This window comes from Mustelus asterias, chromosome 24 (assembly GCF_964213995.1).
Source record: "Mustelus asterias chromosome 24, sMusAst1.hap1.1, whole genome shotgun sequence".
In the NCBI taxonomy this organism is placed as follows: Eukaryota; Metazoa; Chordata; class Chondrichthyes; order Carcharhiniformes; family Triakidae; genus Mustelus; species Mustelus asterias.
Window position 1 is genome coordinate 62,856,046 of NC_135824.1, and position 143,600 is coordinate 62,999,645.

At 48.9% G+C, this 143,600-nt stretch overlaps 2 protein-coding genes across 8 annotated transcripts in view; both read left to right on the forward strand.

Moving 5' to 3' along the window:
* The window catches only part of LOC144511479 (latent-transforming growth factor beta-binding protein 4-like), a 175,640-nt gene extending 146,631 nt beyond the window's left edge, over positions 1 to 29,009 (forward strand). For all 5 annotated transcript variants that reach the window (XM_078241868.1, XM_078241869.1, XM_078241870.1 and 2 more), the window contains 7 exons: positions 1,371 to 1,448; positions 8,677 to 8,805; positions 11,087 to 11,230; positions 15,866 to 16,018; positions 16,159 to 16,644; positions 25,346 to 25,495; positions 26,232 to 29,009. In XM_078241868.1, the coding sequence (XP_078097994.1) occupies positions 1,371 to 1,448; positions 8,677 to 8,805; positions 11,087 to 11,230; positions 15,866 to 16,018; positions 16,159 to 16,644; positions 25,346 to 25,495; positions 26,232 to 26,392 (1,301 nt within the window). In that variant the 3' untranslated portion in view covers positions 26,393 to 29,009. The remainder of the gene's footprint in view (positions 1 to 1,370; positions 1,449 to 8,676; positions 8,806 to 11,086; positions 11,231 to 15,865; positions 16,019 to 16,158; positions 16,645 to 25,345; positions 25,496 to 26,231) is intronic.
* A 25,128-nt stretch (positions 29,010 to 54,137) lies between these two features.
* On the forward strand, positions 54,138 to 121,667 carry LOC144511088 (estrogen-related receptor gamma-like). Of its 3 annotated transcripts, none has more exons than XM_078241066.1 (7): positions 54,138 to 54,270; positions 79,333 to 79,449; positions 89,462 to 89,572; positions 91,436 to 91,453; positions 97,986 to 98,147; positions 114,091 to 114,360; positions 121,017 to 121,667. In XM_078241066.1, the coding sequence occupies exons 1-7, from the start codon at positions 54,138 to 54,140 to the stop codon at positions 121,259 to 121,261; spliced, it is 1,056 nt and encodes a 351-aa protein (XP_078097192.1). In that variant the 3' UTR covers positions 121,262 to 121,667. The 3 variants fall into 3 exon arrangements, with proteins under 3 accessions (XP_078097192.1, XP_078097191.1, XP_078097190.1); XM_078241065.1 differs by lacking the exon at positions 91,436 to 91,453 and adding an exon at positions 92,085 to 92,102; XM_078241064.1 differs by lacking the exon at positions 91,436 to 91,453.
* The last annotated feature ends 21,933 nt before the right edge of the window (positions 121,668 to 143,600 follow it).

Genomic DNA, 143,600 nt, shown 5'->3' on the forward strand with positions numbered 1-143,600 from the left:
TCTGCAATAACTCTGTTTGCCTGTGGGTGGCGCCCTAACTGAAACAAAAGTAAAATCGTGCGGATGCTGGAAATCTGAAATAAAAACAGGAAATGCTGGAAAATCTCAGCAGGTCTGGCAGTGTCTGGAGAGAGAATAGAGACAATGTTTCAGGCCGTCAATCTGTCACTGGAACCAGCAAGTACAGAAGAGGGAAGGGGAAGGGGGAGGAGAGAAGCTGTGTGATAGGATGGAGCTCTGGAAAGATTCAATAACAAGAGGGCTGAAAGTAATGGGGTCAGTGGAGAAATGAAAGATGTTTCTGATTGGCGACAGAAAAATCATCACCAACGGTAACCGCCCCTGAAGGAACATTGGATTGGCCGTGCTAAATTCTCCCTCAGTGTACCCGAACAGGCGCCAGTGTGCGGCGACTGGGGGATTTTCACAGTAACTTCATTGCAGTGAATAATAAAATCCCTACAGTGCAGAAGGAGGCCATTCAGCCCATCGAGTCTGCACCAACCAGAATCCCATCTAGGCCCTATCCCCATAACCCCACATATATTTACCACACTAATTCCTCTAACCTATGCATCCCAGGACATTAAAGGGGCAATTTAGCACAGCCAATGCACCTAACCCGCACATCTTCGGACTGTGGGAGGAAACCGGAGCACCCGGAGGAAACCCACGCAGACACGAGGAGAATGTGCAAACTCCACACAGACAGTGACCCAAGCCGGGAATTGAACCCGGGTCCCTGGAGCTGTGAGGCAGCAGCGCTAATCACTGTGCTACCTTTAATGGAAAGGAAAGGAAAATTTATTTATTAATCACAAGTAAAGCTTGCATTAACACTGCAATGAAGTCACTGTGAAATTCCCCGAGTTGCCACATTCCGGCACCTGTTCAGGTCAATGCACCCTAACCAGCACGTCTTTCAGAATGTGGGAGGAAACCGGAGCACCCGGAGGAAACCCACACAGACACGGGGAGAACGTGCAAAACTCCACACAGACAGTGAGCCAAGGCCGGAATTGAACCCGGGTCCCTGGCGCTGTGAGGCAGCAGTGCTAACCCACTGTGCCACCGTGCCATCCTACTTGTCTACTTGTGACACTAATAAATAAACATCAAAATGGGGGCAAAGGCCAGGCTCTGAAACTTGTTAAACTCAGTACTGAGTCTGGGAGGTGATAACGCGTCAGATCAAGTGGTTGTACCTTGGGAATAAGGGGAGCTTCATCAGAACAGCCCAGGAGAATGAGGATAAGAGATCGGGATAGCGAGTGGGACAGAGAATCCAAATGACAGGTCAGCCAGCATCCTGAGTTATTGTTACACTGCTCAGTGTCCATTGGAGCTGAATGGTTCTGTCTCTGTTCCAGATGATTATCAGTCTCTGTGTCCCCAAGGACAAGGATTCCTTTCCATTCCACAGTCGTCATTTGGAAGGAATTACAAAGGTGAGTTTGCTATTTCAGAAATCCTGTGGTCAAAGAGCAGCTTCCTGTGTTTCAGTCTCCAGCAATAAGGCCTCAGCTTCCAGTGAAGCCCAGCCCCTGCGTCACTGCTTAATCTGCCCATCCTCAACGTCTCGTCAACAAATGTTTGAGAACGACCGGACCTTCCCTCTGCCTTCCCTTTTCATCCGGCCTTGCCTGAATGTTGTATCCATGAACTGTAGTTACATTGGTTCTCAATTCCCTTGGACAAAACCGCTTTCTTGTCATCTGTTGCTTTCTCTCCCTCTCTATCCAAAAGCAGGATATCCAAGGAGAAATCAGTTACAATAAAGTTTCACATTTGCAACACCTGGTTGTGACCACAGGATGGCAGCAATGCAGCAGAAATCTGATCATCCTGATTCTCTGCAACACTTAGACCAGAGATTCTTACCCTGAATAAACAGTGACTCTGTACAGTTACACAGTGAGTGATCCTTACCCTGCTGAATAAATAGTGACTCTGTACAGTTACACAGTGAGTGATCCTTACCCTGCTGAATAAACAGTGACTCTGTACAGTTACACAGTGAGTGATCCTTACCCTGCTGGATAAACAGTGACTCTGTACAGTGACACAGTGAGTGATCCTTACCCTGAATAAACAGTGACTCTGTACAGTTACACAGTGAGTGATTCTTACCCTGCTGAATAAATGGTGACTCTGTACAGTTACACAGTGAGTGATCCTTACCTGGCTGAATAAACAGTGAGTCTGTACAGTTACACAGTGAGTGATCCTTACCCTGCTGAATAAACAGTGACTCTGTACAGTTACACAGTGAGTGATCCTTACCCTGCTGAATAAATGGTGACTCTGTACAGTTACACAGTGAGTGATCCTTACCCTGCTGAATAAACAGTGACTCTGTACAGTTACACAGTGAGTGATCCTTACCCTGAATAAACAGTGACTCTGTACAGTTACACAGTGAGTGATTCTTACCCTGCTGAATAAATGGTGACTCTGTACAGTTACACAGTGAGTGATCCTTACCTGGCTGAATAAACAGTGAGTCTGTACAGTTACACAGTGAGTGATCCTTACCCTGCTGAATAAACGGTGACTCTGTACAGTTACACAGTGAGTGACCCTCACCCTGGATAAACAGTGACTCTGTACAGTTACACAGTGAGTGATCCTTACCCTGCTGAATAAACGGTGACTCTGTACAGTTACACAGTGAGTGACCCTCACCCTGGTTAAACAGTGACTCTGTACAGTTACACAGTGAGTGACCCTTACCCTGGATAAACAGTGACTCTGTACAGTTACACAGTGAGTGATCCTTACCCTGCTGAATAAACGGTGACTCTGTACAGTTACACAGTGAGTGACCCTCACCCTGGATAAACAGTGACTCTGTACAGCTACACAGTGAGTGACCCTTACCCTGGATAAACAGTGACTCTGTACAGTTACACAGTGAGTGACCCTTACCCTGACTAAACAGTGACTCTATACAGTTACACAGTGAGAGATCCTTACATAGAACATAGAACATTACAGCACAGAACAGGCCCTTCGGCCCACGATGTTGTGCCGACCTTCATCTGAAACCAAGATCAAGCTATCCCACTCCCTACCATCCTGGTGTGCTCCATGTGCCTATCCAATAACCGCTTAAATGTTCCTAAAGTGTCTGACTCCACTATCACTGCAGGCAGTCCATTCCAATCCCCAACCACTCTCTGCGTGAAGAACCTACCTCTGATATCCTTCCTATATCTCCCACCATGAACCCTATAGTTATGCCCCCTTGTAATAGCCCCATCCACCCGAGGAAATAGTCTTTGAACGTTCACTCGATCTATCCCCTTCATCATTTTATAAACCTCTATTAAGTCTCCCCTCAATCTCCTCCGCTCCAGAGAGAACAGCCCCAGCTCCCTCAACCTTTCCTCATAAGACCGACACTCCAAACCAGGCAGCATCCTGGTAAATCTCCTCTGCACTCTTTCCAGCGCTTCCACATCCTTCTTATAGTGAGGTGACCAGAACTGCACGCAATATTCCAAATGCGGTCTCACCAAGGTCCTGTACAGTTGCAGCATAACCCCACGGCTCTTAAACTCCAACCCCCTGTTAATAAAAGCTAACACACTATATGCCTTCTTCACAGCTCTATCCACTTGAGTGGCAACCTTTAGAGATCTGTGGATATGGACCCCAAGATCTCTCTGTTCCTCCACAGTCTTCAGAACCCTACCTTTGACCCTGTAATCCACATTTAAATTAGTCCTACCAAAATGAATCACCTCACATTTATCAGGGTTAAACTCCATTTGCCATTTTTCAGCCCAGCTTTGCATCATATCTATGTCTCTTTGCAGCCTACAACAGCCCTCCACCTCATCCACTACTCCACCAATCTTGGTGTCATCAGCAAATTTACTGATCCACCCTTCAGCCCCCTCCTCTAAGTCATTAATAAAAATCACAAAGAGCAGAGGACCAAGCACCGATCCCTGCGGCACTCCGCTAGCAACCTGCCTCCAGTCCGAAAATTTTCCATCCACCACCACCCTCTGTCTTCGATCAGATAGCCAGTTACCTATCCAATCGGCCAACTTTCCCTCTATCCCACACCTCCTTACTTTCATCATAAGCCGACCATGGGGGACCTTATCAAACGCCTTACTAAAATCCATGTATATGACATCAACCGCCCTACCTTCATCAACATACCTAGTTACCTCCTCAAAAAATTCTATCAAATTTGTGAGGCACGATTTGCCCTTCACAAATCCGTGCTGACTATCCCGGATTAATCCGTATCTTTCTAAATGGTCGTAAATCCCATCCCTAAGGACCTTTTCCATCAATTTACCAACCACCGAAGTCAGACTAACCGGTCTATAATTACCAGGGTCATTTCTATTCCCTTTCTTAAACAGAGCAACAACATTTGCCACTCTCCAGTCCTCTGGCACCATCCCCGTAGACAGCGAGGACCCAAAGATCAAAGCCAAAGGCTCTGCAATCTCATCCCTCGCCTCCCAAAGAATCCTAGGATACATTTCATCAGGCCCAGGGGACTTATCGACCTTCAGTTTATTCAAAACTGCCAATACATCCTCCCTCCGAGCATCTATTTCCTCCAGCCTATTAGCCTGTAACACCTTCTCTTCCTGAAAAACATGGCCCCTCTCCTTGGTGAACACTGAAGAAAAGTATTCATTCATCACCTCGCCTATCTCTACTGATTCCATACACAAGTTCCCACCATTGTCCTTGACCGGCCCTAACCTCACCCTGGTCATTCTTTTATTCCTCACATAAGAGTAAAAAGCCTTGGGGTTTTCCTTGATCCGACCCGCCAAGGACTTCTCATGTCCCCTCCTAGCTCTCCTCAGCCCCTTTTTCAGCTCATTCCTTGCTAACTTGTAACCCTCAATCGAGCCATCTGAACCTTGTTTCCTCATCCCTACATAAGCTTCCCTCTTCCTTTTCACAAGACATTCCACCTCTTTTGTGAACCACGGTTCCCTCACTCGGCCATTTCCTCCCTGCCTGACAGGGACATACCTATCAAGGACACCCAGTATTTGTTCCTTGAAAAAGTTCCACTTTTCATCAGTGCCTTTCCCTGACAGTTTCTGTTCCCATCTTATGCCCCCTAATTCTTGCCTAATCGCATCATAATTACCTCTCCCCCAATTGTAAGCCTTGCCCTGCCGTCCGGCCCTATCCCTCTCCATTGCAATAACAAAAGACACCGAATTGTGGTCACTATCTCCAAAGTTCTCTCCCACAACCAAATCTAACACTTGGCCCGGTTCATTTCCCAGTACCAAATCCAATGTGGCCTCATCCCTTGTCGGCCTATCCACATATTGTGTCAGGAAACCCTCCTGCACACACTGCACAAAAAGTGCCCCATCCAAACTATTCGACCTACAAAGGTTCCAATCAATATTTGGAAAGTTAAAGTCCCCCATGACAACTACCCTGTGACCCCCACACGTATCCATAATCTGCTTTGCAATTTCTTCCTCCACATCTCTATTACTATTTGGGGGCCTATAGTAAACTCCTAGCAACGTGACCGCTCCTTTCCTGTTTCTAACTGCAGCCCATATTACCTCAGTGTGCATATCCCCCTCAAAGTGCTTTTCCGCAGCCGTTAAACTATCCTTGATTAACAATGCTACTCCTCCACCTCTTTTACCCTGCTGAATAAACAGTAACTCTGTACAGTTACACAGTGAGTGATCCTTACCCTGCTGAATAAACAGTGACTCTGTACAGTTACACAGTGAGTGATCCTTACCCTGAATAAACAGTGACTCTGTACAGTTACACAGTGAGTGACCCTTACCCTGGATAAACAGTGACTCTGTACAGTTACACAGTGAGTGATCCTTACCCTGAATAAACAGTGACTCTGTACAGTTACACCGTGAGTGATCCTTACCCTGCTGAGTACACAGTGACTCTGTACAGTTACACAGTGAGTGATCCTTACCCTTGTGAATAAACAGTGACTCTGTACAGTTACACAGTGAGTGATCCTTACCCTGCTGAATAAACAGTGACTCTGTACAGTTACACAGTGAGTGATCCTTACCCTGAATAAACAGCGACTCTGTACAGTTACACAGTGAGTGATCCTTACCCTGCTGAATAAACAGTGACTCTGTACAGTTACACAGTGAGTGATCCTTACCCTGCTGAATAAACAGTGACTCTGTACAGTTACACAGTGAGTGATCCTTACCCTGAATAAACAGCGACTCTGTACAGTTACACAGTGAGTGATCCTTACCCTGAATAAACAGTGACTCTGTACAGTTGCACAGCGAGTGATCCTTACCCTGAATAAACAGTTACACAGTGAGTGATCCTTACCCTGCTGAATAAACAGTGACTCTGTACAGTTGCACAGTGAGTGATCCTTACCCTGCTGAATAAACAGTGACTCTGTACAGTTACACAGTGAGTGATCCTTACCCTGCTGAATAAACAGTGACTCTGTACAGTTACACAGCGAGTGATCCTTACCCTGCTGAATAAACAGTAACTCTGTACAGTTACACAGTGAGTGATCCTTACCCTGCTGAATAAACAGTGACTCTGTACAGTTACACAGTGAGTGATCCTTACCCTGAATAAACAGCGACTCTGTACAGTTACACAGTGAGTGATCCTTACCCTGAATAAACAGTGACTCTGTACAGTTGCACAGCGAGTGATCCTTACCCTGAATAAACAGTTACACAGTGAGTGATCCTTACCCTGCTAAATAAACAGTGACTCTGTACAGTTGCACAGTGAGTGATCCTTACCCTGCTGAATAAACAGTGACTCTGTACAGTTACACAGTGAGTGATCCTTACCCTGCTGAATAAACAGTGACTCTGTACAGTTACACAGCGAGTGATCCTTACCCTGCTGAATAAACAGTAACTCTGTACAGTTACACAGTGAGTGATCCTTACCCTGCTGAATAAACAGTAACTCTGTACAGTTACACAGCGAGTGATCCTTACCCTGCTGAATAAACAGTGACTCTGTACAGTTACACAGCGAGTGATCCTTACCCTGCTGAATAAACAGTGACTCTGTACAGTTACACAGTGAGTGATCCTTACCCTGCTGAATAAACAGTAACTCTGTACAGTTACACAGTGAGTGATCCTTACCCTGAATAAACAGTGACTCTGTACAGTTACACAGTGAGTGATCCTTACCCTGAATAAACAGTGACTCTGTACAGTTACACAGCGAGTGATCCTTACCCTGCTGAATAAACAGTAACTCTGTACAGTTACACAGTGAGTGATCCTTACCCTGCTGAATAAACAGTAACTCTGTACAGTTACACAGCGAGTGATCCTTACCCTGCTGAATAAACAGTAACTCTGTACAGTTACACAGCGAGTGATCCTTACCCTGCTGAATAAACAGTAACTCTGTACAGTTACACAGCGAGTGATCCTTACCCTGCTGAATAAACAGTAACTCTGTACAGTCACACAGCGAGTGATCCTTACCCTGCTGAATAAACAGTAACTCTGTACAGTTACACAGCGAGTGATCCTTACCCTGCTGAATAAACAGTAACTCTGTACAGTTACACAGCGAGTGATCCTTACCCTGCTGAATAAACAGTAACTCTGTACAGTTACACAGTGAGTGATCCTTACCCTGCTGAATAAACAGTAACTCTGTACAGTTACACAGCGAGTGATCCTTACCCTGCTGAATAAACAGTGACTCTGTACAGTTACACAGCGAGTGATCCTTACCCTGCTGAATAAACAGTAACTCTGTACAGTTACACAGCGAGTGATCCTTACCCTGCTGAATAAACAGTGACTCTGTACAGTTACACAGCGAGTGATCCTTACCCTGCTGAATAAACAGTAACTCTGTACAGTTACACAGCGAGTGATCCTTACCCTGCTGAATAAACAGTGACTCTGTACAGTTACACAGCGAGTGATCCTTACCCTGCTGAATAAACAGTAACTCTGTACAGTTACACAGCGAGTGATCCTTACCCTGCTGAATAAACAGTAACTCTGTACAGTTACACAGCGAGTGATCCTTACCCTGCTGAATAAACAGTAACTCTGTACAGTTACACAGCGAGTGATCCTTACCCTGCTGAATAAACAGTGACTCTGTACAGTTACACAGCGAGTGATCCTTACCCTGCTGAATAAACAGTAACTCTGTACAGTTACACAGCGAGTGATCCTTACCCTGCTGAATAAACAGTGACTCTGTACAGTTACACAGTGAGTGATCCTTACCCTGCTGAATAAACAGTAACTCTGTACAGTTACACAGCGAGTGATCCTTACCCTGCTGAATAAACAGTAACTCTGTACAGTTACACAGCGAGTGATCCTTACCCTGCTGAATAAACAGTGACTCTGTACAGTTACACAGCGAGTGATCCTTACCCTGCTGAATAAACAGTAACTCTGTACAGTTACACAGCGAGTGATCCTTACCCTGCTGAATAAACAGTAACTCTGTACAGTTACACAGCGAGTGATCCTTACCCTGAATAAACAGTGACTCTGTACAGTTACACAGCGAGTGATCCTTACCCTGCTGAATAAACAGTGACTCTGTACAGTTACACAGCGAGTGATCCTTACCCTGCTGAATAAAAACGTGCAGTTTTGCTGTGATCAGTGACACGCGTCTTTATGTGATTATTTTTCCTTACAGACGCTGATGAATGTTTGCTGTTTGGTTCTGAAGTCTGTAAAAACGGTGTCTGTGTGAACACTGTCCCTGGCTATTCCTGTTATTGTCCAGCCGGCTATTATTACCACTCCATCCGCCTGGAGTGTATCGGTGAGTGGGCCATAGCAGGATGAGTGCGAGTGGGTTCCGGATGTGTGTTGGGGGAGAGACAGAGAGAGCCAGGCTGTGGGAGGGGGATATTCAGAGTGGCCAGCATCGCTGAGTGAGTTTAGACCCTGATAAGTTGGAGTGAGTCTCAGTCCTATTCTGCCCTTATCAGGATGGTTATTATTTATCCTGAATGCAAAACTATAATTCAAATCACATTTTTACCAACCTTGTTCTTGTTCTCTCCCCCCGCTTCCCTCATTTCCCCTCTCCAGTCTAATCCTGGACACAGTGTGTCCCTCAGACATCCAGTCTGGGAGTGAATATGAGGATTGTAAGGAACAGGAGTAGGGGGAGGCCATTCAGCGTTTCCAGCCTACTCCATCATTCAATCAGATCACAGGTGGCACGGTGGTTAGTGCTGCTGCCTCACAGCGCCGGGGACCTGGGTTCGATTCCGGTCTCGGGTCACTTTCTGTGTGGAGTCTGCACGTTCTCCCCGTGTCTGCGTGGGTTTCCTCCGAGTGCTCCGATTTCCTCCCACAGTCCAAAGACGTGCTGGTTAGGTGGATTGGCCATGCTAAATTGTTCCTTAGTGTCCTGGGATGTGTAGTTTAGAGAGATTAGTGGGGTAAATATGTGGGGTTATGGGGATAGGGTCTGGTTGGGATTGTGGTCGGTGCAGACTCTCAGAATCCCTACAATGCAGAAGGAGGCCATTCGACCCATCGAGCCTGCACCAACAACAATCCAACCCAATAACTCCACGTATTTACCTTGCTAATTCCCCCTGACACAAAGGGGCAATTTACCATGGCCAACACACCTAACCCGCACATCTTTGGACTGTGGGAGGAAACCGGAGCACCCGGAGGAAACCCACGCAGACACGGGGAGAACATGCAGACTCCACACAGACAGTGACCCGAGACCGGAATCGAACCTGGGTACCTGGCGCTGTGAGGCAGCAGTGCTAACCACTGTGCCACCGTACACTATTTGGTGGTCCAAATGGCCTCCTTCTGCACTGTAGGGTTTCTATGATTCTATGATCATGGCTGATTGCTGTACCTGGAGTGCGGGAATTCGAGGGAGAATTCTGGAGTGAAGGAGTTACCTGAGTGAGCAGGAGTTGTCATTGTCAGCTGCAGCATCTTGCATTGGCCTGGAGCCCCTCAAGGCCCCCTTGGTGTCCAGTTGATGCCTGTTTTTGGTCAGATGGGCTTCCAGGGGGTGCGGGCTGCTGTGAACTGCTCTTTGCAATCTGCATTCTCCCCCTTGGCATTGCCGAGCCGGGCAAAGCTTCCAGAGATGATTCCAGAATCATTCTTCCCGGATTGTTGGATAGTGAGACGCAGTCGGACAATGAGAATTACTATGGGCCAGTGAGCTGGCAGTAACTGGACTGGATGCTGCTGTCCCACGTGTTGTCCCTTATCACACTTGTCCACATTACTGAGCTGGTGAAGGGGTTGGAGTTTTGGTCTCCTTCTCTGAGGAAGGATGTTCTTGCTCTCGAAGGAGTCTAGCGAAGGTTTACCAGGCTGATTCCGGGGATGGCGGGACTGATGTATGAGGAGAGATTGACTAGGTTAGGATTGCTTTCGCTGGAGTTCAGACAAATGAGGGGGGATTTCATAGAGACTTATAAAATTCTAACAGGACTAGACAGGGTAGATGCAGGGGGGATGTTCCCGATGGTGGGGGAGTCCAGAACCAGGGGTCACAGTCTGAGGATTCGGGGTAGACCATTTAGGACGGAGGTGAGGAGACATTTCTTCACCCAAAGAGTGGTGAGCCTGTGGAATTCATTACCACAGGAAGTCGCTGATGCCAAAACATTGAATGTATCCAAGAGGCGGCTGGATACAGCACTTGGGGCGAACGGGGTCAAAGGTTATGGGGAGAAAGCAGGATTAGGTGCTTGAGTTGGATGATCAGCCATGTAGTGAATTGTAGTGAATGGCGGAGCAGGCTCGAAGGGCCGAATGGCCTCCTCCTGCTCCTATCTTCTATGTTTCGATGTTCCAGGGTTCCAGGCTCAGGTTGTCCAACATTTGCTTTCCGTCCTCACTGGGCGCCCACAGGGCCTGGGGTTCATTATCCAGCCCCTTCTTCACATTTTAATCTTTTACATTTCCTTTCCACTTGTTCCGAGCGGCTCCAGCTTTCTGTGGAGGCCCTTCCTGCTTTGTCCCTGAATCTGTTTATTTTAGTTCCGTTGTTTTACCAAAAGGAATGTTGTCCAATATTCATGGTTTATCTCTCTCTCTCTCGCTGACAGATAATGATGAGTGTGAGGATGAAACTGCCTGTGATAATGGTGTTTGTGTCAACACAGTGGGTTCGTATTACTGCTCCTGTCCCTCTCCCCTGATCCTCGATGTCACCTTACGGCGATGTGTCTCCAACAGCAGTGACCAATATGGTGAGTGTGGCAGCAACGGGCAGTCAGAGGGGGGACAACGGCAGTTATTCTGCGCAGAGGAAGCACCATCGGACACTGACCCCCTCGATCCAGACACTGACCCCTTCGATCCAGACACTGACCCCGTCGATCCGGGCACTGACACCCCCTCGATCCGGACACTGACCCCCTCGATCCGGACACTAACCCCCTCGATCCGGACACTGACCCCTCGATCCGGACACTGACCCCCTGGATCCGGACACTAACCCCCTTGATCTGGACACTGACCCCCTCGATCTGGACACTGACCCCCTCAATCCAGACACTGACCCCCTCAATCCAGACAATGACCCCCTCGATCCGGACACTGACCTCCTCGATCCGGACACTGACCCACTCGATCCGGGCACTGAACCCCTCGATCCGGACAATGACCCCCTCGATCCAGACAATGGCCACCTCGATCCGGAAACTGACCCCCTCAATCTGGACATTGACCCCACCCCTCAATCCGGATACTGACCCCCTCAATCCGGACACTGACACCCACTCAATCCGGACACTGAACCCCTCAATCCGGACACTAACCCCCTCGATCCAGACACTGACCCGTCGATCCGGACACTGACCCCCACTCAATCCGGACACTGACCCCCTCGATCCGGACACTGACCCCCTCGATCCGGACACTCACCCCCTCGATCCGGACACTGACCCCCTTGATCCAGACGCTGACCCCCTCAATCCGGACACTGACCCCCCTCGATCCGGACACTGACCCCCTCGATCCAGACAATGACCCCCTCGATCCGGACACTAACCCCCTCAATCCGGACACTGACCACCTCGATTCGGGCACTGACCCCCTCGATCCGGACACTGACCCCCTCGATCCAGACAATGACCCCCTCGATCCGGAAACTGACCCCCTCGATCTGGACATTGACCCCACCCCTCAATCCGGACACTGACGCCCTCTATCCGGACACTGACCCCCACTCAATCCGGACACTGACCCCCTCAATCCGGACACTAACCCCCTCGATCCAGACACTGACCCCTCGATCCGGACACTGACCCCCACTCAATCCGGACACTGACCCCCTCGATACGGACACTGACCCCCTCGATCCAGACACTGACCCTGTCGATACGGACACTGACCCCCTCGATCCGGACACTGACCCGCTCGATCCGGACATTGACCCCACCCCTCAATTTGGACACTTACACCCTCGATCCGGACACTGACCCTCTCGATCCGAACACTAACCCCCTCGATCCGGACACTGACCCTTCGATCCGGACACTGACCCCCTCAATCAGAACACTGACCCCCTCGATCCAGACACTGACCCCCTCAATCCGGACACTGACCCTTCAATCCGGACACTGACCCCCTTGAACCAGACTCTGACCCCTTCGATCCGGCCACTGACCCCCTCGAACCTCGACGCTGACCCCCTCGATCTGGACACTAACCCCTTCGATCCGGACAGTGACACCCTCGATCCGGACACTAACCCCCTCGATCCGGACACTGACCCTTCGATCCGGACACCGAACCCCACTCAATCCGGACACTGAGCCTTTGACCCAGACACTGACCCCCTCGATCCGGACACTGACCCCCTCGATCCGGGAACTGACCCCCTCGATCCGGACACTAACCCCCTCGATCCGGACACTGACCCCCTCGATCCGGACACTGACCCCCTCAATCCGGACACTGACCCCCTTGATCCAGACACTGACCCCCTCGATCAGGACACTGAGCCCCTTGATCCAGACACTGACCCCCTCAATCAGGACACTGAGCCCCTTGATCCGGGCAGCGAACCCCCCCTCGATCCGGGCGCAGACCCCCCTCGATCCGGACACTGACCCCCTCAATCATGATGCTGACCCTTCAATCCGGACACTGACCCTTTGATCCGGACACTGACCCCCTCGATCCAGACACTGACCCTCTCGATCCGGACATTGACCCTTCGATCCGGACACTGACCCCCTCGATCCAGACATTGACCTCCTCGATCCGGACACTAACCCCCCTCGATCCGGACACTGACCCCCTCGATCCAGACACTGACCCCCTCAATCCGGACACTGACCCCCTCGATCCGGACACTGACCCTTCGATCCGGACACTGACCCCCTCGATCCAGACACTGACCCCCTCAATCCGGACACTGACCCCCTCGATCCTGGCACTGACCCCCTCGATCCTGGCACTGACCCCCTCGATCCAGACACTGACCCCCTCGATCCAGACACTGACTCCCTCGATCCAGACAATGACCCCCTCGATCCGGAAATTGACCCCCTCGATCTGGACATTGACCCCACCCCTCAATCCGGACACTGACGCCCTCGATCCGGACACTGACCCCCACTCAATCCGGACACTGACCCCCTCAATCCGGACACTAACCCCCTCGATCCAGACACTGACCCCTCGATCCGGAAACTGACCCCCACTCAATCCGGACACTGACCCCTCCATCTGGACACTGACCCCTCGATACGGACACTGACCCCCTCGATCCGGACACTGACCCCCTCGATCCGGACATTGACCCCACCCCTCAATTTGGACACGTACACCCACGATCCGGACACTGACCCCCTCGATCCGGACACTGACCCCCTCGATCCAGACACTGACTCCCTCGATCCAGACACTGACCCCCACGATACGGACACTGACCCCCTCGATCCGGACATTGACCCCACCCCTCAATTTGGACACGTATACCCTCGATCCGGACACTGACCCCCTCGATCCGGACACTGACCCCCTCGATCCGGACACTGACCCCCTCGATCCGGACAATGACCCCCTCGATCCGGACACTGACCCCCTTGATCCAGACACTGACCCCCTCAATCAGGACACTGTGCCCCTCGATCCGGACACTGACCCCCTCGATCCGGACACTGACCCCCTCCATCTTGACATTGACCCCATCCCTCAATCCGGTCACTGACCCCCACTCAATCCGGACACTGACACCCTCGATCCGGACACTGACCCCCCCCCCGCCTCGATCTGGCCACTGACCCCTCTCGATCCGGACACTGATCCCATCAGTCAGGACACTGACCCTTCGATCCGGACACTGACCCCCTCGATCCGGACACTGACTCCCTCAATCCGGACACTGACCCCTCAATCTGGACACTGACCCCCCCTTGATCTGGACACTGACCCCTCGATCCGGACACTGATTCCTCTCGATCCGGACACTGACCCCTCGATCCGGGCACTGATCCCTCAATCTGGACACTGACCCCTCTCGATCCAGGCACTGACCCCACTCCTCGATCCGGACTCTGGCCCCTCAATCCGGATACTGACCCCTCGATCCGGACACTGACCCCCTGAATATCATGGAGACAGTTTACAGGGGGCGGGTTAGTTGAGTTGATTCCAGGGGGAGGGGTTTGGGGGTTTGTTCGGGGCGCCGGGTTACCTGGTTGGATTGAGGCTGGAGTCACGTGGAGCAGTGTGAGGATTGGCTGCGGTCCAGTGGTTTCTCTCTGGTTCCAATTCCCAGAATCCTCGAATTCAGTTTGGCAAACGGTGGATTTGAGCAGCATCACATGGCCTCAGGGTCTCACGGCCCCAGGGTCATGACCTCAGGGTCACGGCCTCAGGGTCACGGCCTCGGGCTCCACGGCCTTGGGGTCCCACGGCCTCAGGGTCACGGCCTCAGGGTCACGGCCTCGGGCTCCACGGCCTTGGGGTCCCACGGCCTCAGGATCACGCAGGCTCAGGGTCACATGACTTCAGGGTCCCGACCTCAGGATCATGACCTCAGGGTCACACGGCCTCAGGATTACGACCTCAAGGTCACGACCTCAGGGTCACGACCTCAGGATTACGACCTCAGGGTCACGACCTCAGGGTCAGTGGTTTGCGGTCATGGGACGGGATTCACAAGTGAACAAATTGGATTCCTGCTTTATAATTTTACATTTTCTGCTCTTTCCCCACCCCGACCCTCTCCAAAACTACCTCTCCCCTCACTCTGCTCCTGCTCTCCCCTCGCCTCCCCATTTCCCATCTTAATTTCTCTGATTCCCTTCTCTCCCACCCACTTTCCCCTCCCCACCCCCTTCCCCCACCCCCTTCCCCCACCCCCTTCCCCACCCCCTTCCCCCACCCCCTTCCCCCACCCCCTTCCCCCACCCCCTTCCCCCACCCCCTTCCCCCACCCCCTTCCCCCAACCCCTTCCCCCAACCCCTTCCCCCAACCCCTTCCCCCACCCCCTTCCTCCTCCCTCCCCCCTCCCTCGTCCCCCTCTCTCTCCTCCCCATTCCCCGTCCCTTCTCCACTCTCCCTCCTTTCCCCCTCTCTCCCTCCTCCCACCCACCCTCTCTCCTCCTCGTCCCGCTCCTTTCCCCATCCTCTCCCATTCCTCCCCCACCTCCTCCTCCTCCCTCCTCCTCCCTCCCCCTCTTCTCTCCCTTCTTCTCCCCCTTCTTCTCCCCCCTCTCCTCCCCCTCTCCTTCCCCCTTCCCACTCCTCTCCCCCTCCCCTCCCCCTCCCTCCTCCTCCCCCCGATCTCCCCCTCCCCCTCTCTCCCCCCTCTCCTTCCACCCCCCCCCCCCCCCCCCCCCCCCACACCCCTCCCCCTCTCTCACAGATGTCCACATGGCTCTTTGTTGGCAGGAGGTTGGTCACAACCTCTTGTGCAAAAACCCGTTCCTGGAGAGACGGACCACCTACACAGAGTGTTGCTGCCAGTATGGGGAGGCCTGGGGAATGAACTGTGCCCTCTGTCCCACCAGAAATACAGGTAACTCTGCCCTCTAACCCCCAACGCCTGATGCTGGGACCAAGAGCCCCTTCGCAGTGAGAGGGAGCTGATTGTGACGGGGTGGGAATAAAGGAAGCTTGCTGAGTATTGGACACTAACCTCTATCTGTGTTTCCCCAGAATATCACAATGAGCTGTGTAATTACCTGACCGTGTCGCTGACGGAAGACCAGGGTTACTCCCGAGGGCTGCAATATGAAAACTATGGGCTGCAAATCGGAGCGGAATTCCCGCCGGATTCTCTCGGTCCGAGAGAGTACAGCCTAATCCAACCTCAGATTGGCGACGGCCGCGATTACAGACCCCCAGACAGCGAGGCGTTCCGGCCGCGGGACCCCCCACCCAGGCGGCCAATCTACGACTCCCGGCAGCTTCGCTCTGGGACAGTGTACGGGGGGCAGAGCACTCCCTCTCGCAGTCGCTATCAGCCCCGGACCAGACACGTCGGACAGGGCTACAGAACAAGGAGCGTCCAGACACATGTCCCAGAGGCAGAGACAGCAGAGCCCTGGTCCCGCTATCCACCCAGGGATCCCGCACCGGATATTCCAGAATTCCATTCTCCCAACATCCCTCTGCTGGTCAGCAGCAGGCAGGAATTTCAGAGTAAGCAACGGATATTGCCAGTTCCACTGACAAATCAATGCTCCCGACTTCTCTCTCTGGCCCAGTGTCTCTGTCGCCTCACCTTTCATCAGGTATTCTGATGAATTAGGCCTATAGTGTGTTAGCTTTTATTAACAGGGGGTTGGAATTTAAGAGCTGTGGGGTTATGCTGCAACTGTACAGGACCTTGGTGAGACCACATTTGGAATATTGTGTGCAGTTCTGGTCACCTCACTATAAGAAGGATGTGGAAGCGCTGGAAAGAGTGCAGAGGAGATTTACCAGGATGCTGCCTGGTTTGGAGGGTAGGTCTTATGAGGAAAGGTTGAGGGAGCTAGGGCTGTTCTCTCTGGAGCGGAGGAGGCTGAGGGGAGACTTAATAGAGGTTTATAAAATGATGAAGGGGATAGATAGAGTGAACGTTCAAAGACTATTTCCTCGGGTGGATGGAGCTATTACAAGGGGGCATAACTATAGGGTTCATGGTGGGAGATATAGGAAGGATATCAGAGGTAGGTTCTTTACGCAGAGAGTGGTTGGGGTGTGGAATGGACTGCCTGCAGTGATAGTGGAGTCAGACACTTTAGGAACATTTAAGCGGTTATTGGATAGGCACATGGAGCACACCAGGATGATAGGGAGTGGGATAGCTTGATCTTGGTTTCAGATAAAGCTCGGCACAACATCGTGGGCCGAAGGGCCTGTTCTGTGCTGTACTGTTCTATGTTCTATGTTCTATTCTGTTCTCCAATTCCCCAGAGGATGAAAGACTTACACTCCCTTTCGCACGCCCTACTGCACCCCCCCTCGCGCCCCCCCTCGCGCCCCTCTCACGCCCCCCCTCACCCCCCCGCGTGCACCCCCCACGCGCCCCCCCCGCGCGGCCCCCCTCGCGCCCCCCCTCGTGCCCCCACGCCCCCCCCTCGCGCCCCCCCTCGCGCCCCACCCTTTGCGCCCCCCACTCGCGCCCCAACCTCACGCCCCCCGTCACGCCCCCCCTCGCGCCCCCCCTCGCGCCCCCCCTCGCGCCCCCCTCGCGCCCCCCTCGCGCAGCCCCTCGCGTACCCCCCTCGCACCCCCCCCCTCGCGCACCTCCCTCGCGCCCCCCCCTCGCGCCCCCACGCCCCCCCTCGCGCCTCCCATTCGCGCCCCCACGCCCCCCCCTCGCTCCCCCCCTCGCACCTCCCCCTCGCGCACCCCCCTCACGCCCCCTCCTCACGCCCCCCTCGCTCCCCCCCTCGCCCCACCCTTCGCGCCCCCCTCGCGCGAACCCCCTCGCGCCCCCCCTCGCGCCCCCCCTCGCGCCCCCCCTCACGCCCCCCTCTCACGCCCCCACCTCAAGCCCCCCCTCGCTCCCCCCCTCGCGCCCCCCCTCGCGCCACCCCCTCGTGCGCCCCCCTCGCGCCCCCCATCGCGCCCGCCCCTCGCGCCCGCCCCTCGCACCCCCCCTCGTGCGCCCCCCTCGTGCCCCCCCGTGCCCCCCCTCGCGCCCCCCCTCGCGCCCCCCTCGCGCCCCCCTCGCGCCCCCCCTCGCGCCCCCCCTCGCGCAGCCCCTCACGTCCCCCCCTCGGGCCCCCCCTCGCGCACCTCCCTCGCGCCCCCCCCTCGCGCCCCCACGCCCCCCCTCGTGCCCCCCATTCGCGCCCCCACGCCCCCCCCTCGCGCCCCCCCCTCGCGCCTCCCCCTCGCGTCCCCCCCTCGCGCACCCCCCTCGCGTCCTCCCCTCGCGCACCCCCTCACGCCCCCCTCCTCCCGCCCCCCTCGCTCCCCCCCTCGCCCCACCGTTCGCGCCCCCCTCGCGCGAACCCCCTCGCGCCCCCCTCGCGCACCCCCTCACGTCCCCCTCCTCACGCCCCCCTCGCTCCCCCCCTCGCCCCACCGTTCGCGCCCCCCTCGCGCGAACCCCCTCCTGCACCCCCTCGCGCCCCCCCTCGCCCCCCCCCTCGCGCCCCCCCTCGCGCCCCCCTCTCACACCCCCCCTCGCGCCCCCACTCGCGCCCCTCCTCGCGCCCCCCCTCGCACCCCCCCCTTGCGCCCCCACCTCGCGCCCCCCCTCGTGCCCCCCCTCGCGCCCCCCCTCGCGCCCCCCCCTCGCGCCCCACCTCGCGCCCCCCTCGCGCCACCCCCTCGTGCGCCCCCCTCGCGCCCCCCTCACGCCCGCCCCTCGCGCCCCCCCTCGTGCGCCCCCCTCGTAGACCCCCCCCGCGCCCCCCCACGCGCCCCCCTCACGCCCCCCCTCGCGCCCCCCTCGCGCCCCCCCTCGCGCAGCCCCTCACGTCCCCCCCTCGGGCCCCCCCTCGCGCACCTCCCTCGCGCCCCCCCCTCCGCCCCCACGCCCCCCCTCGTGCCCCCCATTCGCGCCCCCATGCCCCCCCCTCGCGCCCCCCCTCGCGCCTCCCCCTCGCATCCCCACCTCGCGCCCCGCTCGCGCCCCCCTCATGCCCCCCCTCGCGCCCCCCTCGCGCCCCACCTCGCGCCCCCCCTCGCGCCACCTACTCGTGCGCCCCCCTCGCGCCCCCCCTCGCGCCCCCCCTCGCGCCCGCCCCTCGCACCCCCCCTCGTGCGCCCCCCTCGCGCCCATCCCGCGCCCCCCCTCGCGCCCCCCCTCGCGCCCCCCCTCGCGCCCCCCCCCCCCCGGGCCCCCCCCTCGCGCCCTCCCCTCGCGCCCCCCTCTCGCGCCCCCCCCTCGCGCCCCCCTCTCGCGCCCCCACCTCGCGCCCCCCCTCGCGCCCACCCTCGCCCCCCCCTCACGCCCCCCCTCACGCCCCCACGCACCACCCTCGCGCCCCCCATTCGCCCCCCCTCGCGCCCCCCCCTCGCGCCCCCCCTCGCGCCCCCCCTCGCGCTCCCCCTCGCGCAGCCCCTCGCGTCCCCCCCTCGCGCCCCCCCCTCGCGCACCTCCCTCGCGCCCCCCTCGCGCCCCCACGCCCCCCCCATTCGCGCCCCCACGCCCCCCCCTCGCACCCCCCCTCGCACCTCCCCCTCGCGTCCCCCCCTCGCGCACCCCCCTCACGCCCCCCTCCTCACGCCCCCCTCGCTCCCCCCCTCGCCCCACCGTTCGCGCCCCCCTCGCGCGAACCCCCTCGCGCCCCCCCTCGCGCCCCCCCTCACGCCCCCCTCTCGCGCCCCCCTCGCGCCCCCACTCGCGCCCCTCCTCGCGCCCCCCCTCGCACCCCCCCCTTGCGCCCCCACCTCGCGCCCCCCCTCGCGCCCCCCCTCGCGCCCCCCCTCGCGCACCCCCTCGCGCCCCCCCCTCGCGCCCCCCCTCGCGCCGCCCCCTCGTGCGCCCCCTTGCGCCCCCCCTCGCGCCCGCCCCTCGCGCCCGCCCCTCGCGCCCCCCCTCGTGCGCCCCCCTCGCGCCCCCCCCGCGCCCCCCCTCGCACCCCCCCCTCGCGCCCCCCCCCCGGGCCCCCCCCTCGCGCCCTCCCCTCGCGCCCCCCCCTCGCGCCCCCCCCTCGCGCCCCCCCCTCGCGCCCCCCCCTCGCGCCCCCCTCTCGCGCCCCCACCTCGCGCCCCCCCTCGTGCCCCCCCTCGCCCCCCCTCACGCCCCCCCTCATGCCCCCACGCCCCACCCTCGCGCCCCCCATTCGCCCCCCTCGCGCCCCCCCTCGCGCCCCCCCTCGCGCACCCCCCTTGCGCCCCCCCCTCGTGCCCCCTCGCTCCCCCCCTCGTGCCCCCCTCGCGCCCCCCCCATCGCGCCCCCCCCTCGCGCCCCCCCTCGCGCCATTCCCTCGCGCTCCCCCCTCACGCCCCCCCCTCGCGCCCCCCCTCGTGCCCCCCCTCGGGACCCCCCTCGTGCCCCCCCCTCGCGACCCCCCCTTGTACCCCCTCTCGCGCCCCCCCCTCGCGCCCCCCTCGCGCCCCCCCCTCGCGCCCCCCACTCGCGTCGTCCTCGCTCCCCCACTCGCTCCCCCCCTCGTGCCCCCCCCTTGCGCCCCACCCTTCGCCCCCTCCTCGCCCCCCCCTCGCGCCCCCCCCTCGCCCCGCCCCTCGCCCCCCCCTCGCGCCCCCCCGCGCGACCCCCTCACGCCCCCCCTCGCGCCCCCGCCTCGCGCCCCCCCTCGCGCCCCCCCTCGCGCCCCCCCCACACCCCCCCTCGCGCCCACCATCGCGCCCCCCACTCACGTCCCCATTCGCGCCCCCCATCGTGCCTCCCCTCGCGCCCTCCCCTCACTCCCCGCCTCGCGTCCCCCCCTCACGCCCCCCCTCGTGCCCCCCCTCACCCCCCCTCGCCCCCCTCTCGCGCACCCCCCCGCGCACCCCCCCGCGCCCCCCCTCGCGCCCCCCCTCGCGCCCCACCTCGCGCCCCCCCTCGCGCCCCCCCTCGCACCCCCCCTCGCGCCCCCCCCTCGCGCCCCCCCTCGCGCCCCCCCTCGCGCCCCCCCCTCGCGCCCGCCCCTCGCGCCCCCCCTCGCGCCCCCCCTCGCGCCCCCCCTCGCGCCCCCCCCTCTCGCCCCCCCCTCTCGCCCCCCCTCACCCCCCCATCGCCCCCCCCTCGCGTCCCCCCCTCGCGCCCCCCCCTCGCGCCCCCCCCTCGCGGCCCCCCCCTCGCGGCCCCCCCCTCGCGGCTCCCCCCTCGCGGACCCCCCCTCGCGGCCCCCCCCTCGCGGCCCCCCCTCGCGGCCCCCCCTCGCGGCCCCCCCTCGCGGCCCCCCCTCGCGGCCCCCCCTCGCGGCCCCCCCCTCGCGCCCCCCCTCGCGCCTCCCCCTCGCGCCCTCCCCCCTCGCCCTCCCCCCTCGCCCTCCCCCCTCGCCCTCCCCCCTCGTCCGTCCCCCCCCCCCGCACTTCTCCCCCCCCGGCTCTGCCCCCCTCGCAGTCTGTATCATATATTATGTTATAGGTTGTTAAAACAAGTGATGTCGAGGTGCTGGGCGCGTGTTTGAGCGGAACCACACGCACGTTTATTGAGGAGATCGTCACGGGCCAGGATCGAGATCGAGACAGCGTGCAAATCCTGCTGAATACCCGGTGTCACAGTGCGACCATGTGACCGTTCTCTTAAAGGGACCATGCTACCGCACTGTAACTACCCAAATATAGAACGTCCCTCCCCCTTTATTTCTACGGTCACAACAACAATTTGGTGTTTGTACATAGCATCAGAAGTATTCGCTGCATATTAAGCTTTGCAATGTGACTGTATACAACACAATCAACACAAACACTCTGGAGGGTGTCCATTTCTCATTGGTTGTCTATTTCATTCAGGAATTAGGCTGTTTCCAATCCTAGAAATATTCTGATGAATTTCTGTCAATATTTCTTCCCTTGGAAGGGATTCGATATCACTCCCAATGGGGGAACTAGCAGTACAATACAATCATTAGTAATAACAGGTCCCAAACCAGGAGCTGGAGATGGAGGTTCATTTCGAGGCGATTGACAAAGCACGGCGTGAAGCTGGCAACTTATCAGCACGACGTCTCCAAACCTGTTCATCCTCCGTTTGAACCGTGTCTGAAACGGGACCAGTTCCAACCAAGACAATTGCAGAGACCCACTTTTCACTCGGAGTACAGTTACTCATTCCCCTTGCTGGAACTCGTGTCCTTTAGCACTCGCTTGTCTCCTGGCAATTCATGACTTGGTTTCATTCTACTATCGCCGATGTTTCTTGGGGTATTAAAAGATCAAACCTTGTCCTCCACTTTCTCTTCAAGAGCAACAATGCAGGTGAACTCTGTAATCGCGTGTTTAGTATTTCTGTAGGATGCCAAGAAGCTATTAAGACATTGGGTTAACGATCCTTGGTCTCAAAATACTTTCATTGAGTTTTTCAAGAACTGTACAAATCTTTAAGCTAAACCAATAGCAGATGGATTACAGAGTGCTGATTTGATATGTTGAATACGACTCACTCTTGAGACAATCTTCAAATACTTGTGAAGCAAATTGTAAACTATTGTCACTGACAATTTGTTCCGTTACCAAACCTTTGTGAACGTCTCATCAAGTTTTTCGATAGTTTGCTCAGTGGTGGTGGATTTCATCACCGCAACTTCTGGCCATTTGAGTGCCTGTCAATTACAACCAAGAGCATGTAACCCTCAAACGGATCAGCAAAGTTAATATGTAAGTGTTTCCAGGGCACTTTAGGCCATTGCCAAGGTCGTATAGCTGACAACGATGGCAACCTCCTCACAAGAGCACATGACTGGCACTGTCTACTTTTCCCTCTACCTGGGCATCAACACCTGGACACCAAAAGTACCTTTGAGCAAGTTCCTTCATTTAGACAATGCCAGGACGCCCTTCATGCAGTTGCTCCAACAATTCTTGTTGTAAGTTAGGATCACTGAGTCCCCACAACAAGCACCACGTTGAACTGTCAACTCGAGCTTCCTTGACTACGTAGTTTTAGCTCAGGATGTGTTAGAGCTATCCTCCCCTTCCACTCCATATCCATCCCCTTTCCCATCACCGATCATTCCTGGTCTGTCTTTGGAATTGTGATGATGTCACATATACATTATCTATCTGGGAGAAATATAAAATGTCAGGAACACAGCTGGGTGGCGTGTGTCCAGCAGACAAAGGCAAATGCGATAAGATATCCACATTAGCGTGGCTCTCTGACTGCTGACACTTTGTTGTATGAATGTGCTGACAAGATGGCAGACTATGGGCAGGATTTTATGGCCTCACTCAAATGAGACCGGAAATTCCCGCCGGGGGTCCACGGACATTTTCGTTGTCCGCCCCTCGACCGCTCTGATTCACTGGTGGACGGGGCGCTAGAATTCCAGCGCACGTTGCAATCTACCTGTAGCGAGTGAAGGTTTACCTTTATACGGCTCACAAATTGTTATTAACAGTCAATGATCTGTCAATAAGGTAAAATAATGAGCAGACAGGTTCTGATGGAACTCTCAAATTCCAATAATAATACTGTGCTTCTTTATCCAAGTGAGCGGAGTTAGATTCTGCACTACTCCCGCTTGGAAATAAGTGGACGTATTAGTGAGAGGCAACATGTGTCTCACGAACTTGACCAAGTTTTTCAAGGAAGTGACAAAGATGATTGTGGGTAGGGCAGTTGATGTTGTCTACATGGACTTCAGTAAGGCCTTTGAATAATGAATAGAGAATAATGTTCTTCCAGGGCTCTCACCAATTGCCCAAGGATTTTGGTATTAGACTTTTCACCCGGAGGAAACCCACGCAGACACGAGGAGAATGTGCAAACTCCACACAGACAGTGACCCGAGGCCAGGAATCGAACCCGGGTCCCTGGCACTATGCTAACCACTGTGCCACCGTGCTGCCCATGTTTCTACCTGTTGCTGATCCTACCCTACCACTGAATATCAAAATTTGAGCTGCCCACCTCCTCTTCCACCCGCCCCTCACCCCCCGCCCCCCCATCCTCCACCCCTCACCCCCTTCCCTTCCTCTCCCCCCTCCCCCCCCCCGCCCCGCCACCCTCCACCGTCCCCACATTTGCAACTTGAACATTTATTTTTTATCTTTGTGTTTTTCTGAACCCGACTCACTGCTGGTTTATTGGGTGTTGAAGCTGAGGGTGTGATAACAAGTAATGGCGAGGGGTTAAACAGAACCAACACACAGGTTTAGTGAGGAGTTGTTCACGGCACAGGGCTAAGATCCACACTGCCCACAAAGCCCACAATGTAATTATTCTCTTAAAGGAACTACATAATTGTTCTCTTAAAGGGACCATGCTACTACACTGTAACTATCCAAATATGTATCATCCCTTCCCCCTTCCCTCTTCTCCTCCTCTTCCCCTTGCACCCACTCTACTTCCCCCCCACCTCCCCGCCCTGCTCTCTACCTCCCAGCTCAAGGATCTAATCTTGACAGACAACTCTGTGCCCTGGGGCATTACTTCATATCCATCCGTTGTCTAGTGCTAGGACTGTGTTCCTCCTCTCACTGTCAAACTTTTTCATTCCAATCATTTGTTCTTGGGTGTTTATGGGGAAGTATTCAGCTGTTCCCTTTGCTTGGTCCTGCCAACCTGCTGCAGACCCCACGTAGCATGGGACACCTTGAATAGGGTTCAGAGACGGGCAGTCTGCGGCACATGGGCAAACTCGCCACCGCTTTTAATATGGTTCAGTTTAGCTCAGAATAAACGGGGAACTATAGCAACCAGAAGACTAAGGAAATTTGGCATGTCAGCTACAACTCTCACCAACTTTTACAGATGCACCAAAGAAAGCATTCTTTCTGGTTGTGTCACAGCTTGGTATGGGCTCCTGCTCTGCCCAAGACCATAAAAAACTACGTAAGGTCGTGAATGTAGCCCAATCCTTCACGCAAACCAGCCTCCCATCCATTGACTCTGTCTACACTTCCCGCTGCCTCGGCAAAGCAGCCAGCATAATTAAGGACTTCACGCACCCCGGACATTCTCCCTTCCACTTTCTTCCTTCGGGAAAAAGATACAAAAGTCTGAGGACACGTACCAACCGACTCAAGAACAGCTTCTTCCCTGCCGCCATCAGACTTTTGAATGGACTTACCTTGCATTAAGTTGATATTTCTCTACACCCTAGCTGTGACTGTAACACTACATCCTGCACTCCCTCCTTTCCTTCTCTATGAACAGTATGCTTTGTCTGTACAGCGCGTAAGAAACAATACTTTTCACAGTAAATACATGTGACAATAAATCAAATCAAATCAATCAAAAGTTAACAATACACACATTTACATTCTCTGCCTTTAATCGCAGACCAGTTCCAACGTTACGAGGGTCTCCAAGCTGAAGAATGTGGGATCCTGAATGGCTGTGTGAACGGCAAATGTATCCGTGTTCCTGAAGGCTTCACCTGTGATTGCGATGATGGTTATCAACTTGACATGACCAAGATGGCATGTGTCGGTATGGAGTTGGGCAGTGGGCAGGGATGCACTGAGGGTTGTGAACACGTTGGTACAGGGGCAGTAGTACAATGGGCTGTGGGGAGGATTTGCCGGGGGGGGTGGTACTTGGTGGGAGGGTTTGGTCTGGCGTGGGGGGTTTGGTCTGGGGTGGGGGGGTTTGGTCTGGGGTGGGGGAGTTTGGTCTGGGGTGGGGGGGTAGATGGGGCTGGATGGGGCATGTGTAGAGGAGAAGGCGAGGTGGAATTTGATAGGATAGTCTCTGGACCAATCAAACACTTTCGATAGGTGACATGATCAAAGTGACTCTGTTCTCCTCTCCCTTTAACCCCATCATCGGGGGAGTGTGTGAGGGGGTGTGTGAGGGAGTGCTGAGGGCTTGCATGAGGGCTTGCATGTAGGGGCGCATGAGGGAGTGCTGAGGGAGTGATGAGGGAGTGATGAGGCAGTGTGTGAGGGGGTGTGTGTGGGGATGTCCCCTGGAGAGCATTGGCTTCTGGCGTGGCTGTAATTGGCATAAATTACACCAATGAAGCCAACATCCTATCAATTAACAAGACACGGCGTCCATTAATGAGCAATCTGTTATTCATACATTGCAGCAGTGTGTGAGGGGGAGCGCTGAGGGGAAGCGCTGAGGGATTATTGAGGGAGTGCTGAGGGATTATTGAGGGAGTGCTGAGGGCTATGTGTCCAATATCTTACCCGGATGCTGAACTCTTCTCCTTCGGTTTCAGATATAAATGAATGTGACGAGGTGGATGACCCCAAGACCCTCTGCAGAAATGCCAAGTGTGCCAACACGGACGGTTCCTACCGTTGTATCTGCTTACGGGGCTTTGTGTTGTCACGGCAGCCCAACTACTGTGTAGCAGTGCAACAGAGAGTGGGCCAGTGAAACCAAAGATTCAGATTTAGCATCAATTCCACGTCTATCGGTCAGGGGGATGTTGTAGAATAAGCAGGGTGGGAGCTATTTATTTTCCTGTTGTTTAATTGATATTGGACAACACCAAGAAAGGGATATAATCGATCACAGCCCCATGGAATGAGGCAGAGAGCCCAGACACTCAATCCTACAAACTCCCTTCCCTAATTTTTAGGTTCCATTGGGCTTCATTCCAACTGCTGGAGGATTAATCCCCAAATCCCCTTGTGTTTGTTACATATCGAGGGGACTTTCCTTTTATTCAGAGAGGAAGATCTATCTTCACTGGGTCACTTCTCAATGATGTGGAGATGCCGGCGTTGGACTGGGGTAAACACAGTAAGAAGTTTAACAACACCAGGTTAAAGTCCAACAGGTTTATTTGGTAGCAAAAGCCACACAAGCTTTCGGAGCTCTAAGCCCCTTCTTCAGGTGAGTGGGAATTCTGTTCTCTGTTTGTGAACAGAATTCCCACTCACCTGAAGAAGGGGCTTAGAGCTCCGAAAGCTTGTGTGGCTTTTGCTACCAAATAAACCTGTTGGACTTTAACCTGGTGTTGTTAAACTTCTTACTCACTTCTCAATAACAGAAATCTGTTTCTAAAGATCGAGTGTTGTCAGAAATACCTGGTCTGATTTTTACCAAATGTTATTGATTGTTGGGATTGAAGGAGAATTTTCCTGGCCACTGTTTGGTCTAACTCTGGGATATTCCTATTCAGCAGGGTAAGAATTTCTCACTGTGTAACTGTACAGTGTCACTGTGTATTCAACAGGCTTTTATACCCAAAGAACGCCTGCCAATTTTCTCCCCCCTCCCCCTGTGTTCAACACCAGGAAGGTCCTTCAATTCCTCATATTGAATCTGTGTCAGTGACAGGCTATTCAACAATGAAGCTACCAATTCAAGCGTCATAACCCAATGGCCACCAACTTGCACTGGATGGTGATGGGAGATTTGACCCCCTGATTGCCCAAGGGGTGTTAAGTGTCCCAACGGATGACTCAACGTAGACACGCAATCAAACCTGACCCTGTAAAACTCAGCAAGCTGCAGGCAACAACCTGTTCTGGCATCAGTCAGTCCGTCAATCTCTCTCCGAGAGGTCGGCGATGATGTGTCACAGATACGGTGACACAGATACCATCTGATTGTTAATCCGGGTAAAACCTCCGAGGACCCACTGACCCGTGTCCTAATCACGGAGAGTGTGGATTCAAAAGTGTAAATATCTCTCTGCCAGTCAGAACCCTCTTTAAATCCCAATCCTTCTTTGGCTTAATGTTTGTGTACCTGGTATTGGCCTGGGGCAGCTCCTACAATTGAAAGATTCTGAAATTGTGCTCAAACTGAGATGCATCACAATGTCAATGATTGAAAATGTAGGGACTGCCTTCCCTGAGTAAAGCTTCCTCCTGCAACCTGTGACCTTTAAAAGTCAAAAATTACAACCTCCTATCCCTCTGCTGTGTTCATATTTATCACCTTCTTTCCTTCTCTTTTTAACCAGGATACGCTCTGTGCCCAGACCTTGGCTTCTCACTGTTGATTTCTCAAAGAAACTCAATTCGTTGAAGGTAAATAGCGATTCGGAGACCAGAATGGCCAAAAAGGGGGGGGAGCGGGAAGCTAACAGTTTAACATCTTACCTCAGAGGCTGTGAGAGCAGGGAGTGGATAAATGACCAACATTGGGCATTCTCCCTCCACCCAAACCCCCGAGATGACCATGTAATAGTAACATACCATCCAAATTGACCAATCCAAGGCTCCAATTGGACTCCAATTTTACCCAATCAGAGTGAAACAGGGAAAAGCAGCTGGATTGGTTGATCCAGAGATGAGAATCTGGTTGTCAATCCCTGTGTGGGGGAACTGCTTCAAACAAATTAGTGACACTGGCCGGAATTTTCCCGGCACGCCCGCCCCAGAATCAGGGCAGGCGAGGCTCGCAGAACAGCATTCCCCATTGGGCGGGTGAAACGGTAAAATTCCAGCAACTGAGTCTAACCCCTCTGTCTCTTTCTCATCCGCTATCCCCAACTCTCTAATCCTCCCTCTGTCTCTCTCTGGATGCCATTCCTGTTATCAGTGTCATTCCTGCAGGAGGGAACACTTACATTTCTCTTGTAACTGGACTGAGATCAGAACAATGGGATATTTTCGAAAGGAAATTTGAGGAGTGATATTCCCACCAAATTCCAGAAGCGGTAAAACTGAGATGATAATTTTCACGGTGATGGGGGTTATTTCTCCAGGTTTACACTCTGTACAATCTGTGCTGACCCGGCTCGGAACCAGATCCATGAATTTGGTCTCACACTGTACCTGATCTGCATTTTGCCACAATATTCCAGCTGTAGAATAGCGCTGGAACTGAAGTACGTTGGGGGTTCGTCAGATATCACACAAGCTTTGACACATGTTGGTGGCTATGGATATATTCGTTCACTATAAAGCTACATATTTTGTATATGTTTGTTTATGAATAATGAGGACATCTTTTTTTTTACACTTTTGGTTTAATGTATTGTTTCTCTACGTTTTTAATCAACTCACATTTAAAACTGAAATAAAGTATGTCCGAAATATTGTTTTGGTTTCAATGAGGCTGATTTTGAGCGACAAAGATACGGGAGTTTTTAACAGGAATGGAACATTATTTTCCCATTTGTACTGGCAATATGGATGAGATGGGTTGATTTCCCGTTTCTAGTTTCCCTGAGGAGTTAATGCTGACATTTCTGCCAAAGCTGGTGTAACTGACATCAATCCGTCTCGGCAAGTTTATTTCTTAACCACTTTGATGAGGGAGTGAAGGGGAGTGATATGAAGAATGGGTTGAGACAGCAAGTTCCAAACCCGAGAGAGAGTCACCAGTGAACCAAGAACAACAAAGAACAAAGAAAAGTACAGCACAGGAACAGGCCCTTTGACCTTCCAAGCCCGTGACGATCATGACGCCCAAACTAAACTGAAAGAAACCTTCCGCCCTTACTCGGTCCGTATCCCTCTATTCCCTCCCTGTTCATGTACCCATCCAGATGCCTCTTAAATGTTGCCATGATGTGGAGATGACGGCGTTGGACTGGGGTGGGCACAGTAAAAAATCTCACAACTCCAGGTTAAAGTCCAACAGGTTTATTTGGAATCACGAGCTTTTGGAGCGCTGCCCCTTCATCAGGTGAGTGCAGGAGCAGCACTCTGAAAGCTCATGATTCCAAATAAACTTGTTGGACTTTAACCTGGTGTTGTGAGACTTTTAACTGTGTCCACCCCAGTCCAATACCGGCATCCACACATCATACAAATTTGATCCTCCAAAATGCATCACCTCGCATTTGTCCAGACTAAACTCCATCTGCCATTTCTGTGTCCAAGTCTCCAATCCATCTACATCCTGTTGTATCATCTGACAATCCCCGGCACTATCAGCAACTCCACCAATCTTCGTGTCATCCACAAACTTACTCATCAGATCACCCACATTTTCCTCCAGATCATTTCTATATACTACAAACAGCAGAGGTCCCAGCACTGATCCCTGTGGAACACCACTCTTGTCTTTATCCAAGACTACCTGAAATCTTATGGAATTATGGTTGCTAAGCCCAGAATGTGGAGTTTTAAACAATCGACTGCTTTTGATTTCCGCCGGCAACAAATGAATCCGGTTTAATAAAATGATTCCAGGGTTCACCCTTATTTCTTGGTTGCTGTTTGCTGCATTGTGAGTGAGCAAGTTTAGAGTCATAGTCATAGAGCCATAGAGGTTTACAGCATGGAAACAGGCCCTTCGGCCCAACTTGTCCATGCCACCCTTTTTTTTAAAACCCCTAAGCTAATCCCAATTGCCCGCATTTGGCCCATATCCCTCTATACCCATCTTACCCATGTAACTGTCTAAATGCTTTTTAAAAGACAAAATTGTACCCGCCTCTACTACTACTTCTGGCAGCTCGTTCCAGACACTCACCACCCTCTGTGTGAAACAATTGCCCCTCTGGACACTTTTGTATCTCTCCCCTCTCACCTTAAACCTATGCCCTCTAGTTTTAGACTCCCCTACCTTTGGGAAAAGATAACTTTGGATTTCCAAACCTGGCTGAAACATCTCAAGCTTTCAAACTGGGAGAGATCCACTGGATTCCCACTCCTGATCCAGCACCCAATCCCCATCACTCCCTGGAAAACTTTCATCTGCTTCACAATTTCCTCAGGTTTAAATAACATGTCTGTTCAGCCCAAGAATAGAATCACTGAGGAACATTGAAAGTTGGCCGTGCCTTTGCTTTGTGATCATTTTCTGCCCGTCCTGGGTCGAGTATTTATCGTGAGGTCACTGGGCTTGTGTCCAACTTCACCCTAAAGGCAACAGCATCCCATTGGACTTTCAACTCCCAACCTCTGAGTGACCAGTCCAGTTATAGAGCCACTACACTGCTGTCGAAAGCTCAGTCTGAGAGACAAGGGAGCAAATCCCAGCTAAGATTTCAATTAAATCTGTTCAAATAAAATTGGTGGAATTGACAGGAATTGTGGCCGATACTGGTTATTGTCAATCCAGGCCATCACGGCGAGTGCGGCTGCTGTTACACTTAGTTATCCCACCATTACTCATCGCAAGCAAGCATGTTATTATTACAGAGTTTCGGCTGCTCCAGATCTCCCGGGATTCCCGATCCCGGGCAGGAGATAGTTCGGAACCTGCAGTCAGATTCGGTTAAATCCTCCCCCATTGGTTAGAATTAGCACACATATCAATCACAGACTCTCAAACAGGCCCTTTGATAAAATAGGACATCTGAGTCAATGATTGGAAAATTACTTCCCTTTTGAACACTTTTTTAAAAGTTCAGTCCAAAAGCACTCATTGTCCTGTTTCCAAATTGTTAATCAAACAAATCACTTAGCTCTCCCATCTCTCCCGTCTCCCCCTAGATCGCCATGGGTGGCACTGTGATTAGCACTGCTGCCTCACAGCACCAGGGAGCCGGGTTCAATTCCCGGCTTGGGAGTCTGCATGTTCTCCCCGCGTCTGCGTGGGTTTCCTCCGGGTGCTCCAGTTTCCTCCCACAGTCTGAAAGACGTGCTGGTTAGATGCATTGACCATGCTAAATTCTCCCTCAGTGTACCCGAACAGGAACCAGAGTGTGGCGACTAGGGGATTTTCACAGTAACTTCATTGCAGTGTTAATGTAAGCCTACTTGTGACAATAATAAATAAACTTTTTTTAAAAATTCCCCCTACCCGGAATCTCCACTGTCTCCTCCAGTCTTCCCCCACTAATCTCCCCACTGTCTCCCTCCACCTCCCAGTGCCCATCCTTAATCTGCCCCCAATACTTACCCCGATCCCAGTCTCCCATCAGTCTTCCCTCTTGTACCATTTCTCCCACAAAGCCCGTTATTTTTCAGCTGTCCTGTTCTCAACCTTGGGCTGGAACTGTCGGAACAACTTCCATCATCTTGGGCTTCAGAACCTCAGCCTGAACCAATGGCCACCACTGGAATCGAGCATTGATTTCAGGGAGAGTTAGTTTAGAATTGGGTTTCCTAAACCCACAGTTAAATCAGTTAAATCAGTCCATCAGCACATCTTCTAGCTTTATTGATGAAATGGGTGATTCATTCAGGGGACTGAGGGTGTGTGTTAGTGACCCAGGGGACTGAGGGTGAATGTTACTGACCCAGGGGACTGAGGATGAGAGTTAGTAGCCCAGGGGACTGAGGGTGAGTGTTACTGACCCAGGGGACTGAGGATGAGAGTTAGTAGCCCAGGGGACTGAGGGTGAGTGTTACAAACCCAGGGGACTGGGGGTGAGTGTTACTGACCAGGGGACTGAGGGTGAGTGTTACTGACCCAGGGGACTTGGGGCGAGTGTCTGCTGGGGACTAGCTCGAGATCAATGTCCTGAGACGGTTTATTGCACAAAGCAGACTGCTGTGAATCCTGATCGTTCCGTTATTTTATCTGACAATGTATTCTGCAGTTTCTTCCTCTGACGGAAGATTCATGTTTTAAAAAGAGAGAGACGGCCTTTTACCAGATTGGGAAATAACAGCAAATTGGAGTAGGCCAACAAAGCCTGCCATTTTCCTGAGGAGCATGCAGGTGCACAGCAGCTGACAACCTGTTGAGAAAGTGTGTCATCGCAGCCTCCTTCCAGCCCGCTTCCAGCCAGTTTTCATCTTTCTCTTTGTTCTTTTTGAGTTTGTTCTCCTTCTGTCGATTGTTGTTGTTTCTTGTATCGCTGGCTTGAAATACCTTCAAACTCCAACCTGATAGATCATATTGCGAACAGGATGGGGCGCTTAAGAGATGCTGTGTGACACTGTCACAGGCAAACACTTAGCCCTTTGTGTAGCACGCAACAATAAAAGTTAACTCTTGTGTACTCAATCCACACACTAAACCTCCCACTTAAAGCGACATCATCCCACACTCTCACAATGAACTTGCAAAAGCACATCCTATAGTGAAACATATCAGCAGCAGAAACCATGGCAATGGGTCAGAGACTTACAAGAGGAGAAAGACTCTGGGACATTGCAAATCACTTCACAGCCAATGAAGTACTTGTGAAGTGCAATCACTATTTTAATGTGGGAAGCAAGGGGAACAATTTGTGCACAGTAAGATCCCACAAACAACAATGTGATAATTACCAGATAATCCGTTTTTCTAATGGTGGTTGTGGCATTGATCATGTTATAACTTCGTCCTTTGAAGATACAAATATGCTTTTGATTTGATTTGATTTCACTCAGAGAGTAGTAAGGGCGTGGAATGCCCTGCCTGCAGCAGTAGTGGACTCGCCAACGTTAAGGGCATTTAAATGGTCATTGGATAAACATATGGATGATATTGGAATAGTGTAGGTTAGATGGGCTTTAGATTGGTTTCACTGGTCGGCGCAACATCGAGGGCCGAAGGGCCTGTACTGCGCTGTAATGTTCTATGTTCTATGATTTGATTTATTATTGTCACATGTATTAGTATACAGTGAAAAGTATTGTTTCTTGCGCGCTATACAGACAAAACATACCGTTCATAGAGAAGGAAAGGAGAGGGTGCAGAATGTAGTGTTACAGTCATAGCTAGGGTGTAGAGAAAGATCAACTTAATGCAAGTTAAGTCCATTCAAAAGTCTGACGGCACCAGGGAAGAAGCTGCTCTTGAGTCGGTTGGTACGTGACCTCAGACTTTTCTACCTGAGGACGTGTCTGAGGTCACGTACCAACCGACTCAAGAACAGCTTCTTCCCTGCTGCCGTCAGACTTTTGAATGGACTACCTTGCATTAAGTTGATCTTTCTCTACACCCTAGCTATGACTGTAACACTACATTCTGCACTCTCTCCTTTCCTTCTCTATGAACGGTATGCTCTGTCTGTATAGCGCGCAAGGAACAATACTTTTCACTGTATGTTAATATATGTGACAATAATAACTCATATCCTTCCATCACTGCTTCTTGTTGCACTTGGACAGTTGCATCCTGTTGGGTCAGTTGCTTGATTTGAGCTCATGTGTTGGATTCAGTGGCTGAAATTTTACCGCCTGCCCACCACGGGGATTGGATCCTGTGAGGGACAAACCATGGAAAGGTCCGTTGCCCTTCAGCAGTATTTTATGGTTTCAGACGAGCGAGGCTGGAATATCCTTCCCCAAGTCTCGTCTCTGCTGGGTCGATGGCATCCAGATCATGTCAAGTTGCTGCCTCACTGCAGACAGCAGAAACATTCATCCTAATCTTCCAAAATTCATCGTTTCTGGAAAGGTCCCAACAGATCGGAAAATAGCAAATGTAACTGCTTCATTCAGGAAACAATAGGCCAGTTAGTCTAACGTACATCACTGGGAAATTGCTGGAATCCATTATTAAGGAGGTAATAGCAGGATATTAGCAAATCGCAATGGGATCAGGCAGTCAACAAGAGAAATAGTATTTAACTAATATATTAGCTGCCACACTGGCATCGATCCAGCAATGAGGGAAATGGCCCAGGTAAGTCCCATATACAAAAAGCAGGAGAAATTAAACCTGGGCCACAATCAACCCTATCAGTCTACTCTCGATCATCAGTAAAGTGATGGAAGGGGTCATCAACAGTGCTATCAAGCAGCACCTGCTCAGCAATAACCTGCTCAGTGACGCCCAGTTTGGGTTTCGCCAGGGTCACTCAGCTCCTGACCTCATTACAGCCTTGGCTCAAACATGGACAAAAGAGCTGAATTCCAGAGGTGAGGTGAGAGTGACTGCCCTTGACATCAAGGCCGCATTCGACCAAGTGTGACATCAAGGCAGCATTTGATGAAGTGTGGCATTAAGGAGCCCCAGCAAAGCTGGAGTCAATGGGTATCAGGGAACAAACTCTCCACTGGTTGGAGTCGTACCTGGTACATAGGAAGATGGTTTCGGTGGATGGAGATCAATCATCTCAGCTCCAGGACATCTCTGCAGAAGTTCCTCAGGGTAGTGTCCTCGGCCCAATAATCTTCAGCTGCTTCATCAATGACCTTCCCTCCATCATAAGGTCAGAAGTGGGGATGTTCGCTGATGATTGCACAATGTTCAGCACCATCCGCGACTCCTCAGATACTGAAGAAGTCCATGTTCAAATGCAACAAGACCTGGACAATATCCAGGCTTGGGCTGACAAGTGGCAGGTGACATTCACACCACACAAATGTCAGGCAATGACCATCTCCAAGGAAAGAGAATCCATCATCTCCCCTCGACATTCTGTGAGATTACCATCACTGACTCCCCCACTATCAACATCATGGGGGTTAATCAGAAACTGAACTGGGCTTGCCATGTAAATACTGCAGCTACAAGAACAGGTCAGAGGCTAGAAATCCTACGTTGAGTAACTCATCTCCCAACTCCCAAAGCCTGTCCATTATCTGCAAGGTGTAGTTCAGGAGTGTGATGGAATACTCCCCACTTGCCAGGGTGAGTCCAGCTCCAACAACACTCAAGAAGCTCAACACTATCCAGGAAAAAGAAGCCAGCTTGATTGGCACCCCATCCACAAACATTCTCTCCCTCCAGCTCCAATGCACAGTGGCAGCCATGTGTACCATCTACAAGATTCATTGCTGGAAATCAACAAGGCTCCTTAGGCAACACCTTCCAACCCCACGACCACTCGCATCTAGAAGGACAATATGTGTGGGAACCCCACCATCTGGAGAGTCCCCTCCAAATCACTCACAATCCCAACTTGGAAATATGTTGCCATTTCTTCACTATCAAAATCCTGGATCTCCCTCCCTAACAGCACTGTGGGTGCACCTACACCACATGGACTGCAGTGATTCAGAAAGACAGCCCACTACCTTTCTCTCAAGGGGCAATTAGGGATGAGCAATAAATATTGACCTTGCCAGCGATGCCCTTGTCCCAGGAATAAACATTAGTAAAGACCTTTTTGAGAAAGTAACAAGCCAGGTGGATAAAGGAGAACCTGTAGATGTGGCCACTTGGATTTCCAAAAGGCATTTCGTAAGGGTAATAGATCTGGCTTGTTGCTTCTGCCCACACCTGAGAATACGTTAAAAAGAATCTGCTCACCTGGTGTGGGACAAATTGACCATGAAAAGCAGGATTGAGTTTGGAACATGTGACAGGCGAGGACAGTGTGTGCTGCTATCCTTGGAGGCTCAGTCTTGTAATACTCATGATCTGGTGATTAGTAAGTTTGCGGACGACACAAAATTGGCAGGACTTGCAGATAGTGAGGAGCATTGTCAGAAGCTACAGAAGGATATAGATAGGCTGGAAATTTGGGCAAAGAAATGGCAGATGGAGTTCAATCCTGATAAATGCAAAGTGATGCATTTTGGTAGAAATAATGTAGGGAGGAGCTATACGATAAATGGCAGAACCATAAAGGGTGTAGATACGCAGAGGGACCTGGGTGTGCAAGTCCACAGATCCTTGAAGGTGACGCCACAGGTGGAGAAGGTGGTGAAGAAGGCATATGGCATGCTTGCCTTTATAGGACGGGGCATAGAGTATAAAAGTTGGGGTCTGATGTTGCAGGTGTATAGAACGTTGGTTCGGCCGCATTTGGAATACTGCGTCCAGTTCTGGTCGCCACACTACCAGAAGGACGTGGAAGCTTTGGAGAGAGTACAGAGGAGGTTTACCAGGATGTTGCCTGGTATGGAGGGGCTTAGTTATGAGGAGAGATTGGGTAAACTGGGGTTGTTCTCCCTGGAAAGACAGAGGATGAGGGGAGACTTAATAGAGGTGTATAAAATTATGAAAGGCATAGATAGGGTGAACAGTGGGAAGCTTTTCCCCAGGTCGGTGGTGACGTTCACAAGGGGTCATAGGTTCAAGGTGAAGGGGGGGAGATTTAACACAGATATCAGAAGGACATATTTTACACAGAGGGTGGTGGGGGCCTGGAATGCGCTGCCAGGCAAGGTGGTGGAGGCGGACACACTGGGAACGTTTAAGACTTATCTAGATAGCCATATGAACGGAGTGGGAATGGAGGGATACAAAAGAATGGTCTAGTTGGACCTGGGAGCGGCACGGGCTTGGAGGGCCGAAGGGCCTGTTCCTGTGCTGTATTGTTCTTTGTTCTTTTATCTGTGCAGATACATGAAGGATGATCACCTGGTCAGGTGCCAAAGATAACCCTATGTCTGTATCATCAGGAGAGGAGGTGGGAAACTGGCAGAGGAAGAGTTAAATCTTCCCTTATTCTGGTATAAACGATTCATTGTGAGTGAGAGGCACTGAGAAATTTTCCAAGCTCTAATTTGGTTTTGAGATTGCGCACACAGGCCTCAGATCCAGGGGCTGGGTGTCCGTCTCACTGAGGGACAGGTAATATAAATATTATATGCAGATTATTCCAGACAGGTATGTGTGATTTGACAGGACCGAGCAGAGTAATCCGACATTCCACTAGCAAGCAGGAATGCCAAGATATATTACAGGAGTGGGAATGTTAATTGGAGGCTGGGTAACTGAGGACAGTGATTGGATTGCAGAACAGATTAGCCGAGGATTTCATTAAGACGATTGAGTGGGAGTTCTGCTGCTTTGTAGCTGTTGGTGACTTCATCCAGGATGCAGCAAGTGTGGGACATTCCCAGTAAATAGTATCAAAAAAAACTCGCCGACACTGTCCCAGGGCACTCCGACACTGTCCCACGACATTTGTCACTGTCCCAGGACAGCCCAACACTGTCCCAGGGCACTCCGACACTGTCCCAGGACAATCTGACACTGTCCCAGGACAGACCGACACTGTCCCAGGACAGACCGATAGTGTCCCAAGACAGCCCAACACTGTCCCAGGACAGACCGACACTGTCCCAGGACAGCCCAACACTGTCCCAGGACAGCCCGACACTGTCCCAGGACAGACCGATACTGTCCCAGGACAGCCCAACACTGTCCCAGGACAGACCGATACTGTCCCAGGACAGACCGACACTGTCCCAGGACAGACCGACACTGTCCCAGGACAGACCGACACTGTCCCAGGACAGACCGACACTGTCCCAGGACAGACCGATACTGTCCCAGGGCAGACCGATACTGTCCCAGGACAGACCGACACTGTCCCAGGACAGACCGACACTGTCCCAGGACAGACCGACACTGTCCCAGGACAGACCGATACTGTCCCAGGACAGACCGACACTGTCCCAGGACAGACCGACACTGTCCCAGGACAGACCGACACTGTCCCAGGACAGACCGATAGTGTCCCAGAACAGACCGACACTGTCCCAGGACAATCCGACACTGTCCCAGGACAGACCGATACTGTCTCAGGACAGACCGACACTGTCCCAGGACAGACCGATAGTGTCCCAGGACAGACCGACACTGTCCCAGGACAATCCGACACTGTCCCAGGACAATCCGACACTGTCCTAGGACAATCTGACACTGTCCCAGGACAGACCGATACTGTCCCAGGACAGACCGACACTGTCCCAGGACAGACCGATACTGTCCCAGGACTGACCGACACTGTCCCAGGACAGACCGACACTGTCCCAGGACAGACAGGCACTGTCCCAGGACAATCTGATTCTGTCCCAGGAAAGCCCGATACTGTCCCAGGACAGACTGACATTGTCCCAGGCAGGACAACCCGTTTAAATTAAGGTGAGAGGGCAGAGATACAAAAGGGTCCAGAGGGGGGATTTTTTCACTCAGAGGATGGTGAGTGTCTGGAACAAGCTGCCAGAGGTAGTAGTAGAGGTGGATACAATTTTGTCTTTTAAAAAGCCTTTAGACAGTTACATGGGTAAGATGGGTAAAGAGGGATATGGGCCAAATGTGGGCAATTGGGTCTAGCCTCGTGGTAAAAACTGGGCGGCATGGACAAGTTGTGCCGAAGGGCCTGTTTCCATGCTGTAAGCTTCTATGACTCTATCCCAGGGATAGTGCGGCATTATCCGAGGACGGATTTGACCTGTAGATTATATTGGATATTGTTTGGGAAGGGGCGTGTCTTGAGTTCAGGGATTGGAGATATATTTTGGAACAAGGGATAATTTCTACATAAATTGTGTGTGTGTTTAATGATTCACATAGTGAATGGTCTCACTGTATTGTAGCTCTGTTTGTGTTTCTATTTTCCTTAATTTAATAAATAGTCTTTAATAATTGTAACGCGATGATTAGACTGGCTATTCTCACTGGAATTTCACATGACTCCTCGCACTATTCCAAAAGCAAAACTGAACCACCACGAACCAATGTTTCAAGTCAGGACACTTTCTCAGATAACATCAGCGTGGTTTGTGACAAAACCGCAGCAGAAACCTGCCCAGGCTGAACAAAGGAAACCATGTTTGGATCAGAGACTAAGGCAGAGAAGATGTCATTACCCAGAGGGGTGATGATCACAACAGTCTTACTCAATAAGTACCCAGAAGGCACTGTAAGAAAAATCTTATTCTCATTCCTCAAAGGGAACTTTCCAATATATATTTTGTCATCCTGGATATCTGTAAATAGTTATATTCTGACAATAAACACTTACTGTTCAGGCATGTCTACACCCCGCAACCATTTCTTAACCAATCACAACCAATATATGACAACCCGTGTCTGCATGGGTTTCCTCCAGTGCTCCGGTTTCCTCCCACAGTCCGAAAGATGTGCTGGTTTGGTGCATTGGCTGTGCTAAATTGATCCTTAGTGACAGGGGGATTAGCAGGATGAATATGTGGGGTTATGGGAAAAGGCAGCTAAGAAGGCAAAGGCAATGTTAGCATTCATGTCGAGTGGGCTGGAATACAAGAGCAGGGATGTACTTCTGACGCTGTATAAGGCTCTGTTCAGACCCCATTTGGAGAATTGTGAGCAGTTTTGGGCTCCGTAGCTAAGGAAGGCTGGCTTTGGAAAGTGTCCAGAGGAGGTTCACAAGAGTGATCCTTGGAATGAAGAGCTTGTCATATGAGGAACGGTTGAGGACTCTGGGTCTGTACTTGTTGGAGTTTAGAAGGATGAGGGGGGATCTTATTGAAACTTACAGGATACTGCGAGGCCTGGATAGAGTGGACGTGGAGAGGTTGTTTCCACTAGTAGGAAAAACTAGAACCAGAGGGCACAACCTCAGGCTCAAGGGACGATCCTTTAAAACAGAGACGAGGAGGAATTTCTTCAGCCAGAGAGTGGTGAATCTGTGGAACTCTTTGCCGCAGAAGGCTGTGGAGGCCAAGTCATTCAGTGTCTTTAAGACAGAGATAGATAGGTTCTTGATTAATAAGGGGATCAGGGGTTATGGGGAAAAGGCAGGAGAATGGGGATGAGAAAAATATCAGCCATGATTGAATGGCGGAGCGGACTCGATGGGCCGAGTGGCCTAATTCTGCTCCTATGTCTTATGGTCTTATGGACCTGGGTGGGATTGTGATCGGTGCAGACTAGATGGGCTGAATGGCCTCCTTCTGGACTGTAGGGATTCTATGAATATGCAACACCAGTGATTCCCACATGCCGAGAAAGAATGAAGAAAAAAGCTTTAAACCGTCTCAACTCTGAAAATAAGACTCTCAAACGCACTCTGTGTCCAGACACGACAGCACGCAGTGAACTAGGAACCTCTTCCTCTTTTACTGAACTCTAATTTGGCAAAACTATCTCGTCTGGAATCTGTATTTGTAGTTTGTAGTTTTGCGGAAGTCAGGATGTATTCTTAATATTTTTATCTGTGTCAGTTTTAGCGAAATAAAACTAACCACTTTATTAAACTCCAGAAAACCTGTCTGAATAGTTCTTTGTGATAACAGAATGGAAACGGTAACGTGTACACTAATTCCTTTAAACAGTAACCTGATGTGCTCAGTGAGGAGGGGGGAAGGAGGGGAGAGGTTTGCTCCCTCCTCACCTGTTGGTAAAACTGTTTAAAATCCCTCAGGTTGTCAGCGTCAGAGGATATTCCACACAAAACATCATCAGGAGTGAGGGACCTCAGGAACAGCATTGAACGGAACTGTGTAATGTTAGACTTTAACACGGGCTGTATCTTTATGGATTCACAAGTAAAGTATGTTTTTGGAAAAAAGAAGTTAAGGCCTGGTTTAAATAGAGAAAGACATAGATATGCAGACATTTTCACTTCAGATTAACCAGTGGAATATATTGGAACGACACGGTTAGTGTAAAAACTTTACTGCAAATTCCACTCAAAAAACTTCAGAGTTTGAGCTTCAGACAATGGAAATGAATGGAAATGATATGAAAGAACAGATGGACAGAGAGAAATATAGAAGTTGAAACATATCTAAAAATATATAGAGAGAGAGATAGAGAAATGGAGGGAGAGTGAATGAGAAAGAGAGAAAAGAAAAGCAGAAGCAGAGAGACATTGAGAGGGAAAGTGAAACTGAATGAAGGAGGGAGGAGGAATGGAGAGTGAAAGCTGGATCAGGTGCCAGTTACAAGATGTTAGTATATATTTACCTGCATTAGTGTCAGAGATTAGCTGAAGGTTATTTGCTGATGTGTAACGTGCTGGTCAGCAGCAGAGGAATATCTAATCCATCCCAGCTGGGACTGATCCGAAACTCTTGCAGCGAGGATCCTCACTCACTCCAAATCCCATTTCCCATTCACCCACTCAGCTCCCCGATCCTCATTGTCCCCCTGTCCCAACGGCCTCAACCGGGATCTTGGGTTCATGTCACACTATCTGTAACCCCCACGACTTGCCTGGGCTTGCAAAATCTCACTAACTGTCCTGGCTGGAGACAATACACATCTCTTTAACCTGTGCTTAATGCTCTCTCCATTCATATTGTCTGTACCTTAAAGACTTGATTACCTGTAGAGACTTGCATTCCCACCATTATCCTGTAATTGAGTTTGTGTCTATATATCCCTGTTTGTGAAACAAATCTTGCACTTACCATATGAAGGAGCAGCGCTCCGAAAGCTCATGCTACCAAATAAAGCTGTTGGACTTTAACCCGGTGTTGTGAGACAACATATTGTACCTATCCCAAATGCCCCCTACGAAATTCAATCCTCAGGCTGCTGTGCATCAGAGACAGTGTACAGGGAGCATTACTCTGTATCTAACCCCGTGCTGTACCTGTCCTGGGGGTGTTTGATGGGGACAGTCTAGAACATAGAACATAGAACATTACAGCGCAGAACAGGCCCTTCGGCCCACGATGTTGCACCGACCAGTTAAAAAAAAACTGTGACCCTCCAACCTAAACCAATTTCTTTTCGTCCATGAACCTATCTACGGATCTCTTAAACGCCCCCAAACTAGGCGCATTTACTACTGATGCTGGCAGGGCATTCCAATCCCTCACCACCCTCTGGGTAAAGAACCTACCCCTGACATCGGTTCTATAACTACCCCCCCTCAATTTAAAGCCATGCCCCCTCGTGCTGGATTTCTCCATCAGAGGAAAAAGGCTATCACTATCCACCCTATCTAAACCTCTAATCATCTTATATGTTTCAATAAGATCCCTAGAGGGAGCATTACACTGTATCTAACCCCGTGCTGTACCTGTCCTGGGGGTGTTTGATGGGGACAGTCTAGAGGGAGCATTACTCTGTATCTAACCCCGTGCTGTACCTGTCCTGGGGGTGTTTGATGGGGACAGTGTAGAGGGAGCTTTACTCTGTATCTAACCCCGTGCTGTACCTGTCCTGGGAGTGTTTGATGGGGGCAGTGTAGAGGGAGCTTTACCCTGTGTCTAACCCCGTGCTGTACCTGTCCTATGTGTGTTTGATGGGGGACGGTGTAGAGGGAGCTTTACTCTGTATCTAACTGTGCTGTACCTGTCCTGGGAATGTTTGATGGGGGCAGTGTAGAGGGAGCTTTACTCTGTATCTAACCCCGTGCTGTACCTGTCCTGGGAATGTTTGATGGGGGCAGTGTCGAGGGAGCTTTACTCTGTATCTAACTGTGCTGTACCTGTCCTGGGAATGTTTGATGGGGGCAGTGTCGAGGGAGCTTTACTCTGTATCTAACTGTGCTGTACCTGTCCTGGGAATGTTTGATGGGGGCAGTGTAGAGGGAGCTTTACTCTGTATCTAACCCCGTGCTGTACCTGCCCTGGGAATGTTTGATGGGGGCAGTGTCGAGGGAGCTTTACTCTGTACCGAACCCCAAGTGGTATTTTTCAAAGAATCACAGAGCTGGTGCTGAAGGAGGCCATTCGGTCCATCATGTCTGCCCCGGCTCTCCAATACAAAGTATTCACTTCATACTCAGCCAGGCCCCCTGCTACTACGTGTAGATTCCCTTCTCGGTCCCTAATTGAGTCGATTCCTCTGTTTACTATTCTTTTGCTACTGATGTTTTTTTTTCATTCGTGGGACATGGGCATCGCTGGCTGGGCCAATATTTATTGCCCATCCCTAGTTGCCCCTTGAGAAGGTGGGGGTGAGCCGCCTTCTTGAATCGCTGCAGTCCACGTGCTGTGGGTTGTCCCACAATGCCGTTAGGGAGGGAATTCCAGGATTTTGACCCAGCGACTGTGAAGGAACGGCTGATATATTTCCAAGTCAAGATGGTGAGTGGCTTGGAGGGGAACTTGCAGGAAGTGGTGTTCCCATGTATCTGCTGCCCTTGTGCCGATAGGAGACTTTGGGATTCCTCTTTATATTGGCTGCCAGTCTTTTCTCATGATCCCTCTTTGCTTCTCTGATGCGCTTTCTCACTTCCCCTCTGAACATTCTGTAATCCTCTTGGTTCTCAATTGTATTTTCTCCCTGTCACCTGTCAGAAACACACTTTTTCTTCTTTATCTTAACTTCTCTCTCTTTTTTTTTAATCCAGGGAGTTCTGGATTTGTTTGCCTTACCTTTCCCTTTTCAGGGAATATATCTTGATCAATAGCCTTTGCTTCAAGGGCCCTCTCACTGACACTAAGACTCATGACAGAAAGATCATGAATGAACAGCTTGTCTTAGACTTTGCCTGTCAGGAATTTCATGATTTCATATCTGTCCTCGCTGTCAGTGATTCGAGAACCCAAAACATTTACACTAACAACTTGTGAAAGTGAACTGTTTTCTTTAACTGTGTCTTTCTCATGTGTCTGGGAGTGATTGGTGCAGCCTTTATTTAACTGTACGGAACCTCCTGCTGTTATTTCTAAATTGACCACACACAGTTTCAGCTTATCTCTCCTTCCCTCTCTGTAACAGCCGAGCTGTAACACTCAGATATATTCCACACCCAGGGGAGGTGGTGTGAAGTCCGGTTTTACCAGAGCCCAGTGCTCTGTAACATTGGATAATCACAAGTAACACAATGATGCTCCAATCACCATTCTGTCACTCGAAAGCTAAAGCAGCAGGTAACTGGGGATCTGACCCAGAAAATCTGCTTTATGAATGACTGCCAGGGTGCAACTGAATGGATTCCAAACATCGGATCAGCCTTATTGACTCTGCAGTGACTGAGCAAATTGCTAATTAATCTTGACTCTTCCCTCAATCATTAAAGACTTGCCCTACTGACCCAACCAATTCTCCTCATTACTGATTAGCTTTGCACTTTTTGAAATTTTCAATTCACCAGGGCCTTGGTGAGACCACACCTGGAGTATTGTGTGAAGTTTTGGTCTCCTTACCTAAGAAAGGATATACTTGTCATGGAGGGAGTACAGCAATAGTTCATAGAACCATAGAAAAGTTACAGCACAGAAGGAGGTCATTCAGTCCATCTTGTCCATGCCAGCCCGAGGATACCCAAGTACCCTTTCTAATCCCACATTCCCACACCCGGCCCATAGCCCTGTAGCTTACAGCACTGAAGGTGCAGCTCCAGGTACTTTTGAAAAGAGTTTAGGGTCTCTGCCTCCACCACCAACTCGGGCAGCGAATTCCAGACACCCACCACCCTCTGTGTGAAAGAAGTTCTTCCTCATGTTCTCTCTATACCTTCTGCCACTTACCTTAAATCTTTGTCCCCTGGTTCTAGAATTCTCCACCAAGGGAAACAGTTTTATCCTATCCACTCTATCTCTTCCTCTCATAATTTTGTACACTTCAATCAGGTCACCCCTCAGCCTTCTTTGTTCCAAGGAAAATAACCCCAACCTCTTCAATCCCTCCTGGTGGCTGCAATTCTCCAGCCCTGGCAATATTCTTGTAAACCTCCTCTGAACTCTCTCCAGAGCAATTACATCCTTCCTGTAATGTGGTGACCAGAACTACACACAATACTCCAGTTGTGGCCTCACCAGTGTTTTATACAATTCCAAAGTTATATCCTTACTTCTATATTCTATACCTCTGCCAATGAAGAAGAGCATTCCATTTGCCTTCTTTTGGGCGGCACGGTAGCACAGTGGTTAGCACTGCTGCTTCACAGCTCCAGGGTTCGATTCCTGGCTTGGGTCACTGTCTGTGTGGAGTTTGCACATTCTCCTCGTGTCTGCGTAGCTTTCGTCCGGGTGCTCCGGTTTCCTCCCACAGTCCAAAGATGTGCGGGTTAGGTTGATTGGCCATGCTAAAATTGCCCCTTAGTGTCCTGAGATGCGTAGATTAGAGGGATTAGCGGCTAAATGTGTAGGGATTTGGGGGTAGGGCCTGGGTGGGATTGTGGTCGGTGCAGACTCGATGGGCCAGATGGCCTCTTTCTGCACTGTAGGGTTTCTATCTATCTATTTATAACCTTGTCTATTTGAACTGCTGCCTTTAGGGACCTGTGTACTTGTACACCAAGATTTCTCACTTCATCCACCCCTCTTGGTATACTCCCATTTATTGTGTACCCTCTATAACTGTCTGATCTCCCTAAATGCATCACCTCACACTTCCCTGTGTTCAAAGCCATCTCACCTGATGAAGGAGTAGCGCTCCAAAAGCTCGTGATTCCAAACAAATCCATCTGCCGCTTTACTGCCCTCTCCACCAACCCATCAATATTGTTTTGGAGATTATAGCTATCCTCTACATTATCCATTACTCGGCCAATCTTGGTATCTTCTGCAAATTTCCCAATTGTGTCCCCATGTTCATGTCCAAATTGTTAATATATAACATAAACAGCAAGGCTCCCAACACCGAGCCCTGCGGAATACCACTGGAAACACCTTTCCATTCGCAAGGCCATCCATTGACCATCACCCTTTGTGTCCTGTTACTAAACCACTTTAGACCCAGTTTGCCACATTGCCCTGTATCCCAAGAGTTTTTACTTTTTTGACCAATCTGCCATGTGGGACCTTTTCAAATGCCTTGCTAACATGCATGTACATACCATCCACTGCACTACCTACATCAACCCTTCTTGTCACTTCCTCAAAGAATGCAATCAAGTTTGTGAGGCAAGACCTTCCTTTAACAAATCCACACTGACCATCCCTGACAAGTCCAGGCTGTTCTAGGTGACAGTTAATCCTATCTCTCGGGATTGATTCTACTAATTTTCCCACCATCGATGTAAGACTAACCGGCCTAAAATTATTTGGAATTTCCTTCGATCCCTTTTTAAACAATGGAACTACATTTGCATTTCTCCAGTCCTCCAGTACCCCCCCCCCCGCCCCCCCCCCCGCCATGTATCTAGTGAGGATTGGAAAACCATCCTTAGAGCCTCTGCTGTCTCTTCCCTGACCTCCTTTCGCAGCCTCGGAAACAATCCATCTGGCCCTGGCGACTTATCAACTTTCAAGGATTCCAACCCTTTGAGTCCATCCTCTCTCTTTATGATGATCCTGTCCAGTATCTCACAGTGTTCCTGCTGGAATACTAAATCAACATCATCCCTTTCCTTTGTAAACACGGAGACAAAATATTCATTTTAAACCCTTCCCACTGCCTCTGCATCTACACACAAGTTCCCTTCTTCATCTCTGATAGGTCCGACATTTCCCTTCATTAACCTTCATTAACCTGTTAATTAATATATTGATAAAACATCTTTGGGTTTGCTGTAACTTTACTGACTAACCATCTCTCATGCTGTCTCTTTGATTTCCTTGTTTCCTATTTTACTTCATCCCAGCATTTCCGATATTCATCTCGTCAATCTGCAGACCTCAGTTCTTTGTGTCTATTAGTCATAGAATCATAGAAACCCTACAGTACAGAAAGAGGCCATTCGGCCCATCGAGTCTGCACCGACCACAATCCCACCCAGGCCCTACCCCCATATCCCTACATATTTTACCCGCTAATCCCTCTAATCTACACATCCCAGGACACTAAGGGGCAATTTTGTTAGTATGGCCAATCAACCTAACCCGCACATCTTTGGATTGTGGGAGGAAACCGGAGCACCCGGAGGAAACCCACGCAGACACGAGGAGAATGTGCAAACTCCACACAGACAGTGACCCAAGCCGGAATCGAACCCAGGTCCCTGGAGCTGTGAAGCAGCCGTGCTAACCACTGTGCTACCGTGCCACCCATTTTATTTTTCTCTTTTCTCTTTGATCTTCTCCTTTATTCTTCTAGACAACCAGCAGTGGTCTAGATTTGGCAGCACCACTCTTACTTTTGGAAGGGAAATGTCTACCTTGTACATTTAGGATCTCGCTTTTTAGTGCTTCCGATTGGTTTTCCGCTGATTTATCCTCAGCCTCTCCTCATAATCCAAACCCCTCATCTCCGGTATCAACCTGGTGAACCTTCTCTGCACTCCCTCCAATGCCAATATATCCTTCCTCATATAAGGGGACCAATACTGCACACAGTATTCCAGCTGCGGCCTCACCAATGCCCTGTACAGGTGCATCAAGACATCCCTGCTTTTATATTCTATCCCCCTCGCGATATAGGCCAACATCCCATTTGCCTTCTTGATCACCTGTTGTACCTGCAGACTGGGCTTTTGCGTCTCATGCACAAGGACCCCCAGGTCCCTTTGCACGGTAGCATGTTTTAATTTGTTTCCATTGAGATAGTAATCCCATTTGTTATTATTTCCTCCAAAGTGTATAACCTCGCATTTATCAACGTTATACTCCATTTGCCATATCCTCGCCCACTCACTCAGCCTGTCCAAATCTCTCTGCAGATCTTCTCCGTCCTCCACACGATTCACTTTTCCACTTTTCCACTTATCTTTCCTTCCCTATGTACTCTATGAACAATATGCTTTGCGCAAGAAACAATATTTTTCACTGTATCCCAATACATGTGACAATAATAAATCAAATCAAATCAAATACCCCTGCCATACTAGGGTGATTCCCGGGATGGTCAGATTGTCGTATGAGGAGAGATTGGGTCAACAAACCTTACTGAGTTCTTTGAGAAGGTGACCAAAGAGGTGGATGAGGGTAAAGCAGTCAATGTGGTGTATATGGATTTCAGTAAAGCGTTTGATAAGGTTCCCCACGGTAAGCTATTGCAGAAGATACAGACGCATGGGGTTGAGCGTGATTTAGCGGTTTGGATCAGGAACTGGCTAGCTGTAAGAAGACAGAGGGTGGTGGTTGATGGGAAATGTTCATCCTGGAGTTCAGTTACTAGTGGTGTACCGCAAGGATCTGTTTGGGGCCACTGCTGTTTGTCATTTTTATAAATGACCTGGATGAGGGCGTAGAAGGATGGGTTAGTAAATTTGCGGATGACACTAAAGTCGGTGGAGTTGTGGACAGTGCGGAAGGATGTTGCAGGTTACAGAGGGGCATAGGTGAGCTGCAGAGCTGGGCTGAGAGGTGGCAAATGGTGTTCAATGCGGAAAAGTGTGAGGTGATTCACTTTGGAAGGAGTAACAGGATTACAGAGTACTGGGCTAATGGTAAGATACTTGGTAGTGCAGATGAACAGAGAGATCTCAGTGTCCATGTGCATAGATCCCTGAAAGTTGGCACCCAGGTTGATAGGATTGTTAAGAAGGTGTACGGAGTGTTAGCTTTTATTGGTAGAGGGATTGAGTTTTGGAGCCAGGAGGTCATGTTGCAGCTGTACAAAACTCTGGTGGAGCCGCACTTGGAGTATTGCGTACAATTCTGGTCGCCGCATTATAGGAAGGATGTGGAAGCATTGGAAAGGGTGCAGAGGAGATTTACTAGGATGTTGCCTGGTATGGTGGGAAGGTCTTATGAGGAAAGGCTGAGGGACTTGAGGTTGTTTTCGTTAGAGAGAAGAAGGTTAAGAGGTGACTTAATAGAGGCATACAAGATGATCAGAGGATTAGATAGGGTGGATAGTGAGAGCCTTTTTCCTCGGATGGTGATAGCTAGCACAAGGGGACATAGCTTTAAATTGAGGGGTGAGATATGTAGGACAGATGTTAGAGGTAGGTTCTTCACTCAGAGAGTAGTAAGGGCTTGGAATGCCCTGCCTGCAGCAGTAGTGGACTCATCAACATTAAGGGCATTTAAATGGTTATTGGATAAACATATGGATGATATTGGAATAGTGTAGGTTAGATGGGCTTTAGATTGGTTTCACTGGTCGGCACAACACCGAGAGCCGAAGGGCCTGTACTGCACTGTAATGTTCTATGTTCTATGTTCTAACAAGACCTATATTGACTGGAGGTTCTAAAAAGGAGCGGGGATCTCATTGAAACATAAAATTCTGACAGGGCTGGACAGACTAGAAGCGGGGGTGATCTTTCCACTGGACGGGGGAATCTAGAACATGGGATCACAGTCTCAGGATACGGGGTCAGCCATTTAGGACTGAGATGAGGAGAGATTTGTTCACTCAGAGGGTGGTGAACCTGTGGAATTCTCTGCCACAGAAAGCTGTGGAGGCCAAAACACTGAATGTATTTAAGATGGAAATAGAGAGATTTCTAGGCATTAAAGATATGAAGGGTTATGGAGAGAGCGTGGGAATATGGAGCTGAGATAGTGAATCGGGGTGATCACATTGAATGATGATGCAGGCTCGATGGGCCAAATGGCCTACTCCTGATCCTATTTTCTATGTTTCTATTCTACCTAGAGTCACAGTGCTATGGAGTTTATTATGCCCAGTGTTACAGTGTTATTGGAGTTATTATACCCAGTGTCAAGTTTAATGGGGTTATCTACTTACTATCGCTGTGTTATGGGATGTCTATGTGATAGTATATGCAGGAAAGATGACACTGCTTTTTAGGCTCCTGGCAGTGTGTCTGTCGGACAGAGCATATATCAGAAATAACTGGGACATGTAAGAAAGGCATTGCGATTTGGTTGCAAGTTATAAGATTCTGAGGGAGGCTTGAGAGGGGAGATGCTGAGGGGATGTTTCCATTGTGGAGCATCTATAAGTGTCGGGGGTCTCCCATTTAAAACCAAGACAGGGATGAGTTTCTTCTCTCAGAGGGTCCTTTATCTTTGGGCTTCTCTTCCCCAGAGCGCAGTGAGGGCTGAGCTATTGAATATATTCAAAGCTGTGTTAGACAGATTTCTCATTAACGAGGGAATCGAGGGTTATGAGGAGCTGTCGGGAAAGTGGATTTAAGACCAGAATCAGACAGCCATTGAAAGTGAGGTAGGTTAGCTGGGCCGAATGGCCCTGATAACTGTCCTGGGTTCTAATTATGTTATAAAGTTGGGTCTGTACTCGTTGGAGTTTAGAAGGATGAGGGGGGGATCTTATTGAAACTTACAGGATACTGCGAGGCCTGGATAGAGTGGACATGGAGAGCATGTTTCCACGAGTAGGAAAAACTAGAACCAGAGGGCACAACCTCAGGCTAAAGGGACAATCCTTTAAAACAGAGATGAGGAGGAATTTCTTCAGCCAGAGAGTGGTGAATGTGTGGAACTCTTTGCCGCAAAAGGCTGTGGAGGCCGGGTCTTTGAGTGTCTTTAAGACAGAGATAGATAGGTTCTTGATTAATAAGGGGATCAGGGGTTATGGGGAGAAGGCAGGATAATGGGGATGAGAAAAATATCAGCCATGATTGAATGGCGGAGCAGACTCGATGGGCTGAGTGGCCTAATTCTGCTCCTATGTCTTATGGTCTTAGGTATCACTGTGTTCTGGGGTTCTTTTTCTTTCTTCGTGTTTGCATTGCCTTCTGTTTGGTCAGATATTTGTGTAATAAACTAACTGACTTTATGATTCTGATATTAAAGTATAATCTTTATTGGTTATTCTTCATGTGGCCGAGCAGCGGGAGAACCCTGTCCCAGGCCAGCTCCTATGTGGCAATGAATGGGTTAACTCTCTGGGCTAAGTCCCTCCCTCGCTTTGGTCTTCAGAGTGGGCCGGGTTGTGAGTGCTGGAGTTTAATCCCAGTTGGCCGCAGCTCACATCTCTGCTCGGGGTGTCTGAGTGAGAGTGGACAGAGGGGAAAGGAACCGGATAGAAAACAGCACACATCCCACATCCAACAACATGTGAGTGATTCTTAAATTCAGACATGCACCTTGCATCTGTCATTGGAACTTTCTTCTTCCATTTAGATTTCATTCTGAAAATTAACAGATTTAAATTATTCCTTTCAGAGTATTGGTGTTATCGGAGTAAATATAATAGTAAATACATTCTGGGCTGATAAAGAGTACTCTGATCAGTGTCAAGTTTCTCAGCGAATTGGGTTGGTATCTGGGACCCTGGATTTGTTTAGCCGGGTAAGAAGTCTAAAGCACCAGGTCTCGCCCGGGCAGTGTCCGACTGGATCCTGACACTCAAGGCTGGAATTCTTTATCCTGGAATCCCGGGAGCTGCAGAAACAGAATTCCAGACTGAGGATCTATCCTTGACTCTGATCCCCCTCATTTTATGTTGAGAAATGAAGCAATATAATTGATTTGATAATGTTACACAATAATCCAGGAGTTCTTGCTGAGTTGTGTTGTCAGACTGTTAGTTACAGCTGGAATAAAGATTGATTGGATGCGAAATAAATGGTCTTTGCTGACGGTCTGTTCTGGTGTCGAAATGTAAATCTCATTTCTCCCCAAACCATTGCTCCAGTTTAAATTGTTTTAGATTTGATGCATTATAAATAACCGTATCATCGATATAATTGTTTCTGATTGACAATTGACAGATTCATCCCTTTCCCATCTCAGAGACCTGATCAAATATCTCTCAGGGAAATTCCCCAGTGCTTTCCCCAGTACAGACTGGAGAAGGTGGCACTGAGGTTGGGAAGGAATGTGTATTTGCAGCGGGTCCACCTCATTCTCTGTCAGACAGGTGAAGGGACCATCACCCCGCCAGCAAATCAGAGGGGAATTTAGACTCTAAAGTGGAGAATGTCCAGTTCTCTCTCACTGTGTGAGGAAGGCTGTGCAAATCCATGTTAACTATAAACTGGGATGGGAAGTGTTTAATTGTGTTCCACTGTTCACTTCTGACAGCTAAAATGAAAGCAGCAGAACGTTTCCGACGGAACGCTGCGCCTCTGTCACTGAGGTTCAATAAGAAGTTTAACAACACCAGGTTAAAGTCCAACAGGTTCATTTGGTAGCAAAAGCCACACAAGCTTTCGGAGCTGCAAGCCCCTTCTGCAGCTCCGAAAGCTTGTGTGGCTTTTGCTACCAAATAAACCTGTTGGACTTTAACCTGGTGTTGTTAAACTTCTTACTGTGTTTACCCAAGTCCAAACGCCGGCATCTCCACATCATGACTGAGGTTCAACACAGCAGCGTTCTGCTGGGCCGCTCGATTCACCATCTCTGGCTGTTCCAGTCAACTGAACCATGTGTAAATGATTGCAGCCGACAGGACAGAACAGAAAACCGCTCCCTTCATTCCCAAACTCCTCTTTCTAATTAATAACCCTACTTAACAATGATACATCAGTGGCTCATTGGTCTAGGGGTATGATTCTTGCTGGCGGCACGGTAGCACAGTGGTTAGCACTGCTGCTTCACAGCTCCAGGGTCCCGGGTTCGATGCTCGGGTCACTGTCTGTGTGGAGTTTGCACATTCTCCTCGTGTCTGCGTGGGTTTCCTCCGGGTGCTCCGGTTTCCTCCCACAGTCCAAAGATGTGCGGGTTAGGTTGATTGGCCAGGTTAAAAAAAAATTGCCCCTTAGAGTCCTGAGATGCATAGGTTAGAGGGATTAGCAAGTAAATATGTGGGGGTAGGGCCTGGGTGGGATTGTGGTCGGTGCAGACTCGATGGGCCGAATGGCCTCCTTCTGCACTGTAGGGTTTCTATGATTCTATGATCTGAAATTTAGGGCAGCGATTCTGGAACCATTGCCTCTTCATTGCACTGCTGTCTCCAGAGTTTACTCCGTCTTTCCCTCTCTCTCGCCAGCATTCTCTCTCTCACTCCTGCCCTCAGCATTTTCTCTCATTCCGCCATTCTCTCTCCCTGCAACGTGGGTTAGGTACAGAGTAAAGCTCCCTCTACACTGTCCCCATCAAACACTCCGAGAACAGGTACAGCACGGGGTTAGATACAGAATAAAGCTCCCTCGACACTGTCCCCCATCAAACACTCCCAGGAAAGGTGCAGCACGGGGTTAGATACAGAGTAAAGCTCCCTCTACACTGTCCCCATCAAACACTCCCAGGACAGGTGCAGCACAGGCTTAGATACAGAGTAAAGCTCCCTCTACACTGGCCCCCATCAAACACTCCTGGGATAGGTACAGCACGGGGTTAGATATAGAGTAAAGCTCCCTCTGCACTGTCCCCATCAAACACTCCCAGGATAGCTACAGCATGGGGTTAGATACAGAGTAAAGCTCCCTCCACACTGTCCCCCATCAAACACTCCCAGGAAAGGTGCAGCACAGGCTTAGATACAGAGTAAAGCTCCCTCTACACTGTCCCCATCAAACACTCCCAGGACAGGTACAGCACGGGGTTAGATACAGAGTAAAGCTCCCTCTACACTGTCCGCATCAAACAGTCCCAGGACAGGTACAGCACGGGGTTAGATACAGAGTAAAGCTCCCTCTACACTGTCCGCATCAAACACTCCCAGGACAGGTACAGCACGGGGTTAGATACAGAGTAAAGCTCCCTCTACACTGTCCCCATCAAACAGTCCCAGGACAGGTACAGCACGGGGTTAGATACAGAGTAAAGCTCTACCTTTTCATTCAGACGGTTTAAAATATATTTGACTTGTTTTCAGGTTTGTTTGTCGGAAATCCGTTGAGGATCACCATTCGGAATCCTATGTAAAAATGGAACCCTGGAGCCCAGTGGCAGAAGCGAGTCACTGTAGTGTGGGAGGCTCATCGGATGGAAGCACCATGTACAGTTTCACACTCAGCGGAGTTCCCCAGGGACTTACCTCCCCTGAACTCACTAATAATTTCAGTTGCTGCCACAAGAGGTATGAGGACTGTCCGAGTGGGCTGATTGGAGACGATTCGATGAAGTGTGATTACGGTCTCAGTTCCATTCCGAAGCGCCTGTGCCTCGTGTGTGGTGACATTGCCTCTGGATACCATTATGGAGTAGCTTCCTGTGAGGCCTGTAAAGCTTTCTTCAAACGCACTATTCAAGGTCCAGAAATCTTTCCCTGCCTTCAATCCTTCGTTGGTTTTGTTTGCATGATGGGCATTGGAATCAATTCCACTTTGGGCTAAAAGTAACAAACACTCCGAGGTAGCAATGGTCAGATACAGAATTCTCAGTCTAAACCACACCCAGGATTGAGAATGTTTTTTCCAGTAACAATGTACAGTGAATAATGATTTTACACTGTATCTAACCCCGTGCTGTACCTGTCCTGGGGGTGTTTGATGGGGGACAGTGTAGAGAGAGCTCTACTCTGTATCTAACCCCGTGCTGTACCTGTCCTGGGAGTGTTTGATGGGGGACAGTGTAGAGAGAGCTCTACTCTGTATCTAAACCCGTGCTGTACCTGTCCTGGGAGTGTTTGATGGGGACAGTGTAGAGGGAGCTTTACTCTGATTCTAACCACATACTATACTGATCCTGGAAGTGTGTGATGCGAACAATGTAGAGAGAGATTTACTCTGTATCTAACCCTGTGCTGCACCTGTCCTAGGAGTGTTTGATGGGGACAGTGTAGAGGGATCTTAACTCTGTATCTAAACCCGTGCTGTACCTGTCCTGGGAGTGTTTGATGGGGACAGTGTAGAGGGAGCTTTACTTTGTATCTAACCCTGTGCTATACCTGTCCTGGGAGTGTTTGATGGGGACAGTGTAGAGAGAGATTTACTCAGTATGTAAGCCTGTGTTGAGCCTGTCCTGGGAATGTTTGATGGGGACAGTTTAGAGGGAACTTTACTCTGTATCTGACCCTGTGCTGCATCTGTCTTGGGAGTGTTTGATGGGGACAGTGTAGAGGAAGCTTTACTCTGTATCTAAGCCCGTGCTGTACCTGTCCTGGGAGTGTTTGATGGGGGAGAGTATGGAGGGAGCTTTACTCTGCATCTAACCTCGTGCTGTACCTGTCCTGGGAATGTTTGATGGGGACAGTTTAGAGGGAACTTTACTCTGTATCGAACCCCATGCTGTACTGGTCCTGGGAGTGTGTGATGTGGGCAGTATAGAGAGAGATTTACTCAGTATTTAAGCCTGTGTTGAACCTGTCCTGGGACTGTTTGATGGGGACAGTTTAGAGGGAACTTTACTCTGTATCGAACCCCCTGCTTTACTTGTCCTGGGAATGTGTGATGGGGACAGTGCAGAGAGAAATTTACTCTGTCGGTAACCCTGTGCTGTATCTTCCTGGGAGTGTTTGATGGACTGACTCTCAGGGTGGTATTGTATGCCCTCAGAAAGCATTTGAACATTGTGGGCATTTCTTGAGCCAGTCCTGCGGCACGGTAGCACAGTGGTTAGCACTGCTGCTTCACAGCTCCAGGGTCCCGGGTTCGATTCCTGGCTCGGGTCACTGTCTGTGTGGAGTTTGCACATTCTCCTCGTGTCTGCGTGGGTTTCCTCCGGGTGCTCCGGTTTCCTCCCACAGTCCAAAGATGTGCGGGTTAGGTTGATTGGCCAGGTTAAAAAATTGCCCCTTAGAGTCTTGGGATGTGTAGGTTAGCGGGTAAAATATGTGGGGGTAGGGCCTGGGTGGGATTGTGGTCGGTGCAGACTCGATGGGCCGAATGGCCTCCTTCTGCACTGTAGGGTTTCTATGATTTCTATGATTAGCAGCATGCCTTCGGGGAATGGCCAATTCTGTGTTCACCATCTCATTAAGAATGGCAGAATGGGAAGACGAGGTTGGGGGTTTGGCGGGGGTTGGCGGGTGGGGAGGGTGGTGGGGGATTGGGGGATTGGGTATGTCTGCCTCACTGCTGCACCAAGAAAATGTTTCTGAAGAAATGAAGCATTTGAAAATGGAAGTACTGGCAAAAAACTCCAAACTCAGTTTCTAAACACAGGAAGCTGAGTTGTAAGTGGCCTCAGGTCAGAAGGTGGATCCTTCCACGCGAATATCCATGGCAACGATTGGACATCTTTGAGCCTTGTCCAGTCCTGATATTGCTGCCACACTCAGCCTTCAATGGCTGCCCGACATCCTCCCAGGAAGTCACCATGGTGACACAGTGGACAATTTACACTGTTGAAGAATGGCCCTTGAATGAGTCAATTCCCCTGGCAGCAGACTCCAGGATAGGAACATAGAACATAGAACATAGAACATAGAACATAGAACAGTACAGCACAGAACAGGCCCTTCGGCCCACGATGTTGTGCCGAGCTTTATCTGAAACCAAGATCAAGCTATCCCACTCCCTATCATCCTGGTGTGCTCCATGTGCCTATCCAATAACCGCTTAAATGTTTCTAAAGTGTCTGACTCCACTATCACTGCAGGCAGTCCATTCCACACCCCAACCACGCTCTGCGTAAAGAACCTACCTCTGATATCCGTCCTGTATCTCCCACCACGAACCCTATAGTTATGCCCCCTTGTAATAGCTCCATCCACCCGAGGAAATAGTCTTTGAACGTTCACTCTATCTATCCCCTTCATCATTTTATAAACCTCTATTAAGTCTCCCCTCAGCCTCCTCCGCTCCAGAGAGAACAGCCCTAGCTCCCTCAACCTTTCCTCATATGACCTACCCTCCAAACCAGGCAGCATCCTGGTAAATCTCCTCTGCACTCCTTCCAGCGCTTCCACATCCTTCCTATAGTGAGGTGACCAGAACTGCACACAATATTCCAAATGTGGTCTCACCAAGGTCCTGTACAGTTGCAGCATAACCCCACGGCTCTTAAACTCCAACCCCCTGTTAATAAAAGCTAACACACTATAGGCCTTCTTCACAGCTCTATCCACTTGACTGGCAACCTTTAGAGATCTGTGGATATGGACCCCAAGATCTCTCTGTTCCTCCACAGTCTTCAGAACCCTACCTTTGACCCTGTAATCCACATTTAAATTTGTCCTACCAAAATGAATCACCTCACATTGGACAGTTGTCTGGGGCAGAGTGGGGAGTGGCGGCAGGGGGTGGGGAGGGTGGGGGGGAGTGGTGGCAATTGGGGGCGGGGGGGGAGTGGCGGCAGGTGATGGGAAAGGTGGGGAGTGGTGGCAGGGTGTTGGGGGGGGGTGGAGAGTGTTGGCAGGGGGTTGGGGGGGTGGGGAGTGGCAGCAGGTGATGGGGAGGGTGGGGAGTGGTGGCAGGGGGTTGGGGGGGTTGGGGAGTGGCGGCAGGTGATGGGGAGGGTGGGGAGTGGTGGCAGGGGGTTGGGGGGGAGTGGCGGCAGGTGATGGGGAGGGTGGGGAGTGGTGGCAGGGGGTTTGGGGGGGTTGGAGAGTGGTGCAAGGGGGTTGGGGGGGTGGGGAGTGGCAGCAGGTGATGGGGAGGGTGGGGAGTGGTGGCAGGGGGTTGGGGGGGGAGTGGCGGCAGGTGATGGGGAGGGTGGGGAGTGGTGGCAGGGGTTTCGGGGGGGTTGGAGAGTGGTGGCAGGGGGTTAGGGGGGATGGGGAGTGGCAGCAGGTGATGGGGTGGGTGGGGAGTGGTGGCAGGGGGTTGGGGGGGGAGTGACGGCAGGTGATGGGGAGGGTGGGGAGTGGTGGCAGGGGGTTTGGGGGGGTTGGAGAGTGGTGGCAGGTGGTTGGCGGGGGGGAGTGCGGGGGGTTGCTTTACAACTCTCTTGGCCTCCTGGTTACTCTCTGGCCTTTAAACCCATGATGTGGAGTTGTCGGCGTTGGACTGGGGTGGGCACAGTAAGAAGTCTCACAACAACAGGTTTGGACCTGTTGGACTTTAACCTGGTGTTGTGAGACTTCTTACTTTAAACCCATCACATTGCTGTCAGGAACATCTACCTCTGTGGGATGTCTATTTTTCTCAGGAATTATCCCTTTAACTGCTGAGAATAAATTCATTTAAAATAATATTGTTCCAAAACCATCTCTAAATGACTTGCAAACCCTTTAACATAAGAATATAAGAAATGGGGGCAATGTCAGTCTATACCAACCCTTAAGTCTGCTCTACCATTCAGTACAATCGCAGCTGATCTTCTATCTGCACTAACGCCATGTCCTTAATATTCAAAAACCCATCAATCCCAGTCTTGAATATAATCCACCACAAAACATCAAGTGAATTCTAAAGCTGCACAACCTCCTGCTGAAGGAATTCCTCCACATCTCAGTCCTAAGTTTCAATCTCCTGATTCTGGACCTCTGACCCTGACTCTCCAGTCAAGGGGCAGACCCTCCCACCATCGCCCCCATCCGCCTGTCAAAGAATTTCACCAGTTTCACTGAGCCTCCCTCCCATTCTTCTAAACTCCACAGAATTTAAACTCGTAATATTCAATCTCATTGGATAATCCTCTCATCTCAGAAACCAATCGAGTGAACCTTCTCTGCATCTTATCCAAGGCAAACACATTCTTCATTGGCTAAGGAGACCAAAACTGCAGTGACTTCCAGGTGTGGTTTTACCAGATCTCTATATAATCATAGCAAGACTTTGTTAGTTTATTTTCCAATCGCATTGCATCAAAGGCTAACAGACCATTTGCCCTCCTAATTGCTTGCTGTGTCGACATGTTAACTTCCTGTGATTCATGTCCAAGGACACCCACATTCCTCTGCAGAGCAACATTCCTAATCTCCCATGTTTTAAAAAATATTCTGCTTTCCCATCTCAAAGGGTGGTGGAGGCTGGATCATTAGAAATTTACAAAATGAAGGTGGATAAATATTTGATAGATTGAGGGATAGAGGGCTGTGGGGAAATGGCACAGAAAAGAAATTGAGGCCGGCATAGATCAGCCAGGATCTCATTGAATGGCGGGGCAGGCTTGAAGGGCCGAATGGCCTCCTCCTCCTCCTATTTCTTGTGTTCTTGTGTTCTATCAAAGTGAATAATTTCCCTACATTATACAGCACCTGCCATCTTCTTGCCCATTCATTTAACTGGTCCATATCCCTTTGCAGACTTGCTGAATCGAGTCCCTTTCTTTCCCCTCATGTGGATGTAAAGGATTGTGTGGAACTATCTGAATGATGGCAGAGAGTTCTCCTGGACAAATATTTATCCTCCAGTCCACAACACAAATGCATATGTTTGGGTGGGTTATCACATTGCTGTCTCTGGGAGCTTGCTGTGCACAAATAGGCTGCTGTATTTCCCACATGTGACTGGAATTTCATTGGCTGCAAAGCACTTTGACCAGGACTGGGGCCTCACCTGGTCATCTACAAAAAAGCTACTATATAAACCCAAGTACTTTTTTATTTTCTTTGCGTTCTGCTCACAGCTTACTTTCTCACCTAGCTTTGTATCATCACAGGATTTGGATCCATCGCATTCTGTCCCTTCACCAAATCATAGAATCATAGAATCCCTACAGAAGGGGGCCATTCGGCCCATTGAGTCTGCATCAACAACAATCCCACCCAGGCCCTTTCCCTCTAACCCCACCTATTTACCCTGCAAATCACTCTAACCTATGCATCCTGGGACACTAAGGGTCAATTTAGCATGGCCAATCAACCTAACCTGCACATCCTTGGAGTGTGGGAGGAAACCGGAGCACCCGGAGGAAACCCATGCAGACATGGGGAGAACGTGCAGACTCTGCACAGACAGTGACCCAAGCCGGGAATCGAACCCGGGTCCCAGACGCTGTGAGGCAGGATGCTGACCACTGTGCCACCGTGCCACCCACATTGATAAAAGTTGCCAAGTTGAGGCCCCAGTACTAATCCATGCTCAAAATGACCCATTTATTCAGATTCTCTCTTTTCTGTCTGTTAACCAATTCTCAATCTATTAACCTTCAAATATTTCACCAACAGTCCACATGGGTCAATAGCAGGCGGGCTAACAATCTGAACAACAGGTCAGTGTATTGAATGGGGAGGCAGGAGCAGTACATCAATCTCCCCAGCATCAGACCTACAAAGGAAGTATCTCACCTCTCTCGAATGGTATTCAGTGCTGCCCAGCATGGAAGAGTTGTGTCTCAACTCACCTCAATCTCCGCCTGACACAAAGTGTGAGGTTTAAACCTTGTTATTGATCAATACATCACTGTTCAAAGGGGATAAAAGCCAGCTGATAGAATTTGTCTGAAAAGCTGTAGAGATAATCAATAATCTATTCAGAAGCATTGTGTAAATGTGCTGTTTGATATTGATTGGTATGGGAAGGGCACGCCTGTGAGGAGAGCTTCAAATCTCTGCTTCTTGAGTTCCCATTGATCGCCAGTCTAAGAGTCACCATTAAAGATTCCCTGTCATCTGGAATGAGTGACAGCACAGTCCCTCCCAGCTAATGTAAATACCAAATAGCAGCAACACACTTGAATATTCAACATGGACAGGCTAAGTCTTTATTTAATTCAGTCATGGGATGTGGGCATCGCTGGCTAGGCCAGCATTTTTTTAGTCTTCCTAATTGACCTTGCGAAGGTGGTGGTGAGCTGCCTTCTTGAATCGCTGCAGTCCCTGGGGTGTAGGTACACCCACAGTGCTGTTAGGGCGGGAATTCAGGATTTTTACCCAGCTGCAGTGAAGGAACGGCCGATGTATTCCCAAGTCAGGAAGGCAAGTGGCTGAGAGGGAAACTTGTAGGTGATGGTGTTCCCAGCTACGTGCTGCCTCTGTCCTTCGAGATGGTCTCTGGTTTGGAAGATGTTGTTGAAGAAACCTGAGATGTTGAGATGGCGAATGTAATGCTTCACATCGATATCAATCATCAGAGAAGGACAGATGGTAAGTTGACGATTTGTGGAGTCGGGCTACAGGGATTGGGAGGAAGGAATGTGCAACGTTCCCACAGGAAAGCCCCAGGAACTGGCACTGGAGCTCAGCGCCTCTCAGTGGCTGGACTTTCAGAGAACGGGGTAAACTGACGGCAGGATCTTGTGAAGCAGTGACACAAAGCACATCACAAACTGACTGAAAACAATATGGAGTTTAACACCCCCCCTCCCCCCTCCCCCCCACCCATGATGGGGACAGTGTAGAGGGAGCTTTACTCTGTATCTAACCCCATGCTGTACCTGTCCTGGGAGTGTTTGATGGGGACAGTGCAGAGGGAGCTTTACTCTGTATCTAACCCCGTGCTGTACCTGTCCTGGGAGTGTTTGATGGGGACAGTGCAGAGGGAGCTTTACTCTGTATCTAACCCCGTGCTGTACCTGTCCTGGGAGTGTTTGATGGGGACAGTGTAGAGAGAGCTTTACTCTGTATCTAACCCCGTGCTGTACCTGTCCTTGGAGTGTTTGATGGGGACAGTGCAGAGAGAGCTTTACTCTGTATCTAACCCGGTGCTGTACCTGTCCTTGGAGTGTTTGATGGGGACAGTGCAGAGGGAGCTTTACTCTGTATCTAACCCCGTGCTGTACCTGTCCTGGGAGTGTTTGATGGGGACAGTGCAGAGGGAGCTTTACTCTGTATCTAACAGCGTGCCGTACCTGTTCTGGGAGTGTTTAATGGAGACAGTGCAGAGGAAGCTTTACTCTGTATCTAACCCCATGCAGTACCTGTCCTCAGAGTGTTTGATGGGGACAGTGTAGAGGGAGCTTTACTCTGTATCTAACCCCGTGCTGTACCTGTCCTGGGAGTGTTTGATGGGGAATAGTGTAGAGAGAGCTTTACTCTGTATCTAACCCCATGCTGTACCTGTCCTGGGAGTGTTTGATGGGGACAGTGCAGAGGGAGCTTTACTCTGTATCTAACACCATGCCGTACCTGTCCTGGGAGTGTTTGATGGGGACAGTGTAGAAGGAACTTTACTCTGTATCTAACCCCGTGCTGTACCTGTCCTGGGAGTGTTTGATGGGGACAGTGTAGAGGGAGCTTTACTCTGTATCTAACCCTGTGCTGTACCTGTCCTGGGAGTGTTTGATGGGGGGACAGTGTAGCGTGAGCTTTATTCTGTATCGAACCCCATGCTGTACCAGTCCTTGGAGTGTTTGATGGGGACAGTGTAGAGGGAGATTTACCCTGTATCTAGCCCTGTGCTGTACTTGTCCTGGGAGTGTTTGATGAGGACAGTGCAGAAGGAACTTTACTCTGTATCTAACCGCGTGCTGTACCTGTCTTGGGAGTTTTTGATGGGGACAGTGTAAAGTGAGTTTTACTCTGTATCTAACTGTGCTGTTACCTGTCCTGGATGTGTTTGATGGGGACAGTGTAGAGGGAGCTGTACTCTATATCCAACCCCGTGCTGTACCTGTCCTGGGAGTGTTTGATGGGGACAGTGAAGAGGGAGCTTTACTCTGTATCTAACCCCGTGCTGTATCTGTCTTGGGAGTGTTTGATGGGGGATAGTGTAGAGGGAGCTTTACTCTGTATCTAACCCCGTGCTGTATCTGTCCTGGGAGTGTTTGATGGGGGACAGTGTAGAAGGAGCTTTACTCTATATCTATCTCTCTACTGTATCTGTCCTGGGAGTGTTTGATGAGGACAGTGTAGAGGGAGCTTTACTCTATATCTAACCCTGTGCTGTACCTGTCCTGGGAGTGTTTGATGGGGGACAGTGTAGAGTCATAGAGGTTTGCAGCATGGAAACAGGCCCTTTGGCCCAACTTGTCCATGCTGCCCTTTTTTTTTAAGACCCCTAAGCTAATCCCAATTGCCCGCATTTGGCCCATACCCCTCTATACCCATCGTACCCATGTAAATATCTAAATGCTTTTTAAAAGATAAAATTGTACCCGCGTCTACTACTACCTCTGGCAGCTTGTTCCAGACACTCACCATCCTCTGTGTGAAAAAATTGCCCCTCTGGACACTTTTGTATCTCTCCCCTCTCACCTTAAACCTATGCTCTCTAGTTTTAGACTCCCCTACCTTTGGGAAAAGATATTGACTATCCACCTTGTCTATGCCCCTCATTATTTTATAGACCTCTATAAGATCACCCCTCAGCCTCCTGCGCCCCAGAGAAAAAAGTCCCAGTCTATTCAGCCTCTCCTTATAACTCAATCCATCAATCCCGGTGGCATTCTAGTAAATCTTTTCTGCACTCTTTCTAGTTTAATAATGTCCTTTCTATAATAGGGTGACCAGAATTGCACACAGTATTCCAAGTGTGGCCTTACCAATGTCTTGTACAACTTTAACAAGACCTCCCAACTCCTGTATTCAATGTCCTGACCGATGAAACCAAGCATGCCGAATGCCTTCTTCACCACTCTGTCCACCTGTGACTCCACTTTCAAGGAGCAATGAACATGTACCCCTAGATCTCTTTGTTCTGTAACTCTCCCCAACGCCCTACCATTAAATGAGTAAGTCCTGCCCTGGTTCAATCTGCCAAAATGCATCATCCCGCATTTGTCTAAATTAAACCCCATCTGCCATTCGTCAGCCCGCTGGCCCAATTGATCAAGATCCCGTTGCAATTGGAGATAACTTTCTTCACTGTCCACTATGCCACCAATCTTAGTGTCATCTGCAAACTTACTTACCATGCCCCCTATATTCTCATCCAAATCAGTAATATAAATGACAAATAACAGTGGGCCCAGCACTGATCCCTGAGGCACACCGCTGGTCACAGGCCTCCAGTTTGAAAAACAACTCTCTACAACCACCCTCTGGCTTCTGTCAAGAAGCCAATTTTGGATCCATTTAGTTACCTCACTCTGGATCCCGTGAGATTTAACCTTATGCGGTACCTTGTCAAAGGCCTTGCTAAAGTCCATGTAGACAACGTCAACTGCACTGCCGTCATCTACCTTCTTGATTACCCCTTCAAAAAACTCTATTAAATTTGTGAGCCATGATTTTCCACTCACAAAGCCATGCTGATTGTCCCTAATCAGTCCTTGCATCTCTAAATGCCTGTAGATCCTGTCGCTCAAAATACCTTCCAACAATTTACCCACCATAGGTGTGAGGTTCACTGGCCTGTAGTTCCCAGGCTTTTCCCTGCAGCGCTTTTTAAACAAAGGCACATTTGCCGCTCTCCAATCTTCAGGCACCTCAGCCGTGACTATCGATGACTCGGGTATCTTGGCCAGGGGACCTGCAATTTCCTCCCTAGCCTCCCACAATGTCCTGGGATATACCTCATCAGGTCCCGCAGATTTATGTACCTTGATGCACTTTGAGACTTCGAGCACCTCCTTCTCTGTAATGTATACACTCCTCAAGACATCAATATTTATTTCCCCAAGTTCCCTAACATCCATGCTTTTCTCAACAGTAAATGCTGATGAGAATACTCATTTAGGATCTCACCCATCTCTTGTGGATCCGCACATAGATGACCTTGTTGATCCTGAAGAGGCCCTACTCTCTCCCTTGTTACTCTTTTGTTCTTTATGTATTTGTAGAATCTCTTTAGATTCTCCTTTGCCTTATCTGCCAAAACAATTTCATGTCCCCTTTTTGCCCTCCTGATTTCTCTCTTAACTCTACTCCTACACCCACTATACTCTTCAAGGGATTCACTTGATCCCGGCTGCCTATGCACATCATGTGCCTCTTTCTTCTTCTTGACCAGAGCCTCAATATCCCGAGTCATCCAGGGTTCCCGACTTCTACCAGCCTTGCCCTTCACTCTAAGAGGAATGTGTTTACCCTGAACCCTGGTTAACACACTTTTGAAAGCATGCCACTTACCAGACGTCCCTTTGCCTTCCCACAGACTGCCCCAATTAACTTTTGAAAGTTCTTGCCTGATACCATCAAAATTGGCCTTGTCCCAATTTAGAATTTTAACTTTTGGGACAGACCTATCATTCTCCATAGCTATCTTAAAACTAATAGAATTATGATCACTGGTCCCAAAGTGATCCCTCACTAACACTTCTGTCACCTGCCCTTCCTTATTTCCCAAGAGGAGGTCAAGTTTTGTCCCCTCTCTAGTCGGGCCATCCACATACTGAATGAGAAATTCCTCCTGAATACACTCAACAAATTTCTCTCCATCCAACCCTCTAATACTATGGCTGTCCCAGTCAATGTTGGGAAAATTAAAATCTCCGACTATTACCACCCTATTTTTCTTGGAGCTATCTATAATCTCCTTACATACTTGCTCCTCAATTTCCCGCTGACTATTTGGGGGCCGAAAGCACAACCCTATCAAAGTGATTTCCCCCTTCTTATTTCTCAGTTCTACCCATATAGACTCAGTGGCCGAACCCTCGGATATATCCCCTCTCAGTACGGCCGTACTGGAAGAAATAATGTAGGGAGGAGTTATACAATAAATGGCAGAGTCATCAGGAGTATAGAAACACAGAGGGACCTAGGTATGCAAGTCCACAAATCCTTGAAGTTGGCAACACAGGTGGAGAAGGTGGTGAAGAAGGCATATGGTATGCTTTCCTTTATAGGACGGGGTATAGAGTATAAAAGCTGGAGTCTGATGATGCAGCTGTTTAGAACGCTGGTTAGGCCACATTTGGAGTACTGCGTCCAGTTCTGGTCGCCGCACTACCAGAAGGACGTGGAGGCGTTAGAGAGAGTGCAGAGAAGATTTACCAGGATGCTGCCTGGTATGGAGGGTCTTAGCTATGAGGAGAGATTGGGTAAACTGGCGTTGTTCTTCCGGGAAAGACGGAGAATGAGGGGAGATCTAATAGAGGTGTACAAGATTATGAAGGGTATAGATAGGGTGAACAGTGGGAAGCTTTTTCCCAGGTCGGAGGTGACGATCACGAGGGGTCACGGGCTCAAGGTGAGAGGGGCGAAGTATAACTCAGATATCAGAGGGACGTTTTTTACACAGAGGGTGGTGGGGGCCTGGAATGCGCTGCCAAGTAGGGTGGTGGAGGCAAGCACACTGACATCGTTTAAGACTTATCTGGATAGTCACATGAGCAGCCTGGGAATGGAGGGATACAAACGATTGGTCTAGTTGGACCAAGGACCAAGGCACAGGCTTGGAGGGCCGAAGGGCCTGTTTCCTGTGCTGTACTGTTCTTTGTTCTTTGATGCTTTCCCTAATCAAACATGCAGCTCCCCTTCCTTTCTTACCTGCTGTTCTATCTTTCTTATAGCATCTGTACTCTGGAACATTAAGCTGCCAGTCCTGCCCCTCCCTTAGCCATGTTTCAGTAATTGCTATAATATCCCAGTCCCATGTACCCATCAATGCCCTGAGTTCATCTGCCTTGCCCGTCAGGCCTCTTGCATTGAAATAAAAGCAGTTTAATCTGGACTTTCCTTTCTCTCTGTCTTGCTTCTGTCTGATCTGTCTGGTACTAGAATTACTGACACTGCCTTTACTAATTAATGTGCTCTCTTTAACTTCTGTGCTGTCCTCAAACTTCTCTTCTGTCCCCCTACTGCTTTGGAGAGGGAGCTTTACTCTGTATCTAACCCCGTGCTGTACCTGTCCTGGGAGTGTTTGATGGGGGACACGGTGTCCTTGATAAGTATGTACCTGTCAGGCAGGGAGAAAGTGGTCGAGCGAGGGAACCGTGGTTTACTAAAGAAGTTGAATCTCTTGCGAAGAGGAAGAAGGAGACTTATGTAAAGATGAGACGTGAAAGCTCAGTTAGGGCGCTTGAGAGTTACAAGTTAGCCAGGAAGAGCCAGGAGGGGACATGAGAAGGTTTTGGCAGGTAGGATCAAGGAAAACCCTAAAGCTTTCTATATGTATGTCAGGAATAAAAGAATGACTAGGGTAAGATTAGGGCCAGTCAAGGACAGTAGTGGGAAGTTGTGCGTGGAGTCTGAAGAGATAGGAGAGGCGCTAAATGAAGATTTTTCGTCAGTATTCACGCAGAAAAAAGACAATGTTGTCAAGGAGAATACTGAGATACAGGCTATTGGACTCGACGGGATTGAGGTTAATAAGGAGGAGGTGTTAGCTATTCTGGAAAGTGTGAAAATAGATAAGTCCCCTGGACCGGATGGGATTTACCCTAGAATTCTCTGGGAGGCTAGGGAGGAGATTGCAGAGCCTTTGACTTTGATCTTTATGTCGTCATTGTCTACAGGAATAGTGTCAGAAGACTGGAGGATAGCAAATGTTGTCCCCTTGTTCAAGAAGGGGAGTAGAGACAACCCTGGTAATTATAGACCAGTGAGCCTTACTTCTGTTGTGGGCAAAGTATTGGAAAGGATTATAAGAGATAGGATTTATAATCATCTGGAAAGGAATAATTTGATTAGAGATAGTCAACACGGTTTTGTGAAGGGTAGGTCGTGCCTCACAAACCTTATTGAGTTCTTTGAGAAGGTGACCAAAGAGGTGGATGAGGGTAAAGCAGTTGATGTGGTGTATATGGATTTCAGCAATGCGTTTGATAAGGTTCCCCACGGTAAGTTATTGCAGAAAATACGGACGTATGGGATTGAGGGTGATTTAGCGGTTTGGATCAGGAATTGGCTAGCTGTGAGAAGACAGAGGGTGGTGGTTGATGGGAAATGTTCATCGTGGAGTTCAGTTACTAGTTCTGTACTGCAAGGATCTGTTTTGGGGCCACTGCTGTTTGTCATTTTTATTAATGACCTGGATGAGGGTGTAGAAGGATGGGTTAGTAAATTTGTGGATGAAACTAAAGTCGGTGGAGTTGTGGACAGTGAGGAAGGTTGATGCAGGTTACAGAGGGATATAGATAAGCTGCAGAGCTGGGCTGAGAGGTGGCAAATGGATTTCAATGCAGAAAAGTGTGAGGTGATTCACTTTGGAAGGGGTAACAGGATTACAGAGTACTGGGCTAATGGTAAGATACTTGGTAGTGTGGATGAACAGAGAGATCTCGGTGTCCATGTGCATAGATCCCTGGAAGTTGGCACCCAGGTTGATAGGATTGTTAAGAAGGTGTACGGAGTGTTAGCTTTTATTGGTAGAGGGATTGAGTTTCGGAGCAAGGAGGTCATGTTGCAGCTGTACAAAACTCTGGTGCAGCCGCACTTGGAGTATTGCGTACAATTCTGGTCACCGCATTATAGGAAGGATGTGGAAGCATTGGAAAGGGTGCAGAGGTGATTTACTAGGATGTTGCCTGGTATGGTGGGAAGGTCTTATGAGGAAAGGCTGAGGGACTTGAGGTTGTTTTTGTTAGAGAGAAGAAGGTTAAGAGGTGACTTAATAGAGGCATACACGTTGATCAGAGGATTAGATAGGGTGGATAGTGAGAGCCCTTTTTCCTCGGATGGTGATGGCTAGCACGAGGGGACATAGCTTTAAATTGAGGGGTGAGAGATATAGGACAGATGTCAGAGTTAGATTCTTCATTCAGAGAGTAGTAAGAGCGTGGAGCAGTAGTGGATTCGCCAACATTAAGGGCATTTAAATGGTCATTGGATAAACATATGGCTGATATTGGAATAGCGTAGGTTAGATGGGCTTTAGATTGGTTTCACTGGTCGGCGCAACATCGAGGGCCGAAGGGCCTGTACTGTGCTGTAATGTTCTATGTTCTATGTCGGATGGGGGACAGTGTAGAGGGAGCTTTATTCTGTATCTAACCCCGTGCTGTACCTGTCCTGGGAGTGTTTGATGGGGACAGTGTAGAGGGAGCTTTACTCTATATCTAACCCTGTGCTGTACCTGTCCTGGAAGTGTTTGATGGGGGACAGTGTAGAGGGAGCATTACTCTGTATCTAACCCTGTGTGGTACGTGTCCTGGGAGTGTTTGATGGGGGACAGTGTAGAGGGAGCTTTCCTCTGTATCTAACCGTGTGCTGTACCTGTCCTGGGAGTGTTTGATGGGGACAGTGCAGAGGGAGCTTTCCTCTGTATCTAACCCTGTGCTGTACCTGTCCTGGGAGTGTTTGATGGGGGACAGTGCAGAGGGTGCTTTACTCTGTATCTAACCCCGTGCTGTACCTGTCCTGGGAGTGTCTGATGGGGGACAGTGCAGAGGGTGCTTTACTCTGTATCTAACCCTGTGCTGTACCTGTCCTGGGAGTGTTTGATGGGGACACTGTGAAGGGAGCTTTACTCTGTATCTAACCCCGTGTTGTACCTGTCCTGGGAGTGTTTGATGAGGACTCTGGTAATATGAAATAGGGAAGTGTTTAATTCTGAGCACTAACTGCTCTCACCTTGCTGAACACAAAGCCACCCGTTTCTTCATTCAGAACTCCTTCCATTCTCAATCCCAGGAAAGGAGAAATCTCAATGTTTTCTCCGAAACAGTCTGCATCACATTGTATATCATATCGATCATATTAATACATATCATTCATATGACATTAATGTGACAATAAGGTTTTAATTAATAGTTGAACTCTGGATTTTTGTTCAGTAATATTTAAATCACACAATTTATATGCTCTGTATTACTCAGGTTGTTCATGGTGGAATTTGCAAATTTGACAAGAAGATGCATATGAAAAGGATAGCGCGGATTTTAATTAATTACTTTTTATTTAATGACTTTGCTAATCTCTGTGCTTGACTCTGTAAGAAAGAGATATCAGGCGGAAGATACAGTCAATATTCATTAGTGTTTACAGAATTTGACTGCCGCGACATTTCATTAACGGGCAGTCCCTGGGGAGTGAGAGGGGACTAATTGCTAAATGCAATCACATATCTTCCCGAGCTGCTTTAATCCAAGCTCTGCAGCTTCTATCAGGAGCACTGTCTGTGTTGCCCACGGTGGGACAGAGCATTGAATCATTTCATAACCACCGTATAGAGACCAGCAGTGAACCCAGAAAAAGCAGGGAGCTATTCAACAACATGGAAACCAGGAGCAGGAGGAGGCCATTCGGCCCTTCCAGCCTGCTCCGCCATTCATTTTGATCATGGCTGATCATCAAATTCAATATCCTGATCCCCCCTTCCTCCCTTATCCCTCGATCCCTTTAGCCCCAAGAACGAAATCTAATTTCTCCTTGAAATCAGACAATGTTTTGGCCTCAACTACATTCTGTGGGAGTGAATTCCACACATTCACCACCCTCTGGGGGAAGAAATTTCTCCTCACCTCAGTTCTAAAAGGTTTACCCCTTATCCTCAAACTATGACCCCGAGTTCTGGACTCCCCCACCGTTGGGAACATTCTTTCTGAATCTACCCTGTCTAACCCTGTTAGAATTTTACAAGTTGCTATGAGGTCCCCTCTCACTCTTCTAAACTGAAATTAATACAATCCTACTCGATTTAGGCTCTCCTCGTATGACAGACCTGCCATCCCAGGAATCAGCCTGGTAAACCTTCGATGTAGTCCCTCAATAACGGCATCCTTCCTCAGATAAGGACACCAAAACTGCACACAATACTCCAGGTGTGGCCTCACCAACGCCCTGTACAATTGCAGCAAAACATCCCTATACTCAAATCCTCTCGCTATGAAGACCAACAGGAGCTGGCACCATTCCATTAAGAAGTTTAACAACACCAGGTTAAAGTCCAACAGCTTTATTTGGTAGCAAAAGCCACACAAGCTTTCGGAGCTCCAAGCCCCTTCTTCAGGTGAGTGGGAATTCTGTTCACAAACAGGGCATATAATGACACAAACTCAATTTACATGAATAATGATTGGAATGCGAATACTTTCAGCTAATCAAGTCTTTAAGATACAAACAATGTGAGTGGAGTGAGCATCAAGACCATAGAACCATAGAACCATAGAAAATTACAGCTCAGAAACAGGCCTTTTGGCCCTCTTGTCTGTGCCGAACCATTTTATGCCTAGTCCCACTGACCTGCACTTGGACCATATCCCTCCACACCCCTCTCCTCCATGAACCCGTCCAAGTTTTTCTTAAATGTTAAAAGTGACCCCGCATTTACCACTTTATCCGGCAGCTCATTCCACACTCCCACCACTCTCTGCGTGAAGAAGCCCCCCCTAATATTCCCTTTAAACTTTTCTCCTTTCACCCTTAACCCATGCCCTCTGGTTTTTTTCTCCCCTAGCCTCAGCGGAAAAAGCCTGCTTGCATTCACTCTATCTATACCCATCAAAATCTTATACACCTCTATCAAATCTCCCCTCAATCTTCTACGCTCCAGGGAATAAAGTCCCAACCTATTCAATCTCTCTCTGTGACTCAGCTTCTCAAGTCCCGGCAACATCCTTGTGAACCTTCTCTGCACTCTTTCAATCTTATTTACATCCTTCCTGTAACTAGGTGACCAAAACTGTACACAATACTGCAAATTCGGCCTCACCAATGCCTTACATAACCTTACCATAACACTCCATCTTTAATAGTCGATACTCCGATTTATAAAGGCCAATGTACCAAAGGCACTCTTTACGACCCTATCCACCTGTGACGTCACTTTTAGGGAATTCTGTACCTGTATTCCCAGATCCCTCTGTTCAACTGCACTCTTCAGAGTCCTACCATTTACCCTGTACGTTCTACTTTGATTTGTCCTTCCAAAGTGCAATATCTCACACTTGTCTGCGTTAAATTCCATTTGCCATTTTTCAGCCCATTTTTCTAGTTGGTCCAAATCCCTCTGCAAGCTTTGAAAACCTTCCTCACTGTCCACTACACCTCCAATCTTTGTATCATCAGCAAATTTGCTGATCCAATTGACCACATTATCATCCAGATCATTGATATAGATGACAAACAACAATGGACCCAACACCGATCCCTGCGGCACACCACTAGTCACAGGCCTCCACTCAGAGAAGCAATCCTCCACAACCACTCTCTGGCTTCTGAGCCAGTGTCTTATCCAATTTACTACCTCCCCATGTATACCTAGCGACTGAACCTTCCTAACTAACCTCCCATGAGGGACCTTGTCAAAGGCCTTGCTGAAATCCAGGTAGACAACATCCACCGCCTTCCCTTCATCCACTTTCCTGGTAACCTCCTCGAAAAACTCTCATAGATTGGTCAAACATGACCTACCACGCACAAAGCCATGTTGACTCTCCCTAATAAGTCCCTGTCTATCCAAATATTTGTAGATCCTATCCCGTATCACACCTTCCAATAACTTGCCCACCACCGACGTCAAACTTACTGGCCTATAATTTCCCGGATTTCTTTTGGAACCTTTTTTAAACAACGGAACAACATGAGCCACTCTCCAATCATCCGGCACCTCCCCCGTGAATACTGACATTTAAAATATGTCTGCCAGGGCCCCTGCAAGTTCAACACTAGCTTCCCTCAAGGTCCGTGGGAATACCCTGTCCGGTCCTGGCTAAAAAGACAGGCTAAAAAGATGTGTATTGTCTCCAGACAGGACAGCCTGCCTTGATGCTCTCTCCACTCACGTTGTTTGTATCTTAAAGACTTGATTAGCTGTAAGTATTCGCATTCCAACCATTATTCATGTGAATTGAGTCTGTGTCATTATATGCCCTGTTTGTGAACAGAATTCCCACTCACTTGAAGAAGGGGCTTGGAGCTCCGAAAGCTTGTGTGGCTTTTGCTACCAAATAAAGCTGTTGGACTTTAACCTGGTGTTGTTAAACTTCTTACTGTGTTTACCCCAGTCCAACGCCGGCATCTCCACATCATGACGACCATTCCATTAGCCAGAAAGTTCCAGCTTTCTGAAATGTCAGCTAAATTCCTTCTCACTCTTGCTCCCCAAGTGTTATCTCTCTTTCTTTCAAAGCCCTCAGTTGATTGGGACTCTACGATCCTCACAGATACTTCCTGAAATCACAGCAGACTGAAGCAGATCTGTGCTAAATGCAGATCATTATCTTTGGTCTCAATAGTCACTGTGATGGTTTGGGTGAGGGAGGGGATATCAGGATCAAGGTTCTTATAGCTGATTTCCAGCCAGTTATTTGCAGACTTGTGTGCTGGTTGAATAGGGTCCATAAGAACATAAGAACATGAGAAATAGGAGCAGGAGTAGGCCATCTAGCCCCTCGAGCCTGCCCCGCCATTCAATAAGATCATGGCTGATCTGAAGTGGATCAGTTCCACTTACCCACCTGATCCCCATAACCCCTAATTCCCTTACCAATCAGGAATCCATCTTTCCGTGATTTAAACATATTCAACGAGGTAGCCTCCACCACTTCAGTGGGCAGAGAATTCCAGAGATTCACCACACTCTGACAGAAGAAGTTCCTCCTCAACTCTGTCCTAAACTGACCCTCCTTTATTTTGAGGCTGTGCCCTCTAGTTCTAGCTTCCTTTCTAAGTGGAAAGAATCTCTCCACCTCTACCCTAAACCAGCCCCTTCATTATCTTATAGGTCTCTATAAGATCCCCCCTCAGCCTTCTAAATTCCAACGAGTACAAACCCAATCTGCTCAGTCTCTCCTCATAATCAACACCCCTCATCTCTGGTATCAACCTGGTGAACCTTCTCTGCACTCTCTCCAAGGCCAATATATCCTTCCGCAAATAAGGGGACCAATACTGCACACAGTATTCCAGCTGCGGCCTCACCAATGCCCTGTACAGATGCAGCAAGACATCTCTGCTTTTATATTCTATCCCGTTGCGATATAGGCCAACATCCCATTTGCTTTCTTGATCACAGTTTGGCTATGGCTAAATAGCCCAAAGGCATGTGCTCAACTCACACACTGGAGGGGTTTTGGAGTGAATTCGATGGCCCAGTGCCAGAGAATGCCAGAGAAGACCATCAGATTCGGGGGTAACCAAACAGCTTAAAGCTGATTAGACAGGTACTTTCCTTCTAAATAATAGTCAAACACACAGCTGGGACTGAGCCTCTATATATGCTGAGGCTTGGGCTTGGGCCTGGGCCTGAGGCTGGGCCTTGGGCCTGAGCCTGGGTCTTAGTCTGGGCGTTGGGCCTGGGCCTGGGGTTTGGGCCTGGGCCTTGGGCCTGACCCTGACCCTGACCTTGGGCCCGGGCCTTGTGCCTGATCCTGACCCTGTGCCTGAGTCAGGGCCTTGGGCCTGACCCTGACCCTGACCCTGACCCTGGGCCTGGGCCTGGGCCTGGGTCTGGGTCTGGGTCTGGGTCTGGGTCTGGGTCTGGGTCTGGGTCTGGGTCTGGGTCTGGGTCTGGGTCTGGGTCTGAGCCTGGGCCTGAGCCTGGACCAGGGTCTTGGCCTGGTAAAGATTGTGATGAGCCCTAGGACTTGGGGCTGGGCTTGGCCCAGAGCCTGAGTTTTAGGGCTTTGACTAGGGATGGTGCTATTGTTGGGCTTCAGATTTGATGCCTGGATCAATAAGTTGGGGTTCGTGAACTGTGTCACAGGAAGATTGTTCGATTATAGGATCAGGCCAACAAATTAATTGAACAACAAAGATGAGGTGAGAGTGACTGCCGCTGACATCAGGGCAGCATTTGGCCAAGTCAGTCATCAAGGAATCCCAGTGAAACTGGAATAGGTGGGAATTGGGGTCTGGGAGGTGTGTGGGGCTGTGTGTGTGGGGCTGTGTGTGTGGGGGGGGGGGGGGGGGGGGGCCTGTGTGTGTGTGTGTGTGGGGCTGTGTGAGTGTGTGAGTAGTGTGTGAGTGTGGGGCTGTGTGTGTGTGTGTGTGTGTGTGTGTGTGGCTGTGTGTGTGTGTGTGTGGCTGTGTGTGTGTGTGTGGGGCTGTGTGAGTAGTGTGTGTGTGTGTGTGTATGTGTGTGTGTGTGGGGCTGTATATGTGTGAGTGTGTGTGTCGGGGGGGGGCTGTGTGTGTGAGTGTGTGGGGCTGTGTGTGTGTGTGAGTGTGTGGGGCTGTGTGAGTGTGTGGGGCTGTGTGTGTGTGAGTGTGTGGGGCTGTGTGTGTGTGGGGCTGTGTGTGGGGCTGTGTGTGTGTGTTGTGTGTGTGTGTGGGGCTGTGTGTGTGTGTGTGTGTGAAGCTGTGTGTGTATGTGTGTGGAGCTGTGTGTGTGGAGCTGTGTGTGTATGTGTGTGGGGCTGTGTGTGTGGGGCTGTGTGTGTATGTGTGCGGGGCAGTGTGTGTGTGTGTGTGTGGAGCTGTGTGTGTGTGTGTGTGTGTGTGGCTGTGTGTGTGTGTGTATGGAGCTCTGTGTGTGTGTGTGTGGAGCTGTGTGTGTGTGTGGAGCTGTGTGTGTGTGTGTGGGGCTGTGTGAGTAGTGTGTGTGTGTGTGTGTATGTGTGTGTGTGTGGGGCTGTATATGTGTGAGTGTGTGTGTCGGGGGTGGCTGTGTGTGTGAGTGTGTGGGGCTGTGTGTGTGTGTGAGTGTGTGGGGCTGTGTGAGTGTGTGGGGCTGTGTGTGTGTGAGTGTGTGGGGCTGTGTGTGTGTGGGGCTGTGTGTGGGGCTGTGTGTGTGTGTTGTGTGTGTGTGTGGGGCTGTGTGTGTGTGTGTGTGTGTGTGTGAAGCTGTGTGTGTATGTGTGTGGAGCTGTGTGTGTGGAGCTGTGTGTGTATGTGTGTGGGGCTGTGTGTGTGGGGCTGTGTGTGTATGTGTGCGGGGCTGTGTGTGTATGTGTGCGGGGCAGTGTGTGTGTGTGGAGCTGTGTGTGTGTGTGTGGCTGTGTGTGTGTGTGTATGGAGCTCTGTGTGTGTGTGTGTGGAGCTGTGTGTGTGTGTGTGTGGAGCTGTGTGTGTGTGTGTGTGTGGAGCTGTGTGTGTGTGTGTGTGGCTGTGTGTGTGGCTGTGTGTGTATGGAGCTCTGTGTGGAGCTGTGTGTGTGTGGAGCTGTATGTGTGTGTGTGTGTGTGTGGCTGTGTGTGTGTGTGTGTATGGAGCTCTGTGTGTGGAGCTGTGTGTGTGTGTGGAGCTGTATGTGTGTGTGTGGAGCTGTGTGTGTGTGTGTGTGGAGCTGTGTGTGTGTGTGTGGAGCTGTGTGTGTGTGTGTGTGGAGCTGTGTGTGTGTGTGTGTGTGTGGAGCTGTGTGTGTGTGTGTGTGTGTGTGTGGAGCTGTGTGTGTGTGTGTGTGGAGCTGTGTGTGTGTGTGGAGCTGTGTGTGTGTGTGTGGAGCTGTGTGTGTGTGTGGAGCTGTATGTGTGTGTGGAGCTGTATGTGTGTGTGTGGAGCTGTGTGTGTGTGTGTGTGTAGCTGTGTGTGTGTGTGTGGAGCTGTGTGTGTGTGTGTGTGTGTGGAGCTGTGTGTGTGTGGAGCTGTGTGTGTGTGTGTGTGGAGCTGTGTGTGTGTGTGTGTGGAGCTGTGTGTGTGTGTGTGTGTGTGGAGCTGTGTGTGTGTGAGGCTGTGTGTGTGTGTGAGGCTGTGTGTGTGTGTGTGAGGCTGTGTGTGTGTGGAGCTGTGTGTGTGTGTGAGGCTGTGTGTGTGTGTGAGGCTGTGTGTGTGTGTGTGGGGCTGTGTGTGTGTGGAGCTGTGTGTGTGTGTGTGGGGCTGTGTGTGTGTGTGTGGAGCTGTGTGTGTGTGTGGGGCTGTGTGTGTGTGAGGCTGTGTGTGTGTGTGTGGGGCTGTGTGTGTGTGTGGAGCTGTGTGTGTGTGTGTGTGTGGGGGGCTGTGTGTGTGTGTGGGGCTGTGTGTGTGTGTGGAGCTGTGTGTGTGTGTGGTGCTGTGTGTGTGTGTGTGTGAGGCTGTGTGTGTGTGTGTGGGGCTGTGTGTGTGTGTGGAGCTGTGTGTGGGGCTGTGTGTGTGTGTGTGTGTGTGTGTGGAGCTGTGTGTGTGTGTGAGGCTGTGTGTGTGTGTGTGGGGCTGTGTGTGTGTGTGTGTGTGTGTGTGGAGCTGTGTGTGTGTGTGAGGCTGTGTGTGTGTGTGTGAGGCTGTGTGTGTGTGTGTGGGGCTGTGTGTGTGTGTGTGTTGGCGGGGGGGCTCCAGTGGTTGGAGTTACAGCACAAAGGAAGGCGGTTGGGATTGCTGGAGGTCATTAACTCAGTCGCAGAATATCGTTACAGGAGTTCCTCAGGGTTGAGTCCTCACCCCAACCATCTCCAGCTGCTGCCCCAATGAGCTCTCCATAAGATGGGGGTGTTTGCTGATGATTGCACAATGTTCAGCACCATTCACAACTGGAGCAGTCCATGTCCATATGCAGCTAGACCTGAATCACATTCAGGCTTGGGTTGCTTAGCAGCAAGTTACATTCATACCATCCAGTGCTTTCCTTAACATTCAACAACATTACCATAACCAAATCCCCCACCATTAACATCCTGCAGGTCACTATTGACCAAAAACTGAACTTGATCTGCCATATTAGGGCAGGTCAGAGGCTGGGAATCCTGCGGCAAGTAGCTCACCACCTAACGCCCCAAAAGCCTATCCACCATTTACAAGGCACAAGTCAGGAGTGTGATGGAATACTCCCCACTTGCCTGGATGGGTGCAGCTCCAACAACACTCAAGAAGCTCAACACCATCCAGGACAAAGCAGCCCCGCTTGATTGCTATCCCTTCCACAAAGATTCAATCCCTCCACCACGATAAACAGTGACAGCCATGTGTACTATCTACAAGATGCACTGCCAAGGTTCCTTCGATAGCACCTTCCAATCCCTCTACCACCTTCTCAAGAGCAATTGAGGGATGATCAATAATTCCTGGCCTGGGCAGCGATGCTCAGATCCTGTACAATAATAAAATTATTCTCCCCCTTGTTTCTCCAGTCTGTGATTTTGGTGGAAGCTGCAAGTTGCTGTGAGTTTGAGCACTTGTGAGTGGGAACTGCTGATAGAAAGGAATCTGTAACAAGTAACACTGTCTTTGACAAAACCTTGTAACCTGATTCTTGCAAACTGATTCAGAATCTTTTAATAACTACAAACATCGGAAAGTTAAACACAGCAATTCATAGATTTTTCCAGTGCCAGGAAGAAATACTTTGTCAATTGTGTTTTGTGTACAGGATGCCCCATGCGCTGATAGTCACAGATGAGAGGGAGTGATTTCCTTTAGCCTAGAGTAAGAGACAGAGAGATTGAATGAAACAACTGAGACAGACAGAAGCACAGCTACAGCCTCTTGAAGATAATCAAATGTCACAGTCTTTCACGAAAGGAGCACGGAAAACTGACACGAAACCAAAGGAAGGAAGATTAGTGAGAAGCTTGGCCAGAGGGGATTGGCGTTAAAAAATCTCTAAAAGGGGGAGAGAGTGGTGAAAGGAATTCAAGATTAGGACTGAGAAAACTTGGGACCAACCAAAACTCATCCACCTTCAACATCTACTCCCTCCATCAGCGACGCACAGTAGCAGCTGTGTGTGCCATCTACAAGATGCACAGTAAGAACTCACCAAGGCTCCTTAGGCAGCACCTTCCAAACCATGACCACCACCATCTAGAAGGACAAGGGCAGCAGATACATGGGAACACCACCACCTGAAGTTCCCCTCCAAGTCACTCACCTTCCTGACTTGGAAATATATCGGCCGTTCCTTCACAGTCACTGGGTCAAAATCTTGGAACTCTCTCTTTAACAGCACTGTGGGTCTACCGACACAAACAGAGGCTGCAGCGGGTTCAAGAAGGCAGCTCACCACCACCTTCTCAAGGGGCAATTAGAAATGGGCAACACACACTGACCCAGCCAGCAACACCCACATCCAGCAAAACAATTAAAAGAAAACCAAAAAACCAAATGAAAGGTGCAATTCACAGGAGTCCGAGTCCAAGGGAGCTCGAGGTTACAGAGACAGGTGGAACTTAATGTGAAAAACAAAATGACAGTCAAAGACAATGTTCAGTATTCGTGAGGGTTTATATGTGGGTTTGTGTGTGAGAGGGGGTGAGGGGTTGGGGTGAAGTTAAGGGTGAAGGTTTGTGTGAGGTTCTATGTAAGGGTTTGTGTGAGGGTCTGTGTCTGTGTCAGGGTCCATGTGAGGGTCTGCGTGAGGGCCTGCATGAGAGTCTGTGTCAAGGTCCGTGTGAGGGTCCATGTGAGGGTCCGTGTGAGGGCATGTGTGAGGGTCTGTGTGACGGTGTGTGTCAGGGTGTGTGTGAGAGTCTGTGTGACGGTCTGTTTGAGGGTCCGTGTGAGAGCCTGTATGAGGGTGTGTGTCAGGGTGTGTGTCAGGGTCTGTGTCAGGGTGTGTGTGAGGGCCAGTGTGAGGGTCCGTGTGAGGGGCCATGTGAGGGGCCGTTTGAGGGCCCGTGTACGAGCCCATGTGAGGGTGTGTGTCAGGGCGTGTGTCAGGGCGTGTGTCAGGGTGTGTGTGAGGGTGTGTGTGAGGGTGTGTGTGAGGGGGTGTGTGTGAGGGGGTGTGTGTGAGGGTGCGTGTCAGGGCGTGTGTGAGGGTGTGTGTGTGAGGGTGTGTGTGTCAGGGTGTGTGTGTCAGGGTGTGTGTGTGAGGGGTGTGTCAGGGCGTGTGTCAGGGCGTGTGTCAGGGCGTGTGTCAGGGCGTGTGTCAGGGTGTGTGTGAGGGTGTGCGTGAGGGTACTGTACATTCTAACCATGTATTTTCCTTGCAGGTAACATTGACTATAGCTGCCCTGCCAGAAACGAGTGTGAAATAACAAAGCGCAGACGGAAATCCTGCCAATCCTGTCGATTCATCAAATGTCTGAAAGTTGGGATGATGAAAGAAGGTAAATTTGTAACTCACACACTGTACACAAGTCCCTGTACACACACCGGGACAGACAGTAACTCACACACTGTACACAAGTCCCTGTACACACACCAGGACAGACAGTAACTTACACACTGTACACAAGTCCCTGTACACACACCGGGACAGACAGTAACTCACACACTGTACACAAGTCCCTGTACACACACCGGGACAGACAGTAACTCACACACTGTACAGGAACCCCTATACAACCCAACTCACACACTCCCAGAAACACATGGGGACAACACACACACATACACACTCACACACATACAGACTCACACACACTCTCACACACACACACTCACACACTCTCACACACACACTCACACACATACAGACTCACACACACTCTCACACACACACTCTCACACACACACACACTCACACACTCTCTCACACACACTCTCACACACACTCACACACTCACACACTCTCTCACACACACACACACTCACACACACACACACACTCACACACACTCACACATTCTCACACACACACACTCACACATTCTCACACACACACACACCTGTCCACTCACACACACACACACTCACACACACACTCACACACACACACACACTCACACACTCACACACACTCACACACACACTCACACACACACACTCACACACACACACACACACTCACTGCTAAATGATGGTTTAAGAACAGTGAGCAAATCCGTGCTGGGCATTTTTAGCAAATGGGATGAAATGAAGATGTGTTTGTCTGGAAGCGGATTGCTGGTGGGGAGAGGGCCCTGCGAGACGGCTCGCTAATTGAATTAGCATCCATGCACAGTGAGCTGGTCACCTCGCTTCCTGAAGGCACTGATCTCATTTGGGTAGAAACGCATAATTGAATTTGCATTTTCTCAGTGTAGCTTCCCAGGTCCCAGTGTGCTCTCTCGCACTGGGTTTAAGTCACCTCAGCCTGTCAACCAAATCCCAATGCCAGGCACGTTAACACGAACCACTACCTGCTCTGCGGGAAAGATCTCAACAGAAAACTCACAATCTCACCATCCAGGTTGGTGTACTAACAGAGCACAGTACACACAGAGCCTGGTATTCCAGGATTAGTACACTAGAAGCTTGACACCATCCAAGACAAAGCAGCCCCACTCCCTCCACCACCGACGCTCAGTAGCAGCAGTGTGTACCATCTACAAGATGCACTGCAGTAACTCACCAAAGATCCTTAGGCAGCATCTTCCAAACCCATGACCACTTCCATCTAGAAGGACAAGGACAGCAGATACAAGGGAACACCACCACCTGCAAGTTCCCCTCCAAGACACTCACCTTCCTGACTTGGGAATATTTCGACCGTTCCTTTGCAGTCGCTGGGTCGAAATCCTGGAATTCCCTCCCTAATGGCATTGTGGGTCAACCCACAGCACGTGGACTGCAGCGATTCAAGAAGGCAGCTCACCACCACCTTCTCAAGGGGCAACTAGGGATGGGCAATAAATCTGGGCCAGCCAGCGACACCCATGTCCCACGAATGAATAGGAAAAAAAGGGCTAGGTATTCCAGGAAAGATTGACACCTTCAGGAAAAAGGCAGAGCATGCAAATTGCGAGTTTGAGTGAATCTTTATTGCATTGCTTGCATTTTGTGATGATCATATTTCTCTGACCCGGGTTCGATTCCCGGCTTGGGCCACTGTTTGTGCGGAGTTTGCACGTTCTCCCCGTGTCTGCATGGGTTCTTCCGGGTGCTCCGGTTTCCTCCCACAGTCCACAAATGTGCGGTTAAGTTGATTGGCCATGCTAAAGTGCCTGTGACTGTCATGAGGATTATTAGGTTAAATATTTGGGGTTAGAACCATAGAAAATTACAGCTCAGAAATAGGCCTGTTGGCCCTTCTTGTCTGTGCCGAACCATTTTTTGCCTAGTCCCACTGACCTGCACTTGGACCATATCCCTCCACACTGCTCTCATCCATGAACCCGTCCAAGTTTTTCTTAAATGTTAAAAGTGACCCCGCATTTACCACTTTATCCGGCAGCTCATTCCACACTCCCACCACTCTCTGCGTGAAGAAGCCCCCCCTAATATTCCCTTTAAACTTTTCTCCTTTCACCCTTAACCCATGCCCTCTGGTTTTTTTCTCCCCTAGCCTCAGTGGAAAAAACCTGCTTGCATTCACTCTATCTATACCCATCAAAATCTTATACACCATTATCAAATCTCCCCTCAATCTTCTACGCTCCAGGGAATAAAGTCCCAACCTATTCAATCTCTCTCTGTAACTCAGCTTCTCAAGTCCCGGCAACATCCTTGTGAACCTTCTCTGCACTCTTTCAACCTTATTTACATCCTTCCTGTAACTAGGTGACCAAAACTGTACACAATACTCTAAATTCGACCTCACCAATGCCTTATATAACCTTACCATAACACTCCAACTTTTATACTCGATACACCGATTTATAAAGGCCAATGTACCACAGGCACTCTTTACGACCCTATCCACCTGTGACGTCACTTTTAGGGAATTCTGTACCTGTATTCCCAGATCCCTCTGTTCAACTGCACTCTTCAGAGTCCTACCATTTATCCTGTACGTTCTACTTTGGTTTGTCCTTCCAAAGTGCAATATCTCACACTTGTCTGCGTTAAATTCCATTTGCCATTTTTCAGCCCATTTTTCTAGTTGGTCCAAATCCCTCTGCAAGCTTTGAAAACCTTCCTCACTGTCCACTACACCTCCAATCTTTGTATCATCAGCAAATTTGCTGATCCAATTTACCACATTATCATCCAGATCATTGATATAGATGACAAACAACAATGGGCCCAACACCGATCCCTGCGGCACACCACTAGTCACAGGCCTCCACTCAGAGAAGCAATCCTCCACAACAACTCTCTGGCTTCTTCCATTGAGCCAGTGTCTAATCCAATTTACTACCTCCCCATGTATACCTAGCGACTGAACCTTCCTAACTAACCTCCCATGCGGGACCTTGTCAAAGGCCTTGCTGAAATCCAGGTAGACAACATCCACCGCCTTCCCTTCAACCACTTTCCTGGTAGCCTCCTCGAAAAACTCTAATAGATTGGTCAAACATGACCTACCATGCACAAAGTCATGTTGACTCTCCATAATAAGTCCCTGTCCATCCAAATATTTGTAGATCCTATCCCTTATCACACCTTCCAATAACTTGCCCACCACCGACGTCAAACTTACTGGCCTATAATTTCCCGGATTTCTTTTGGAACCTTTTTTAAACAACGGAACAACATGAGCCACCCTCTAATCATCCGGCACCTCCCCCGTGAATACTGACATTTTAAATATGTCTGCCAGGGCCCCTGCAAGTTCAACACAACTTCCCTCAAGGTCCGTGGGAATACCCTGTCCGGTCCTGGGGATTTATCCGCTCTGATTTGCCTCAAGACTGCGAGCACCTCCTCCCCTTTAATCTGTAAAGGTTCCATGACTTCCCTACCTGTTTGCCCTATTTCCGTAGACTCCATGCCTGTTTCCTCCGTAAATACAGATGCAAAATTACCATTTAGTATCTTCCCCATCTCTTTTGGTTCCATACACAGTCTACCACTCTGGTCTTCAAGAGGACCAATTTTATCCCTCATTATCCTTTTGCTCCTAACATACCTATAGAAGCTCCTTGGATTTTCCTTCACTCTGTCTGCCAAAGCAACCTCATGTCTTCTTTTAGCCCTCCTGATTTCCCTCTTAAGTAGCTTCTTGCACTTTTTATACTCCTCGAGCATCTGATCTGTTCCTTGCTGCCTGTACATTTCATACAACTCTCTCTTCCTCTTAATCAGTGTTACAATCTCCCTCGAGAACCAAGGTTCCTTATTCCTATTTACTTTGCCTTTAATCCTGACAGGAACATACAAACTCTGCACTCTCAAAATTTCTCCTTTGAAGGCCTCCCACTTTCCATTTACATCCTTACCAAAGAACAGCCTGTGCCAATCCACACTTCCCAGATCCCTTCTCATTTCATCAAATTTGGCCTTTTTCCAGTTCAGAACTTCAACCCGGGTTATGGGGATAGGGATTGTGGTTGGTGCAGGCTCGATGGGCCGAATGGCCTCCTTCTGCACTATAGGTATTCTATTCTATTTTAGTACGATTACAACACTGGCATCTACCCAGTAATGTGGAAAACTGTCCAGGTATGTCCTAACACAAAGCAGGACAAATCCAACTTGGCCAATTATTATGGCCTGGTGTTATTATCATTAGACCATTAATCCAGAAACTCAGCCAATGTTCTGGGCACCCGGGTTCGAATCCCACCATGGCAGATGGTGGAATTTGAATTCGATAAAAAAAATCTGGAATTAAGAATCTACTGATGACCAGGAAACCATTGTTGATTGTCGGAAAAACCCATCTGGTTCACTAATGTCCTTTAGGGAAGGAAATCTGCCGCCCTTACCCGGTCTGGCCTACATATGACTCCAGAGCCACAGCAATGTGGTTGACTCTCAACAGCTCTCGGGCAACTAGGGATGGGCAATAAATGCTGCCCAACCAGCGACGCTCATGTCCCACGAATGAGGAAAAAAAAATTACCACCCGATCAGCTTAGTCTTATTTATTATCAAAGTGATGGAAAGGCTTATCGACAGCGCTATCAAGTGGCACTTACTCAGTAACAACCTGCTCAGTGATGCTCAGTTTGGGTTCCTCCAGGGCCACTCAGCTCCTGACCTCATTACAGCCTTAGTTCAAATACAGACAAAAGAGCTGGACTCAGAAGGTGAGGTGAGAGCGACTGCCTTGACAACAATGCTATGCTTGACTGAGTGTGGCTTCAATGGGAATCAGGGGGAAAACACTCTACAGGCTGGAGTCATACCTCGTGCTATGGAAGATGGTTGTGGTTCTTCTTTGTCAATCATTTTCAATCTCTGCAGGAGTCCCTCAGGGTAGTGAGCTTGATCCAACCATCTTCAGCTGTTTCATCAATGACCTTCCCTCCATCAAAAGGCCAGTGACAATATTCCCGATGATTACACAGTGCTGAACATTATTAATGACTCCTCAGATACTGAGACAGTCTGTGCCGATGTGCCCACATGCAGCAACACCTGGACAACATTCCAGGCTTGGGTTAATGAGTGGCAAATAACTTTTCTGCCACACTGTGCCAAGCAGTGACCCAGCTTCCAGAGAAAATCCAACCGTCCCCCATTGACATTCACTGGCAGTGCCTCTGCAGAACTCCCCACTATCATCATCCTGGGGGTGACCACTGACCAGAAACTGGACTAACCATATAAATACTGTGGCTATAAGAGCAGCTCAGGCTGGGAATTCTGCAGCGCGTAACTCACCTCCTGACATCCAAAGCCTGTCCACCATCTACAAGCCACAAGTGTGATGGAATACACCCTACCCACCTAGATGAGAGGTAAGGGGTAAAACACAGATATAGTGAGCATTGTGGGGTATATCAGAGTGTTACAGTGAGGGGTGTGGGATACATCAGGGTGTTACAGTGAGGGGTGTGGGATACATCAGGGTGTTACAGTGAGGGGTGTGGGGTATATCAGAGTGTTACAGTGAGGGGTGTGGGATATATCAGAGTGTTTACAGTGAGGGGTGCGGGTAGATCAGAGTGTTACAGTGAGGGGTGTGGGATACATCAGAGTGTTACAGTGAGGGGTGTGGGGTATATCAGAGTGTCACAGTGAGGGATGTGGGATACATCAGAGTGTTACAGTGAGGGGTGTGGGGTATATCAGAGTGTTACAGTGAGGGGTGTGGGATACATCAGAGTGTCACAGTGAGGGATGTGGGATACATCAGAGTGTTACAGTGAGGGGTGTGGGGTATATCAGAGTGTTACAGTGAGGGGTGTGGGATACATCAGAGTGTCACAGTGAGGGATGTGGGATACATCAGAGTGTTACAGTGAGGGGTGTGGGGTATATCAGAGTGTTACAGTGAGGGGTGTGGGATACATCAGAGTGTCACAGTGAGGGGTGTGGGGTATATCAGAGTGTTACAGTGAGGGGTGTGGGATATATCAGAGTGTTACAGTGAGGGGTGTGGGGTATATCAGAATGTTACAGTGAGGGGTATGGGATACAGCAGAGTGTTACAGTGAGGGGTGTGGGATACATCAGAGAGTCACAGTGAGGGGTGTGGGGTATATCAGAGTGTTACAGTGAGGGGTGTGGGATACATCAGGGTGTTACAGTGAGGGTGTGGGATATATCAGAGTGTTACAGTGAGGGGTATATCAGAGTGTTACAGTGAGGGGTATATCAGAGTGTTACAGTGAGGGGTATATCAGAGTGTTACAGTGAGGGGTGTGGGGTATATCAGAGTGTTACAGTTAGGGGTGTGGGGTATATCAGAGTGTTACAGTGAGGGGTGTGGGGTATATCAGAGTGTTACAGTTAGAGGTGTGGGGTATATCAGAGTGTTACAGTGACGGGTGTGGGGTATATCAGAGTGTTACAGTGAGGGGTGTGGGGTATATCAGAGTTTTACAGTGAGGGGTGTGGGATATATCAGAGTGTTACAGTGGGGGGTGTGGGGTATATCAGAGTGTCACGGTGAGGGGAGTGGGGTATATCAGAGTGTTACAGTGAGGGGTGCGGGTATATCAGAGTGTTACAGTGAGGGGTGTGGGGTATATCAGAGTTTTACAGTGGGGAGTGTGGGATATATCCGAGTGCTACAGTGAGGGGTGTGGGGTATACCAGAGTGTTACAGTGAGGGGTGCGGTGTATATCAGAGTGTTACAGTGGGGGGTGTGGGGTATATCAGAGTGTCACGGTGAGGGGAGTGGGGTATATCAGAGTGTTACAGTGTGGGGTGCGGGTATATCAGAGTGTTACAGTGAGGGGTGTGGGGTATATCAGAGTTTTACAGTGGGGAGTGTGGGATATATCCGAGTGCTACAGTGAGGGGTGTGGGGTATACCAGAGTGTTACAGTGAGGGGTGCGGTGTATATCAGAGTGTTACAGTGAGGGGTGTGGGGTATGTCAGAGTGTTACAATGAGGGGAGTGGGGTATATCAGAGTGTTACAGTGAGGGGTGTGGGGTATATCAGAGTGTTACAGTGAGGGGTGTGGGGTATATCAGAGTGTTACAGTGAGGGGTGTGGGGTATATCAGAGTGTTACAGTGAGGGGTGTGCGGTATACCAGAGTGTTAAAGTGAGGGGAGTGGGGTATATCAGAGTGTTACAGTGAGGGGTGTGGGTGTATCAGTGTGTTACAGTGGGGGGTGTGGGGTATATCAGAGTGTTACAGTGAGGAGTGTGGGGTATATCAGCGTGTCACAGTGAGGGGTGTGGGGTATATCAGAGTGTTACAGTGAGGGGTGCGGGTATATCAGAGTGTTACAGTGAGGTGTGTGGGGTATATCAGAGTGTTACAGTGAGGGGAGTGGGGTATATCAGAGTGTCACAGTGAGGGGTGAGGGGTATATCAGAGTGTTACAGTGAGGGGTGAGGGGTATATCAGAGTGTTACAGTGGGGGGTGTGGGGTATATCAGAGTGTCACAGTGAGGGGTGAGGGGTATATCAGAGTGTTACAGTGAGGGGAGTGGGGTATATCAGAGTGTTGCAGTGAGGAGTGTGGGGTATATCAGAGTGTTACAGTGAGGGGAGTGGGGTATATCAGAGTGTCACAGTGAGGGGAGTGGGATATATCAGAGTGTCACAGTGAGGGGTGAGGGGTATATCAGAGTGTTACAGTGAGGGGAGTGGGGTATATCAGAGTGTTGCAGTGAGGGGTGTGGGGTATATCAGAGTGTTACAGTGAGGGGTGTGGGGTATATCAGAGTGTTACAGTGAGGGGTGTGGGGTATATCAGAGTGTTACAGTGACGGGTGTGGGGTATATCAGAGTGTTACAGTGAGGGGTGTGGGGTATATCAGAGTTTTACAGTGAGGGGTGTGGGATATATCAGAGTGTTACAGTGGGGGGTGTGGGGTATATCAGAGTGTCACGGTGAGGGGAGTGGGGTATATCAGAGTGTTACAGTGAGGGGTGCGGGTATATCAGAGTGTTACAGTGAGGGGTGTGGGGTATATCAGAGTTTTACAGTGGGGAGTGTGGGATATATCCGAGTGCTACAGTGAGGGGTGTGGGGTATACCAGAGTGTTACAGTGAGGGGTGCGGTGTATATCAGAGTGTTACAGTGGGGGGTGTGGGGTATATCAGAGTGTCACGGTGAGGGGAGTGGGGTATATCAGAGTGTTACAGTGTGGGGTGCGGGTATATCAGAGTGTTACAGTGAGGGGTGTGGGGTATATCAGAGTTTTACAGTGGGGAGTGTGGGATATATCCGAGTGCTACAGTGAGGGGTGTGGGGTATACCAGAGTGTTACAGTGAGGGGTGCGGTGTATATCAGAGTGTTACAGTGAGGGGTGTGGGGTATGTCAGAGTGTTACAATGAGGGGAGTGGGGTATATCAGAGTGTTACAGTGAGGGGTGTGGGGTATATCAGAGTGTTACAGTGAGGGGTGTGGGGTATATCAGAGTGTTACAGTGAGGGGTGTGGGGTATATCAGAGTGTTACAGTGAGGGGTGTGCGGTATACCAGAGTGTTAAAGTGAGGGGAGTGGGGTATATCAGAGTGTTACAGTGAGGGGTGTGGGTGTATCAGTGTGTTACAGTGGGGGGTGTGGGGTATATCAGAGTGTTACAGTGAGGAGTGTGGGGTATATCAGCGTGTCACAGTGAGGGGTGTGGGGTATATCAGAGTGTTACAGTGAGGGGTGCGGGTATATCAGAGTGTTACAGTGAGGTGTGTGGGGTATATCAGAGTGTTACAGTGAGGGGAGTGGGGTATATCAGAGTGTCACAGTGAGGGGTGAGGGGTATATCAGAGTGTTACAGTGAGGGGTGAGGGGTATATCAGAGTGTTACAGTGGGGGGTGTGGGGTATATCAGAGTGTCACAGTGAGGGGTGAGGGGTATATCACAGTGTTACAGTGAGGGGAGTGGGGTATATCAGAGTGTTGCAGTGAGGAGTGTGGGGTATATCAGAGTGTTACAGTGAGGGGAGTGGGGTATATCAGAGTGTCACAGTGAGGGGAGTGGGATATATCAGAGTGTCACAGTGAGGGGTGAGGGGTATATCAGAGTGTTACAGTGAGGGGAGTGGGGTATATCAGAGTGTTGCAGTGAGGAGTGTGGGGTATATCAGAGTGTTACAGTGAGGGGAGTGGGGTATATCAGAGTGTCACAGTGAGGGGAGTGGGGTATATCAGAGTGTTACAGTGAGGGGTGCGGGTATATCAGAGTGTTACAGTGAGGGGGTGTGGGGTATATCAGAGTGTTGCAGTGAGGGGTGTGGGGTATATCACAGTGTTACAGTGAGGGGTGTGGGGTATATCAGTGTTACAGTGAGGGGTGCGGGTATATCAGAGTGTTACAGTGAGGGGGTGTGGGGTATATCAGAGTGTTGCAGTGAGGAGTGTGGGGTATATCACAGTGTTACAGTGAGGGGTGTGGGGTATATCAGTGTTACAGTGAGGGGTGAGGGGTATATCAGAGTGTTACAGTGAGGGGTGTGGGGTATATCAGAGTGTTACAGTGAGGGGAGTGGGGTATATCAGAGTGTTACAGTGAGGGGTGTGGGGTATATCAGAGTGTTACAGTGAGGGGTGTGGGGTATATCACAGTGTTACAGTGAGGGGTGTGGGGTATATCACAGTGTTACAGTGAGGGGTGTGGGGTATATCACAGTGTTACAGTGAAGGGTGTGGGGTATATCAGAGTGTTACAGTGAGGAGTGTGGGGTATATCAGAGTGTTACAGTGAGGATTGAAGTGTTAAATTTTCACTCAGTCCCATGGTAGACTCGTGCTGAAAATTGATTTGTTAGTTTCTGGGTCATTGTTTGTCTTGTTAGTAACACCCAGCAACAATAAATGAAGTGTTGATTTTTCGGGACTTTATTGGGATCATGCTGTGCTTCCATTAGCTTCAGTCGCTGTTGTTTTTGTGTCCCCAGGTGTACGCTTAGACCGTGTGAGGGGTGGTCGACAGAAATACAAGCGACGATTTGATGAAGTCGGTGTTACATACAGGAACTCACAATGCTGCCAACCCAGCAAAAAATCAGGTAGAGCTCCACACTTTGAAACCCTTACGCCATTGCGGTCACCCCCTTTTGGACTAACAACTGAACTGATTGGTGAGAACTCCCTCACACATCAAAACAGAAAATGCTGGGGAATCTCAGCGGGTCTGACAGTATCTGTGGAGAGAGAATAGGGCCAACGTTTCGAGTCTGGGTGACCCTTTACCTTTGGTAAGAGCTCTCGATCAGCTGTCTGCGAGGGCAGGGACCGCGGCATTTCCCAAATCCAACTGGGTAGACTGGAAATGAGGTCACAGTTCAAATTAGGAGGGTTGAATTTTACAGACATTAGAGCAGAAGGCCATTCAGCACTTCAACTCTGTGCTAGCTCAGTATTGGAGTTCTCCCAACCAATCCCACTGCATTGCTCTCTCCCCATAGCTCCGTAATTTGCCCAGCTTCACATGTTTATCGAATTTCCCATGAAAGAAGCAATCACTTCCTCAGCTCCAACAGCCCCCCGATAAAAAAACATTTCATGAAACATAGAAAAATAGAAACTAGAAGCAGGAGGAGACCATTCGGCCTTTCGAGCCTGCTCCGCCATTCATTTTAATCATGGCTGATCATCGAATTCAAGCATGGAGGTTGGTCACCAGTGGAGTGCCCCAGGGATCTGTTCTGGGACCCTTGCTCTTTGTGATTTTTATAAATGACCTGGATGAGGAAGTGGAAGGATGGATTGGCAAGTTTGCTGGTGACACAAAGGTTGGTGGTGTTGTGAATAGTGTAGAGGGATGTCAGGAGTTGCAACGAGACATAGATAAGATGCAAGACTGGGCGGAGAAGTGGCAGATGGACTTCAACCCAGATAAGTGTGTGGTGGTTCATTTTGGCAGGTCGAATAGGATGAAAGAATATAATATTAAGGGTAAGACGCTTGGCAGTGTGGAAGATCAGAAGGATCTTGGGGTCCGGGTTCATAGGACGCTCAAAGCAGCGTCGCAGGTAGAGGCTGTGGTTAAGAAGGCGTATGGAATACTGTCCTTCATCAATAGAGGAATTGAGTTTAGAAATCGGGAGATAATGCTGCAGCTGTATAGGACCCTGGTCAGACCCCACCTGGAGTACTGTGCCCAGTTCTGGTCACCTCATTACAGAAAGGATGTGGAAGCCATAGAAAGGGTGCAGAGGAGATTTACAAGGATGTTGCCTGGATTAGGTGGCATGCCTTATGAGGATAGGTTGAGAAAGCTAGGTCTTTTCTCCTTGGAGAAGCGAAGGATGAGAGGTGACCTGATAGAGGTGTATAAGATGTTGAGAGGTCGTTGGCCTCTGGTATAGTACCAGAAGATTGGAGGTTAGCGAATGTTGTCCCATTGTTTAAGAAGGGGAACAGAGACTTCCCCGGGAATTATAGACCGGTGAGTCTCACTTCTGTTGTCGGCAAGATGTTGGAAAAAATTATAAGGGATAGGATTTATAGTTATTTGGAGAGTAATGAATTGATAGGTGATAGTCAGCATGGTTTTGTGGCAGGTAGGTCGTGCCTTACTAACCTTATTGAGTTTTTTGAGAAAGTGACCAAGGAGGTGGATGGGGGCAAGGCAGTGGACGTGGTATATATGGATTTTAGTAAGGCGTTTGATAAGGTTCACCATGGTAGGCTTCTGCAGAAAATGCAGATGTATGGGATTGGGGGTGATCTAGGAAATTGGATCAGGAATTGGCTAGCGGATAGGAAACAGAGGGTGGTGGTTGATCGTAAATATTCATCATGGAGTGCGGTTACAAGTGGTGTACCTCAGGGATCTGTTTTGGGGCCACTGCTGTTTGTAATATTTATTAATGATCTGGATGAGGGTATAGTTGGGTGGATTAGCAAATTTGCTGATGACACCAAAGTCGGTGGTGTGGTAGACAGTGAGGAAGGGTGTCGTAGTTTGCAGGAAGACTTAGACAGGTTGCAAAGTTGGGCCGAGAGGTGGCGGATGGAGTTTAATGCGGAGAAGTGTGAGGTAATTCACTTTGGTAGGAATAACAGATGTGTTGAGTATAGGGCTAACGGGAGGACTTTGAATAGTGTGGAGGAGCAGAGGGATCTAGGTGTATGTGTGCATAGATCCCTGAAAGTTGGGAATCAAGTAGATAAGGTTGTTAAGAAGGCATATGGTGTCTTGGCGTTTATTGGTAGGGGGATTGAATTTAGGAGTCGTAGCGTTATGTTGCAACTGTACACAACTCTGGTGCGGCCGCACTTGGAGTACTGTGTGCAGTTCTGGTCCCCACATTACAGGAAGGATGTGGAGGCTTTGGAGAGGGTGCAGAGGAGGTTTACCAGGATGTTGCCTGGTATGGAGGGGAGATCCTATGAGGAGAGGCTGAGGGATTTGGGATTGTTTTCGCTGGAAAGGCGGCGGCTAAGAGGGGATCTTATTGAAACATATAAGATGATTAGAGGTTTAGATAGGGTGGATAGTGATAGCCTTTTTCCTCTGATGGAGAAATCCAGCACGAGGGGGCATGGCTTTAAATTGAGGGGGGGTAGTTATAGAACCGATGTCAGGGGTAGGTTCTTTACCCAGAGGGTGGTGAGGGATTGGAATGCCCTGCCAGCATCAGTAGTAAATGCGCCTAGTTTGGGGGCGTTTAAGAGATCCGTAGATAGGTTCATGGACGAAAAGAAATTGGTTTAGGTTGGAGGGTCACAGTTTTTTTTTTAACTGGTCGGTGCAACATCGTGGGCCGAAGGGCCTGTTCTGCGCTGTAATGTTCTATGTTCTATGTTCTATGTATTGATAGAGTGGATTCTCAGAGGCTTTTACCCAGGGCTGAAATGGTTGCCACAAGAGGTCACAGGTTTAGGGTGCTGGAGAGTAGGTACAGAGGAGATGTTAGGGGTAAGTTTTTCACTCAGAGGGTGGAGGGTGGTGGGTGCGTGGAATCGGCTGCCGGTAGTGGTGGTGGAGGCGGATTCGATAGGGTCTTTTAAGAGACTTTTGGATAAGTTCATGGAAGTTAGTACGATAGAGGGTTATAGGTAAGCCTAGTAGGTAGGGACATGTTCGGCGCAACTTGTGGGCCGAAGGGCCTGTTTGTGCTGTAGCTTTCTATGTTCTATGTTCTATGTCCTAATATCCTGAACCCCCCTTCCCCCATATCCCTTGATCCCTTTAGCCCCAAGAGCTATATCTAATTTCTTCTTCAAATCAGACAACGTTTTGGCCTCAACTACTTTCTGTGGTAGTGAATTCCACACATTCACCACCCTCTGGGTGAAGAAATTTCTCTTCACCTCCGTTCTAAAAGGTTTACCCCTTATCCTCAAACTCTGACCCCTAGTTCTGGACTCCTCCACCATCGGGAACATTCTTTCTGAATCTGCCCTGTCTAACCCTGTTAGAATTTTATAACTTTCTATGAGATCCCCTCTCACTCTTCTAAACACCAGTGAATATAATCCTAACCGACTTAGTCTCTCCTCATATGACAGACCTGCCATCCCAGGAATCAGTCTGATAAACCTTCGCTGTACTCCCGCTATAGCAAGGACATCCTTCCTCAGATAAGGGCACCAAAACTGCACACAATACTCCAGGTGTGGCCTCACCAACACCCTATACAATTGCAGCAAAACATTCCTATCCCTATCCTCAAATCCTCTCGCTATGAAGGCCAACATATCATTTGCCTCCTTTTCTGCCTGTTGTACCTGCACGCTTACTTTCAGCAACTGATCCATGAGGACTCCAAGGTCTCGTTGAGTATCCACCTCTCTCAATTTACACCCATTCCACTAATAATCTGTCTTCCTATTATTGCTACCAAAGTGGATAACCTCACATTTATCCACATTATGCTGCATCTGCCATGCGGATGCCCCCACATTCAGCCTGTCCAAATCACGCTGAAGCATCTCTGCATCCTCCTCACAGCTCACCCTCCCACCTAACTTTGTATCATCTGCAATTTTGGAGACAATACATTCAGTTCCCTCTTCCAAATCATTAATATATAATGTGAACAGTTGGGATCCGAGCACAGATCCCTGCGGAACCCCATTGGTCACTGCCTGCCAATCAGAAAAAAGACCCATTTATGCCAACTCTTTGCTTCCTATCTGCTAACCAGCTTTCTATCCAGCTCAAGATATTACCTGCAATTCCATGTCCGTTAACTTTACATCGTAGTCTGTGAGACCTTGTCGAAAGCCTTCTGAAAGTCTAAAAAAACCACATCCACTGATTCTCCTCAATCAACTCTACTAGTTACATCCTCGAAAAATTCCAATAGATTCAGCAAGCATGATTTCCCTTTTGTAAATCCATGCTGACTTTGTCTGATTATACCACTGTCTTCCAAATGCTGAGTTATGAAATCCTTGATAATAGACACTAGCAACTTCCCCAGTATAGATGTTAGGCTCACTGGTCTATAGTTCCTTGTTTTCTCTCTACCTCCCTTTTTGAATAGTGGGCTTACATTAGCTACCCTCCAATCTGTAGGAACCAACCCAGAGTCCAAAGAATTTTGAAAAATAACCACCAATGGATCTACTATTTCCAGGGCCAGTTCCTTAAGGACTCTGGGATGAAGATTATCAGGACCTGGAAATTTATCCACCTTCAATCCCATCAATTTCCCCAAAACCACTTCTCTACTAATGCTGATTTCCTTCAGCCCGTCACTAAAACATGTTTCTCTCAGAACTTCTGGCACATTATTCATGTCTTCCTTTGTGAAGATTGAAGCAAAGTACAAATTTAATTCCTCAGCTATTTCCTTATTCCCCGTTATGAATTCTCCTGTTTCTGGTTGTAAGGGGCCGACATTTGTTTTTTTCTCTTTACCTGTCTATAGAAACTTTTGCAGTCAGTTTTTATGTTCCCTGCCAGCTTACTTTCATACTCTATTTTTCCCTTCTTAATCAATCCCTGTGTCCTCCTTTGCTGAATTTTAAACTGTTCCCAATCCTCAGGCCTATTGCTTTTTCTTGCCAATTTGAATGCTTCTTTCTTGAATCTGATACTATCTCTAATTTCCCTTGTAAGCCATGGTTTGGCCACAATTCCCTTAGCACTCTTGGACCAAACAGGAATAAACAACTTCTCGAGTTCACCTATTCATTCTTTAAATGCCTGCCTTTGCCTGTCTACTGCCCTTCCTTTCAGTAATGTTTCCCAGTCCATCATGGCCAATTCATGCCTCATACCATCATAGTTACCTTTACTGAGATTCAGGACCCTGGTCTCAGAATCAACTACATCACTATCCACCTTGATAAAGAATTCTACCGTATTATGGTCACTCGTCCCCAAGGGTTCTCTCACAACTAGATTGCCAACTAATCTTTTCTCATTGCACAACACCCAGTCCAGGATGTCCTGCTCCCTTGTTGGTTCCTCAATGTATTTCTCCAGAAAACCATCCCGTATGCACTCCAGAAATTCCTCCTCTATTGCACTGTGACTAATTTGACTCTCCCAATCTATATGCAGATTAAAGTCGCCCATAATCACAGATTGTTCCTTTAACACATGCATCTCTGATTTCCTGTCTAATGCTTTTCCCAACATTACCCCTACAGTTTGTGGTCTGTAAATCAGCCCCACTAATGTTTTTTGCCCCTTGTTATTTCTTAACTCCACCCATACAGGAAGTACGTGGAAAAGATTGAAAGGGTGCAGAGGAGATTTACAAGGATGTTGCCTGGATTGAGTGGCATGCCTTATGAGGATAGGCTGAGGGAGCTCGGTCTTTTCTCCTTGGAGAGACGTAGGATGAGAGGAGACCTAATAGAGGGATATAAGATGTTGAGAGGCATAGATCGGGTGGACTCTCAGAGGCTTTTTCCCAGAGTAGAAATGGCTGCTACGAGAGGACACAGGTTTAAGGTGCTGGGGGGTAGGTACAGGGGAAATGTTAGGGGGAAGTTTTTCACACAGAGGGTGGTGGGCGAGTGGAATCGGCTGCCGTCAGTGGTGGTGGAGGCAAACTCAATAGGGTCTTTTAAGAGACTCCTGGATGAGTACATGGGACTTAATAGGATGGAGGGTTATAGGTAGGCCTAGAAGGTAGGGATATGTTCGGCACAACTTGTGGGGCCGAAGGGCCTGTTTGTGCTGTAGTTTTTCTATATTTCTATGTTTCTATACAGATTCCACATCATCTATGCTCATATTTTTCTATATCTAGAATGTATTCAAGAGGCGGCTGGATATAGCACTTGGGGTGAATGGGATCAAAGATTATGGGGAGAAAGCAGGATTAGGCTATTGAGTTGGATGATCAGCCATGATTGTGATGAATGGGGGAGCAGGCTCGAAGGGCCAAATGGCCTCCTCCTGCTCCTATCTTCTATGTTTCTATGTTTCCTCAATATCGTATCAATATCATCTCTAATCAACAAAGCAACTCCACCACCATTTCCTTTCTGTCTGTCCTTCCTAAACACTGAATAGCCTCAATCTTTAGTTCCCATCCTTGCTCACCTTAGAGCCACGTCTCCATAATGCTAACTATATCACACCCCTTTACATCTATCTGTGCAACTAATTCATCCATTTTGTTTCGAATGCTCCGAGCATTAAGGTACAAAGCCTTAAGGTGGCACTTTTAACGTTTCTTTTCCCTTTCCTACTATTTTTTACTCAGTCCTTATCTGACTCTGGCCCTTGATTTCTCTGCCTATCACTTTCCTTATTCTCCTTACTATCTTTGCCTCTTGTTCTTAATTCCCCCTGCTCTGAATCCTTACAAAGGTTCCCATCCTCTTGCCATATTAGTTTAAACCCTCCCCAACCGCTTCAGTAAGTACCCCCACACCACCCCTCCCCCAAGGACATCAGTCCCAGTCCTGCCCAGGTGTAACCCGTCCAGTTTGTACAGGTCCCTCCTCCCCCAGAACCGGTCCCAATGCCCCAGGAATCTGAAACCCTCCCCCTGATGCCATCTTTTCAGCCACGTATTCATCCTCTGTGTCCTGCTGTTTCTACTCTGACTAACACGTTGCACCGGTACTAATCCTGAGATCACTACCTTTGAGGTCCTACTTTTCAGCTTGCTTCATCACTCCTTATATTCTTTTTTGAAATTACCTATGTCATTTATGCCAACGTGTCCTACAATGACTGACTGTTCGCCCTCCCCCTTCAGAATGCCCTGTAGCCACTGTGAAACATTCTTGACCCTAGCACTAGGGAGGCAACATACCAACCTGGAGTCCTGTTTGCGGCCACAGAAACACCTGTCTATTCCCCTTACAATTGAATCCCCTATAACTATTGCACTGGCACACTTTTACCCCTCCCCTCTGCAGCAGAACCAACCGTGGTGCAACGAGTTTGGCTGCTGCTGCTTTCCCCAGAGAGGTCATTCCCCTCAACAGTATCCACAGCGGTATATCTGTTCTGCAGGGGAATGGCCACAGGAGATTCCTGCACTGCCTGCCTATCTCTCTTGCTCTGTCTGGTGGTCACCCATTCCCTTCCTGCCTGTGGAGTCTGAGCCTGCGGTGTGACCACCTCTCTATATGTGCTGTCCACGATACTCTCTGACTCACGGATGCTCCACAGTGTATCCAGCCGCCGCTCCAGCTCTGAAACTCGAGCTTCCAGGAGCTGCAGCTGGAAATATTTCCTGCACACATGCTGGCCCCGGGCACTGGAAACGTTCCCGGCCTCCCATGTGGAGCAAGAGGAGCAAACCCTGGCTTGGAGTTCTCCTGTCATGTCTTAGCCCTTTAAATTAAAGTTTTAAAAGATGATTTGTTTCAGATTATATCCAATTCTCGAGGGCCTTTCTTCCCTGCTCCTCCTTACTGCTGAATATAACCTTTACAAACTCTAAACCACAGAAATTACCTCGGAGACTACAAGTGATAGAATGATTAAATACTTACCCGACCTTTCTACTTACCAATCTGCTCTTTCCCTTGTGTCCTCTACTACTGCAGCAGGGCAAGACAACACCTGGGATTTAAAAGGTAGAAAGCTAGGAGAAAAAGCAGAAATAATCTCCTCCCCCTCAGCTCCAAGTTCTCAATAGCCTTACGCCTCACTCTGGCCGTGGTCTCACTCCCGATGTGATATCTCCCACTCCTCATGTGCGTGTGTGAAGGGAACTGAATTGATGCATCTGGGCAAATGGTTCATTTATGAGGAGACGTAAGGTAAAGGGGAGAGGGTAAGTAAGGTGGACCAATGGGGAGAGAGGGTCTGAACATTGTGAGGGTTAGAGTCTGTTGAGGTTCGCAAGGTCAAGCATCAGAGGACAGTGAGTGTCAGAGGGCAGCGAGGGTCGGAGGATGGTGAGAGTCAGAGGGCATTGAAGATCAAAGGGCAGTGAGGATAATCCCATGGATTATGATCTTTGATTGGTAGCTGACTGAGCCAATAAATATCCATCAATCAGATGGAATTAGCTCAGCATTTCAAAACTTGACTTTTTCTTCCAGGGAATCAAATTGTCTCCCATCTCCTATTGGTGGAACCAGACAAGATCTTCGCCATGGCTGATCCGACTACCCCTGAGAGTGATGTCAAAGTCCTCACCACACTCTGTGACCTGGCAGACAGAGAACTGGTCGTTCTCATTAGCTGGGCTAAACACATCCCAGGTACTAAACACTGTGTGTGTGAGTGTGTGTGAGTGAATGTGTGTGTGTGTGTGAGTGTGTGTGTGTGTGAATGTGTGAGTGTGTGTGTGTGTGTGAATGTGTGAGCGTGTGTGAATGTGTGAGCGTGCGTGTGTGTGTGTGTGAGTGTGTGTGTGTGAATGTGTGTGTGTGTGTGTGAATGTGAGTGTGTGAATGTGAGCGTGTGTGTGAATGTGAGTGTGTGTGTGTGTGAATGTGTGAGCATGAGTGTGTTTATGTGTGTGTGAGTGTGTGTGTGTGAATGTATGTGTGTATGAATGTGTGAGTGTGTGTGTGTGAATGTGTGTGCATGTATGAATGTGTGAACGTGTGTGTGTGAGTGTGTGTGTATGTGTGAGTGAATGTGTGTGTGTGTGTGTGTGTCTGTGGGTGTGTGTGTGTGAGTTTTATCTGGGTGCCTGTGTGTGATATTCCAGAGGGAATTAAACAAAGTGATAAGTTAGACTGTGAAATATAATCAATTGCCCACCCGAAATCACCGATAAATTATTACCATCAGAAAGATGTTTCTCCACAGTCACTACACAAATATTGAAGGACTGTACGGAATCAGTTCAAAGCCTGGGGTGTTTGACAATGGAATTAGCACAAACTGGCTTTTTGCAGATCTGTTTTCAGGATGTGAGCTTGCCTGGCTAAACCAGTATTTACCACCCACCTCTGAAAGTGCTGGATAATCACCTTCCTGAACCACTGCAGTCTATCTGCTGTAGGTACACCCACAGTGCTGTTAGGAAGAGAGTTCCAGGGTTTTAACCCAGTGACAATGAAGGATCGATGATATAGTGTCAGTTTGGGATGCTGAGTGGCTTGGAGAGGAACCTCCAGATGGTGGTGTTTCCAGATATCTGCTGCCCTTGTCCTTCTAGATGGTAAAGGTTGCAAGTTTTGCTGATGCTGTCTAAGGAACCTTAGTGAGTTGCTGCAGTGCATCCTGTAGATAGTACACATGGCGGCCACTGTGCGTCGGTGGTGCAGAGAATGGATGTTGAAGGTGGTGGATGGGGTGCCAATCAAGCGGGGCTGCTTTGTCCTGGATGGTGTCGAGCTTCTTGAGTGTTGTTGGAGCCGCACCCATCCAGGCAAGTGGGGAGTATTCCATCACACTCTTGATTTGTGCCTTGTAGATTGTGGACAGGATTTGGGGAGTCAGGAAGTGAGTTACTCGCCGCAGGATTCCAAACCTTGGATCTGCTCTTGACACTAGAAGCAGGACTAGGCCATTTGGCGCCATTAGTCTTGATCGTGGATGATCATCAAATTTAATATCCTGATTTCCCCCTTTCCCCCATATCCCAATTCCCCCTTCCCCCCATATCCCGATTTCCCCCTTCCCCCATATCCCGATTTCTCCCTTCCCCCCATATCCCGATTCCCCTTCCCCCCATATCCCGATTCCCCTTCCCCCATATCCTGATTCCCCCTTCCCCCCATATCCCGATTCTCCCTTCCCCCATATCCCGATTCCCCCTTCCCCCATATCCCGATTCCCCCTTCCCCCATATCCCGATTCCCCCTTCCCCCCCATATGCCGATTCCCCCTTCCCCCCCATATCCCGATTCCCCCTTACCCCCATATCCTGATTCCCCTTCCCCCCATATCCCGATTCCCCTTCCCCCATATCCCGATTCCCCCTTCCCCCCATATCCCGATTCCCCTTCCCCCCATATCCAGATTCCCCTTCCCCCATATCCCGATTCCCCCTTCCCCCCATATCCCGATTCCCCTTCCCCCCCATATCCCGATTCCCCCTTCCCCCATATCCCGATTCCCCCTTCCCCCATATCCCGATTCCCCCTTCCCCCCATATCCCGATTTCCCCCTTCCCCCCATATCCCGATTTCCCCCTTCCCCCATATCCCGATTCCCCCTTCCCCCATATCCCGATTCCCCTTCCCCCATATCCCGATTCCCCCTTCCCCCCATATCCCGATTTCCCCCTTCCCCCCATATCCCGATTTCCCCCTTCCGCCCATATCCCGATTCCCCTTCCCCCATATCCCGATTCCCCCTTCCCCCCATATCCCGATTCCCCCTTCTCCCCATATCCCGATTCCCCCTTCCCCCATATCCCGATTTCCCCTTCCCCCCATATCCCGATTCCCCCTTCCCCCATATCCCGATTCCCCCTTCCCCCCATATCCCGATTCCCCCTTCCCCCATATCCCGATTCCCCCTTCCCCCCATATCCCGATTCCCCCTTACCCCATATCCCGATTCCCCCTTCCCCCATATCCCGATTCCCCCTTCCCCCCATATCCCGATTCCCCCTTCCCCCCCATATCCCGATTCCCCCTTCCCCCCATATCCTGATTCCCCTTCCCCCATATCCTGATTCCCCTTCCCCATATCCCGATTTCCCCCTTCCCCCATATCCCGATTCCCCCTTCCCCCCATATCCCGATTTCCCCTTCCCCCCATATCCCGATTTCCTCTTCCCCCATATCCCTCGATCCCTTTAGCCCCAAGAGCTATATCTAATTCCTTCTTGAAATCACACAATGTTTTGGCCTCAGCTACTTTCTGTGGGCGTGAATTCCACACATTCACCACCCTCTGGGTGAAGAAATTTCTCCTCATCTCAGTCCTAAAAGGTTTACTCCTTATCCTCAAACTATGACCCTTAGTTCTGGACTCCCCCACCATTGGGAACATTCTTTCTGAATCTACCCTGTCTAACCCTGTTGGAATTTTAGTCAGTGTTTATATGGCTGGGTCCAGTTCAGTTTCTGGTCAATGGTGACCCGCAGGGTGTTGAGAGTGGGGGAATCAGTGATGGCAATGCCAGAGATTGTCAAGTGGAGATATTCCTATTCCCTGAGTAGTGTTCTTCACATATTAGTGCCGTACGTAGATCTTTAACAGCTAAAATATTCAAAATGGTCTTTTTGATTTCCTTTTCTGGTTCTGTTGAAACATTTCTTGTCATTCTGACAGCGCTGACTCTAAACCAACTTTGCAATAATTTCCCCCGTTAAACTCCATTCAGACGGTGAATGTTGGCAGGATATTCAACCATAGGGGCATCACAAATCAACCTGATTCTCACCCAGTATTCACTCAGGAAGTAACTCTTTAACTCTCACCCTGGTTCACCCCTCATCAAGCCCCCAGACTTCCTCACTGTCTCTTCAACCCTCACATCCTCCTCATCCTTTACCTCCTGCATCTGTGTGAGTGTGTGTGTAAGTGTGTGAGTGTGCGTGTGTGTAAGTGTGTAAGTGTGTGAGTGTGCGTGTGTGTAAGTGTGTGAATGTGTGTGTGTGTGTGTAAGAGTGTGTGTCTGTGAGTGTCTGTGTGTGTGTGAGTGTGTGTGTGTGAACGTGTGTGAGTGTCTGTGTGTGTGAGTGTGAGTGTGTGTGTGTGTGTGTGTGTGTGTGTGTGTGTGTGAGAGAGAGAGAGAGAGAGAGAGTGTGTGTGAACAAAGAACAAAGAAAATTACAGCACAGGAACAGGTGCTTCGGCCCTCCAAGCCTGCACCGGCCATACTGCCCGAGGGACCCTATCCCTCGATTCCCATCCTATTCATGTACTTGTCAAGACGCCCCTTAAAACTTCCACTACCTCCCCCAGCAACGAGTTGCAGGCACCCACTACTCTCTGTGTAAAAAATCTGTCTGATACATCTCCTTTAAACCTTGCCCCTCATACCTTAAACCTGTGCCCCCTAATAATTGACTCTTCCACCCTGGGAAAAAGCTTCTGACTATCCACTCTGTCCATGCCTCTCATAATCTTGTAGACTTCTATCAGGTCTCCCCTCAACCTCCGTCGCTCCAGTGAGAACAAACCAAGTTTCTCCAACCTCTCCTCATAGCTAATGCCCTCCATGCCAGGCAACATCCTGGTAAATCTTTTCTGTACCCTCTCCAAAGCCTCCACATCCTTCTGGTAGTGTGGCGACCAGAATTGAACACTATATTCCAAGTGCGGCCTAACTCAGGGTCTATAAAGCTGCAACATGACTTGCCAATTTTTAAACTCAATTCCCCGGCCAATGAAGGCAAGCCGTATGCCTTCTTGACTACCTTCTCCACCTGCATTGCCACTTTCAGTGACCTGTGTACCTGTACACCCAGATCCCTTTGCCTGTCAATACTCTTAAGGGTTCTGCCATTTACTGTATATTTCCTATCTGTATTAGACCTTCCAAAATGCAATACCTCACATTTTTCCGGATTAAACTCCATCTGCCATCTCTCCGCCCAAGTTTTCAACTGATCTATATCCTGCTGTATCCTCTGATGGTCCTCATCGCTATCCACAAATCCACCAACCTTTGTGTCATCCGCAAACTCACTAATCAATCCAGTTACATTTTCCTCCAAATCATTTGAGTTTGTGTCTTTATATGTCCTGTTTGTGAACTGAAATCCCACTCACCTGACGAAGGAGCAGGCGAGCGCTCCGAAAGCTAGTGGCTTTTGCTACCAAATAAACCTGTTGGACTTTAACACCACTTTTCACAGCCTTCCATTCAGAAACACACCCTTCCACTGCTACCCTCTGTCTTCTTTGACCGATGTGGAGATGCCGGCGTTGGACTGGGGTGAACACAGTAAGAGTTTTAACAACACCAGGTTAAAGTCCAACAGGTTTATTTGGTAGCAAATACCATTAGCTTTCGCAGCGCTGCTCCTTCGTCAGATGGAGTGGAAATGTGTTCTCAAACAGGGCACAGAGACACAAAATCAAGTTACAGAATACTGATTAGAATGTGAATCCCTACAGCCAACCAGGTCTTAAAGATACAGACAATGTGGGACAATGTGGGTGCCGTCGCCTCCACCCACAGTGTCTGTACCTTTAAGATCTGGTTGGCTGTAGGGATTCGCATTCTAATCAGAATTCTGTAACTTGATTTTGTGTCTCTGTGCCCTGTTTGAGAGCACATTTCCACTCCATCTGACGAAGGAGCAGCACTCCGAAAGCTAATGGTATTTGCTACCAAATAAACCTGTTGGACTTTAACCTGGTGTTGTTAAAACTCTTACTGTGTTCTTTGACCGAGCCATTTTTGTATTCACCTTGCCAGCTCACCTCTGATCCCATGCGACTTCACCTTCTGCACCAGTCTGCCATGATGGACCTTGTCAAAGGCCTTACTGAAGTCCATGTAGACAACATCCACTGCCCTACCCTCATCAATATCTTCACCACTTCCTTGAAAAACTCGATCATGTTCATGAGACACGACCTCCCCTTCACAAAACCATGTTGCCTCTCACTAATACGTCCACTTATTTCCAAATGGGAATAAATCCTGTCTCGAAGAATCTTCTCCAATAATTTCCCTACCACTGATGTAAGGCTCATCGGCCTGTAATTACCTGGATTATTCTTGCTACCCTTCTTAAACAAAGGAACAACATTGGCTATTTTCCAATCCTCTGGGATCTCCCCTGTAGTCAGTGAGGGTACAAAGATTTCTCTCAAGGCCCCAGCAATTTCCTCCCTTGCCTCTCTCAGTATTCTGGGGTATATCCCATCAGGCCCTGGGGACTTGTCTACCTTAATGTTTCTCAAGAACCCCAATACCTCCTCCTGTGTGTGTGAGTGTGAGTGTATGTGTGTGTGTGTGTGAGTGAGTGTGTGAGTGTGTGTGTGTGAGTGTGTTTTTCTGTGTGTCTGTGAGTGTGTGTGTGTGTGTGTTTGTATGTGAGTGTGTGTGTGAGTATAAGTGTGCATTCACACCTTGAGTCCAGGGAGATTAAAGCTTTGACTTCAGAAACATTGATGCTTTTGAAGGATCTTACTCCCTGACAGAGTTTGTCTCCGATCTCCCCCCCCCAATCGATCTGCTGATCACTATCTGTTAATTAATGTTTTCTAAACCCTGTTTTGTATTAATCAGCTAAAAAACAATGAAAGTAAGAGTCAGTTAGGAGCCAGAGACAGAGGTATCATCCAGATAGAAATCACCAATAACAAGTGATGGAACTGATCTGCATCATTCAATATCCTCCTTACAGGATTGTGCCGAGCTGTTGCTAAAGGGTGCAGCTGGAATCAGAGCTGTCATCTGGAGGTCAGTTTGACTTGTCTGTGGCTGCCAATGCTTCTCACCAGCTGAGAAATGCTGATGCTGGCATTTTCACCCTCACAGCTGGTGTCTTGTTGAGTTTCTCCACATTAAATGGTGAAAGTTAAGGAGGTTCTTGCGATATGGAAGCATCTTATACCCAAATTGTCAATCAGTTTTCATCTTCAGAGAAATTATACATTGGAACTCAGGTTACTCCTCTCTCAGTCCCATTCCTCCTCCCTCACTCCAGCCATTCTCAGTCCCACCTCCATCTTTCCCCACTCCTGTCCTTTAACTTTGTCTCAGCGGACTCTTTGTCCCAACCCTCCCCCACCTCCACTCTTTGACTCCCCCACAACCACCCACCAACCTGTAGGCGTAGTCGGTAGGCCACCAAATAATGACATTATGGTGGGGCGAGAAATAAACAAAGAAGTAACTGATGCATGTAAAAATGGGACAGCAATTATCATGGGAGATTTTAATCTACATATCAATTGGTCAAACCAGGTCGGTCAAGGCAGCCATGAGGAGGAGTTCATAGAATGTATCTGCGATAGCTTCCTTGAACAGTATGTAATGGAACCGACGAGGGAGCAAGCTATCCTAGATCTGGTCCTGTTTAATGAGACGGGAATAATTAATGATCTTGCAGTTAGGGATCCTCTTGGAAGAAGCGATCACAGTATGGTTGAATTTAAAATACAGATGGAGCATGAGAAGGTAAAATCCAATACCAGTGTCTTGTGCTGAAACAAAGGAGACTACAAAAGGATGGGGGAGGAGTTGGCTAAGATAGACTGGGAGCAAAAACTTTATGGTGGGACAATTGAGGAACAGTGGAGGACTTTCAAAGCGATCTTTCACAGTGCTCAGCAAAACTATATACCAGTGATAAGGAAGGACTGTAGAAAAAGAGATAATCAGCCATGGATATCTAAGGAAATAAAGGAGGGTATCAAATTGAAAGAAAATGCATCCAAAGTGGCAAAGATTAGTGGGAACCTAGAGGATTGGGAAATCTTTAAAGGTCAGCAGAAAGCCATGAAAAAAGCTATAAAGAAAAGTAAGATGGATTATGAGAGTAAACTAGCTCAGAATATAAAAACAGATAGCAAAAGTTTCTACAAATATATAAAACGAAAAAGAGTGGCTAAAGTAAACATTGGTCCTTTAGAGGGCGAGAAGGGGGATGTAATAACTGGAAATGAGAAAATGGCTGAGGCATTGAACAGGTATTTTGTGTTGGTCTTCACAGTGGAAGACACAAATAACATGCCAAAAATTGATGACAAGAAGGCTATGGCAGGTGAGAACCCAGAAACTATCATTATCACGAAAGAGGTAGTGTTGGGCAAGTTAATGGGGCTAAAGGTAGACAAGTCTCTTGGCCCTGATGGAATGCATCCCAGGGCGCTAAAAGAGATGGCGGGAGAAATAGCAAATGCACTGGTGGTAATTTACCAAAATTTGATGGACTCTGGGGTGGTTCCCGCAGATTGGAAAACAGCAAATGTGATGCCACTGTTTAAAAAAGGAGGTAGACAAAAGACAGGTAACTATAGGCCGGTTAGCTTAACTTCTGTAGTAGGGAAAATGCTTGAATCTATTATCAAGGAAGAAATAGCAAGACAACTGGATATAAATTGTCCCATTGGTAAGACGCAGCATGGGTTCATGAAGGGCAGGTCATATTTGACTAACTTGGTGGAATTCTTTGAGAACATTACATGTGCAGTGGACAATGGGGAACCTGTGGATGTGGTGTATCTGGATTTCCAGAAGGCATTTGACAAGGTGCCGCACCAAGGACTGCTACATAAGATAAAGGTACACGGTGTTATGGGTAATGTATTAGCGTGGATAGAGGATTGGTTAATTAACAGCAAGCAAAGAGTGGGGATAAATGGGTGATTTTCTGGTTGGCGATCAGGGACTAGTGGTGTGCCTCAGGGATCAGTGTTTGGACCGCAATTGTTTACGATTTACATAGGAGATTTGGAGTTGGGAACCAAGTGTAGTGTGTCAAAATTCGTAGATGACACTGGGAAATGAACCGGGCCAAGTGTTAGATTTGGTTGTGGGAGAGAACTTTGGAGATAGTGACCACAATTCGGTGTCTTTTGTTATTGCAATGGAGAGGGATAGGGCCGGACGGCAGGGCAAGGCTTACAATTGGGGGAGAGGTCATTATGATGCGATTAGGCAAGAATTAGGGGGCATAAGATGGGAACAGAAACTGTCAGGGAAAGGCACTGATGAAAAGTGGAACTTTTTCAAGGAACAAATACTGGGTGTCCTTGATAGGTATGTCCCTGTCAGGCAGGGAGGAAATGGCCGAGTGAGGGAACCGTGGTTCACAAAAGAGGTGGAATGTCTTGTGAAAAGGAAGAGGGAAGCTTATGTAGGGATGAGGAAACAAGGTTCAAATGGCTCGATTGAGGGTTACAAGTTAGCAAGGAATGAGCTGAAAAAGGGGCTGAGGAGAGCTAGGAGGGGACATGAGAAGTCCTTGGCGGGTCGGATCAAGGAAAACCCCAAGGCTTTTTACTCTTATGTGAGGAATAAAAGAATGACCAGGGTGAGGTTAGGGCCGGTCAAGGACAGTGGTGGGAAGTTGTGTATGGAATCAGTAGAGATAGGCGAGGTGATGAATGAATACTTTTCTTCAGTGTTCACCAAGGAGAGGGGCCATGTTTTTCAGGAAGAGAAGGTGTTACAGGCTAATAGGCTGGAGGAAATAGATGTTCGGAGGGAGGATGTATTGGCAGTTTTGAATAAACTGAAGGTCGATAAGTCCCCTGGGCCTGATGAAATGTATCCTAGGATTCTTTGGGAGGCGAGGGATGAGATTGCAGAGCCTTTGGCTTTGATCTTTGGGTCCTCGCTGTCCACGGGGATGGTGCCAGAGGACTGGAGAATGGCGAATGTTGTTCCTCTGTTTAAGAAAGGGAATAGAAATGACCCTGGTAATTATAGACCGGTTAGTCTGACTTCGGTGGTTGGTAAATTGATAGAAAAGGTCCTTAGGGATGGGATTTACGACCATTTAGAAAGATGCGGATTAATCCGGGATAGTCAGCACGGATTTGTGAAGGGCAAATCGTGCCTCACAAATTTGATAGAATTTTTTGAGGAGGTAACTAGGTGTGTTGATGAAGGTAGGGCGGTTGATGTCATATACATGGATTTTAGTAAGGCGTTTGATAAGGTCCCCCATGGTCGGCTTATGATGAAAGTAAGGAGGTGTGGGATAGAGGGAAAGTTGGCCGATTGGATAGGTAACTGGCTATCTGATCGAAGACAGAGGGTGGTGGTGGATGGAAAATTTTCGGACTGGAGGCAGGTTGCTAGCGGAGTGCCGCAGGGATCGGTGCTTGGTCCTCTGCTCTTTGTGATTTTTATTAATGACTTAGAGGAGGGGGCTGAAGGGTGGATCAGTAAATTTGCTGATGACACCAAGATTGGTGGAGTAGTGGATGAGGTGGAGGGCTGTTGTAGGCTGCAAAGAGACATAGATAGGATGCAAAGCTGGGCTGAAAAATGGCAAATGGAGTTTAACCCTGATAAATGTGAGGTGATTCATTTTGGTAGGACTAATTTAAATGTGGATTACAGGGTCAAAGGTAGGGTTCTGAAGACTGTGGAGGAACAGAGAAATCTTGGGGTCCATAGCCACAGATCTCTAAAGGTTGCCACTCAAGTGGATAGAGCTGTGAAGAAGGCATATAGTGTGTTAGCTTTTATTAACAGGGGGTTGGAGTTTAAGAGCCGTGGGGTTATGCTGCAACTGTACAGTACCTTGGTGAGACCGCATTTGGAATATTGCGTGCAGTTCTGGTCACCTCACTATAAGAAGGATGTGGAAGCGCTGGAAAGAGTGCAGAGGAGATTTACCAGGATGCTGCCTGGTTTGGAGTGTCGGTCTTATGAGGAAAGGTTGAGGGAGCTGGGGCTGTTCTCTCTGGAGCGGAGGAGATTGAGGGGAGACTTAATAGAGGTTTATAAAATGATGAAGGGGATAGATCGAGTGAACGTTCAAAGACTATTTCCTCGGGTGGATGGAGCTATTACAAGGGGGCATAACTATAGGGTTCATGGTGGGAGATATAGGAAGGATATCAGAGGTAGGTTCTTCACGCAGAGAGTGGTTGGGGTGTGGAATGGACTGCCTGCAGTGATAGTGGAGTCAGACACTTTAGGAACATTTAAGCGGTTATTGGATAGGCACATGGAGCACACCAGGATGGTAGGGAGTGGGATAGCTTGATCTTGGTTTCAGATGAAGGTCGGCACAACATCGTGGGCCGAAGGGCCTGTTCTGTGCTGTAATGTTCTATGTTCTATGTTCTAAGATGGGTGGAAGAGCAAAGTGTGCAGAGGACGCTGAAAGTCTGCAAAGGGACATAGATAGTCTAAGTGAGTGGGCGAGGATCTGGCAGATGGAGTACAATGTTGGTAAATGTGAGGTCATCCATTTTTGTCGGAATAACAGCAAAATGGACTATTATTTAAATGGTAAAAAATTGCAACATGCTGCTGTGCAGAGGGACCTGGGTGTCCTTGTGCAGGAATCTCAAGGAGTTGGTTTGCAGGTGCAGCAGGTAATTAAGAAGGCAAATGGAATTTTGTCCTTCATTGCTAGAGGGATGGAGTTTAAAAACAGCGAGGTTATGTTGCAGCTGTATCAGGTGCTGGTGAGGCCACACCTGGAGTTTTGGTCTCCTTACTTGAGAAAGGATTTACTGGCACTGGAGGGGGTGCAGCAGAGATTCACTAGGTTGATTCCGATTTGATTCCGGAGTTGAGAGGGTTGGCTTATGAGGAGAGACTGAGTAGACTGGGGCTATACTCATTGGAATTCAGTAGAATGAGGGGAGATCTTATAGAAACATATAAGATTATGAAGGGAACAGATAAGATAGAAGCAGCGAAGTTGTTTCCACTGGCGGGCGAAACTAGAACTAGGGGGCATGGCCTCAAAATAAGGGGAAGCAGATGTAGGACTGAGTTGAGGAGGAACTTCTTCACCCTAATGCTAAATGTTAAAACCAAAGGGTTGTGTATCTGTGGAATTCCCCGCCCAGTGAAGCAGTTGAGGCTACCTCAATGAATGTTTTTAAGGCAAGGATAGATACATTTTTAACAGTAAAGGAATTAAGGGTTATGGTGAGCGAGCGGGTAAGTGGAGCTGAGTCCATGAAAAGATCAGCTATGATCTTATTGAATGGCGGAGCAGGCTCGAGGGGCCAGATGGCCTCCTCCTGCTCCTAGTTCTTATGTTCTAACCCGTGTCTTGCATGTCCCACCCTCAACCACCCAAACCCACCCCCCTCCCCCCTCCCACTCACACACATTGACTGTCCCCCCGCTGTCACATCGACAAGATGGGATTTACACGCTGGAATGTGACAAGAAACACCATCAGCGAGGAGTTTGCGGTGAGGCGATTCGTTTTTGAAATTCAAGGAAGACAGATCCACAGATAAGAAAGGCATGGTTTCAGCTCAATGTTGGCTACAGAGGAGGCAATGTAAAGGCAGTGAGGGGAAAAGTGGAAGGTAGTGAAACCAAAGACAAAAATCAAAAAGGGCCACAGTACAAAGTACAGAGACTATGGAGAACTCAGTGAATGGATCCAGTAAGGCTAAGAGAAATAAAACACAGGGAGAGTGTACAAAATATGACAACACAGATGATCTGAGGTGTGTTTGCTTTAACGCAAGGAGTATGACAGGTAAGGCGGATGAACTTGAAGCTTGGATTACTACAGGAACTATGATGTTGCGGCAATTACAGAGACTTGGATGGAAGAAGGACAGGACTGGCAGCTTAGCATTCCAGGATTTAGATGTTTCAGGCGAGTTAGAGAGGGTGACAAAAGAGGTTGGGGTGTTGCTTTGTTGATTAAGGAGAATGTCACAGCTATACAGAGGGAGGACACCTTGGTGGGATCATGCAGTGAGGCCATTGGGTTAAACTCAGGAACAGGAGCGGTGCAACCACACTGTTGGGGTTGTACTGCAGACCTCCCAACAGCCAGCATGAAGTGGAGGAACTGATATGTCAGCAGATTGTGAGAAGGTGTAAAAACAACAGGGTTGTTGTGATGGGTGATTTTAACTTCCCCAACATAGACTGGGATTCCTTTAGTGCCAGGGTTTTGGACGGGGCAGAGTTTGTTCAGTGTGTCCAAGAGTGCTTCTTGAGACAATATGTAGAAAGTCCAACTCAGGAAGGGGCTATATTAGACCTGGTTCTCGGAAACGAGCCCGGACAGGTGATTGATGTCTCAGTGGGGAACCATGTTGGGAACAGGGATCACAATTCTATAAGTTTCAAGATACTTGTAGAAAAGGATAGAAGTAGTCCCAGAGTGAAAGTACTAAACTGGGGGAAGGCTAACTTCAACAGTATTAGGCAGGAGCTCGGGAATGTAGACTGAGGGCGGCTGTTTGAGGATAAATCCACATCCGATATGCGGGAGTCTTTTAAAAGTCTGTTGTTAACAATTCAGAACAAGTAACTCCCTGGAAAAATGGAGGATAAAGATGGCAAGATTCAGAAATCCTGGATGGCACGAGAGATTGTGAGCTTAGTGAAAAAGAAGAAGGAGGCATACATAAATTTCTGGAAATTGAAAATGGATAAGGCTCATGAGGAATACAAAGATAGCAGGAAAGAGCTTAAACATGGACTTAGGGCAAAAAGCTGCCATGAAATGTCCTTGGCAGACAGGATTAAGGAGAATCTCATGGCTTTTTATGCATATACAAAGAGGAAAAGGGTAGCTAAGGAAAGGATGGGTCCACTCAAGGACAGTGGAGGGAATTTGTGTGTGGAGCCAGATGAGGTGGGTGAGGTCCTTAACGAGTATTTTGCATCAGTATTCACAAAGGAGAAGGATGTGGTGGGTGGTGAGTGTAGAAAGGAGGATGTTGACATTCTAGGACATGTTGAGATAAAAAGGCAGGAGCTTTGTAGGTTTTGAAAAACATTAGAAACATAGAAAAACTACAGCACAAACAGGCCCTTCAGCCCCACAAGTTGTGCCGAACATATCCCTCCTTCTAGGCCTACCTATAACCCTCCATCCTATTAAGTCCCATATACTCATCCAGGAGTCTCTTAAAGTCCCTATTGAGTTTGCCTCCACCACCACTGATGGCAGCCGATTCCACTCGCCCACCACCCTCTGTGTGAAAAACTTCCCCCGAACATTTCCCCTGTACCTACCCCCCAGCACCTTAAACCTGTGTTCTCTCGAAGCAGCCATTTCCACTCTGGGAAAAAGCCTCTGAGAGTCCACCTGATCTATGCCTCTCAACATCTTATATACCTCTATTAGGTCTCCTCTCATCCTACGTCTCTCCAAGGAGAAAAGACCGAGCTCCCTCAGCCTATCCTCATAAGGCATGCCACTCAATCCAGGCAACATCCTTGTAAATCTCCTCTGCACCCTTTCAATCATTTCCACATCCTTTCTGTAATGAGGCGACCAGAACTGAGCACAGTACTCCAAGTGGGGTCTGACGAGTGTCTCATATAGCTGCATCATTATCCCCGGACTCCTAAACTTAATCCCTCGATTAATAAAGGCCAGCACACCATACGCCTTCTTAACCACCTCCTCCACCTGCGGGGCCGATTTTAGAGTCCTATGGACCCGGACCCCAAGGTCCTTCTGATTCTCTACAGTACTAAGAGTCTTTCCCTTAATATTGTACTCCTTCATCCCATTTGACCTGCCAAAATGGACCACTACGCATTTATCTGGGTTGAAGTCCATCTGCCACTTCTCCGCCCAGTCTTGCAGCCTATCCATGTCCCTCTGTGACTTCTGACATCCCTCCAGACTATCCACAACCCCACCAACCTTCGTGTCGTCGGCAAACTTACCAACCCATCCCTCCACTTCCTCATCCAGGTGGACAAGTCCCCAGGGCCAGACAGGGTCTATCCTAGAATACTGAGAGAGACGGGGGAAGAAATTGCTGAGGCCTTGGCCAAAATCTTTGTATCCTCTTTAGTCACGGGTGAGGTACCAGAGGATTGGCGAGTAACTAACATTGTTCCTCTGTTTAAGAAGGGCAGAAGAGACAATCTGGGAAATTACAGGTCTGTGAGCCTTACATCAGTGGTGGGGAAATTATTGGAGAAGATTCTCAGGGACAGGATGTACTCACATCTGGAAGAGAATAGGCTTATTAGCGATAGGCAGCATGGTTTTGTGAAGGGGAGGTCGTGTCTCACAAACTTGATTGAGTTCTTTGAGGAAGTGACAAGAAAAATTGACCGGGGCAGGGCAGTGGATGTTGTATACATGGACTTTGGTCAAGCCTTCGATAAGGTTCCTCATGGCAGGCTGATACAGAAGGTGAAGTCGTATGGGATCCAAGGGGAGCTGGTAAGATGGATACAAAACTGGCTTGGGCATAGAAAGCAGAGAGTAGCAGTGGGAGGGTACTTTTCTAACTGGAGGTCTGTGACAAGTGGTGTTCCACAAGGATCAGTGCTGGGGCCTCTGTTGTTTGTAATATATATAAATAATTTGGAGGAAAATGTAACTGGTCTGATTAGTAAGTTTGTAGATGATACAAAAATTGGGGAAGGAGCGGAAGGTGAGGATTGTCAGAGGATACAGCAGGATATAAATCAGCTGGAGACCTGGGCCAAAAGATGCGGGTCTACTGTAGAAGGGAAGTATACATGGTAGAGCCCTTAGAAATATTAGCATACAGAGGGATCTAGGCATGCAGATCCACGGTTCCCTGAAGGTGGTAACTCAGGTGGACAAGGTGGTCAAGAAGGCGTATGGCATGCTGGCCTTCATCGGTCAGGGCGTTGAGTATAGGAATTGGAAAATCATGTTGCAGCTGTATAAGACTTTGGTTAGGCTGCATTTGGAATATTGTGTACAATTCTGTTCGCCACACTACCGGAAGGATGTTGATGCATTGGAAAGGGTGCAGAAGAGATTTACCAGGATGTTGCCTGGTTTGGAGGATATGGACTATGAAGAAAGGTTGAACAAAGTTGGATTCTTTTCACTGGAGCGTCGGTGGATGAGGGAGGACCCGATAGAGGTTTACAAGATTATGACAGGCTTGGATAGAGTGGATACTCAGAGTCTTTTTCCCAGGGTCGAAGGGTCAATTACTCAGGGGAAAAGATTGAAAGTGAGAGGGGGAAAGTTTAAAAGAGATGTAAGGGGCAGGTTTTTCACACAGAGGGTGGTGAATGCCTGGAACACGCTGCCGGAGGAGGTGGTGGAAGCAGATTTCATAACAGCGTTCAAGAGGCATCTGGAACGATACGTGAATAGGCAGGAATAGAGGGATATGGACCACGTAGAGGGAAGAAAATATTAGATTAGAGAGGCATCTGTGTCGGCACAGACTTGGTGGGCCGAAGGGCTTGTTCCTGTTCTTTGTTCAACACAGTGCAGTAAGGTGAGGATCAGGAGGGGCAGTACGGTGGCAGAGTGGTTAGCACTGCACCCTCACAGTGCCAGGGACCCAGGTTCAATTTCCGGCTTGGGTCACTGTCTGCGGAGTCTGCATGTTCTCCCCGTGTCTGCGTGGGTTACCTCCGGGTGCTCCGGTTTCCTCCCACAGTCTGAAAGACGTGCTGGTTAGGGTGCATTGGCTGTGCTAAATTCTCCCTCGGTGTACCCGAACAGGCACCGGAGTGTGGCGATGAGGGGATTTTCACAGGAACGTCATTGCAGTGTTAATGTCAGCCTACTTGTGACATTAATAAACTTTAATTTTAATAAACTTTAGGAGGTTGAAGATGGGAGCAGATCCTCCTGAGGTGGCAGCTTCAATGCCCAGTGAACTCAGCTACCAATCTGACATTTGTCTCAATTCCCCCAGGTTTCTCCACACTGTCACTGGGAGATCAGATGGGAATCCTGCAGAGCGCCTGGATGGAAGTGCTGATCCTGGGAGTGGTGTTCCGCTCACTGCCATATGATGAAGGATTGGTCTATGCAGATGATTTAATCATGGAGCGGGAACAATGTCGGATGGTTGGATTACTTGACCTCTACTGCACACTCCTGCAACTGATCACAAAGTATCGCAAGCTTCAACTTGACAAGGAAGAGTTTGTAACACTGAAAGCCATGGCCTTGGCTAACTCAGGTACAGATCCTCATTCACCTCCCAATCTCACCGACTCTCTGGGGAATGGTAGCATTGCAGTTATGTCACTGGACGAATAATCTGGACCAATGATCTGGAGACATGACTTCAAATCTCAACATGGCAGCTGCGGAGATTTAAATTCAGTTAATTAAATAAATCTGGAATTAGGAGCTAGTATCAGGAACAGTGACCACAGCTTCTTGTAATATCTCATCTGGGTCACGAACGTCCTTTTGGAAAGGAAATTGCTCATTCTTATCTGGTGTACATGTAACTCTAGATCCAACGCAATGTGATTGTAAGACCGTAAGAAGGAGGAGCAGAGATAGGCTATTTGGCCCATCTAGCCTCCTCTGTCATTTCGTAAAATGGTGCCGAATCGAATTGTGACCTTAACTCCTGTTTCCTGTCGAATGATTGACACTCTTACCAGGTGAAAATCTATCTAACTCAGTCCTAGATATATTCAATGACCCAGCCTCCACTGCTCTTTGCAAAGACTCACAACAAAGGCTTCTTACTGTGCCCACCCCCATCCAATACCGGCATCTCCACCTGTTTGCACACTAACGACCCTGTGGAAGAAAGAGTTTCCTCTCATCTGTATCTTAAATGGGAGACCCTTCTTTCTGAAATGTGTTTGCTACTTCTACATTGTCCCACACGAGGAAACGTTCTCTCAGCATCTCCCCTCTCAACACCCTCCCCCCCACTCAGAATCTTATAACTTTCAATAAGATCACCTCTCATTCTTCCAAACTCCAGTGGGTTTAGGGCCCACCAACTCAGAAGACAAGCCCTTCATCCCAGGAATCAGCCCAGTGAACCTTCTCTGAACTGCTTCCATTCCAAGTATATCCCTCTGTCAGTAAGAAAACCAGAACTGTCCATATTCCTCCAGGTGCAACCTCATCAATGCTCTGCACAGTTTTTGGAAGACTTTCCTACTTTTATATTTCATCCCCCTTTCAGTAAAGGCTAACATTCCATGTGCTTTCCAATTACTTGCTCAATGATAACTTGTTGTGGTGATTCATATACAAGGATATCCAGATCCCTCTGACCCGCAGCATTCTGCAGTCTCCTTCCCGCCAGTTAAATAATATTCTGCTTTTCTATTCTTCCCGCCAAAGTGGACAATCTCACATTTTCCCACATGATACTGTATCCGGCAAATTTTTACGCACTCTCTTGATAATCAATCTCTATCGCTTCCTGCTTACAACTTCTTACCTATCTTTGTATATCAGTAAATTTGGCTACAATATAGTCAGTCCCTCGAAAATGGAAAGGTCGGTGGGAGACAGGGTAACATGGCAAACTGGACCAAAAGCTGGATTAATAATGGGAAACAAAGGATAATGGTCGATGGATGTCCTTGTGAATGGAAAGCTGCTTCAAGGGTTCCACATGGTTCAGTGTTGAGAACCTTACTGTTTGTGTTATATATTAACAATTTGGACGTGAACATAGTGGGTACAATCCCCCCTAAACCTCTTGCCCCTCACCTTAAACCTATGTCCCCTCATGAATGACCCTTCAACTAAGGGGAACAGCTACTCCTTATCCACTCTGTCCATGTCTCTCATAATCTTGAACACCTCGATCAGGTCGCCCCTCAGTCTTCTCTGCTCCAGAGAAAACAACCCAAGCCTATCCAACTTCCCTTCAGAACTTCAATGCTCCATCCCAGGCAGCATCCTGGTGAATCTCCTCTGCACCCCCTCCAGTGCAATCACATCCTTCCTATAATGTGGTGACCAGAACTGCACACAGTGCTCCAGCTGTGGCCTCACCAAAGTTCTATACAACTCCAACATGACTTCAAATTACTTTGACAAAGGGTCATCTGGACTCGAAACGTCAGTTCTTTTCTCTCCTTACAGATGCTGCCAGACCTGCTGAGATTTTCTGGCGTTTTCTCTTTTGGTTCCCACATGACTTGCCTGCTTTTCTAATCTATGCCTCGATTGATAAAGGCAAGTGTTCCACATGCCTTTCAGTTGTGACTGCCTCCTGAAACAAAGTGTCCAGGTAATATTCGCTCTCCCTGGAACATCGCAGTGTCCAAACCTCAGACTCCAGCTTAGCAACTCTGACAGTTCCTTGCTCTGCAGACACATGCCGCAGGTATGGTTGCTATGGATTGCACAGATGTCCACAAGCCACGATAAATTATAGCTGCAACATATCACCTGTCATGTTTTATTTTAAAATAAATAAAGTTACCATCATCCCAGATGGCCACAGGCTGACTGGCGGCAATTTAACCTGACGATCTCCGTATCTCAGGTGAGGGGCAAGGTTGAGAAGGCAGGTGCAGGTACGGGAATTGAACCCTCGTTGTTGGCATCGCTCTGCATCACAGACTAAACATCCAGCTAACTGAGCTAACCAACTCCCTAATTAGGCTCAAATTTAGAAATTCTTCAACTGGGTGGTTGACCTGTAAGTGCCCTTTGAAATATCTAGCAAGCCACTCAGTTGTTTTCAAGGCAGCTCACCACAAACTTCTCAAGGGAAATTAGGGTTAGACATAGCAACACTCTCATCCCAAACCTTAACCCTCGCCCTAACCCTGGAGCCGCTCACACTGCTACTCTTTGATTGGTTTGTGCTCTGCCCAGGGCTGCACCTAGCCTCATTGGCTGCTGATGGCTTTTCCAAAGCTACTTTCTGCAGTTTCTTTCTAAGTATTTTTTTTGTCATTGCCTGAGGGCCCTAGAAGGAAATTCTAATCCGGCTGCAATAGGAATGAAATCAGGGCTTTGGCATTCTTCTGAACCAAATACTAGCCATTCAGTCAGCTGAGCTAACCAGCCATTCACATTGGGAGTGAAAACCAACGACCAGTATTGGCCCTATTGTATGTACGGAGATTGTAACAGAGAGAGTGTTATAGCTGAGAGTCTTATACTAAGGGACAGTGTGTGTGTGAGCGGTTCCCCACGGTAGCTATTGCAGAAGATACGGAGGCATGGGTTTGAGGGTGATTTAGCAGTTTGGATCAGAAATTGGCTAGCTGTAAGAAGACAGAGGGTGGTGCTTGATGAGAAATATTCATCCTGGAGTTCAGTTACTAGTGGTGTACCGCAAGGCTCTGTTTTGGGGCCACTGCTGTTTGTCATTTTTATAAATGACCTGGATGAGGGCGTAGAAGGATGGGTTAGTAAATTTGTGGATGACACTAAAGTCGGTGGAGTTGTGGACAGTGCGGAAGGATGTTGCAGGTTACAGAGGGACATAGATAAGCTGCAGTGCAGGGCTGAGAGGTGGCAAATGGAGTTTAATGTGGAAAAGTGTGAGGTGATTCACTTTGGAAGGAGTAACAGGAATACAGAGTACTGGGTTAATGGTAAGATACTTGGTAGTGTGGATGCGCAGAGAGATCTCAGTGTCCATGTGCATAGATCCCTGAAAGTTGGCACCCAGGTAGATAGGTTTGTTAAGAAGGCGCACGGTGTGTTAGCTTTTATTGGTAGAGGGATTGAGTTTCAGAGCAATGAGGTCATGTTGCAGCTGTACAAAACTCTGGTGCGGCCGCACTTGGAGTATTGCGTACAGCTCTGGTCGCCGCATTATAGGAAGGATGTGGAAGCATTGGAAAGGGTGCAGAGGAGATTTACCAGGATGTTGCCTGGTACGGTGGGAAGGTTTTATGAGGGAAGGCTGAGGGACTTGACGCTGTTTTCATTAGAGAGAAGAAGGTTCAGAGGTGACTTAATAGAGGCATATAAGATGATCAGAGGATTAGATAGGGTGGATAGTGAGAGCCTTTTTCCTCGGATGGTGATGGCTAGCACGAGGGGACATAGCTTTAAATTGAGGGGTGATAGATATAGGACAGATGTCAGAGGTAGGTTCTTTACTCAGAGAGTGGTAAGGGCGTGGGATGCCCTGCCTGCAACAAAGAACAAAGAACAATACAGCACAGGAGACAGTACAGACGGAGAATGAGGGGAGACCTAAGAGGTGTACAAAATTGTGAAGGGTATAGATAGGGTGAACAGTGGGAAGTTTTTTCCCAGGTCGGAGGTGACGATCACGAGGGGTCACGGGCTCAAGGTGAGAGGGGCGAGGTATAACTCAGATATCAGAGGGGCGTATTTTACACAGAGGGTGGTGGGGGCCTGGAATGCGCTGCCAAGTAGAGTAGTGGAGGCAGACACGCTGGCATCATTTAAGACTTACCTGGATAGTCACATGAGCAGCCTGGGAATGGAGGGATACAAACGAATGGTCTAGTTGGACCAATGAGCAGCACAGGCTTAGAGGGCCGAAGGACCTATTTCCTGTGCTGTACTGTTCTTTGTTCTTTGTTATACTGAGGGACAGTGTATGTGAGAAAGTGTTATAACTGAGTGTCTTATACGGAGGGACAGTCTGTGAGGGAACATGTTATAACTGAGTATCTTATACTGAGGGACAGTGTGTGGGGAGAGTGTTATAACTGAGAGTCTGATACTGAGGGACAGTGTGTGTGAGAGAGTGTTACAACAGAGAGTCTTATACTGAGGGACAGTGTGTTGGAGAGTGTTATAAGTGAGAGACTTATACTGAGGGACAGTGTGTGTGACAGAGTTTTATAATGAGAGTCTTATCCTGAGGGACTGTGTGTGAGAGAGAGAGTGTTATAACTGAGAGTCTTATACAGAGTTATAGTGTGTAAGAGAGAGTGTTATAACTGAGAGTCTTATACTGAGGGACAGTGTGTGTGAGAGAGTGTTATAACTGAGGGTCTTATACTGAGTGACAGTGTGTCTGAGAGAATGTTATAACTGAGGGTCTTATACTGAGGGACAGTGTGTGTGAGAGTGTTATCACTGAGGGTCTTATACTGAGGGACAGTGTGTGAGAGAGAGAGTGTTATAACTGAGAGTCTTATACTGAGGGACAGTGTGTGAGAGAGTGTTATAACAGGGAGTTATATACTGAGGGACAGTGCGTGTGAGTGAGTGTTATAACTGAGAGTCTTATACTGAGGGACAGTGTGTGAGAGAGAGAGTGTTATAATGAGAGTCTGTACTGAGGATCGGAATGGAAACTGAGTGTGGGTCAGACAGGATTCTGACTGAGAGTCTGATAGGCTCCATTTCCTGATGATTTTGTGATAAGCTTCTGAGGATTCCTGTTTCTTTCGCCCTTCCCTTTTATTCCCAATTCTTTGTCAAGGGCACATTTTCCCTCTGATTTATTCTCAAAGCTATTGGTCTGGCACTGGTTAATTGCAGAAGGATATAATGTGTGCACTAACTCTATGTTCCACACACAACAAAGCACGAGACACAACAGTTTAAATTGTTGGCTGAAAGGAAACTGATGACCGATAAAGTTATTGACATCTGTCACTTCGTGAGCGAGAGATGTGACCTGATCTATTGACAGAAAGCTCTATTCAAAGGTGCTGCTGTCTAGGCCGCAATGTCAAAGTCTCCAATCGCCCAGAATAATGGTTCACAGCAGTGAAGGTGGGAGAGAGATTGTGGGTCGCGTAGGGTCTCATAAACATTAAGGAAAATTACTCCCTCGGGAAAGAATTGGGATCGGGGCTGAGGAAAGAAGAGAAATTGATTTTGTAATTACAAGCTCATCAATCGAATTGATTGGCACACCATCGCTACGATTCCATTTGTGTTTATTCATAGAAGCAAATAATTCCAAATAGTGCAGTGAAGAAAGAGGGAGGAGAGGGGGAGGAGAGTGCATGAGGAGAGGAAGAGAGAGAGGGTGTGTGTGAGAGAGGGAGAAAATGAAGGAAGGAGGAAGAGAGGGAGAGGGAGAAGATTGTGGAAGAGAATGAGTGAGGGGCAAGAGATTTTTTATTCTTTCACAGAATGTAGGTGTTGCTGGCGAGGCCAACATTCATTGCCAATTGCTAACTGCCCCTTGAGAAGATGATGCCTTCTTGAGCCACAGCAGGCCGTGTGGTGTAGGTACATCCACAGTGCTGTTAGGGAGGGAGTCCCAGGATTTTGACCCAGCAACAGTGAAGGAATGGTGGTTATATTTCCAAGTCAGGATGTGAGTGGATTGGAGGGGACTTGTGGTCTTCCCATGTGTCCGCCGCCCTTGTCCTTCCAGATCGTAGAGTTTGCAGGTTTGGAAGGTGTTGTCAGGGGTGATCCAAGTGGCTATAATCTTTCACTGCCCCAGGGATATCTCTACGGAACCTCTTTGCTCATTTATCTCTGAATTGATTCTATCTTCCTCTTTTTTCATGATTCTTGTCTTGAACCCTAGTCACTGTGGACAGTGCCACTGGCTCAGGGAAGATACATTAATCTCAAAGTCTGGAATGCCCAAGTGTTTTGTCTTTCAGTTGTTGACATTAATCTACCAATGAAGCAACAAGAACAACCCTTCCTAAATTTCCCAGAAGATCCAAGCACAACCAAGGAAACAATTCAGTATTTCAGGACAAACACGCCCGATATTCCCACAGATACATATGCTACCCTATTCCCCAACCCACCATACCTCAACCCTCCTCCACTCCCCAACCATCCACACTCCAAACCCCCCCAAACACTGACCCACAGCCACCCCACCCCCACACCCCCAAGCCCCCCAGTGAAACTGAGCCAAACCTGCACTGAAAATCTAAGGTTAAAATAGGCAGGAAGAGATTTCATCTTTTCTTTTATTGGTTACAGATTCAATGAATATTGAGAATGTGGAGGCGATTCAGAAACTGCAGGATATCCTTCATGAAGCTCTACAAGAGTACGAGAAAAACAGGCACTTGGAGGATCCGCACCGCAGCGGAAAGTTGTTGATGACTTTACCACTCCTCCGACAAACAGCAAACAAAGCAGTACAATGTTTCCGCCGAATCATGGCCGAAGGCAGAGTGACGATGCACAAACTGTTCCTGGAGATGCTGGAGGCAAAAGTCTGAAAGCTGCAGCCAAGGATCTGCTTAAAGACCTTCCCCTCGAACACAGCCACCGTCACCTGCCGACCAACTCTGAACTGAAACTAATAAACTGACCAGATCCAGACTAGGGTGAAAGCCAGCTTAATCCTCACCTGGCTGAGAAAGAAGTTTCGCCACCTGGTGACGTGATGCTCGAATGTACGGGAGGGGTGCGTGCACTATGACCTGGCGATATGGTAAAGACTGACTGCATATTCCCCAGGTCACAAGGTCAGCTCACTGGGACATCTGATAAAAAAACTTCCTGGTTCTGCAATTGCCACAACAGCCCCAATGGTGATAATTCAGATAAAGTGAAAGTTTTTCAAGAATTGAAAAGTTTATTTAATGAAAAGACAGTGAAAATAAAAGAAAACCCTGGACTCTGGGTCTAATGCTGTAGCTCTTGTTTATCGCACTGCAATAGTTACTGAGTCATTTAACATCTGTTTTTGGTTTATTTAAAATTATTTATCCACCATCATGTGGGGATGTATTCCTTTTGTTAAAATCTCCCTCCAAAAGCAGGGAGTTTTAAAAGAAGCTACGGTATGGAATGACATTTCCTGGTCCTTTCCTGGGATCTGGAATGTTGGGGATCTTCCTGTGTTTCACCTGGTCCCAAGAATATCCAGTGCGGATTCTCCATTTACCGTCCCCCATGCGCTAAGTATCTCTGAGGGATTTTCTATTGCTTTTCTGCATTTGAGAGCAAGGTGTGCAGATTAGGTGGATTGGCTATGCTAAATCGCCCCTTAGTGTCCAAAGATGTGTAGGTTAGGTGGATTGGCCATGCTAAATCGCCCCTTAGTGTCCAAAGATGTGTAGGTTAGGTGGATTGGCCATGCTAAATCGCCCCTTAATGTCCAAAGATGTGTAGGTTAGGTGGATTGGCCATGCTAAATCGCCCCTTAGTGTCCAAAGATGTGTAGGTTAGGTGGATTGGCCATGCTAAATCGCCCCTTAGTGTCCAAAGATGTGTAGGTTAGGTGGATTGGCCATGCTAAATCGCCCCTTAGTGTCCAAAGATGTGTAGGTTAGGTGGATTGGCCATGCTAAATCGCCCCTTAGTGTCCAAAGATGTGTAGGTTAGGTGGATTGGCCATGCTAAATCGCCCCTTAGTGTCCAAAGATGTGTAGGTTAGGTGGATTGGCCATGCTAAATCGCCCCTTAGTGTCCAAAGATGTGTAGGTTAGGTGGATTGGCCATGCTAAATCGCCCCTTAGTGTCCAAAGATGTGTAGGTTAGGGGGATTGGCCATGCTAAATCGCCCCTTAGTGTCCAAAGATGTGTAGGTTAGGTGGATTGGCCATGCTAAATCGCCCCTTAGTGTCCAAAGATGTGTAGGTTAGGGGGATTGGCCATGCTAAATCGCCCCTTAGTGTCCAAAGATGTGTAGGTTAGGTGGATTGGCCATGCTAAATCGCCCCTTAGTGTCCAAAGATGTGTAGGTTAGGGGGATTGGCCATGCTAAATTGCCTCTTAGTGTCCAAAGATGTGCAGTTTCAGTGGATTGGCCATGCTAAATTGCCCCTTAGTGTCCAAAGATGTGTAGGTTAGGTGGATTGGCCATGCTAAATCGCCCCTTAGTGTCCAAAGATGTGTAGGTTAGGTGGATTGGCCATGCTAAATCGCCCCTTAGTGTCCAAAGATGTGTAGGTTAGGGGGATTGGCCATGCTAAATTGCCTCTTAGTGTCCAAAGATGTGCAGTTTCAGTGGATTGGCCATGCTAAATTGCCCCTTAGTGTCCCAAGGTTAGATGGATTAGCCATGCTAACTATGTGGGGTTACGGGATAGGGTCTGAGTGTGATACTCTGTCAGAGTCAGCGCAGACCCGATGGGCCATATGACCTTTGCTGCACTGTAGGGATTCTATGTGATTCTATGTGCTCTGGATTTGGACCGATTATAAAATCATGGAATTGACAGGACTTTTGGGACTGGCACTTTCAACAGGAAATCCAATTAATCGCACTTCCTGTCGCTTCCTCCACAACTCTGCAATTATTTCCTGCTTTATTTGAAGGGTTGGGGTTAGAGATTAGTGTTGGCCCACCTTACCAAGCAGTGCAGCCCAGTCCTGACCATGTGTTGTGTAAAAATGCTTTTGCTTTTGTCACAAAAACCCAACTGAAATTCCTGGAGTCAGAGGTTAAAGGTCAGATGTTGTGACAGGCCTGAGACCCAGAATGCAGCAGGCCTAGAAAGGATCTGTCTTTCCTCCTTCCAATCATCGATTCTCAGCTCGGAAACAAATGAATTTTAATTTCCGCTGTGACCTTTTGCAAAGAGGAACCTGAAAGAGGCTTCCAGAGGCCCCAAGGAAAGTCCACGTGGGTACAGACCCCAACCCTCCTCAAGGCCCAGGAGCAGAAACATGAACAGTGATTGGTTTCCCAACCTTAGATAATTTGAAGTCTCATTTAGTGATCTCACTATAGGATCAAAGGGCATAATCCACATCTGGACCTTCTTATTCTGTGTCTTTGTCCAAAAGTCTGCAACAGATTAACCCAAACGTGCAGCAGGTGTTCAAGGCTGTCACTTGAAGCAGGCTCTGCTGGTTTGGAGATTGACCCTTCAATTCTGGCCAGTATTTACATAAGAATTAGGAGCCAGAGTGGGCCACTTGGCCCCTCAAGCCTGCTCCCCACCTATCCCAATAACCATTTACACTCTCGTTAATCAAAAATTTATCCAACTCTACCTTAAAAATACTCAGAGACACACCACTGCCTTTTGAGGAAGAGTTCCAAAGACTCAAGAACCTCAGGAGAGGAAAAATATCTTCACCGCTGCCTTAAATTGGCAACCCCTTATTTTTAAACACCTACTTCTCTCACAAGAGGAAACATTCTTTTCACATTCATCTTGTCAGGACTCCTCGGGATTATATCTGTTTCAATAAAGTAACCTCTTAATCTTCCAAATTCCAATGGATGCAAGGCTAGCTTCTCCAACCTTTCCTCATAAGATAACCCTCCCATTGCAGGTATTAATCCAGTAAACCTTCTCTTCTTACATAAGGTGATCAATACTGTACACAAGATGTGGTCTCACCAGTGACCCTATATAACTAAAGCATAACTCCCATGTTTTTGTATTCAATTCCCCTCACATTAAATAACTAAATACGATAGCTTTCCAATTACTTGCTATACCTGCCTACAGACCTATTGTGATACGTGCACTAGAACACCCAGGTCCCTCTACCGCACTCATTCATTTCTCATCGTTTAGATAATGGGTGGAATTCTATGGCCTCACTCAGGCGAGACCAGAAATTCCCGTCCGAGATTTCTGTTGTCGGACCCTCACCCACGCTGATTCCGTGGCGGGCGAGGTGGTAAAGTTCCGGCCAATAAGTTTCTTTATTTTTCCTGCCGAAATTAACAAGTTAATATTTTCCCACATTTTACTCCATTTGCTGCTAGATCTTTGCTCATCCCTTAACCTATCCATCCATTTGTCACCTCCTTATGTTCCCTTTACAACTTACTTTCTTAACTATCTTTGTACCATCAGCAAATTTGGCAACCTTGTCTTCAGTCCCTTCAACCAAATCATTTCGATATGTAGGAAGTTGAGGTTCCAGCAATGATCCCTGTGGCACATCACTCATTATATCTTGCCAACCAGAAACTGATCCATTTATGTCGATTCTGTTAGCTATCCAATTTTCTATCCATGCCAATATGTTACACCGGCAGCTTTTACTTTCTGTATTAACACTTGAAGTGGTAAATTTTCAATGTCTTTTGGAAATCCAAGTACAGTACATCCACTGGTTCCCCTTTATTTGCAGTAACTATTACTTCAAAAACAACTCCAAGAAATTGGCGAAACATGTGTCCTCTCTCACAAAACTATGTTAACTCTATCTGTTCACTCTATGTAAGTGCCCTGCTGTAACGTCCTGAGTAACAGCTTCTAATGTTTCCCCTATGACAGATGTTAAGCTAACTGGCCTGTAGATTCCTACTTTCCCTCCTTTTTCTGAATAACGGAATCAAATTCACTATTTTCCAATCGAATGGAACTTGCACCGAATCTCAGGAATTTTGGAAAAATAAAACAAATGCATTAATGATCGCACGGTGTCCCTCTCACTTCCACCCTGGCATTCAGATAAAACAGAACGTTCCAGAAATGCCCAGCAAGCCTGTCAGCACCTGAAATGGAATTTCTGGTAGAAATATTTGTTATCTCCAGGAAGTGTCCAAATCCACAATTGTTTTTCCTTGCCCAGATGCTTAGAGGACGCTGAGAATTTCCTGATTGATTTATTTTCTGACTGAGGTCAGATGGGGTCCAGATAACACAGCTTCCCTCAGCGCCTAGTGTCCAAGCCCAGATCTGTCAAAGTGAAGAAGGACAAAACCCTTTTTACAGCCTGGTTGCCATAAACCAGCTAAGTTTAAAGGTCCACTGACATTGACAGGGCCAGGGAGAAGAGAAATATCTAAAAAAAGTAGGTAGGATTAGGGGTGTCTGGGGGATCGGGGGTTGGACCTCAGAGGGGGCTTGTGGAGAAGAGTCGGACCCCAGTCAGTATTGGGGAGGGGAGGGTTGGGGGGGGGGGGATTGGGGAGGGTTGGGGGGGGGTGAAGGTGGGACCTCGGAGGTAGAACCATAGAAAATTACAGCTCAGAAACAGGCCTTTTGGCCCTTCTTGTCTGTGCCGAACCATTTTATGCCTAGTCCCACTGACCTGCACTTGGACCATATCCCTCCACACCCCTCTCATCCATGAACCCCCATTTTCACCAGGTGGGGGTCAGATTGGGCCTGTGGCAGGGGGAAGCAGGGTGATAGGTTGGGCCTTGTGGAGGGTGGTGGTGGGTTGGACCTGGGCTGGGTACAGTGGTAAGGGTTTGGAGGAGTTCCGTGAGGGTGGGGGAAATCCCACAGGAATGGGAATGGGAGGTGCAGGAATTCTGTGAGGAGAAGTGGATGGGGATTGGGGATGTAGGGGTTGTTCCTTTTGGGGCCGGGGGGACAGGGGGTAGCTGGTGGTGGGGGGGGGGGGAGATGGGGGGCAGGGGGTGGCTGGTGGATGGGGGGAAGGATGGGGGGAATGGCAGGGGGTGGCCGGGTGAGGGGGGGAGGGGGGGCAGGGGGTGGCCAGTGGCAGGCTGGGGGGGAGTCAATGGGATGGGACTCAAGTTGCTTTTGGACAACGAGACAAGATGCTGCCTCTGGCAATGGTGTTCCAGCATGTTGAGGTATGGTGAGGATTGTTGAGGTATGATGAGGTATGTTGAGGTATGATGGCGACTCCCATGGAAACAGGACGTTCCATGTTCCAGGCAGGATTGAGGACCTCCAAACTTCCCCCATTTTCACCAGGACGGACAGCCTGTCCCTGAGAGAGTGAGTGTGAAAATGAATAAGTGCGAGAGTGAGTGAACAAGTGTGAGTGAGAAAGTTTGAGAGCCTGTTCGAGCGAGTATATGAAAGACTGAGTGTGAGTGAAATTGAGAGAGTGTGTCAGAAAGTAAGTGTGATCAAGGGAGCGTGAATGATTGTGAGAGTTAAAGAGTGAGTCTGAGTGTGATAAAGTAATTGTATAAGAGTGAGGGAGTAAGTATGAGAGAGAGAGAGTGAGAGAGTGAGTGAGAGAGTGAGTGTGAGAGTGAGTGTGAGAGTGAGAGGGAGTGAGAGAGATTGGAAGGGTGAGTGTGAATGTACCCGCTATCCAGGACCTGAATCATATCGGCATGGAACGGACTGGCTTTGAACTCATTTGATTTGATTTATTATTGTCACATGTATTAGTATACAGTGAAAAGTATTGTTTCCTGTGCGCTACACAAAGCATACCGTTCATAAAGAAGGAAAGGAGAGGGTGCAGAATGTAGTGTTACAGTCATAGCTAGGGTGTAAAGAAAGATCAACTTAATGCGAGGTAGGTCCATTCAAAAGTCTGACAGCAGCAGGGAAGAAGCTGTTCTTGAGTCGGTTGGTGCGTGACCTCAGACTTTTGTATCTTTTTCCTGAAGGAAGAAGGTGGGAGAGAGAATGTCCGGGGTGCGTGGGATCCTTAATTATGCTGGCTGCTTTTCCCGAGGCAGTGGGAAGTGTAGACAGCGTCAATGGCTGGTTTGTGTGATGGATTGGGCTACATTCACGACCTTTTGTCGTTTCTTGCAGTCTTGGGCAGAGCAGGAGCCCATACCAAGCTGTGATACAACCTGAAAGAATGCTTTCGATGGTGCATCTGTAAAAGTTGGTGAGTCGTAGCTGACATACCAAATTTCCTTAGTCTTCTGAGAAAGTAGAGGCGTTGGTGGGCTTTCCTAACTATAGTGTCGGCATGGGGGAACCAGGACAGGTTGTTGGTGATCTGGACACCTAAAAACTTGAAGCTCTCGACCCTTTCTACTTCATCCCCATTGATGTAGACAGGGGCATGTTCTCCTTTACGCTTCCTGAAGTTGATGACTGTCTCCTTCGTTTTGTTGAGATTGAGGGAGAGATTATTGTTGCCGCACCAGTTCATCAGATTCTCTGTCTTGTTCCTGTACTCTGTCTCGTCATTGTTTGAAATCCGACCCACTACGGTGGTGTCGTCAGCAAACTTGAAAATCGAACAGGAGGGAAATTTGGCCACACAGTGATAGGTGTACAAGGAGTCTAGCAGGGGGCTGAGGACACAGCCTTGTGGGGCACCGGCGTTGAGGATTATCATGTCCTGAAGGCCAATGGTAAAAATCAAACTGGTGATTCAATCAAGAGCTTCCTTCCAATTTCAGGACAGAATTGGGAATAAACCTATCCACGATTGGGACAAAACAAGCTGCCGGAGTGGCTATACCAATCAGTCAGCATTCACAGGGCAGACTGTAAGCTGTATCTACTGTCAAACTCGACACTCAAGAGGAATCGCTCCTCACACTGAGCAGCATCCTCACACACACGGTGATTCCGAGTATATTCGCAGAGTTTGGGGAGATACAGAACGGGAAGAACAAGACTTGGAAAAGGGGAAAATCTTTCCTTAAAACAAAAGGATTCAGAAACAGTCAATCCGAAAGGTTCAATGCCGAATGATTCAGGCACAATGGAAACTGGGATTCAGACACAGGCAGAGAATCACCCACACTGGCAAGTACACTCACACACACACTCACACACACACACACACACACACACACACACAGGGAAAAACAGACAGACACACAAACACACACACTCACACACACACACACACACAGGGAAAAACAGACAGACACACACACACACACACACACACAGGGAAAAACAGACAGACACACAAACACACACACTCACACACACACACACACACAGGGAAAAACAGACAGACACACACACACAGGGAAAAACAGACAGACACACACACTCACACACACACACACTCACAGGGAAAAACAGACAGACACACACACACACAGGGAAAAACAGACACACACACTCACACACACACACACACACAGGGAAAAACAGACAGACACACACACACAGGGAAAAACAGACAGACACACTCACACACACACACTCACAGGGAAAAACAGACAGACACACACACACACACACACACAGGGAAAAACAGACAGACACACACACACCGGGAAAAACAGACAGACACACACTCACACACACACACACAAGGAAAAACAGACAGACACACACTCACACACACACACAGGGAAAAACAGACAGACAGACACACACACAAACACAAGGAAAAACAGACAGACACACACACACACACAGGGAAAAACAGACAGACACACACACACACACACACACGCACACACACAGGGAAAAACAGACAGACACACACACACCGGGAAAAACAGACAGACAGACACACACTCACACACACACACACAAGGAAAAACAGACAGACACACACTCACACACACACACAGGGAAAAACAGACAGGCAGACACACACACACAAGGAATAAACAGACAGACACACACAAGGAAAAACAGACAGACACACACACACACACAGGGAAAAACAGACAGACACACACACACCGGGAAAATCAGACAGACACACACACACTCACACACAAGGAAAAACAGACAGACACACACACACACACAGGGAAAAACAGACAGACACACACACACACACCGGGAAAAACAGACAGACACACACTCACACACACACACTCACAGGGAAAAACAGACAGACACACACACACCGGGAAAAACAGACAGACACACACTCACACACACACACACAAGGAAAAACAGACAGACAGACACACTCACACACACACACAGGGAAAAACAGACAGACACACACACACACAGGGAAAAACAGACACACACACTCACACACACACACACACACACACATACAGGGAAAAACAGACAGACACACTCACACACAGGGAAAAACAGACAGACACACTCACACACACACACTCACAGGGAAAAACAGACAGACACACACACACACACAGGGAAAAACAGACACACACACACACACAGGGAAAAACAGACACACACACACACACACCGGGAAAAACAGACAGACACACACACACACACTCACAGGGAAAAACAGACAGACACACACACACCGGGAAAAACAGACAGACACACACACACACACACACAGGGAAAAACAGACAGACACACACACAGGGAAAAACAGACAGACACACACACACACACACAGGGAAAAACAGACAGACACACACAAACACTCACACACACACACACGCAGGGAAAAACAGACAGACACACACACACCGGGAAAAACAGACCGACACACACACACCGGGAAAAACAGACAGACACACACACACACACACACACACACACACACACCGGGAAAAACAGACAGACACACACACACACACACCAGGAAAAACAGACAGACACACACACACCGGGAAAAACAGACAGACACACACTCACACACACAGGGAAAAACAGACGGACACACACTCACACACACAGGGAAAAACAGACAGACACACACACACCGGGAAAAACAGACAGACACACACACACCGGGAAAAACAGACAGACACACAAACACACACACACACACACACTCACAGGGAAAAGCAGACAGACACACAAACACACACACACACTCACAGGGAAAAACAGACAGACACACAAACACACACACACACACACTCACAGGGAAAAACAGACAGACACACACACACCGGGAAAAACAGACAGACAGACACGCAAACACACACACACACACACACACACACTCACAGGGAAAAACAGACAGACACACGCACACAGGGAAAAACAGACAGACACACACACACAGGGAAAAACAGACAGACACACACACACACACACAGGGAAAAACAGACAGACAGACACACACACACACACAGGGAAAAACAGACACACACACGCACACACAGGGAAAAACAGACAGACAGACACACACACACACACACACAGGGAAAAACAGACAGACACACACACACACACCCACACACAGAAACATTATGTTCTAAATCTGCTCTTGAACACTCATTCTGAAGTTGAGCTGATTGGTCTGTTCGAAACTGGAGAAAGTGTAGTTTTGTTTGAATCCTTTCTGGCTCTCAGCTCTGCAGTTGGTAATGTGTGTAAACCCTTTGAGATTTAGTCCCTGTTTAATTTATTTCTGACCACATAAGACAGATCATCAGCTAATAGTGTAATATTTTAATTTCAATATTTAATTAACTTCCCTTTGAATCGATTAAAATTAATTATCTGCATCCCATACTTCATTAAGAAGCTGTCAGATTTTTCTGTGTTGGCCCACTTCCCCTGAAACTGGTGCTCACCGAGTTTGGATTTAACTCTTCCTGTTCCCAGCTCCATGGGATCAGCGACAGATGGAAACCCAGTTTCTGTCTCACCGAAAGACAGCACCGCCGACAGTGCAGCACTGACCCTCCGAAAGCATGGTACTCCTTACATAATCGCCCCTTTAACAGTGCGGCACTCCCTCAGTACTGACCCTCTGACAGTGCAGCACTCCCTCAGCACTGACCCTCTGACAGTGCGGCACTCCCTCAGCACTGACCCTCTGACAGTGCTGCACTCCCTCAGTACTGACCCTCTGACAGTGCGGCACTCTCTCTGTACTGACCCTCTGACAGTGCGGCACTCCCTCAGTACTGACCCTCTGACAGTGCGGCACTCCCTCAGTACTGACCCTCTGACAGTGCTGCACTCCCTCAGTACTGACCCTCTGACAGTGCGGCACTCTCTCTGTACTGACCCTCTGACAGTGCGGCACTCCCTCAGCACTGACTCTCTGACAGTGCGGCACTCCCTCAGTACTGACCCGCTGACAGTGCTGCACTCCCTCAGTACTGACCCTCTGACAGTGCGGCACTCTCTCTGTACTGACCCTCTGACAGTGCGGCACTCCCTCAGCACTGACTCTCTGACAGTGCGGCACTCCCTCAGTACTGACCCGCTGACAGTGCGGCACTCCCTCAGCACTGACCCGCTGACAGTGCGGCACTTCATCAGTCCTGACCCTCTGACAGTGCGGCACTCTCTCAGTACTGACCCTCTGACAGTGCGGCACTCCCTCAGCACTGACCCGCTGACAGTGCGGCACTCCCTCAGTACTGACCCGCTGACAGAGCCGCACTCCCTCAGCACTGACCTTCTGACAGTGCGGCACTCCCTCAGCACTGACCCGCTGACAGTGCGGCACTCCCTCAGTACTGACCCGCTGACAGTGCGGCACTCCCTCAGCACTGGCCCGCTGACAGTGCGGCACTCCCTCAGTACTGACCCGCTGACAGAGCCGCACTCCCTCAGCACTGACCTTCTGACAGTGCCGCACTCCCTCAGCACTGACCCTCTGACAGTGCAGCACTCCCTCAGCACTGACCCTCTGAGACTGCGTCACTCCCTCAGTACTGACCCTTTGACAGTGCGGCACTCCCTCAGTACTGACCTGCTGACAGTGCGGCACTCCCTCAGTACTGACCAACTGACAGTGCGGCACTCCCTCAGCACTGACCCTCTGACACTGCGGCACTCCCTCAGTACTGACACTCTGACAGTGCGGCACTCCCTCAGTACTGACCCTCTGACAGTGTGGCACTCCTTCAGTACTGACCCGCTGACAGTACGCACTCCATCAGTACTGACCCTCTGACAGTGCAGCACTCCCTCAGCACTGATCCTCTGACAGAGCGGCACTCCCTCAGTACTGACCCGCTGACAGAGCCGCACTCCCTCAGCACTGACCTTCTGACAGTGCGGCACTCCCTCAGCACTGACCCGCTGACAGTGCTGCACTCCCTCAGTACTGACCCGCTGACAGTGCGGCACTCCCTCAGCACTGACCCGCTGACAGTGTGGCACTCCCTCAGTACTGACCCGCTGACAGAGCCGCACTCCCTCAGCACTGACCTTCTGACAGTGCGGCACTCCCTCAGTACTGACCCGCTGACAGTGCGGCACTCCCTCAGCACTGACCCGCTGACAGTGCGGCACTCCCTCAGTACTGACCCGCTGACAGAGCCGCACTCCCTCAGCACTGACCCTCTGACAGTGCGGCGCTCCCTCAGCACTGACCCTCTGACAGTGCGGCAGTCCCTCAGCACTGACCCTCTGACAGTGCGGCGCTCCCTCAGCACTGACCCTCTGACAGTGCGGCAGTCCCTCAGCACTGACCCGCTGACAGTGCGGCACTCGTTCAGTCCTGACCTGCTGACAGTGCCGCACTCCCTCAGCACTGACCGTCTTACAGTGCGGCACTCCCTCAGCACTGACCCTATGACAGTGCGGCACTCCCTCAGCACTGACCCTGTGACAGTGCGGCACTCCCTCAGTGCTGACCCTCTGACAGTGCGGCACCCCCTCAGTACTGACCCTCTGACAGTGCGGCACTCCCTCAGCACTGACCCGCTAACAGTGCGGCACTCCCTCAGCACTGACCCGCTAACAGTGCAGCACTCCCTCAGCACAGACGCTCTGACAGTGCGGCACCCCCTCAGTACTGACCCTCTGACAGTGCGGCACTCCCTCAGCACTGACCCGCTAACAGTGCGGCACTCCCTCAGCACTGACCCGCTAACAGTGCAGCACTCCCTCAGCACAGACGCTCTGACAGTGCGGCACTCCCTCAGTACTGACCCGCTGACAGTGCGGCACTCGTTCAGTCCTGACCCGCTGACAGTGCGGCACTCCCTCAGCACTGACCCTCTGACAGAGCGGCACTCCCTCAGCACTGACCCTCTGACAGTGCAGCACTCCCTCAGCACTGACCCTCTGAGATCTTCAGGTAAGCGTTCTCCAAGGCAGCCTTCACGACACACGACAGCGCAGAGTCACTGAGCAGAAACTGATAGCCAAGTTCCGCACACATGAGGACGGTCTACACCGGGATGTTGGATTTATGTCACATTATCAGTAACCCCCACAGCTTGCCTCCTGGACTTGCAGAATTTCACAAGCTGTACTGTCTGGAGACAATACACATCTCTTTAACCTGTGTTGAATGCTCCCTCCACCCACATTGTCTGTACATTTAAGACCTGGCTGGCTGTAGAGATTTGCATTCTAATCAGTATTCTGTAATTTGATTTCTGTGTCTGTGCCCTGTTTGAGAGCAGAGACCACTCCATCTGACGAAGGAGCATTGCTCCGAAGGCTTATGGTATTTGCTACCAAATAAACCTGTTGGACTTTAACCTGGTGTTGTGAGACTTCTTACTGTGCTTTCCAAAGAGAACCACTCCGCAGGGAGCGGTCAGAGGGCGGAGCTGAGCGTAACTGTGAGTATAAAACTAACTTACTGGCGAAGGTGATTGGCGGTTGCAGATCATATTTGCACAGGTGCAGTTACTGCGACCAGAAGGTGGTTTGTCGAGGAGCTGCTGTGAAGGGACAGTTATGCTTTTTAAAAGACAAAATTGTACCCGCCTCTACTACTGCCTCTGGCAGCTTGTTCCAGACACTCACCACCCTCTGTGTGAAAAAATTGCCCCTCTGGACACTTTTGTATCTCTCCCCTCTCACCTTAAACCTATGCCCTCTAGTTTTAGACTCCCCTACCTTTGGGAAAAGCTATTGACTATCCAGCTGATCTGTGCCCCTCTTTATTTTATAAACGTCTATAAGATCACCCCTCAGCCTCCGACGCTCCAGAGAAAAAGTCCCAGTCTATCCAGCCTCTCCTTATAACTCAATCCATCAAGTCCTGGTAGCATCCCAGTAAATCTTTTCTGCACTCTTTCTAGTTTAATAATATCCTTCCTATAATAGGGTGACCAGAATTGTACACAGTGTTCCAAGTGTGGCCTTACCAATGTCTTGTACAACTTCAACAAGACATTCCAACTCCTGTATTCAATGTTCTGATGAAACCAAGCATGCCGAATGCCTTCTTCACCACTCTGTCCACCTGTGACTCCACTTTCAAGGAGCTATGAACATGTACCCCTGGATCTCTTTGTTCTGTAACTCTCCCCAACGCCCTACCATTAACTGAGTAAGTCCTGCCCTGGTTCAATCTACCAAAATGCATCACCTCGCATTTATCTAAATTAAACTCCATCTGCCATTCGTCAGCCCACTGGCCCAATTGATCAAGATCCCGTTGCAATCGGAGATAACCTTCTTCACTGTCCACTATACCACCAATCTTGGTGTCATCTGCAAACTTACTAACCACGCCTCCAAAATTCTCATCCAAATCATTAATATAAATGACAAATAACAGTGGACACAGCACCGATCCCTGAGGCACACCGCTGGTCACAGGCCTCCAGTTTGAAAAACAACCCTCGACAACTGTCTTCAGTCATCAAGCCAATTTTGTATCCATTTAGATACCTCACCCTGGATCCTGTGAGATTTAACCTTACGCAACAACCTACCATGTGGTACCTTGTCAAAGGCCTTGCTAAAGTCCATGTAGACAACATCAACTGCAGAGGGAGGGGGCGGGATGCGGTGGGTTGGAGGGGGCGGGATGCGGTGGGTTGGAGGGGGCGGGGACGCGGTGGGTTGGAGGGGGCGGGACGTGGTGGGTTGGAGGGGGCGGGACGCGGTGGGTTGGAGGGGGCGGGATGCGGTGGGTTGGAGGGGGCGGGACGCGGTGGGTTGGAGGGGGCGGGACGCGGTGGGTTGCTGTTGTAGAGTGCTGTCGTCCTGTACAGTAACATATCTATGATGCTGGGCCACAATTTCCTTTACAACAAAAGTGTTTTTAAGTTAACTTCAGAGAGAAGCCAATGTCAGCCACGGAATGAGGAGCTGGGGTGAGAATGGTTCCCTCCATGGAGAACATCAGTTGAATTTTACAGGAACATGGGAACTTCTGCGCCATTTAACTTCATGAAGTATTGGATTTACTGGGTTTAAGTTCACAAGTTGCTCGAGTGTGAATTAGATTTGCTGTCTCTGGTTACTAGTCCAGTCTCAAATAATGAGAAAGGAAAGGTAGATTCCTTCAGCAACAACAGAGTTCAAGTCTGAACCCAACGGGACAAATGGCAACTTCAGCCGCCCAAAATCTCCCATCAGTTTTGGGAGTGGAATTCTGTTCCTTTACGGTCATTGGCTTTCAGTAACTGAAGGCATTTAAGATTTAAAACTTTAGCTGTGGCTCCCAACACACCACATTCATCGGCAAAGTTCATGTCCGGGACGTAAGAGCTTTCCTTGGGCGGCATGGTGGCACAGTGGTTAGCACTGCTGCCTCACAGCGCCAAGGACCCGGATTCCATTCCTGGTTTGGGTTGCAGCCTGCGTGGGTTTCCTCCGGGTGCTCCGGTTTCCTCCCACAGTCCAAAGATGTGCGGGTTAGGTTGATTGGCTGTGCTAAAATTGCCCCTTGGTGTCCTGGGATGTGTAGATTAGAAGGATTAGCAAGTAAAATTTGTAGAGATATGGGGGTAGGGCCTGGGTGGGATTGTGGTCGGTACAGACTCGATGGGTCGAATGGCCTCTTTCTGTACTGTATGATTCTATGATTTCTATGATAATTGTTAGTCTTTGGTCCAATTATCCGAATTATATTGCATTCTATTATTACCACACAGATTTACCAATTGTCACTCGTGTTGTCTGGACTCCCAATCCTCCCAGTCCAAAACAATCCGATGGGAAACTTCCAGAAACGTGAACAAGGAATAAATTCCAGTCTGACTTTCATCTCGCCTTTTGTATGTGAACAGCACTGCCCTCTGGTGGAGAGCTTTAATGTTGATTTTGCAACAGCCCCAGATGACCCCTCACCCATTAACTCTGCATTGGACTGCAGGAAGGTATCGCTGTACAATAGTCACCTGGGCAGAAACGTAGCAAATAGAATTCAACCCACAGATGGGCGAGGTGATGTATTTGGGGACGTCAAACAAGGCAAAGGATTAACCAATGAAGAGGAGAATACTGAGAGGAAGTGAGGGACCTCAGAGTGAATGTCCACAGATCCCTGAAGGTAACAGGACAGGTTACATAAGAACATAAGAACTAGGAGCAGGAGCAGGCCATCTGGCCCCTCGAGCCTGTTCCGCTATTCAATAAGATCATGGCTGATCTTTTTGTGGACTCAGCTCCACTTACACGCCCGCTCACCATAACCCTTAATTCCTTTACTGTTCAAAAAATTATTTGTCCTTGCCTTAAAAACATTCAATGAGGTAGCCTCAACTGCTTCACTGGGCAGGGAATTCCACAGATTCACAACCCCTTGTGTGAAGAAGTTCCTCCTCAACTCAGTCCTAAATCTGCTCCCCCTTATTTTGAGGCCATGCCCCCTCGTTCTAGTTTCACCCGCCAGTGGAAACAACTTCCCTGCTTCTATCTTATCTATTCCCTTCATAATCTTATATGTTTCCAAAGATATCCCCTCATTCTTCTGAATTCCAATGAGTATAGCCCCAGTCTACTCAGTCTCTCCTCATAAGCCAACCCTCTCAACTCCGGAATCAACCTAGTGAATCTCCTCTGCACCCCCTCCAGTGCCAGTATATCCTTTCTCAAGTAGGGAGACTAAAACTCGACACAGTACTCCAGGCGTGGCCTCACCAGCACCTTATACAGCTGCAACATAACCTCGCTGTTTTTAAACTCCATCCCTCTAGCAATGAAGGACAAAATTCCATTTGCCTTCTTAATTACCTGCTGCACCTGCAAACCAACTCCTTGTGATTCCTGCACAAGGACACCCAGGTCCCTCTGCACAGCAGCATGCTGCAATTTTTTACCATTTAAATAATAGTCCATTTTGCTGTTATTCCTACCAAAATGGATGGCCTCACATTTACCAACATTGTACTCCATCCGCCAGACCCTCACCCAGGTTGATAGGGTGGCGAAGAAGGTGCATAGAATCCTTCCATTTATTCTCTGAGGCAGAGAATACAAGAGCAGGAAGGTTATTCTGGAACTGTATAAAACACTGGTTAGGTCACAACTCGAGTACGGTTGATGGAAAAGGTCCTTAGAGATGGGATTTACGACCGTTTAGAAAGATGCGGATTAATCCGGGATAGTCAGCACGGATTCGTGAAGGGCAAGTCGTGCCTCACAAATTTGATAGAATTTTTTGAGGAGGTAACTAAGTGTGTTGATGAAGGTAGGGCAGTTGATGTCATATACATGGATTTTAGTAAGGCGTTTGATAAGGTCCCCCATGGTCGGCTTATGATGAAAGTGAGGAGGTGTGGGATAGAGGGAAAGTTGGCCGATTGGATAGGTAACTGGCTGTCTGATCGAAGACAGAGGGTGGTGGTGGATGGAAAATTTTCGGACTGGAGGCAGGTTGCTAGCGGAGTGCCACAGGGATCAGTGCTTGGTCCTCTGCTCTTTGTGATTTTTATTAATGACTTAGAGGAGGGGGCTGAAGGGTGGATCAGTAAATTTGCTGATGACACCAAGATTGGTGGAGTAGTGGATGAGGTGGAGGGCTGTTGTAGGCTGCAAAGAGACATAGATATGATGCAAAGCTGGGCTGAAAAATGGCAAATGGAGTTTAACCCTGATAAATGTGAGGTGATTCATTTTGGTAGGACTAATTTAAATGTGGATTACAGGTTCAAAGGTAGGGTTCTGAAGACTGTGGAGGAACAGAGAGATCTTGGGGTCCATATCCACAGATCTCTAAAGGTTGCCACTCAAGTGGATAGAGCTGTGAAGAAGGCCTATAGTGTGTTAGCTTTTATTAACAGAGCCGTGGGGTTATGCTGCAACTTGACCTTGGTGAGACCACATTTGGAATATTGTGTGCAGTTCTGGTCACCTCACTATAAGAAGGATGTAGAAGCGCTGGAAAGAGTGCAGAGGAGATTTACCAGGATGCTGCTTGGTTTGGAGGGTAGGTCTTATGTGGAAAGGTTGAGGGAGCTAGGGCTGTTCTCTCTGGAGCGGAGGAGGCTGAGGGGAGACTTAATAGAGGTTTATAAAATGATGAAGGGGATAGATAGAGTGAACGTTCAAAGACTATTTCCTCGGGTGGATGGAGCTATTACAAGGGGGCATAACTATAGGGTTCGTGGTGGGAGATATAGGAAGGATATCAGAGGTAGGTTCTTTACGCAGAGAGTGGTTGGGGTGTGGAATGGACTGCCTGCAGTGATAGTGGAGTCAGACACTTTAGGAACATTTAAGCGGTTATTGGATAGGCACATGGAGCACACCAGGATGATAGGGAGTGGGATAGCTTGATCTTGGTTTCAGATAAAGCTCGGCACAACATCGTGGGCCGAAGGGCCTGTCCTGTGCTGTCCTGTTCTATGTTCAAATGCCTGAACCTGGAGGGTTACAGACCAAATATTGGAACATGGGATCAGGCACAGATCCATAGAATCATAGAAACCCTACAGTGCAGAAAGAAGCCATTCGGCCCATCGAGTCTGCGCCGACCACAAACCCACCCAGGCCCTACCCTCATATCCCTACATATTTACTCACTAATCCCTTTAACCGACACATCTCAGGACACTAAGGGGCAATTTTTAACCTGGCCAATCAACCTAACCCGCACATCTTTGGACTGTGGGAGGAAACCGGAGCACCCGGAGGAAACTCCACACAGACAGTGACCCAAGCCGGGAATCGAACCCAGGTCCCTGGAGCTGTGAAGCAGCAGTGCTAACCACTGTGCTACCGTGCCGGCCCAATGGGCCAAGTGGCCTCCTTCTGTGCTGAATGGCTCTAATTCTGGAGTCTGCTGACAGCCTCCCATATCTTGGATCAACAATTCAGGGGAATTAACCCATCCCTAATAGCCCATCCCTGATAGCCCGTAGGCAGTTGAGAGTCAACCACATTGCTGTGGCTCTGGAGTCACATGTAGGCCAGACCGGGTAAGGACGGCAGATTTTCTTCCCTAAAAGGACATCAGTGACCCAGATGGGTTTTTCCGACAATGGTTTCATGGTCATCAGTAGATTCGTAATTCCAGATATTTTTTATTGAATTCAAATTCCACCATCTGTTGCAGTGGGATTCGAACCCAGGTCCCCAGAACATTGGCTGAGTTTCTGGATTAATAGTCTAGCGATAATAACACTGGGCAATCGCCTCCCCAGCAACCTGTCTCGCAATGTTGAAACCAGCACCAGGATTGGTCAAAATTAGCAGCTGTCAGGTTAGAACCATAGAAAATTACAGCTCAGAAACAGGCCCTTTGGGCCCTCTTGTCTGCGCCGAACCATTTTATGCCTAGTCCCACTGACCTGCACTTGGACCATATCCTTCCACACCCCTCTCATCCATGAACCCGTCCAAGTTTTTCTTAAATGTTAAAAGTGACCCCGCATTTACCACTTTATCCGGCAGCTCATTCCACACTCCCACCACTCTCTGCGTGAAGAAGCCCCCCCTAATATTCCCTTTAAACTTTTCTCCTTTCACCCTTAACCCATGCCCTCTGGTTTTTTTCTCCCCTAGCCCCAGCGGAAAAAGCCTGCTCGCATTCACTCTATCTATACCCATCAAAATCTTATACACCTCTATCAAATCTCCCCTCAATCTTCTACGCTCCAGGGAATAAAGTCCCAACCTATTCAATCTCTCTCTGTAACTCAGCTTCTCAAGTCCCGGCAACATCCTTGTGAACCTTCTCTGCACTCTTTCAATCTTATTTACATCCTTCCTGTAACTAGGTGACCAAAACTGTACACAATACTCCAAATTCGGCCTCACCAATGCCTTATACAACCTTACCATAACACTCCAACTTTTATACTCGATACTCCGATTTATAAAGGCCAATGTACCAAAGGCACTCCTTATGACCGTATCCACCTGTGACGTCACTTTTAGGGAATTCTGTACCTGTATTCCCAGATCCCTCTGTTCAACTGCACTCTTCAGAGTCCTACCATTTACCCTGTACGTTCTTCTTTGGTTTGTCCTTCCAAAGTGCAATATCTCACACTTGTCTGCGTTAAATTCCATTTGCCATTTTTCAGCCCATTTTTCTAGTTGGTCCAAATCCCTCTGCAAGCTTTGAAAACCTTCCTCACTGTCCACTACACCTCCAATCTTTGTATCATCAGCAAACTTGCTGATCCAATTGACCACATTATCATCCAGATCATTGATATAGATGACAAACAACAATGGACCCAGCACCGATCCCTGCGGCACACCACTAGTCACAGGCCTCCACTCAGAGAAGCAATCCTCCACAACCACTCTCTGGCTTCTTCCATTGAGCCAGTGTCTTATCCAATTTACTACCTCCCCATGTATACCCAGCGACCGAACCTTCCTAACTAACCTCCCATGAGGGACCTTGTCAAAGGCCTTGCTGAAATCCAGGTAGACAACATCCACCGCCTTCCCTTCATCCACTTTCCTGGTAACCTCCTCGAAAAACTCTCATAGATTGGTCAAACATGACCTACCACGCACAAAGCCATGTTGACTCTCCCTAATAAGTCCCTGTCTATCCAAATATTTGTAGATCCTATCCCTTATCACACCTTCCAATAACTTGCCCACCACCGACGTCAAACTTACTGCCCGATAATTTCCCGGATTTCTTTTGGAACCTTTTTTAAACAACGGAACAACATGAGCCACCCTCCAATCATCCGGCACCTCCCCCGTGAATACTGACGTTTTAAATATGTCTGCCAGGGCCCCTGCAAGTTCAACACTAGCTTCCCTCAAGGTCCGTGGGAATACCCTGTCCGGTCCTGGGGATTTATCAGCTTCAACCTATACTTATTTAGGTTGAAGCTGAGAGATTGTGTGGACCAACAGCAAACTGATTGAAGTTACAAAGCTGTGTGCACGTGATCCGTGCCCCGCACACATCGTTCTTTCTAATGGGGCACAGGCAATTTGAGAGTTAAAACAAAGCAGCTTCCCCCTTCACTGAGGGATACTGAACGTCTCCTGTCAGGACCTAGTGCGGAATATGAAGCGTGTCAGGGACTTGCAGCCCATTTCCTCTCTCTCTCTCGTCAGTGGTGAGTTATGCCCTCAAATTAATGACACCAACATCCCCACAGACACACTCAATGGGAGAGCTTGTCTCGGCTGGAGACTAACAGTGTCTCCCGTGTCTGTGCTACAAGGATGGCTCAAAGTGAGACTTCCAGTTGGCTGGGATCAGAGTTGCTGCATGGGATGCCCTTGCTGCTGACCAATCAGGAAGGGCATGGAAAGAGTAAAATAAATTACCAGGAAGTGACAAAGAACCCATCAGAAGAAACAAACATGGCGGAACAGGTCAGAGGGCGAAGAATCTCCTCCAGTTCCTATGGACAAGTGATGTCGCACTTTCAGCTGCCCACATCCCAAACTCTGGAATGCTTTCCTCAATCTCACTTCTCTCTCTTTTCCCCTTCAAGATTCTCCATAAAAGCTACCCCTGGCCAAGCATTGGGTCATCTGTCCGTCCATTGCCTTATTTGTTCATAATCGCTATTTGTGCCACCCATTTTATTCACTTCCGAAACTCAATCCATTGATTTATAAAAAAATCCATCAACATCTTTATTCCTCCAGCCCCACAACGCCCCAAGATTTTGTACTCGAATTCTGGCAAAAAAGTTGGCAGATGGAACGCAATGTAGGAAAATGTGAAGTTTGTACTTTGGTAAGAATAAAAGGAGTTGAATATTATTTAAATGGAGAAAGATTGCAGAAAGCTGCAGCACGGGGTGGTTGGGGGGGTGGGGGGAGGAGAAACGGGAGGGGGGCGGCGAACTGCGGGGGGGGGGGAGGATAAACGGGAAGGGGGCGGCGAACGGGGAGGGGGCGGCGAACGGGGGGGGGCGCAGTTCATTGTGCAGAAATCAGATAAAGCTAGCATGTAAGTTCAGCAGGTGATAGGGAAGGCAAATGGGATGTTGGTCTTTATTTCAAAGGGAATGGAGTATAGAAATAGGAAAATCTTGCTGGAACAATACAAGGCACTAGTTAGAGCATACCTGGAATACCATGAATAGTTTTGCTCCCCTTATCTAAGGAAAGATGTGCAGGCATTCGAGGCAGTCCGGAGAAGGTTCACTGGGTATGGAAGGATTTTCTTACGAGGAGAGGTTGGGCCTGTATTCATTGGAGTTTAGAAGAATGAGACATATCGGAATATTGGGGGGGGGAAAGGTTTGACAGGGTCGATGCCGAGACGTTGTTTCCCCCTGTGGGAGAGTCTTGGTAAGAAGTCTAACAACATCACGTTAAAGTCCAGGTTGGACTTTAACTGGTGTTGTTAGACTTCTTACTGTGTTTACCCCAGTCCAATGCCGGCATCTCCACATCAGGAGAGTCTTGGACCAGAGGGCATCATCTCAGAGTAAGTGAGGGGTCACCCATTGAAGACAGAGAGGGGGGGGGGGGGGGGGGGGGGCGGGAGGAGTGAATCTGTGGAATTCTATACTGCAGAAAGCTATAGAGGCTGGGTCGTTAAGTATGTTCAAGGCTGAGATAGACAGATTTTTAAATCAGTAAGGGAATCGGGGGTTATGGAGAGAAGGTGCAAAAGTGCAGTTGAGGATCAGTCATAATCTCATTGAATGGCAGAGCAGACCCGATGGGCTGAATGGCCTCCTTCTACTCCTGTATCTTCTGGTCTCTTGATCATTTCTGAGTTTAATGACTCCACTATTCTTGGCTGTGCCTCAAAAGAAACAAGAGCAGGAACAGACGAGGAGAAATGGGGTTATATTCAAGGGGAGTGAGCAGGAAGAGATTTGGTCTTTGGGGATTGTGTCCAAGGGGGGGTGAATAGGAAAGGAGTTTGAGAGTCAGTGGAAGAGTTTTCAGCAGTTGTGAATCCAACACGTTACGACAAACATTTGTGAATAACATCAGGACCAGAATGAAGAAACGGAAAAAAATCCTTCATTCTTTATTTCATTGTAGAAATTCC

Excerpts from the sequence above, each read along its gene's own strand:
- LOC144511088 (XM_078241066.1), top strand. The coding sequence starts at position 54,138 with ATGAAGTGTGATTACGGTCTCAGTTCCATTCCGAAGCGCCTGTGCCTC. Across the intron at positions 54,271-79,332 it reads CTTCAAACGCACTATTCAAG|GTAACATTGACTATAGCTGC; the intron begins GTCCAGAAATCT and ends TTTTCCTTGCAG. Across the intron at positions 98,148-114,090 it reads CTGGGCTAAACACATCCCAG|GTTTCTCCACACTGTCACTG; the intron begins GTACTAAACACT and ends CAATTCCCCCAG.